Raw genomic sequence first — 141,922 nt, forward strand, 5'->3', positions numbered from 1 at the left:
CATAATTAGGCTTTATCATTATTGCTTCAGATTTTGTATTTGATATTTGTGGTTGAATGACTTGTTTAGAATATCTGCTTGGAATATGCATTGTTTGTTCTATAAATATATATATATATATATATATATATATATTATTGGTATTATAACATTTAGAATATATTGTGGTATAAATCATATTTTTTAAGAACAAATAATTTAGTCCTTATTATAATATTAAGGCTTTATTTGATAGGAATGATTGAAATATAAAGGGAAAGAAGATGTAGGAATGACAAGAAAAAAGAAAGAAAGCAAGAAAGATCAAAAGAGCTGATGTTTTTCCTTTATGAGTATTTAGTGGAAAGAATGGAAAAATGAAAAAGATGTGTATTATATATATATATATATATATATATTAATTCTTCCCTTGTTTGGTAAGAAATAAGGGGAGAAAATAAGGTAAATGTATCTTAAAAATACTAATGCATCCTATATGCTAGTCAATTATTTATGCAATGCACCCAAAGGTTTAACAAAATGTGATTTTTTTTCTCTTTTATTTTTTTTAAATATAAATTTGATCATTATGATAGTTATTAATAGAAGTTTATAATAATTATGTTTGCATATAGAGCTATCTTATTTATCATTTGAAGAAGATATGAAGTGACACTGATAAGATTCAAGATATAAATATATGATGGAATTTCAAATCAATTACAAATCTTCTGTCACACTTTATATTTACATTCCACCAATCATAACTTCTCATATATTTATTTGACTTTTTTTTACAAAATAACAAAACTTTAAAATGGAAAAAAAAAAAAAAAAAAAAATCAAACACATGGTAAGTTGTGCTTGGTTGAGCATAAAATGAAACCCAAAAGTGAGATAAATGATTAATTTGTATCTTATATGTTAAAATAATAACTAGTGAAATGAAATTTTATAATTATGGTAATTATTAATGGGTATTGTGGGGCCTGAAATTTGGAATCCCGGCCCACTTCACATTAATGGTCCAAAGTCCAAGCCGAGGAGCCCTACTGCCGAGGAGGTATGAGGAGAACCCCTTGATGGCCCAATAATATAGCCGAGGACAACCTCACGCTCAACGCCTCACAAAACGCCTGAAGAAAAGGACAAACTCAATACAAGAGCAGTACAAGCTAGAAAGCTGCCAACACCATAACGTGGAGCCCAGCACCTGACAAACCCATACCTCATACCATGCTATCCAGCTTTTCCCAACCACTCTGACGTGAAGATTGATAGGATGAGTAACTGCCCCAAACAAGGAGAAACTGACACGTAGATGAAGAAGGGAAATCGAATACTAGTATAAAAGGGAAAAAAGGAGGAGAAAGGAAGGGGGGAAGGGAAGACCCCCGGAGAAAGAAGGAAGAAAATGGGGGGATGGGGAGAATGTGATGCTCCTCGGACTAATTTCGAGGAGTCAAACCTTCCAAACTACATTGATGCAAGGCTCAACTATGCAGTCCAAATTCATCTTTGTATGATCGCTCACGAAACCGGGACCAGACCGAAACCCAGCGCCCAAAGGCAGGCCTTTCCAAACCCACTCTCTACAAATCATATTGTTCGGGCCCTTTACACACGAGCCCAACGTCAGCCTTGGGTCGTTAAAAATCGTGTCCCTACAATTGGCACCGTCTGTGGGAAGGCTTGCGCATTGGCCCAGGCGGCGATGGAGTCAACCCTCTAGCAAGTAGAGGTTCGCGGGGTTTCCTCCATCTCCGGCGACATGCAGTTGTTGCTCCGACATAAACTTCTGCTAGGGGCTACGCCCTGCAGTGCCAACGGCGCGGGCAGCTCTAGGGGCTTCCGGCCTCAAGCCAACTCTCCCCGCCATGGTCTAGGGGCTGACCTTCGAAAAACAAATAAATACACAGAAAAAACTACAAGTTTTGGACAAAACCAAGGCCTTGCATGATCCTCGGACTCAAGCCTATGGGGAAACCAAGTACTCAAAAGAAAAATCACAAGTTTTGGACAGAACCAAGGCCTTGCATGGTCCTCGGACTCAAGCCTATGGGGAAACCAAGTACTCAAAAGAAAAACTATAAGTTTTGGACAGAACCAAGGCCTTGCATGGTCCTCAGACTCAAGCCTATGGGGAAACCAAGTACTCAAAAGAAAAATCACAAGTTTTGGACAGAACCAAGGCCTTGCATGGTCCTCGGACTCAAGCCTATGGGGAAACCAAGTACTCAAAAGAAAAACTATAAGTTTTGGACAGAACCAAGGCCTTGCATGGTCCTCGGACTCAAGCCTATGGGGAAACCAAATACTCAAAAGAAAAACTATAGGTTTTGGACAGAACCAAGGCCTTGCATGGTCCTCGGACTCAAGCCTATGGGGAAACCAAGTACTTAAAAGAAAAATCACAAGTTTTGGACAAAACCAAGGCCTTGCATGGTCCTCGGACTCAAGCCTATGGGGAAACCAAGTACTCAAAAGAAAAGTCACAAGTTTTGGACAGAACCAAGTCCTTGCATGGTCCTCGGACTCAAGCCTATGGGGAAACCAACTACTAAAAAGAAAAACTACAGTACATGGACCTTAGAATCTATCCGAGGAGAACTCTCCATTAACAATTGGGTTAATCCCTAAACTGCATGGATTCCCAAGTCTGCTCTCGGATCCTCAGTACCAAAGGGATTGATGCAATATAGAGCAATATGATACCAAAAACACAATCGGAGTCCCTTACTGCTCGGTTACCCCCTCGGATGAATTATTTAGAATTTATCGTTCTCGGACGGTCTCCTCGCACGTATTACGGAATATTCAGCTGTTATCTCGGTTAGTTTCCTAAGTTTAATTTACTGTGAATTATCGTTATTATGCCTGGTAATGTCGGTAAATTAGAATTAGCCGGATTATGTTTCAAGGTTTCCTGCTCTAAGTATCATTGAAGAAAAACACACATGGAGCACACCCATTCACAAAGTAGTGTTGCAAAAAAAAAAATATATATATATATATATATTCAAAACAAGTAAATAAATTCCTCTTTTATTAAGACAAAGAAATAGTACAGCGTACAATGAAAAGCTGGAATCAGCTTATATTAAAGCTAACTACATAATCGAAAAGAAAGATACAGCCGAGGAAGAGGTACAGAGGAGAGGTTGGCTGCTGTTTCAAGACGTTGTTCAAGGAAAACCATTCCTCAACGCTTTTACATGCCTATAACTCAGGCAGCCAAAGAACCCAACGTGGGGCCTGCACCATTGAAGAAAAGGTGCAGAGAGCCCGGCTTCAGGCTAGCGCAGCTGAAGAAAAGGTGCAGAGAACCCAACTTGAGGCCCGCACCGTTGAAGAAAAGGTGCCGGGAACCGGAAGTTGAGGAGCCTCCACAAAAATTTGCCTGCGACAAGGTAGACGACGCTGATGGCAGAAAACCTTTCTTCTGACACACCAAAAATCTGGTGTGACCAGAACCTGCTTCGAATTTTGACTGAAAGAGGGGAGGGTACCGTTCCCAACATATCCAAGCGGGAGGACACCTTAAATCTGTGCCTCCCCTGCCCAGACCATACCACCTTAAGCCTTGGAAGGATCCAGTACCTCCGTGGCGGGTAAGGTTCCTTCCCCTTCACCCCAGCCTCAAACATATGGCACTAAGGGAAGACAACACTGGAGGTGGGAACTGGATATGGACAAAGGGTTATGATTCTGAAGAGAGCAGAAGGGTTTATATGCCAGGAGAACAACCACCTGTCCTACTTATATAGAGGGTAAGGAGGTGTCATTTAATTTAATTTGAGCAGATTCCCAAGAAACCTTGCAGACAAGACAGCTCTGGCACAATTTCCAACGCTATCCTCCACCACAAGATTTAAAGGTCCTCGTGAAGGCGCGCCTTGAATACTGAAATGACAAAGGGCACTGCGCGAATGAAGAATAAAGTAATACCCCTTAATTCGGCACATCTCCCATGCAAATGAAAGGACACAAGCAGCAGTAAGGCACGAAACTGGAACAAGTCACGAGGTGGGCTCAGCATCACCAAAACCCTCCTTCCCAACTAAAAAGTCGGGAAGTAGGATTTCGAGGGGCTATTGTGGGGCCTGAAATTTGGAATCCCGACCCACTTCACATTAATGGCCCAAAGCCTAAGCCGAGGAGCCCTACTGCCGAGGAGGTATGAGGAGAACCCCTTGATGGCCCAATAATATAGCCGAGGACAACCTCACGCTCAACGCCTCATAAAACGCCTGAAGAAAATGACAAACTCGGTACAAGAGCAGTACAAGCTAAAAAGCTGCCAACACCATAACGTGGAGCCCAGCACCTGACAAACCCATACCCCATACCATGCTATCCAGCTTTTCCCAACCACTCTGACGTGAAGATTGATAGGACGAGTAACTGCCCCAAACAAGGAGAAACTGACACGTAGATGAAGAAGGGAAATTGAATACTAGTATAAAAGGGAAAAAAGGAGGAGAAAGGAAGGGGGGAAGGGAAGACCCCTGGAGAAAGAAGGAAGAAAAAGGGGGGATGGGGAGAATGTGATGCTCCTCGGACTAATTCCGGGGAGTCAAACCTTCCAAACTACATTGATGCAAGGCTCAACTATGCAGTCCAAACTCATCTTTGTATGATCGCTCACGAAAATGGGACCAGACCGAAACCCAGCGCCCAAAGGCAGGCCTTTCCAAACCCACTCTCTACAAATCATATTGTTCAGGCCCTTTACACACGAGCCCAACGTCAGCCTTGGGTCATTAAAAATCCTGTCCCTACAGGTATTTATAATGATTATATTTCTATATAAAACCATCTATTCTCATATTTAAATAAAATATGACATGACAAAATTCCAATAAAGGATAATAATTTAAAATCAATTACAAAATATATATATATATATATATATATATATATATATTAGAATAATGATGTATAAAATTTTGAGGCTTTAAAAATTATATGATAAAATATAATGAGGTAAACCAAAAGTTAAAGTGGGAGAATGTTTTAAAGAAATTGAAGTAATGTATATTTAAAAGGGTCTAACTCTTATATATCCCCGTGTGTATGTTAAATACTTAGGTTACGTTTGATACACTGAATGTAGATTACATTAGGAATGGTAATCGTTATTACTGGAAATAGAAGACATTGTAATAGAATAACTATTACTATTCATAAGTTTGGTTGTTACATATCGAAAGCTTGTAAAAGATGATTGTGGGGTCAAAGATTTTGACAACCCCGGCCCATCTCATATTAAGCCCAAGGCCCACGCCGAAGAGGAGGAAATGGCCGAGGACAAATAAAGAAAGTCCAAATGGCCCAGAAACTTAGCCAAGGACATTCCTGTCCTCAACCAACCCATATCCTAGAAGGGAAGAACGGCCCGCCATAAACGGCAGCCTCCCAGAATGTCCCAAGAAAAAGGACAAGTACTGTAGGACAGCCATGGGAGCATGGTGTAGAAACAGTTCAAGGAGAAACTGTCACCTCCACATTAAATGTCCACAACTAACGTTCTGGCCGTATTAATGAGGAAATGACCCCTGAATAGTGCGGTCTTAGTTGCTGCAACTCACTGGAGGCTTGGGAAGGTGGTTGATGTGACAAGCACTCGAGTAGTGACCTGCATGATCAACAGATGGAGGGTCAAAATCGACTGGAGGGGGATATATAAAGTGAGAAATCCCCCAGGAAAGGGGCGGAAAAAAGAAAGGAGAATACTGGAGCAATTTGCATAATCTTAAAAACCTTTATAACCTAGCACTAAAGAAATAATAAGAACACTAAGTTCCTTGGACGAAATGCCCGAGGACAGAATTTCATACTTTAGTCCATATCCTTATTGTTCAATCCATTTCATAACCGTGTCTTGTTGTTGTAATCCTCACTAAAACCTAGTTCTTAAACCTACTCTCTATAAATTTATTGTATTGGGCTAATTGGGCTTGAGTCCACTCATCTAGTAGCAGAAGTGCTTAAACCCAATCCCTACAATAATGTATAAGGAAACTTTATATTTCTGGAAATATATTAATTTTAAAACCTATTATATATACTAAGAAATAGCTATTACATCCATTTTAAAAAGGAATAGCTAGCTATTCTTTAATTTAAAGAATAGTTATTTCAATGTAATAACTAATTCATGTAATAAAGATGCAACCAAATGACTGAATTGCTAGTACACATGAATAACTATTCCATTACAAGAGTTATTATAGCATACCAAACGTATCCTTAGTATTCTAAAAAAAAAAGTTATTTAATTTTATATATAGTAATTGATTTTAAATTTATTAATTAGGTCTATTTCGATTATAGATATAGATTAGCATGAATTTATGAAAGGGTAAATTGTTTTTACTCAATGGTGCCTATTTTAGATTGAAAAAATAAACTTAATTAAGCAACCTACGAAAAAAGAATAAAATTGTTTGAAAATAAATGAGTCGGGTTTAAACATTAGTATAATTTAGTGAAGAACTCAAGCTCAATTCAAACTTAGAACAAAATTAAAACAAATTAATTTTACTTGGCCTGATTATTATATAGTAGACGGACAGAAAAGCCAATGAAGACCTTATCTAGACTATCCAGTGATGCACCTGTTGAAACCTTACTAATTACAGTTTACGTGTTGTTTTTATTATTTTTTATTTTTACAATTTGATAGTTACAAAAAGAAGAAATTTGAGCTGTAACACGCTAAAACGTTGGAGTTTAGTAAAGCTAGAGCTTTCAGCTGGCCAGTGACAAACACATGACAAGAAACACTGAGTTTTCATTTCTTGCGCCGACTCCCATATATGCATGAAAACAATTGATGAAATTGCCAGAGTTACCACACGTTGCATTCTAAATTAAAGAATGACCTTAGCGATCAAATTGTGAAAATCAATTACAAATGCAAACAAATATATATATATTGGGGACCATATATGGGGCTGAGATAGAATTGTGATTGAAAAGGATCTACCAAGAAAACTGTTCACACGCCTAAGACCAAGAGGATGATCCTGCTTCATCTCAACTATCGCTTTATGTGTATGGATATGAAGCGCAAGTGTCATTTTACTTGAAGACTCTAAGCCTATCTTGACAATGCGTTAGAGATAGAGATCATTAAAACCAATGATTCATGCTATGGATACTGTTGAGTTTTATAGGGGCTAGCAATTTGACAAAGATGATAGGCATTGTCTTCAAGTTAGGGATTTAATTTTCTCAGTTTCACATGTGACTTGTGGGCAGATATCTACTCCATTGGACCACCACGTGCAAAGATGTTTCGTAACTTCCATTAATTCTTGTTGTAACTGACATCTATTGGACCCATAGATATTAAATGATATGGGCTGCAAAGATTCCCCTAATTTTAGAAATAAAATGACATACGAGATGACTAATCACCCTTTTAGGACCTACATTTGACACACAATATTTTATTTTTGGTTTGAATTATGGACTGAATCAGACTAAAATTGATTTTGTACTGGACATAAATTGAAGATAAGCTGTCTAATCCTGTTATTGTGTTTCATTTGGATAGGTCTAGATATTAAGAAAATTATTAAATAAAAATTCAATATTAGATCTTAAAATCTCATATAAAATCTCATATATATTTCTTTTGAATAAATATAAAGAATATATCGATATCTTCAATTTGTGAAAATAACTTCTTCTTTTTTAAATCTATGTATTAAATATTTTAAAAAGAACAATATTTGAGGTATCAAGAGTAGTAAAAAAACCTAATCACTTGATGGGTTAGCAGATGGTAACGAACAAAGTGGCAATCTATCTTAATATGTTTGGTACATTCATGAAAGACGTCATTATTGGCAATTTGAAATCCTAATCACTTGATGGGCTGGCAAACTGAAAAACCATTTCAATGAAAACATGTTTTGATCGGTCAAGATTTGTTTCGATCGATCGAAATTGTAAGTTTCTGATCAATTGAATTTTTGTTCTTGCACATTGAAAGCCAAATCTTTGAACACCTGTCTTCACATACCTATAGACACTAAAGACTATAATAAGACAAGTTTGTACATTGTCTCCCATTTAAGCCAATGGATATTTCAGTTGTCACCTCTTTGTCTCCGAAAATACCTGCAAATAAGTGCTTCAATTTCATGACATAAAGTTACCGGTAACTTAAAGCAAGACATTGTGTACATAGGGAGGGCTTGAGCCACTGCTTTAATCAAGATTTCTCTACCCACTTGAGTCAAGAGCTTTGTTTCACATCCTTGCAATTTTTTCCAAATCCATTGTTTGATATTTGCAAAACTGTCCTTCTTCTGACCAATAAATGAGGGATAGCCAAGGTATTTCTCATATTGCTGCACCACTGGAACCCCAAGAGCCTTCTTGATAGTAAGCTACATTTCATGGGCTGTTTTGCTCTATTAATCTTTTGACCTGAAGCCCCCCTTCATATATCACCAAAACATCTAGCAAATCTTGACATTCATTCTCCATAGCCCTGCAAGAAATCAAGTAGTCATCTGCAAAAAGAAAATGGGTTAGTCGAGGCCCATTTTGACATATTAACACCCCCAGATGCCCCCACAAGTGGTTGCCTTTTTTATCAACCCATTCAGGCCTTCAGTGCACATCAAGAGCAAGTATGGTGAAAGAGGATCACCTTGGCGGAGTCCTCTAGTGGGGATGATATCACCATGAGGTTCACCATTAATCAGCATTGAATAGAAAGCAATGGAAATACATTCCATCATCAAATGTATCCGCTTGTCACAAAATACCAATTTAGCCTAAATGTTTTTTTATATATTTTCACTCCACCTGGTCATAGGCCTTGCTCATATCTAACTTTAGGGTAATAAAACCAAATTTACCTGTACTATGATTTCTCATGTAGTGTAGGGTCTCAAAAACCACCAAAATATTATTAGAAATTAACCGATTAGACATAAATGCATTTTGTTGTTAAGAAATAAGCGGTGGCATAATAATTTTCAATCTATTGACTAAGACTTGCAAAAACTCTATACAACACATTACTCAAGCTTATTGATCTATACTCAGAAATAACTTTAGGATTTTTTACCTTGGGGATCAATGTGATGAAGGAGTGACAAAGTGCTTTAGGTAGGGTGCCCCAATTCAAGTAAAGCAAAATGGATTGTGTGACATTGTTGCCCAAAAGAGACAAATAGCTTTGGTAAAAAGGGGAGGCATTCCATCAAGCCTCGCGGCTTTCAAGGGGGCCATTTGTTTCAATGCAATCTCCACTTCTTATGCCTTAAATTCGGACAGTAGTATGTCATTCATCTTAGCGGTAACAAGTTGTGGAATAGTATCAGTTACCTCTTCAAAGCTGGCCAAATTTGTTGTAGTGAACAGGTGTTGATAGAAATTAACAATTGTATCAACCACCTGAGCATGCTAAGTACCATCTACCCGAAGCATCATGATGCTTTGTAATGTAATTTTTTCTCCTTCTCTGCGTTGCCTTGCAATGAAAAAACTTGGTGTTCCGATCTCCATCTTTAAGCCGCATGACCCTTGACCTTTGGGTCCACATCTTTGCTTCTTTGTCTAGCAACAGATTTATTTCTTGCTCAAGTTGTCTCATTCGGCCTATGTCCCCTCCTTGAATAGCAATTTTTTTTGCCTATTTTAATTGCTTTCTCTTCGTTTCCAAATCTCAACGTACACTCCCAAAACACTCTTTACTCCATCAGGTGAGCTCTGTCGCACACTTAGCCACCTTGTGAATTACCTTTGTAGCACATGATTTAGCAATCCTTTCTTTCCACACAGCTTCAACTGTTTCGCTACATTCTTTATTCGACATCCACATTTGTTCAAAACGAAATGATTTTCGAAAACTGTATTCCATACCATCTGGAACTATCCACAAAGGTTTGTGATCCGAAGATGTTACGTCGAGGCAGGGCCAGCTCAAGGCCTAGGCAAGTTAGGCCTAGGCCTAAGGCCCCACCAAAAAACAAAAATTTTCTTAAGAAAAAAGGCCCCATTTTTCGTAGTTAAAGGCCCAAATTTTTATATATTTTCTAAAGGTTGTACATTTTTTTTATTAGTGATGTTAAGGGTACTACAAATTTTACTATTGACTTAAAAATTGTCATGTTATTAATCACAAATAAGTGATATAAACATTCATTAGTTAAATTGATGAAGTTCATCAATGAGAGATAGTGTCACATTATATTTTGAAAATTTTATAGTGCTTTTAATTAGCGCATTTTTCTTTTTCATTTCTATTAATGTTCTCAAATTACGAGACCAATAGAACCTTAACTCAATTGAAACCCTAAAATATTTCAAAAAGATGTTGCAAATGTGTTAAATCATCAATTATAGATTAATCTCCCTTGATAGTTTGAGACTTTGATTTTTGTAAACTAATATCCTACAAAGTCACACACCAAATAATATCTATCTCTCTCTCTTAAAATCAAAATATAAAATTAAAAATTAGATTACAACTTTATTTAACTATGCATCGTCTTATATCCAAAATAAAGTATCTTTTTCAATCGCAATATATTTTTATTTCTTTTTATTAATATTTATAATTCAACTATGATATTCAATTCTCTATATGAAATTAACATTAGTCTAGTTGGTATTATTTATGTATTTAATGTATCAAATTAACTTTAATTTGATTAGTATTAAATAATTTTGTTTAATTAATATTTACATATTAAAGGCCCCGCATAAATATTTCGCCTTAGGCCCCAAATTATGTTGGGCCACCCCTGCCTCGAGGTGGTGGATTTTTGTCCTAGGGAAGTTTGAGAACCACTCATTCGTAGCCACTACTCTGTCTAATCTCTCCCACACTGTCTAATCGGCATAATGCTTGTGCCATGTATACTGAGATCCCATGAAACCCAAATCCATGAAGCCACACTCACCTAGGACATCCCTAAAAGGTTGCATCTAATTATGGGGTCAAAGTCTTCCTCCACATTTTTCTTATTGTCGTGTGATCTCATTAAGAAACTGACACAAAATATATTGTCTATTTGAGAAGCATGACTATATTACTAACATAATTTAAGATATAAAAGTAGAAAAATAACGAAGAATATACTTGTTTGTTTCCTCTATTATCTTGAGATGCAAAGAGAGAGATGAAAGTGTGAGTCAGTGACTGAAATCCTGTTGGTAGGAGAGAAAAGATAAGTATAGAAAAGTTAATAATTCATAGATAAACTATTTAAAAAATATATAAAAAAAAAAAAAAAAAAAAAAAAAAAAAAAAAAAACCATCAACCAATTGTTGTAGCAGAGAACAGAGGAGTATAAAAGTCGAATATTGTGAATTGAGTTAATCTCCCTATAATTTTTAATACAGAATTGGTGAATTAAAACTTTGTATGATGAGATTTTTTTTTTTTTATATAGAAAGTGTATGAGGACTGAAGAGTATTGAACAGTGATTCACTATTTATGGGGGATTTTTTTTTTAATCCATGAAATGAAGTAAAAGGATTTTTGTTGCTGAATTTTTGCTTTGGTGGGATCAATTTGCTTGTCAATATAGCTATCTATTTTATATTTTATCTCCAACAAGCCCAAAGAAAAGCAAGACAAATACCACAGACCCTACGTTTTATCCGTTGTTATTTATAATCAATTTTTTGGGGATGAATTACTAACTGTTTTTTTATATGTTTTTATCAAGCTTATTTTTATTTTGCATTTGTCAATTGTCAACCGTTTTTAAATTTTATTTTTCCAATATATGGTTCTATACTACTATAGTTGAGAATTGAAATAGAATTCTATTAGATGGGACTTGTCTGTTTAGAATCAATAACTAATGCAATGGATTGCTATTAAATATCAACAAAATTACAAAACGTATAAATCAAAAGAGTCGAGAGAAAAAAAAAAAAAAAAAAAAAAAAAAAAAAAAAAAAAAAAAAAAACCTGCAGAGGAAAAGTTGATAAAAACCATTAAAATTTTGTCTAAAATAAAAAAATTTATGTAATTTACGCTCTGTTTGTTTCGACGTAAAATATTTGCAAAGGTAAAATTTCACATGTAAAATATTTTACTAGAAATATTTTCATTTTACCATGTTTGGTTTGTATTCTTGAAAATGCAAAAAAAAAAAAAAAAAAAAAGTATATTTTAAAAGAATTTTAACAATCTCACAAAACAATTTTGAGCAAGTCCAGGTCCACCGAAGACATTCCTTGAGGGTGTCGGTGGGTTTTTTTTTTTAGGAATATCAACAACTAATGGGTACACAGGTTTGAACAGGCTGAATATAATGTTTCTGGGGTTGGGTTTTCCATTGTATTTTGGTGCTTTCTCTGGGGACACTACTCCATGTGGTTGTTAGTTACTAGTTTTACATGTAATTTCTTCAGTTAAATAAAGACTTTCTATCGTTTTAGCTAAAAAAAAACAATCTCACAAAACCAAACCACCACCACTCCACCACCCAAATCAGCACTAGATCAGCACAAACCCACCCACCACCACCCTGACACTCCACTAACCACTCAAATCCACAAATTGGAGAATGAAAAACAAAAAAAGAGAGGCCAAAGTTGACCAACCACCCACCATAACCCACAAACCCAGTCCTCACCATAGCCCACAAACCATTCCAGCCACTCAAAAACTTAGCCATCAACGGACCTACAAACATCTTAGCCACCCACTGCAACTCAAATACCCAACCACCCACCACAACCCATAAAACCAACCAAAAAGCCCAAATCAATAAACCCATGTAGTGGTCAAAAAAAAAAAAAAAAAAAAAACTAGATATGAGAACCAGTGGGTGAGTTAATGAAGGTGGAGGTAGAGGTGTGGAGGCGAGTCAGGCGACGATGGCAGAGGTGGAGTCGGCGATGAGAGCTGCCGGAGATGAGTGGCGCCGACGGAACTGAAAGTGGCTGGGTGGCTCTAGTTTGTGGGGAGGGAGAACTTGAGAGTGAGAAGGGAAAGAGCGTGAGAGGGACTGAGGGGTGAGGTCTGAGGGAGTATCAGGGTGAGAGCTTGAAAGAAAATGTAAAATGTTTTACCAAAATTTTAAGTGTAAAATATTTTACATAAATTTACCTAGTTGATTTGGTTGACCGGAAATATTTTACTTTTGACTAAGTATTTTACTGCAAAACAAACATAGTAAAATAGGAAAATATATTTCTGAAAATATTTTACATCAAAACAAACAGAGCGTTAATGCAATCATTTGGCTCAACTATAGTTTCTAAGCCCAACTTTTATTATATAATAATATTTACTATATAGTATAGGTTTGAATATCTGATATCATTAACTCCTTATGGCTAGTGTAGTTTGATATTGATTGGAATTTGCAGTGGTATATTTTAAAAGGAAAATTTTTAGCGGTTAACTGACCGAATACAACATCTATTACTTTGCTAAGAATCCAATTTAAGCATCCTTTATTATTTCATCTACTCTTCTTACATATGCGAGTCATGCAACCATTCCAAAGGGTGGAAAAAAAAAGTCATAAAACTTATTCGAAATCTATAATTAAGAAACTAATACAAAACATATTGGCTATTTGAGAAGCTGGAAAATATTACAAGCATAATTTAAGATATAAAAATAGAAAAATAACGAAGAACATACATGTTTGTTTCCTCTATAATTTTGAGATAGAGAGAGATATGAAAGTGTGAGTATGTGATTAGAACCATAGTTGTCAGTATCGTACGATACAAGATACATATTGTATCATGTGTAAAAAAATTCATATCATATCGGCGTATTATAAGTGCTCGTGAATTGTATGAAACAGTGTGCATATCATATAGATCGTATTGTATCGTAAAATTGTACATATCATACGATACATAGACAAATGCTTTAAAATGAGTATTTTTGATAAAATTTATACTTTTATTTGAATTTAACAAATTGTTAGACTCAACTCTGGCCACCCGTAAAAGCACGTTAAGTACCATTGAAAGCCATCTTCCTCTACCACCTTTGCTAGGATGTGGTTTTTGGTGAAGTTAATAAGATCTTCCATCACCTCATGCTTCCATAACAATGCTAGACCTCCCCCTGAATTAGGTTTCTTAACGATAACCTGATTTGGGAAAGATAAATCTCCACAGTGTTGCTTGAAACCTTCTTTATCCAGCCTGGTTTCCATCAAAAAATAGACTGTAGGAGCTTGGTCCTTCATAATTTTACGAAGGCTTCGAACTATCGAAGGATTCCCAAGCCCTTGGCAATTCCAACTTAGAAGCCTCATTGTGGTCGACATGGGTGAGCCATCACCCCTGCCGCTGCATGTTTTGTATCCTCTTCCTGTGTCTTGCCCCTCTTCATTTGCTACCCCACCAAGTCTTCCTTCAGTTCCTCTTCTATAATCTGCGAAGGCCCCCTCTTCCCTAATATATTTATGGGCTCTGCCTTACTTAATCCCCTAAGCCCACAATCCACCCATGAAATTCTAGTCTATTTAGGCTTTATGTTTGCCGGCCCATTAAGTATGGACTTGTCAAGCACATACTCCTGCTTTAGTGACAATAGCTCATGTGCCTCCTCTAAGTTTTTAGCCTCAGTATTAATGTCTTCATGATTCAGATTTGATGGTGCAACATCCCAATCATTCCTTGTGTTACATTCCGTGATAATTCCCTGGATATCCGGATTTTCAGCATCCATATTAATGTCCCCATGTATTGACTTTCTTGTAGCTGAATCCGTTACTGACCCCTTATTAATGTTTGTAGTTATTTTCTGAAAATCCAGGTCTGTTCCAGATATTGCGCCATTTCCTTTTCCACATCTATTTGGTTTGTATAGGGAGGTTCGTCCGCCGGCGTGTCTTGCTTCCTTTCAGATCTCCATTTGTGAGTGTGATGCGGTCCCTCTTTAACGTTGCTTGTCGTATTTCTTGCCGGCAACGAAGACCGAGCACCAGTGGCTTTCATCCAATCGTCGTACTGACACACCATTTCTCCATTGTTCTTTGATGCAAGGTAATAACTGGCACAGTGTCGGAGATCATGTCCCATCATCCCACAGAAGTGACAGAACATCGCAAGCCTTTTGTACTTGAAGTTGACCTAATGACGAGTACCGTTTGATCCCGCCACAAAGCCTTTTCTCCTTATTGGTTTGAAGATCGGAATAGATACTCAAACCCTCATAAACAGACACTTACCTCTAGCTTCTGTCTCTTCTCCACCCCTACCACCACTCCCAATCTACTTCCCACCTCCGTTGCCACCTTTGGAGAAATCACGTCAAAAGGTGCGTCCTAAATCTACACCCACAGCGATATTGATTCAAACTTCACGTTGCGTGCTGTCATACCCTTTTGCCACCTGCAAAGCATGAGAGCTTGGTTGTCGAAGGTCCAAGGACCCCCTCTGAAGACCCGTTCCATCTCAAACTCAATTTGAAATTTGAATTGGAACAAGTTTAAACCCACTTCCATAATCTGAACTCCTCCTTCTAACCCCCACGCTTTCTTCAGTGTGTTTGTCGCTGCCTTTTTATTGAATGGTCTGCACATGAGAAACTTCCCCAGTAGGGTTTGTGAACAACTCTCAATCTCCTCTTGTCTTCCTTCATCCGAAACCTCTATCACTTCCTCCTCCTCTATGGTTAATTTCATATTGCCCAGGCTATGGATCAATTCGTTGGACATCGGTGGCAAAAAGAAAAACTAAAAGACAAACCCTTAAGATAAATCTAAGGGAGAAAAAAACTCGTCAAGCGAGAGAGAGAGAGCTCCTACATGGAGGAGAGACACTATTTAGTTAGATTTTTAAATATTATTACATTAAGTGATGAATAAATTAGCCATTAGTTGAAAATATTCAAAATTTATAATGAATATACCCTGTATATATGTATATCTATAATTTCTTATAAATTTTATTAAGTATTTGTGTATCTTACGATACACGATACGAAAAATTCAAAAATCGATTCACGATACAGTTAACATTTTGACAACTATGACGGTAGCCATGTTGGTAGGAGAGAAAAGATGAGTATAAAAAAGAATTCATAAATAAATAAACTATCAACCAATTGTTGTAGCAAAGAACCGATGAGTATAAAAGTTGAATATTACGAATTGAGTTAACTTATCTATCAATTTTTAATACAAAATTTGTTAATATAATAATTTGTATGATGAGATTTTTTTTATTTTTTATTTTTTTTGAGAAAGTGTGTGAGGAGTATTTGATTAGAGAATCTTTTTGGGTTTATTTATGAGGGATTTTTTTTTATCCGTGAAATGAAGTAAAAGGATTTTTGTTGCTGAATTTTTGCTTTGGTGTGATTAATTTGCATGTCAATATAATTATCAATTTTATCTCCAAAATGGACAAATACCACTTCCGTTACGTTTTATCCGTTCTTATCTATGATCATTTTTTTTGGAGGGATGAATTACTGACCCTTTTTAATTTGTTTTTATCCATTTTATTTTTATCTTGCATTTGTCAATTGCCAACGGTTTTTTAATTTTATTTTTTCAATATATAGCTATTAGATGAGAGTCATGAGACTTATTCTTCTAAAAAAAATGAGACTTACTTATGATAAAATCTTTGATGGATGTATAAGAGATCTGGATTCAATCCCTACCTACATTAAAAAACTGATTGGTGTCTTAGTTTGATGATAAAGAGCTATCATCAGGAGCAGACATCATAGATTGAAACTCTCTCTCTCTCTCTCTCTCTCTCTCTCTCTCTCTCTCTCTCTCTCTCTCTCTCTCTCTCTCTCTCTCTCTCTCTATATATATATATATATATCAAGAAAAAGAAAATTACAAAACGTACAAATCAAAAGAGAAAAAAATAATGATATCAACTATTAAGCTTTTGTGTCTATCTAAAAGATTGATAAAGCAGTAAAAGTAAAAGTTGATAAAAACAATTAAAATTTTGTGTCTATTTAGAAAATTGTTGCAATTTAATGTAACCATTAGATACAACCACAATGTTTTTTTATTATATAGCTAGTATTATTATATGATTTGAAATTTCTGATATCACTTGCATGGTATGGCTAGTGTAGTTTGATATTGATTGGTATTTGTAGTGGTATGTCTGTTTCGAAAGGAGAATTTGTAAAGGTTGACTAACCGTATACAATATTTGATGATGCCGAAAATCGTCAGTAAGTCACATAGTCCTCACATACTCGAGACAGCACCTGCGAAACAAAAACAAAGAAAACCTTGTAAAGAGTACCGGTGTAGTACCAACCAAATACCCTCCGAATGTCAAGTTAGAGAACTTTCACAATTCTAGAGTGTCAGAGTTGGGGAAATCATGCATACCTTGGTTTGTGAGGGTTTTGGGGTTTTTATAATAGTGTAGAGTTGACATTCGTTTCTTGGTGGAGAGGGTCTTTCCTTATGGGGGAAGATCCTTATTAATTCGTGTATTTTGCAGGATCCTTTCCTTATAAGGACTCTCTCAATTAGGGTTAACCGTGAGGCGCAAGATATTTCCTTATGTACTTATTTGTGGAGCCCAAGCAAAAAACCATGCTCAAGTCGTCAAGAGCCCCCTTTAATCCCGTCAGCTTCTTCCCGTCAGTCCCCCATTATGTCAAGCGGTCTGGTCGTCCAACTGAAAGTCGTCGGCTTAAGGCCAGAGTTGTCATCTATAGTAAAGCTGACGTGTTCTTTGAGTCCGATGGTTTTATATGGACAAGACTAATACATTTCTCAAAATTACCCTTATCAGCTGCCCCTTACTCCATGGTCCCGTCAGCTAAAGCTGACGGGCCATGGAGTTTGATTTGTAGCCCCCTTTTTTTTTAATCTTTAATGATATCTTGTTATGTACTTTTGTCCAATTTCCAGACAATGTTATATGCCCCTCTGTGTTTTGGGCTTTTATTTGTAAAGATTTACTCTATTTATTATTTTATATCCATCGCTTTTTTTCATGCGTTGATTTTTTATTTGTTGATATGTGTATGTCCCATCCATTCTTGTATCTATGTGTTGAGATGTACTCATCCCTTAAAGGACTTTGGTAGATAACTTAGCATGAACCCGTCCGCTTTGGTGGACTTGTCTTCCTTTAGGCACGAAAAATGAACTGGCTTTAATAAATCCGTCCACTCGTCTACTTGAACTCGTCCACTTGTGGATTTAACAATGAACTCGTCCGCTTAAGGACTTGCAAAAGTAGTTTTATAGAGACAAATGTGTATGTAAGTCGTATCTAAATAACTCCTCTTATTATGATAAATGTGTGCATAAGTAAAAAAGGATAAAAATACTGCTTTTTGGGCTTAGAAAGTACTGTAAGCAAAATTTTAACTAAAAGAAATAAACTGAAAATAAGGAGTGTCGCTCTTCCTGCTATCGTCTACTGGTAGTATTTCTTGAGATGCTTGGTGTTCCATGGATGGTGCAACTTTCGTCCATCTAGCATCTCCAGGTGGTAAGTGTCTTTCCTCTACCATGAAGTGATTCTGTAAGATCCCTCCCAGTTAGGACCGAGCTTTCCTTGGGTGGGATCTCTAGCGGCGCTTATCACTTTCCTCAAGACAAGGTCTCCAACCTTGAAGTCTCTGTGCTTGACTTTGGAATTGTAGTGTTTGGCCATGAGGTCCTGGAATCGCGCGAGCCTTTGTTTAGCTGTTGCCCTGACTTTGTTTACTAGGTCAAGCTGTAGACGCATGGCATCGTCGTTCTTTCTTTCATCATGATTGCCCACCCTGTAACTTGTGAATCCGACCTCAGCCGAGATAACTATCTTGCTCCCGTATGCTAGTCGAAATGGTGTCTCTCCCGTAGGTGTTCTAGCTGTTGTCCTGTACGCCCATAGCATGCTTGGCAGCTCTTCTGGCCATATGCCCTTTGCCCCCTCAAGCCAAGTATTGATGATTTTAAGCAATGATCAGTTCGTGACTTCAACCTGTCCATTGGCTTGAGGGTGGGCGGGGGAGGAGTAGTGGTTCTTGATACCTAAAAGACTAATTGGTGTCTTGGTCTGATAATAAAGAGCTATCATTAGGAATGGACGTCATACGTTGAAACTCTCTCTCTCTGTATATATATATATATCAAGAAAAAGAAAATTACAAAACGTACAAATCAAAAGAGAAAAAAATAATGATATCAACTATTAAGCTTTTGTCTATCTAAAAGATTGATAAAGCAGTAAAAGTAAAAGCTGATAAAAACAATTAAAATTTTGTGTCTATTTAAAAAATTTCTGCAATTTAATGTAACCATTAGATACAACGACAATGTTTTTTATTATATAGCTACTATTATTATATGATTTGAAATGTCTGATATCACTTGCATGGTATGGCTAGCGTAGTTTGATATTGATTGGTATTTGTAGTGGTATGTATGTTTCAAAAGGAGAATTTGTAGAGGTTGACTAACCGTATACAATATCTATTACTCGGCTAAGAATCCAATTTAAGCATCCTTTATTATTTCATCTACTCTTCTTACACATGCAAGTCATGCAACCAACCATTCCAAAGGGTGAAAAAATATGCCTACCTCTACCTCTAGCTCTGAACCTCTTACCTAATGAGATTCATTTCGCTTTTGCTTATTTGTTTTTTGCTTTTTACTTTTTGTTTCAGTTTTCTTTTCTTTTTTCTTTTTTCTTTCTCCCAAACAACTTAACTTTTAGCTTTAAGCTTATCACACATTTAAAATAAAAATCACCAAAAATTATAATATTTTTAAATAAATACTATACAAATAAATTATCACAAATAAAAATTGTTTTGAAACACACCTTTTTATTTTCAGCTAGCTTTTTGTTTATAGATGGCAAATCGTTTGATTAGGTTTTTTTTTTTTTTTTTTTTTTTGGTGTTATTTCTATTTGATGGGTCTCGTGCATCTACTAGCTTTGCAATAGTAAATATTATTCTCTTTACCAATGGCAATATCCTTTTTTTTAGGTGAGGGAAGGCTATCCCATACAGGGTTAGGGCAAGCCGCAGGTCTCAGAGAAGACTTTTATTGGACTTATAAATCGCCTACCAAGGAGGACTGTGGGCAATAAGACTCGAACTTAGGCCTTTTGGACAAAACATTGTCTTACCAACTGAACCAACCAATTCGGCCAAAATGGCCCATTAGCATTAATTTTTGAAATATTTAGCAACAAAGCACTGTTTCGGAAATAATTAGGGAAATACCACTTTTTCTGGTACTCGAGCTCACCAAGCTCGAGTACCATGTTTTTTTAATCCACTGTCGCCCCATATTCAAAGAGCCCTATAGTGGCATTTTTAAGCCCTATAATGACGTTTTCAGGCCCTATAGCGGCGTTTTTAAGCCCCCATACCAGGTAAGGGGCCCTATAGTGACGTTTTCGGGCCCCATAGCGGCATTTTCCTGCAAAATTTTTTTTATAAGTCCCCATAACAGGTTCAAGGGGCCCTATAGTGGCGTTTTTAAGCCCTATAGTGACGTTTTTGGGCCCTATAGCGGCGTTTTCCTGTAAAAATTTTTTTGTAAGTCCCATAACAGGTTCAAGTGGCCCTATAGTGGCGTTTTTAAGCCCTATAGTGACGTTTTCGGGCCCTATAGCGGCGTTTTTTTTTTTAGAAGATGTTTGACCAATGAAAAGATGGTACTCGAGCTCACCATGCTCGAGTACCAGAAAAAGTGGTATTTCCCTAATTATTTCCGAAATAGTGCTCTGTTGCTAAATATTTCAAAAATTAATGCTAATGGGCCATTTTGGCCAACCAATTCACTACTAACAGTACCTCAGTTAAGCCCACACCGGCAGTTACAGGCCCTCTGGGAAAAAATGGCCCATTACCATCAATTTTGGAAATAATTTGTCCAAAAACACTGTTTCTGAACTATATAGCAATGTACCACTTTTTCGGGTACTCGAGCTTGGTGAGCTCGAGTACCATGTTTTTTTAATCCACTATCGCCCCATATTCAAGGAACCCTATAGTGGCGTTTTTAAGCCCTATAGTGACGTTTTCGGGCCCTATAGCGGCATTTTTAAGCCCCATACCAGGTTAAGGGGCCCTATAGTGACGTTTTCGGGCCCTATAGCGGCGTTTTCCTGCAAAAAAAATTTTTATAAGTCCCCATAACAGGTTCAAGGGGCCCTATAGTGGCGTTTTTAAGCCCTATAGTGACCTTTTTGGGCCCTATAGCGGTGTTTTCCTGCAAAATTTTTTTATAAGTCCCATAACAGGTTAAGGGGCCCTATAGTGGCGTTTTTGGGCCCGAAAACGTCACTATAGGGCTTAAAAACGCCACTATAAAGCTCCGTGAATATGGGGCGATAGTGGATTAAAAAAACATGGTACTCGAGCTCACCAAGCTCGAGTACCCAAAAAAGTGGTACATTGCTATATAGTTCAGAAACAGTGTTTCTGGGCAAATTATTTCCAAAATTGATGGTAATGGGCCATTTTTGCCGGCCCTCTGCCTCCAAACTAAAACGTAAACCACAATCTACAGTCAAAACTCTTAAAAGCCCAGCCCATGTCTTCTTCGGACTTAGTATCAATCACTCTTTAACAACTATGAAACCCTTTTTTTTTTTTTTTGCCAAGTCCACACTTTAAACTAGTTTCTGGACACAAAGCCCATTACAACAAATAACGCTGGCCCCTCATTGAGGCCTTGACGCTCCTCAGCTTTTACAATTTCCATTTCCATTTCATTTCATATCATTTCCAAAGGCAAAACAAGCTGAGCTGAGAGAGAGAGAGAGAGAACTGGTTCTGGGTAGAAACCCTAGAAGAAGAATTGACCGGCAAAGCAATGGCATCGCCGTCGTGGTTGCAAGCTCTGTTGAACCCTAACAAGAACTGGTTCGCCAAGCAACACATGAAAACCGTCTCTCAACGCCTCCGCAATTACGGTCAGTCTCTCTCTCTCTCTCTCTCCCTCTCTGACTATACGTATAGATAGGTGTTTGTGTATTATCAGTATTATTATCCATATGTTAGGGTTTGTGGTGGTTTGGAAATGTTGATGATGATGATTGATTTTTGTTGTATGTGAAAAGGACTGAGATTTGAAGATCTGTACGATCCGAAGGAAGATTTGGACATAAAGGAGGCTCTGGATCGCCTCCCTCGGGAAATCGTGGACGCCAGAAACCAGAGGCTCAAGCGCGCTATGGATCTCTCTATGAAGCACGAGTACCTTCCTCAGGATCTTCAGGTTCTTTTTTCTCAATCATTCAACCCTCAAATTTCTGCTTCCTTTGTTAAATATTCGAATCAACTCTAATTTTTGTAGCTCGTTATACAAGTTCAGCAATCTGTTTGAACATATTATTACTTGGCAGTCAAAAGACTTGATCTGCGATTGAAAGATTTGAAGTATGATGAATGTAACTTGAAAATAAAGCAAAAAATAATGGTATGGCAATTGTCAAATTTGTGGATCCCTTATTGATGATTTTTTTTTTTTTTAGTTTTCAGTTAATAATTAATGTGATAGTATAGGTGTTGTGAGTGCCAAGAGTCTTGTAGCTCAACTGGCAGCTCCTGATGTTTCCAACAGAGACGTCCAGGGTTTAAGTCCACCTCCCCCATTCTATCTATTTAATTTTAAAAAATTTAAAACTTGTGAACTTAGCCAATACAAAGCTATATGATAGCACCCAATTTCAAAAAAAGAAGCGTAGGGGAAGAACAAGAACCTAACATGGTATTCTTAAAAAAATAGAAAAATAATTTGGATAACATACTTTATATGATCCAACTCCCCATCAAGTTCCCAAGTCTATAAGGGTGTTTATAACTCCCATCAAGATCTATATGATATATAATTTGGGAGGTGACTTCTGTCAGTGATCCTAATGATTTATTAATAGTTCTCCTTTTTTTTTTTCTTTTTTTAATAGTTGTATTGACTGATTTATTTCCTTGTTTATTGGACAAAAACAAAATGCCATGGTTATTTAGATCGCATCTTGGAGTGTTACCATAGAACAGATCACTTTTTGTTGTAAAATGTAAATTTTCTCCCTTCACATCACTGCATACATTGGAAGCTGTTTTGTCTAAAAATGGTGTAAAAAATGAACATACTTTGGAAACTTTTTGAACGTGTTCATAAAGTTTTGTCCGTTCAAGGAGGATCTCAATCATTTTTTTGGAATTTTTCCTAATTTTTGGCCATCTTCTGTGAGAATCATATAATAAACATGTTACAATCTGATCTTCAAGAAACAACCTTGCTTATGTGTTTTAATTATGCAGGCATTGCAAACACCATTTAGGAGCTATCTTAAGGATATGCTAGCTCTTGTGAGTACTTCTTCAAACTAAATTTTATTGTTATGTTTTTAGCAAATATATTTTCCTCTAATGTGCATCATAACAGCCTATACTTTGTCTTTTGTTAGTCTCCCTTAGTTGATGATTGAATAGTTGAAGAAACCAATTAGGAACTGTCTTTTTTACATGTTAGTGATGTGGCTTGCTTTGACTATTATGAAAAACATCTGAATTTTTAACTTGCAGATTGGTGGATCATATTTGGATTTTGACTATACTTTGGATTTTGTTGGACGTTAACCTTTTTTTTGGATGAATAATTCACATTTGAGCTTGCGATATAGTCATTCAGTGTACTTTTCAAAAAATATATATAGTCATTCATTGTTTTTAAAAGCACGCTTAGGAGCGCTTAAAGTTCAAAACTCAAAGCCCAAAAGTCCAAGCACTTTGCTTGGTTGAAGTGAAGCTCATTTAATGAAGAGCGCTTCAGGCGTGCTTTTATGGAACTTTTTGAAGAATCACAAAGCATGCTTTAGAGTGCTTTTTATTTTTTGGCTAAAAAATATACAAATCATTAAAAGATCTTGAGGGAAATGGCATGGACCATTATTTTATTATACAAAATTTACAGTTTACTACACAATCATTGTTTTGTTACATATCAAAAGACACAAATAAGGATAATTTACTGTACTTGGGTTTTTGCCTTTTTAGATATATATTGACAACACCATGCATATCATTTTGATCATAACTGTCACAATTATATAAATTTTCTTGTGCATAAAGCACAAGAGAATTATATAAAATGTTATGTTTAGATTATTATCATATTGTCCATTGATAATTGTTTTCATACTTGCTATATTAGAATTTAAGAAATTGAAATTGCTTATTTAAAATTTGAACTTGAAATTTTTGTGCAATTGCACTATCCATTTGAGTTAATATAGGCAAAATATATTACTATTGATAGTTTATTTACTTTTTCTTATTATTATTATTAGGGAAAAATTGTCTTGACACCCCCTAAACTTTTAATTTGGCCAATTTACTCCTTGAACTTCACATATGTGCCAATTTAAGAAAGAGAGGGAGAATTAAGAGCTAAAAGAGTAAGAATTTGGTTATTATTTTGCTCAATGAGATTACAAGAGGCAGCTGCCTATTTATACAAGTGTAGCATAAGAGAAAAGGGCAAGATTAGCCAAACTAACTCTGTAACTAACTGTGCCTAACCTCCAACTAAGCTTTAACTACTTCTTTTTAAGCACATGCACTATCTAATTAACATATGCTGCACATGGCTTTACACTAACTGATTACAATGCTAACTAAGTAGACGCAACATCCTCCAGCAACCTTAGGACATTAGGTTCCTAACATCAACTCACATGGCAAGCACGTGAAAGAAAAAAAATAATAATAAAATTAAATTAAAAAATTAAAAAATAAATAAAAACCAAAGCATCCGAGAGAGAGAGAGAGAGCTAGGGTCCAATTTTTTGAGAGAGAAAGAGGATCAAGGTTTTGGAGTTGGTGACTACTGGTTGAACCCACCACCACTGTTTATGGGTTCAGTTTTTTGGTTTTCTGCACATAACTGCCTTTGTGTGGGCTTGTCATCCCTCTGCAGATCTACGTTTATTTGTTTATTTTTTTCTCATCACTTTTCTTTCATCTTCTCGACAATGAATATGGTAGCTTTGTTAAAGAAGATAGAGGAGAGGGGTTTGGGTTGGGGTTTCGGAGTTAGTGGGGCAGTGGTTTATGGTAGCAGCCATCAGGGCTTTTGGCTGATGGGTATGGTGGTATTTTGTGGTGGTGTAAAATTTTGGGTCAGTGTATTGCCTGCAATATCTGCACTCACCCAATCAATTGAATCTACTCCCATTCCCATCAGATTTATGTCCACCATACAACACCAATTGAGGAGATGAAGTTTTGGCTATGGAGGTTTTCTTCTTTTGGTTTTGTCAAATAAATTTCCAGAATAATTGTCTCCTTAATATGTCTAAAATAACATTAACAATGTAATTTGGAACAATTCATCAACAAAAAATGTAATTTGGAATGATGTTGGTCAATTTATGCTAGAAATCTGGGTTGCTCTATTTGGGATTTATTTTCCACCCTTTTTGTGGTTACTTTCACATCTATTAGATATACCGTGTAGTTTGGCGGGGGGTTGGAATTGTTGGGGGTATGGGGTATATCCTCTCTCTCTCTCTCTCTCCCTTTCTTTTTTTCTTTCACGTGATGTGAGTTGACTGTTAGAGTATTTTAACAGCAAAGTGATAGAAGTATCAATTTGGACGTGTGAAGTTTAAGGAGTAAATTGGCCAAATTAGAAGTTCAAGGGTTGTAATGGTCACTACCTTAAAGTTTAAGGGGTGTCATGACATTTTTCCCTTATGATATGTTATTACCTACCAAAAATAATTATATGCTATCAATCTTTCTAATAGATGCTTAAAAAAAAAAAAAAAAAAATCAGTCTTTCTATTAGATATTATATATTATATTCGAAAATGTGAACTTTACTTTAACCAGGGGTGTGCTTGTGCTTTGTGCCTAAACTCTAGGACCCCAAAATGTTTAAGTGTGCTTTGATGCTTTTATAAACACTGGACTCAGAAATATCCAATTACCTAGATGTTTGCCTAACCTTTTCTCCATTTCTCCTCACACTTTGTGCCAATACAGAAAGTTTTTCTTGTCCTTAATTTACCTTGATGATGCCTTTTAAAAAAATTCAGTTATTACCAATGTTGTCTAAATATGATGTGTTTATGCGCTTTGAAGCTTAGCTTAGATACATTTTGGAATGGCTTAATGGCAGGTTAAGAAAGAAAGGGCAGAACGCGAAGCATTGGGAGCATTGCCCCTCTATCAGCGTACAATTCCATGATCATTTCTTCCTGTTGCAGGCACTTTTGAATCTCCATGAGCAATAAAAAGTTATGGGTTAAAATTGGAAGGACCGTAAGTGATGACGGCTCTGATCTACATTAGGGCTTTTAGCCTTTCACGTTATTATTATCTGGCAATTCATTAATTACAAAAGCACACTGTATTCTACCATCGATGCTTTCTCCTCTCAAGCCAAAAAAACAAAAACAAAAAAAACATTGGTACTCTTTGGCCAAATATGGAGGGTTAAAATTTTATTTTTGTTGGATGTCCTTTGTTTTTGGCCCTCGTGTTTAAAGTCTCTTGCATCAGCTGTGCAGAATTGCATTTTTTCTACTTTGGGTATATCTGGTTTAGTGATCGTTTTGGAAAAAGCTTATTTTCATTGGTTTATAGACCTTGAAAAATAAGATTGGCAAAAGTATAATTCTACTTAAAAACCAGTAAAATTTAAAAAAGCTGTATTTTGAGTTTTTCTTTTTTTTAATCCTCTAGTAAGTTTTAGACGTCTTTTCTTACTCATCTAACATAGAAGGTTTTATCATTTTATGCTTAGAAGCACGAACTAGACACGGGGGACGTTGCACAATAATTATTGAATGTCTAGGACAGACATGAGGGGGACACAATACTTATTTAAATAAATTTAATATAATTGTTGGCATATTTTATGCCTATTTTAGGTTTTTAAAATAAGTAATAACCCTCAAAAACAAAAAGATTGGGAAACATGTCTAAATTAATTTAAGGCTGCATTTGTTTTGGCGTAAAACCATTTCAGGAAATGGTTTTACGTCTCACCGTGTGTTTGGCTGTGCATGGAAAATTCATTTTCCGAAAAAACATTTCAGTTAATCATAAAAAATTTTTCTTTGACTCGGAACATTTTTTACACTTCTATTTTCACTTCAAACCATTTTCGGACTTCAGATGCGCAGAGAGAGAGAGAGAGAGTGAGCGAGCTAGAAGAGAGAGCACAGGTGGCCGGCCAGCCCATATCGTGCAGCCCCCTCTGTCGCCTCCACTGTCCAGATCACGCCGCCTCATCACCCAGAAAGAAGAGAGAGTAGAGAGAAAATGTGAAAAATTTGTGAGAAAATAGCATTTTTAGAATGTTACCAAACAGTGAAAATTGTTTTCTAATATAACTTTTAAAATACAACCAAACATTAGAAAATATTTTACATTGAAACAAACACAGCCTAAAAGTAATAATATATCGCAAACAAGTATAAGGATATCCCAATTATTAAAAAATGAAAGTAATAAGGATACCCCTAAAATTAGGGGTGATCTCACGGGTGAATTGGGCTCAGGTTGGGGCTTAACATGCCACTCAACCCAATCCCTTTGGGTGGTGAACTCTCTGACTTATGGTCGTCCAGCAGATTGTATGGGTTTTGTTTGCAACACCTTCAGGTGGTCAGTCGAGCTCAGATAAGTCGGGTATGGTAAATCTAGGTAACCAACAAAAGCATAAAGCCCAAATTGTAAATTTACAAAAATTTTGTATCATATTGTCAATCTTATTAAAAGTGCAAACACATATATAGGACTTATTAAAATAAAATAAAAATATCTAATCATGAAAAAAAAAAAAAAAAAAAAAAAAAAACATAAATGCATAGTTGAAGGCATGCTGTGGTTTTGAATCCTTAAGCTCATCAAGATCAAGTCCGGGGTATTGGTGTTGAGATCCAACCTAATTGCTCTATGTCATTATTCTCCATGACTAGTCGTCATCATTACCGAGATGAGCTGACATGCTCGGTGCGTCATTGAGATCAAGCTTTCCACATAGTGAGAGAGAGCATAGCAACACTAGGTTTTAAAAAATCTTAGAAACCAATTAATGCATGTCACAATTCAACTATAAAAGATTCAAATTTTGCAGGTTGAGCTAATGGGCACTTTTTTACCAAACCCGCTAACTACCCAAACCAGTTACTCGGTGAATCTACTTTTTGAAGTCTCCTGTGACCCTTTGAGTCAAGTTGGATTGGACGGACAGCTGGAACTTACAGATTTGTTGAGTTCTCCCCTGTAGATATTGTCGAAAAATAAGATGATAGAAAAGTTGAAAGATAAAAGAGATTTAGGTCTTGTTTGGATTTTTTTTTTTTTATCACTCATCACTCAATTTTCGTCACTCATTACTCATCACTTAAAATACCCTACCTGTTTTGCATCATCACTCACTTGTCATCACTTAATATTTTTCACACTGTTTGTGGACCCATACCTGTCACTCGATGCTTTTTTTTTTTTTTTTTAGTACCCAAACTCACCGAACCCAGTGAAAAAAAAAATTAAAAAAAAAAAAAAGAAAACCCAGCCAATGGAGACCAGTGAAATAAGAAGAAAAAAAAGAAAGAAAGAACCCAACCAACGAAGACCAAAAATATTATGTGATGAAGAACAAAAAAAATAAATAAATAAATAAAAAAGGAAGAACGAACTGACAAGAGGGAAAAGGAAGAAAAAAAAGAAAAGAAAAGAAGAATGAACAACTAAAGAACAGTGGAGAAGAAAGTAAAAAAAAAAAAAAAAAAAATTGGTCAAAAGGTGCGGCTGACCTAACTAGTGGGTCTCTCCATGTGTGTTTAATTATAAAAATGTCATTGAAAACAGAGTTATAGAAACTGAAAACAGCTAAAATGTGTTTTCAGTTTCCATAACTCATCACTCAAAAATCAGAGAATTGAGTGATGGAAACAAAAACTAGAAACAGAGTTATTGAAATCCAAACAAGCTTTTGAGTCATGGGTCCCATCATTTTTGAGTTATAAGTTATGGAAACTTAGGCCTTGTTTGGATTTTTTTTTTTTTTTTTTTTGATCACTTATTACTCTTCACTCAATTTCCGTCACTCATCACTCATCACTCAATTTCCGTCACTCCTCACTCATCACTCATCACTTAAAATACCCCAATTTCCTATTACCCACCCATTTTGCACACTTCACTCAATTTTTCATCACTCAATTTTTCTACTTTTTTGTGGGACCCACGCCTGAGCACAATGTCAGGCCACGGTTAGCCTACCTGCGTAACATATATTCATTTCAACCCTTCATCCCACATATTTTTTCCCTTAAACACATATTCTCCCAGAACCCTCAACAAACCCAGTGAAGCCGTCGGCACAATCATCACTGTCTAGCTCAGCTGCTGCTTCTTCTTTATGCTGAGCTCTGTGACGCGGGCTTCTTTCTGCCGCACCGAGAGGGTGCGATGTTGAAGTGTGTGTGTATTGGACTAGGGCGCAAAGGAGAAAAGATTCCACTGTGAATGGTCACTCATTCCAAATGTTGCGAGGTGGGAGGCGTTGATCTTGTTGGCTTATCAGAGCTACTTCTTCTTTATCTTCATCTTCTACGACTTCTTCTTCTTCAGCTTGGTTTCCGTTTGCTCTGATGGTGAGCTCAAAGCTGTCGGCATGGTGGGGAAAAGACGAGATCTGTGGGTTTTTGGGTTCTTCTTCTACAGCTTTTTTTTTTTTTTTTTTTTTTTTTTCCAGATCTGTATCCCTAAACCCAGTAAAAATCATGTTTTTATATTGGTTATGGATTTTGATGTTAAATTTTGAGTTGATCTTGAACTTCATATGTTTAGATTTCTAAGTTTAATTTTAGTGGGTTTTGTATGTTTCTATTTGGTACTAAATCTGGGTTTTTTGGGACTTGAAAGATTATAAAAAAATCTGGGTTTTCTGGGCATCACGTTCGTCGGTCTGAGCTCGGGCTGACACGGGTTGGCTAAGGTGGGGCTAGGCTGAGGGTGTGTGTGTGAAAGAAGCTCTGAGGTTGGATGTGGGATATTTTTGTGTGGCTTGATTTTTGGTGTGAAGACTAAGAAGGAGAGGTTGGTGGGTTTGTCAAAAGCAGCGCTCGGTGTGACTTTGCTCTGACCGTGGGACCCAGGTTGTGGGTTTAATTACAAAATTGCCATTGAAAACAGAGTTATGAAAACTGAAAATAGCTAAAATGTGTTTTCAGTTTCCATAACTCATCACTCAAAAATCAGAGAATTGAGTAATGGAAACAAAAACTGGAAACAACTGAAAACAAAATCCAAGCAAGCTTCATAACTTATTTCCATCATGAGTCCCACCATTTTTGAGTTATGAGTTATGAAAACAGAGTTATGAATTATGGAAATCAGAAATCCAAACAGTCCCTTAGAAATCCAAACACCCCCTTAGTTTTCTCTAGTATGTATTTGGTTGAGAGGATAAAAACTTATTTGTTTAGCTGAGAAAATAAAATAAAATAATAGTAAATAGAGATATAAATTTACCATTATGTCATCATTAGATAAAACAAAAAACAAGGCATTGTATTTTTATTTAAAAAATTGTGTATAAATAGGCGCTTTATTTAAAATAAATAAATAAATAACCAAAACTGTTACTTGACAATTTTGCCTTGCCCCGCTTGACTAGCCCCTCCTTATTTTGTCTTACACAAGTTTTCCCCGCCTCACAAAAGTTGTGGAGCGGGCATGGGATGAGATTTTAGCCCCCCACCACAAGATGAGGCGAGGATGGGTTTAGATTTTTTAGACCCACCCTGCCTCATCCCATGTTAATAAGGATTATAATTGTAAATTTTTCATACCCTAAAACCTTACTATTTAAACAAACGTATCAATATTAGCTTATTTTATATTACCTAACATAGCTCTGTCTCTCTTTTCTCTTTAGCAAGATTGGAAATAAGGTACTAATTTTGGACTCTTGTGCATCATGAACCTTTGATTTTTCAATGTTTTCTTTTGTCTTTATTAGAAACAAATTTGTAAACTATTGAATCATGATGGAAGAAAGTGGAAATTATTGTTGAAGTAGGCAATTTTTATTTTGTCATGTATTAGGAGTTTGGATTATTTTGTTATGTGTTATACTATGAGTTTTTCTTTTTGTTGTGATATTGTCTTATTAAACACTTGTATTTAGTTTTTGCTAAAAATTAGTTTGATTTGATGGGATAAATTTAGTTGTAATTTCAAGTATATTTTTATTAATGAAATAGGTTTCATTATAAAAAAAAAAAAAAAAATGTTATAGTTGTTGGGAAAATTAACAAGAAGTAAGGTTTCACGGGGTGGGGCAGGGCTTCATAAGGCCCTATGAGACAATGATGAGGCAAGAAAATTTTTCCCATCATACGGGATAGGGCGGGGATGTGATAAGACAAAGGATGAAGACCCCATCCTTTGGTTTTGCCCCACCCCATTGACATCCCTAACTATGACCGTGGTGAAAAAAGAAACAAATGAACATCCAAAATAAAAGTGAGAGAAACAAACGAGACAAGATAAGAAAAAGTTTTAAAAAAAAAAAATGGAAAAGAAGAAGAAGAAGAAGAAGGAAAAGTGTTCAAAATCTGAACGTAACTTTGCTGAGTTTGGGGTAATTTTTGTCCAAAAAAGTAAAACTTGTTTTCCATCCTATTTTCTTCCCAATTTGGGGAGATAGTATATAGAGTTTTGGTGGGCTTAAGAGAACTATCAAACTCTACAATTTTCTTCCCCATTTTCTCTCCCTCAATAAATAATAAGTTTTTGCTTATTAAGTTCCACCTTCTCTTAAAAGTTACCATAATTTTTGAGTGGAGTTGTGATATACATCTGTATTAAAATATATTTTTCTCTCTCTTGTTTGTATGTTTGTTTCTCAAAAAAAAAAAAAATAATAATAATAATAATTTTTAACAAAACTTTATACTTTATAACCCAAAAAAAAAAAATTTTATTAAAACAAAATGGGATGGGCAAAGAGTCTTAGACGGTTCTATGCCAAATGTTGATTATCATTTTTTTTCCCCTCAAGGATTAAACTGGTTGGTATAATCAACAGAGCACTCCTATTCACTGGTGAAAAAAAAAAGGCACTACTAACTGGGAAGGTTTGACTGTTTGATTTTGGTTAAGTTAGAGTAATTTGTTTTCCCCTCATCTTGTCCGGCGGCTCCATGAAGTTGGTTTGTGATGTGCACTAGCATGTGAACAGTTGGGCGAAATTTTTGTCCTCAAGCCATGACGGAAATTGTGAACATTGAACCAAACCAAGTTGAGCATATGCATCGGGTCGCACTGACTTTGTATATGTACGATAGTAAACAGTCTGGGAAAATAATAGTGATGTTACCATCTATGCATTCAGCATCGTTGAAATTTTTCTCGTGAAAGCGAGCTTTGTTTGGAGAAAAAGGTATGACAGTTTGTGTTTTTTTCTCTGGCTTTAGGCATGTTTTTTTTTTTTTCAAATCGATAGCAAAAGAAATTTTTAAAACCATTTCAAAACGTGAAACTAACGTTCAGGGTTACCCAACCCATGGGCCAAGGCATGGTCTTGCTGGGCCTGAAGTTCTATGCAGTTTCTGAACAATTAATATTGGCAACTTTTCCAACAAGAAGACAAGGCCGGCGGGTTTCGAGAATTGAAAGTGGAAGGTGTCGTCATGTGACTGTTTCTAGATGGTTCACCGTATTGCCACGCCAGACACGCCCGGCTTCCCTTCTTCTTCTTCTTCATTTTCTTAGACCACGTGCTTGTCTTATGCGGCTACAGGAAAGAAAGTGAGAAAGCTGTGTTAAAAATATCTTTCACAAGTTTTATTTTGGATCCTTGAATGTTAACTTGGTCTGTTCTGTAGTCTCTGTACACATGCCGTCCACAATGCCAACTAATTTTGGATCCGATATGCGAATCAGATGAGTGCAGCCTAGGAATTTTCTTACCATTCAATAACTCAACTTTCAATCTAGAAATCAAAATTTTCACAACTTTTATCCTTTTTATATATATATATATATATAGAAAAATAATATTAAATAAATGTAAAGTCTAATGCAGGTGTATATGAATATACATTTTTCTAAAACAGAAAATATATATATATATATATATTTATTGAGGCTTGCATTGGGCTTTTGGCCTTTTGCACATATTGGCAACAAATAACTATCAATAGAAAAGGGATATTTGTTCATGTAATGTGTATTACACAGAACTCACTTAAAATAATTGTATACAATTACATAAGTATGATTTAGTAAGTGACATGATATGAATACATGTCATCTTCTTATTGTTAGTTGTAAATTAAAAAATGATACAACTAAGTTTGTAACTAAATTTTATTCTTTGATAACCACTCATTCATCATAATTGTGAGGGCACTTTGCTTGTTACTTTTGAAGTGGTGGTAAGATGTTGAATATGAATATAGATAAATTCAAAATGAAAGTCATCTATATATATATATATATATATAATATTTTTGTATTTAATTTTGTAAAACTCCTGTTGTGCCACCTCATTAGCCTACTTTTTTTTTTTTTTTTTATCAATTTTCAATTTTTCAAACAATGTTAGATATGAAGAAATATTAAAAATATTATCCTACAAATCCAACTATTTTAACTCTTCTTCTTTTTCCTTATATAGTTTTGTTCTTCTTCCAACTCTTCCCCCTCCTTTTTTTAGCTCTTCTTCTTCCCATTATTAATCTTTTTTTTTTTTTTTTTAACTTTTCTTGCAAGTTACTAATAAGGAAGATATAATTTTAAGATAGCATGACTCTAATCAATTAGCTGTACAGACTTGTATAGTATCACCTAATTTCTCATAAAGATAGAGATTATAGAAGGGACCAATTTCTTCATAAGATAAAGGTTACAGATCAGAGCTGACAACAAAAATAGATTTCCCCTCAGAAAAATAAAAATAAAAATATTTTTTCATAAATCTACCTTTTTTTTCCTTTTTTAAGAAAAAAAAAATTAACTAAACTAAGCTAGCCCTTGGGTAAGATACTTAGGTTAAGACCCGTAGACCAATCCTTATGGATACCCACCAACAGAAAACTGCTGACAGCAAAACTCAAGTTTTAATAAATTAAACGAAGTGCATGAACCTTGCCAACTGAACCATCTCTCATTGACAAATCTATCTTTAAATAATAGGAAAAGCAGACCAAAAATAATATTTCTGTTAAAAAAAAACTAACGAAAACTAAAAGCAAGGACATTTTAGGCAAAAGAGTCCTGGCCAGGACCTTTTGCTAAGCATAACCGGAATAGCCGGTAAAAAAAGCGCACAGAAACCCCACAGCACAGAACCCCAACTCATACTTTAAACAGCCACGTGTCCGATCTTATCCGTTTTCTACTTTTACCTTTATAAATTGTAACTAAACGGCTAAACTAAAACCACCATCTCTCTTGCCTCAGATCAGAGCATCTTTGAAATTTGAACGCTCTCAGACTCTCTCTCTCTCTCTCTATCTAAAACTCATAAACACATACTTTCTCTCTCTAAAAAACTGCTTATTATGGCTACGAATCTCTTTTCCTTTCGGCCGTCGGTGATCAGTGCTTGTTCCTCATCGGGTCAGCGGAGACCCGACCCGAACAGCAGAAAATCCGGTGGAGGAGACGGATCCTCGTCGGCCAACTGGTGGATCCCGCTATTCGGCTGGTCCTCGGAGCCGGATTACATTGATTCCGAAAACAGCAGCAACAACAAGAAGCGGATCGAGTCGGAGAAACTGGAGATGGAACCGGATCTTTCGAGAACCCGAACCCGGTTCACCCCGGGTTGCTTCACGGAGGAGAAGGCGAAGCAGCTCCGGATGATGATCAAGGAAACGGAGTCGTTTCATGACAAGATGTACCACTCCGCCATCGCATCCCGCCTCGCCACCGATTTCAAAAACAGCTCCGATCAGTAACTGTTAAAAAAGCTCCGGCATCGGCGAGTTACGGCTATTTTTCAAGCTCCGTACTAAAAAAAAAAAAAAACTTCATAATAATTTAATATTTTCTTTTTAGTTCTTTTTATTTTTTGGTGTTGAAATTGTAATGTTTTGTATTTGTATTTTCCACAGTGTATGGGAGATGACTATGACCATGAGAATGTTAGAAAAATGTTAAAATGAAGGTGATGTGATGATTGTGATTTAAAACTATATGTATGTATTTTAAAATGTAATTAGTTGTCGGTTACGTGAAATATACGATGATGATGGTGATGATGTAGCAAATGTAATTATTGATGTATATAGTAGTGCTTTTAATTAGAGATTTGCTTTGCTTTGTGGAATTTTGTACTCAAGGATTAATTAATAATAATCTTTGAGAGTGATGGGTGATGATTAATAGATTTTAGAGGGTCGTCTAGTTTTTATTATTTAAATGTTCATTAAAGTTTATATGACTTTGTCAAAAAAAAAAAAAAAAAGATGATTTGATTGATGGCAAATTTGGGGCTAACCATTGGATTAGGGGTTTTAATCGTTGCTCTACTTTTGGGGTAGTGGATCATTGACTCACTAACCTTTGGATTACGGTGAAATATTTATTAATGACTGTGAGTTTATCTTTGTGTGAAGGGGGTTTTGGGTAATGGGTAATGGGTAATGGGGATTGGATCAAAATCCCATCAACTTGGCTATACAGCCTATGCTACTCACATGGATCTTGGCTAGATTCCCCAACTTTTCCTAGTGGTAATCAAGTATCCCAAAGAGGAATATTCGTATGTCTCAGGATATTTATTTGTACATAATCTTTAATTTTTTAGTTTTTGATCACTAGATTTTGTTTTCTTCCTTATCTAGTTACTAGATAGGGCTTGCACGTACTTGTTGTGGAAAAAAAGAAATAATTAAGGTTAATTTTAGATTTTATTTGTATCATAAAATAAAAATATGAATAATTTGATTTCTAAAGTATATAGAAATTTACATTAATCAAAAGAGATATTAATTTTAAGAATTATGATAATTATGTCGTAAAAAGTTAATTTCATTCACATAGGAATTTTGATCAACCACAAAATTAGGGTAGATATTTAACATATAAATATTTATTTAACTATAATAATTTTTTAATACTTACTTGCTAAAGACAATATATTTACTCTTTAAAAACTTCTAAGAATGATAATGAATATTATCATCTTCTAATAATAAACAACTGAGTTTTGTTAAGAAATTTAAAATAAAATAAAATAAAATAAAAAGATAACAAAAGGCATGTGTCATCGAATTTTTCATTAGATAAATTATAAGTTTTGAAATTTTAAACCTAGAAAATGAACATTCTTTAGATAACAAATAAAATACCTAATATCATCATTTTAACTTTCTAAGAATTTCTATCATTTAAAACTCAAAATACGTAAAGATGTCTTAACATTTTTCACACAAAAAAATGTTATGTCCATGACATTTTCACAACAAATCATAAGTAGTAGGTTACTACAAGTTGTTATTGGTGGAAAAAAAAAAAGTAGTTTCATTGGTAAGTTTAAATTAAAACCAATAATAATTTACCATATTTGATTTGTTATGAAAGTGTTGTGAAAATTATTGTGGATATAACACTTTTTTTTCATAATACTTTTATTTTTAGTTGTAACTGGTTCTAGTATGATATTTTATTATTTTATTATTTTATTTTGACCTATAATGAGTTAACATCTCAACAATTGTGAAAATATTGCACCAATTTGTGATGTTAATATTTTATTATAATATGAAACACTGTGAATTGGACAAACCAAAAATAATATAGCAAATATACTACAACTTTATGCATTCACAAAAAAAAAAAAAAAAAAAAAAAAAAAAGGGCTAGCAAAACAGTGAAAGTTGAACAAACTAAAACTATTGTCGCGAAATTACTGTAGTTTTTCCCATTCACTCTTTTTATATATAGAAATATACATTACACTTACAATGTAAATTTATATCATAAACACATAAAAATTGGCAAATGTTGTATACATTTGCAAAATTTGTACAAATTTTTTTTTTTTGGCAAATGTATATAATATTTGCTACTCTTTGTGTATATACAATGTAAGCTTACATTACAAGTAGAAATTAAATATATAAAGATCCTTTAAAAGAGAGAGAGAAAAAAAAAAGTTGGTGAACTTGAAGAAATTAAAAAAAAAATTAAAAAGGGGAAAGAGGCAACTCACTAAACCAAAAATATTGTTCATAACACTATTCATGAGCTTATTAAATGTATATAATATTTACTACTTTTTGTGTGTATTCAATGTAAGCTTACATTATAAGTACAAAGTAAACATATAAAGATCCTTTAAAAAAAAAAAAAAAAACTCAAACCAAGTTGGTAAACTTGAAGAAAAAAAAAAGGGGGGAGGGGGGAGGGGGGGGAGGCAAGCCACTAAACCAACAATACTGTTCATAATACTATTCATAAGCCTATTCGCTCTTTTTATATATAAAAAAAGAGCACAAATCGATGACTAAAAAAAAAAAAATGAATAGTACATATTGAACAAACCAAAAGTACTGTAGTTCTTACACATTCACCTAACAAATGTCACAACATTTTCACAAAACATTTATTTTCAGTTGTGGTTGGTCACAGTTTCATATTTTATTATTTTATTTTGACTTATAAGAAATTGACACCTCGATAATTATAAAAATATTGTGAAATTTGTTATGTCAATATAACAATATATATATATATATATATATGCGAGTTCTTATAAATATTTAAAAGAAAAAAAGTACAAACGAAAGACTGGAAGGAAAAAAAAAAAAATTGTAGCTACAATGCCACTTGAACAAACCATAGTGGCATCGTAGCAACTATTCAAAACTTGAAAAAAAAAAGGTAAAGACTCAATAAACCAAATGTGTATTGTAGGGGCATTGCTGCTTTTTATATTAGGAGTGTGCAAAAAACTAACGAACGGAAAAAACCAACCGAAACTGACTGAACCGTTGCCAAAATTTCAGTTTGATTTCCGTTTTTAATTTTTAAAAACCAAAAATTTCGGTTAGATTTCGGTTTCAGGTTTGAATATATCGAACCGATCGAAACCGAACATATTATAATATATTTTACATAAAATTCTTAATATAAAGTCTATATATATATATATATTTGTAATTTGGGCCTCCGTTAGTTATTATTATTATTTTTTTTAAAAAAAGTTGGCCTCTAGTTTGTACATTAGTTGGGGCTTCGGCCTTTTCATTTTATTTTAAAACATTAGGCCCATTTGGGCATTTTATATATATATATATATATATATATTGTGATCAGATCAAATCAAATCTGGCCTCTTCATTTTATGATTCTTTAATTTCTTTCTATTTAAACATTGTTATTTAAAAGTTAAAACCCATTAGATTAACTAATTAAGATGAAACTAAGTAAATTTCTATTAAACTAAAACTAATTAAACTATAAAAATAAAAGTTAGAAAACCCTACCCAACCACACTTCACTTCACTCTCACACTCTCACTCAGCCGCTCCAGCCTCATCACCAACCAAGTCTCCATCTCTAACTTCTTCTCCACCATCTCATGCTCCCACTCGCACCTCAAAGCCACCAACTCCCTCTTTGGCTCCAACTCCATATGCCACTCCTCCGTCGCCTTCCTCCGCTCCGTCAACCTCGCCTCTGGCTCCTCCCCCACCGATCGCCCCAACCCCCTCCAATGAGCCGATCGGTACTCCCTCTCACAAATGGCAACACACTCCACTCTCCATTCCCTCTCTCTCACGGTCTCTGCCTCTGCCGCCGCCTCCCCACAGTCCCTCTTGTTTGGATGGTTAGAAAATTTATCCAAAAAAACATATATAAACTATCACCCTGCCTCAATGCTTCTTCTCAGTTCTCTCTCTTTTTTTTTTTCTTTTTTTTTTTTTGTGTTTGCTACTTGCTTGGTGCTTGGTGTTTAGGTGGTGAGAAAACGTCAGAAAGCAAAGGAAATATATATTTTTTCTTATTTTGGTATGTTTTCTAATTATATACATGATTTCAAGTTTTTTTTTTTTTTTTTGCTTGGTGTTTGGGTGCTAAGAAAATCTGGGAAAGTAAAGAGAAATAGGCTTTTTTTTTCTCTGATCTATTTGGTTCTAAGAAATTGGAAGCAATCAAAAACCGACTGACCTGAACCGATTGAAATCCAGTCAGTTCGGTGTCGGTGTTCCTCCCTTTCGGTTTGGTGTCAATGCCAAATTTGAAAAACCGAAAATTTCGGTTCGGTGGAAAAACCTCTCTTCAAACCGACCAAATTGAACCGATTACACCCCTATTTTATATAGCTAATAGATATTTGTGATTGATCAAAAGGAAGAGAGGGGTCAATAATTCTTTTTTAAGTATTTTTTTAATTGGGTTATACTAACGGATACACTTAGTGCATATATTAGTAAATCATTTTAAGAAATTTTCTATAAAAAAATGAAAAAGTTACTAACTTTTTTGACAGCTTTTTCAATTCTCTATAAAATATTTCTCAAAATGGATGATTAATGTGTGCTTTAAGGGCATACATTAACCGGACCCTTTTTAATTTTTAGTACTTTTTATTTTATTTTTTCACCTAAAATTTCGGGCCAAAAGATAACCTGATGAAAGAGTTTAATAACTTAATTAATACATGACTTTGATGGATTGTTATTTGTGCAATAATGTTAGTGAGTCTTTGGAACATATTTTTACTTTTCTTGTAGTGTGACTAGGTTGCCAATCTAATTTGGCCGTTAGATCCTTATTATTATTTTGGGTGAAAGAAAATGGTTACAAGGAGGACAACCAAATGTGGCTTTTTTATTTGGACGTGACCATAGTAACATCTTAACCACTCTTGATCTAAGACTCCACACCACAATCACTTATGAGCTATGTAAATAGCAAGTAGGGTATAAGGAGTCACACCATATTGCTAGTGGGGGAACTCAAACCCATTCCTTGGGGTATGTTGGCCTAAGCCCTTACCACTAGTTTGGCCGTTAGATCTTGGCCATATGTATATGTACGGGTGTGATCTCGGGCCCATTGAGCTTTGGACCCTAACCTTACTGTATAGTACTTGATCCCATGTCCATTGGACCTTTGACTTTGGTTCGGGCATGCCTTAAAGCCCAAATTGGGCCCAAGTGAGGCCCATCTTGCCCTGAACACATCAGAGACAAGCCCGTGCCGGTCAAGTACAACCTAATCGGGAATGTAGTTGCCGTGAACATCCAATGTTTTCGGCATCCCGATATTGCCTTGGGGAATATCGCTGCCGAACCGTTTTTTGGAGGTGGGAACCAGTTCCAATACCATTATCACCGCTCCTAACGGAGCATCCAATTAGAAACGATAGAATTTGACCCCCATCCACACAAGTGAGGACAGGAAGTAATCATAATGCCTCCACCCATCTCAAGCTATAAATAGGATAATAGAGTGAGAAGTGGGGGTTGGAAACTCTAGAGAGAAAACAGAGAGAAAAGAGTAACAATATCAGTAGTGAAGGGAGTAACTCTGTGAGGAAAAAGTGAGGAGTTCACAAAAACAAGAGCGTAAAGTTGGGTCTCCGAGCAAGGGACTATCCATAGTAGGAAACTCAAAACCCACAATACAAAAAAGTTGTGAGCCCAAGTATAAGTTGAGCCTATTGAAGACCATTTAGGCGCGCACAATTGGTGCCAATTGTTGGAATCTCCTACGTAGCTATGGTTCTGCCGAGACTCATGCGGGGAAAATGTCTGAAGGTCAGTTAGGGAGTTATGCTGAAAGTGATTCTGGGAGATCTTCTCAGGGATCCATTTGGTGAGAAAAAAGGCAAAAGAGGCGTAAAGATAAGAAGCATGAGCAAGAGGAAGTGTAGTCTAGCCTTGGAGAAGGGTCGTATCAAACACACCAGACAATATCAAGCACATCAGGGTGTGAGCGCTTTGACAGGAGGGACGAGGAACTTGAACGTTTGCGTAATTTGGTAAGAGATTTGGAGTTGGAAGTAAGAAGTAGACATCGGAGAAGGGATCGCGAGGAGCGTGAAGAGGGGTCAGCTACTATGTGGGGTCACAATGGAGATGGGTCCCATCGATCTAGTTCCCGTAGACATTAGGATCGATCGCGAGAGTACACAGACCGAGACTCAATCTCCTTAAAAGATCGAAGACCCCACAACGCCGCTATGGATGTTATGAGCCAAGCATTACACAGGCTGCTCGATCATCCTTCTCAGGGGACATTGAACGGGCTCCTACGCCGAGCAAATTTACGCAGCCTTCGTTTAACTCTTATGACGGGAAAATGGACCCGGTGAAGCATGTAAGCCACTATATCCAGATGATGTCTTTGCACACTCATAATGATGCGCTAATGTGTAAGGTATTTCTTTCGAGCCTCGGGCCCACTTCTTTGAGGTGGTTCAATGGATTGAGGAAGGGCTCAATTCATAGCTTTGTCGAGCTAATCCAAGACTTCGGTGTCTGGTTTATGACCTGCAATCGGTGGATGCCCTGTTATCTATGAAAACAAGGGCAAAGGAAACCCTCTGAAACTACACTAGCCGGTACTAAGAGCTATACAACGAGATTGGCAAAGGCAATGAAAAATCTCAGCAATTACTTTTTGATTGGGATTGCCCAAGGACTCCGAATTGCGAGACTCGTTGACAAGGAGACCTCCTATGGATATGAGGCAGTTTATGAGGCGTATCGAAGAGTATAAAAGATTGGAGGATGACCGGCAGCGGAACAAAGGCAACGCTCCGATCATAATCAGCCTTGGCAAGGGGGTTTTCAATCAAGGCCCTGGAAGGATTTAAGGATTCAAGAACCGAGCACTCAGGTGAGGGAAGTGAATGACATTCAAGGAGTCAGTGCACAGGATCGTGGGTCGAATCAAGAATGAGCCATACTTTCGGTGGCCAAACAAGATGGAGGGTGACCTGTCAAGGAGAAATCAGAACCTGTACTGTACTTAACATAGGGATAAAGGGCATACCACTGAACAATGTAGGGTGTTAAAAGACCATTTAGAGCAGCTGGTAACAGCAGGGTATTTGAAAGAGTTTGTGGTGGACCCGAGGAATCAGGATGTCGGGCAGGAAACTTGACCTCGAGGGAATCCTCTCCCACCCCTATTGGGAGTAATAAAAGTCATCCACACAACTTCAAGGGGTACCACGATATCCAAGAGGAGAGGGGTACTAGTTGTGGTTCCGGTAAAAGGTTGTCTGGACGAGCGATCCTCCGAAAAGAAGTTGAAATACACTCGGGAGCCCATTGCTTTCAATGATGACGATCTAGAAGGAATGATTCAACCACACGACGATGCTTTAGTGGTCACAACCTAGATAAATGGTTTTATAGTGAAGAGGGTACTAATAGATCAAGGGAGTGGAGCTAAAGTGATGTACCCCGACCTGTTTAATGGACTTGGCCTGAAGAATGAGGATCTCTCTAAGTACAACACATCCCTGGTGGTGTTTGATGGCCAGATGGTGATCCCATAAGGGCAGACTTCCATTTCTCGTAAATATGGAAGGTCAGGTAATGGTGACATTTAAAGTGATCGGTTCGTTTTCTCCATACAGGACAATCCTTGGAAGGCCATGGATTCATGCAATAGGGGTAGTCCCATCCACTCTCCATGTGAAGGTTAAATTTCGCACCAAGCAAGGTATTGCTATAGTAAGGGGAAACCAGCAAGCGGTCAGGTAGTGTTTGGTGGTCGCCGTTAACCGGGAGATCAAGTAAAAGGAACTAGCCAAGGAAGTACCCTTATAGCAATTACAGGAACCCCAGGAAGGAATGGGGGCTAGTTATGCTGAGGGCTTAATAAGAGTAAGGATACTATTGGATGATAACAGGAGTTTCCAAATAGGAACAAGTATGAAGGACGTGGATAGGGTAAAGCTACCGCTATTTCTTGTACAGAACGTTGATGTATTTGCTTAAAGCCTGTACGAGGTGCTCGGGATAGACCCTGAGTTTATAGTTCACAAGCTTAACGTAGACCCACCATTCCCTCCCAAGAAGCAAAAGCCAAGGAGATCGGCTAAGGAGCACGTCAAAGCCGTCAGGCAAGAGGTTAAGAGGTTGAAGGAGGTAGGAGCAAATACCGTGGTGGTAAAAAAGAAGAACGGCAAATGAAAGGTGTGTGTTGATTTTACTGATTTGAACCAGGCATAATCGAAAGACTCATTCCCCATGCCGAAGATTAATCAACTAGTAGATGCCACGTATAGGCACCCAAGGATGAGCTTTCTGGATGCTTTCCAGGGTTATCATCAAATTGCCTTGGCCGCCGACGATCAAGAGAAAACAGTGTTCATATCCCTCGATGCTAATTACCATTACACTGTAATGTCGTTTGGGTTAAAGAATGCTAGAGCTACTTATCAAGGGATAATGACAACGATGTTCAGAGATAAGATTGGGTGAACGGTGGAGGTGTATATTGACGATATGGTGGTTAAAAGCAAACGGGAGGTGCAGCATATTGATGATCTTAAAGAGGTGTTTGAAGTGCTTCAACGACATAAGTTGCACCTCGATGCTGACAAGTGTGCTTTTGGGGTGGGGGATGGCAAGTTCCTAGGGTATATGATCACTAGCCGAGGAATAGAAATCAACCCGATGAGATTGAAGCTATAGAGTGCCTCAAGTCGCCGAGCAATCCAAAGGAAGTCCAAGTGCTCACCGGTATACTGGCTGCCCTTAACCGATTTATTTCCAAGTTTGCCAATCGATGTCGTCCATTCTACCAACTTTTAAAGAAATGGAAGGGATTATAGTGGAACGAAGAGTGTGAAAAGGCTTTTCAAGATTTGAAGGAGTATTTGGTACGAGTGCCTATATTGACGGCCCCAGAACTCGGGGAGGATTTATTCATGTATCTCTCAGTGTCCGAGCATGCCGTAAGTGTCATGCTACTGAGGGATCAAGGAGTGCAATAGCCAATATATTATGTCAACAAAACCTTAGTTGATGTCGAGACGAGGTACTTGCCTCTAAAGAAGTTGGTATTAGCACTAGTACATGTTACAAGGAAGTTGCTCCATTATTTCCAAGCTCATACCTTCTATGTATTAACCGAATATCTTTTGCAGTCATTGTTGAAAAGATCTGACTTCACGGACAAAATAGCTAAGTAGGGAACTCGGCTAGGCTCCTTTGACATTAGGTACAAACCAAGAAGTTCGGTGAAGGGTCAAGTTCTTGCCGATTTTATCGCAGAGTTTTCCCCGAGGAGAGAAATGGAAGTGGTTTGTCATGTGAAGGTTCACCCGTGGAAGGTGTTTGTGGACAGTGCATCTAGAGCAATGGAAGCTGGGGCTGGAATTGTCATCATTAATCCAAAAGGGATAAGATTGGAATATTCTTTTAGGTTAGGTTTTAGGGCTTCCAACAATGAAGCCGAGTACAAAGCCTTGCTTGCCGGATTGAAAGCTGTTTGGGATATGGGTGCTCAGGAAGTTGAGGTTTATTCGGATTCCCGGTTGGTGGTTAATCAGGTGCAGGGTAGTTTTGAAGCTAGGGTCCCCGAATGATGGAGTACTTATAGGTGGTAAGGCAGGTTATGAACCAGTTTTTGAAGGCAAAGGTGATTCAAGTGGCCAGGGGGCAGAATCGACATGCGAACTCTCTAGCCACTTTAGCGTCATCACTGACCAATGAGGTACCTCGGTTAATCAAAGTGGAGCTAGTGGCAAAACCAAGTATAAATGTAGGGGTAGGTGTTTCAGTGGTGGCAACATCCGAGCCATGCTGGATGGACCCAATCATTGACTTTTTGGCTAAGGATTGAGTGTCAAATGACGAAAAAGAAGCTGACAGGGTGCGTAGAGTAGCTGCTTGGTATTGGTTATAAGAAAATCGTAAACTGTACTAAAGGTCTTTTAGGGGGCCGTATCTTCTATGCTTGCGTCCCGACAAAGTTAATGAGCTCTTAACCGAACTCCATGAGGGGGTGTGCGACAGTCATGTTAGGGGATGCTCATTGGCACACCGAGTAATGACCTAAGGATTTTGGTGGCCACAGATGTAGAAGGATGTTGCTAAATATGTGCGGAAGTGCGAGCAATAACCATGTCCCGTTGATCCATCAGCCAGCAGGGGGTCTAAATCCTATCAGTAGCCTATGGCCCTTTGCGCAGTGAGGGCTAGACATTGTCGGTCCGTTCTCCTAGGTCACAGGATATCGTAGGTTTGTTATAATGGCTGTAGACTACTTCACTAAGTGGGTGGAGGCTGAGGCATTAGCTAATATCTGAGATGTGGATGTCAAGAAGTTTGTGTGGAGAAGCATAGTAACAAGATTTGGAGTACCAGAGTCCCTGATATCTGATAATGGGTTGCAATTTGATAGCAAAACCTTTCACAAGTTTTGTAGTGATCTAGGTATCAAGAACAGGTATTCCACCTCGGCATATTTGTAGAGTAACGGTCAAGCTGAGGCCACTAACAAAGTAATTGTAAACGAATTAAAGAGAAGACTAGAGGGTGCTAAGGGTAAGTGGGTCGAGGAGCTGCCCAATGTTTTGTGGGCATATCAGATGACTCCCAGAAGGTCCATGGGAGAAACTTCATTTTCTCTTACATACAAAAGCAGAAGTAGACATACCGGCCAAGGTGAATTTATGCAGTGCTCGGGTTGCAAGATTTGTCCCTACCAAGAACGATGAATTAATGGTGAAACATCTGGACCTGTTAGAAGAATGCCAGGAATTGGCAACCATACGGTTAGTGGAGTATCAACAGAAGCTTGCCCGGAGGTATAACAGGGATGTGAAGAGGAGGGAATTCTGCACTGGAGACTTGGTACTTCGAAAGGTAATAGGAAATATGCGAGACGTCAATGTAGGAAAGTTAGCCCCAACCTAGGAAGGGCCTTATAAAATTACCGCTATTGCTCGCGGGAGCATACTATTTGGAAGACTTGGATGGAAGACCACTTCACCGGCCATAGAATGTTCACAATTTAAAGAAGTTTTACCACTGACCATCAGTGCACAGGAGTATGGGTTGAGTATAATGTAATATATGTATAATATCAAGTATTATGAGGGCAATGTTTATCCATGCAGATGTATTCATACTTTTGGTTCCATCATTATTAACTTATCAACCCCGATTAGCTAACACGGAGGAAACCAAATCTCTAATTATACTAAGGACAGAAGCCTGTTCCCGGTTCGATCCTAATCACCAAGCAAATGGAAACCTTACATCTAATTATACTAAGGACAGAAGCCTGTTCCCGGTTCGATCCTAATCACCGTGCAGGTGGAAACCTTACATCTAATATTCTAGGGTCAGAAGCCTATTCCCAGTTCAATCCTATTCACCGAGTAGGCGAAAACCTTACATCAGATTATTCTAAGGTCAGAAGCCTGTTCCCGGTTCAATCCTAATCACCGAGTAGGTGGAAACTTTACATCAGATTATTCTAAGGGTAGAAGCCTATTCCCGATTCAATCCTAATCATTGAGCAGGTGAAAACCGTACATCAAATTTTTCTAAGGACAAAACTTGTTTCCCGATTCTACCCTAATCACCGGTCAGGTGGAAACCTTATAGTAAATTTACCTAACAATGAAAACCATGTTCCCGGCTAAGCCTAATAACCTAACAGATGGGAACCTAACACCTAGTTGTCTTAAGAACGAAAGCCTGGCATTCATTTCATTAAATATACAAGCACGAGCCAAATTCAATAGCAATTGCCGTGTAAGCGCGAGCTTGGTGTTAATTTTTTCTAAAAACAAACATTTTTCAGTTCGGTCCCAATCACTGAAAAGATAAAGATATAGCCTATCTTTTTGAATGCAAGTGAAGGAGTAGTCTTTATCACCGACCAAAGACAAGCCTTGATTAGGCTACCTGGTCATTAGGAATAAAAAGGCAAGGCATGGCAGAAAAATAACTTAGTAACAATGCGATAATCATTTATAAATATAGCTAAAATAAATGTTTGGTCACCACATCTGGATGACTAATCAAATAAAGTAAAGGGGAATAAAAATTTAACCATTGTTCTGTCACCACAACCCGGTGACTGTAGGCAAACCAAGCAAATAAAAGGAAAAATTAAACAAAAAGAAAGTAACTGGGTAAAGGCAGGATAAAATCCGAGCATCAAGCTGAAGGATCAATGGGTGGGAGTTGAGCTTCGTCATCAATTGGCCGTTTTGGTGCGTCTTCAACTGGTTGAGCGGTTGGAGGTGGCTGAGTTTGTACGTCCTCGGTAGGCTGGATGCCAACATGAACGTTGCTGGTGACTTCCAGATTAAGTAACTCCACGTGGGAATCAATTGCCTGCACCAACTCCCTTATACTGGGAGTCTCCTCTTCATCAGCAGCACCGAAGTGATTCTGGACGGGGGGAGAGGGGTCCGGGAAGGGAACCTGGTTGGGATTCCTTAAAAGAGAATCGTCAGGAACCCCCATAGCTTACAGGGCAGCCATCCACCCCTTTCCGATTCCATGTTTCCGAGCTTGGTAAATGATAGGCTCCACAGAGTTTTCTGCGTCTGCGAAACTTTCATTGTACCATATTTCTTCACAAGCTTCTAGAGCCGCCTTTAGGTCGGCAATTTCATCAGCCTGTGTAAGGTTCAAGCTCTTCGCCTCCGCCAGTTTGAGCTTGGTCCCGCGCAGCTTCACCTCCATCTCCGTCAACCTCTTTTCTACTAACGTTCTGGCTTTCTCGGACGCGTGAGCTTTCTTTTCTGACTGGCCCATCTTGCCCTGAACACATCAGAGACAAGCCCATGCCGGTCAAGTACAACCTAATCGAGAATGTAGTTGCCGAGAACATCCAATGTTCTCGGCATCCCGGTATTGCCTTAGAGAATATCCCTGCCGAACCATCTTTTGGAGGTGGGAACCAGTTTTAATGCCATTACCACCACTCCCAATGGAGCATCCTCTTAGAAATGATGGAATTGGACCCCCATCCACACGAGTGAGAATAGGAAGTAATCATAACACCTTCACCCATCTCAAGTTAGAAATAGGAGAATAGAATGAGAAGTGGGGGTAGACAATTCTGGAGAGAAAACAGAGAGAAAAGAGTAACGATATCAGTAGCGAGGGTAGTAACTCTGTGAGGAAAAAGTGAGGAGTTCATGGAAACAAGAGTGTGCAGTTAGGTCTCCAAGCAAAGGACTATCCATAGTAGGAAACTCAAAGCCCACAATACAAACAAGTTGTGAGCCCAAGTATAAGTTGAGCCCGTTGAAGACCATTTGGGTGCGCACAATATATAATATGTCTATTGCTGAGTGGGAGAAAATGAGAATCAACCTAAAGCCTAGCCTAGGTTTAGAGGGTGTAGATGCTAAAGATTTCCAATTATATGCCACAATTCTCTATAACTAGGTATGGATGACGAGAAATAAAGTTAGAATGGATTAATCAAAAACAACCCAGAAGAGTTGTGAAGCAAGTTAATAAACTTTTGAGGAACACAAGCAAGGTTAGAGAAATTAGCTCCAAAAAAATCCCAAAAGGCCCATCCTAGACTCCCCCACCTAGGACTTGGATAAAAGCTGAATTTTGATGCTGTAATCAAGGAAGATAAATTCTCCATGATAGTGGTGCAAGAAACCTCAGAGGAAATATAATAGCAACATGGACAAAGTAATTAGGTCTAGCTATTAGAAAAGTTGTTGAAGGAGTCAAGAGAATTGTCCTTGAAGGAGATGGTTGAATGTCATTGAACCATTGAAAAACAAAGAAGTTGCCCCTCACCAAAGTATCAAAGCAAATTTTGGAAGATATTTTGTATCTTGCTGAATATTTTGTTAATGTATGTAGAGAGGAAAATATTTTTGCCTATCTTCTATCCCAATGAGCTGCTCTTTGGAACTAGAATAGACCAGTTTTCAACTCTTTCTAGAGATGATTGCAAGCCCTCCCTTGTGTCCTCTGTTTTGTCTTGAAAATAAAGTATTTATTCAATAAAAAATAAAATAATAATAATAATACGTGACTTCCTGCGTAGGAGCATTTGTATTAGTCATTATACAAGTGTCGGGATGGACGCTTACAAATAACCCTGTTGAGCTTACAGTAACGATCTTGCACTTTTGAACCAACTTGATATTGATAAGACCAAAAGCCTCTTGGCCTAGTGGCATTTCCAACTCCCTCTCAATCGAGTGAGCTCACTTACTCTGTTTATAGATGAACTCCCTAACCCGAAAGAGAGAGAGACAGGTTACACCTTTAGTAAACTAACTAATTCAAATTGTGTTAAGGATTGGAAAACTCTTCATAATTTATTTAGTTGAGAGTCTTATGAAGAAAAGAAATCTTTTTTCAAATTCCAGTTTGGAAAATGCATTTTGAAAAAAGAAAATTCTTTTTTAATATAAAAATTTTAAAATTTATTTCAAGGAAAAAAAAAAAAAAAAAACCCAGAAGCTAACAATTATTACTCACAATTATTAATCTTCATTTTGTTTAATGATATGAGTTAGTGAGTGTCTATTTGTATCCAACTTATTTACCACTTTTATATACATGTACAATTTTTTAAAATTTTTTTTTTTTAAATATAAATATATTTTAACACATTTTTAATAAATAAAATTAAATAAGTTGACGACAGACAGGCGAGTTACCCTTGACTGGTACAACTTCCTCTTCACACTTTTCAACACCCCTGGCATCAATTTTTTCTGCTTTTGCATGCGTAGAAGATGCCAAGTACTGAGCAAGGTAGCATCCTACGGTCATTAACTCATAAGATTTGCTGGTATCAGCACCTAGTTTTGTGAGGAAAAGGAGAAAGTGAAGAAAAATCTATGGGCCTATTAGTCTCTACTCTGCGTGGAAAGACTGTGCGTCCACTGTGTTGCTAATTGCCAATTCAAAAGAACAAATAAAGCACGAACCTTATTAGCAATATATCATTATCTACATGCTTTTACTAACAACATCACTCTGCCCCGCCCAGAATTGTGTTTACGAACAACACTGGTTTTCCTTTTTGGACGCATTAAGAATAGAAAAGTGGATTCCAGAATATGCCTACTAATTATTCCATACGATGTATTTTAACTTTAAACAAATGATATTTTGCTACAATATCACATTATGGAATATTCAAAAATTCAACGGTCCCCAATTTGTCAAATTAATAGTGGAAATTAAATGAATCGGGTGTTTAAATTTTCTTGGCAATAAATATAATATAGAAGTATACAAAGGGCAAAGTTCAAGTTGCAGTCACCACCCCTACAGTCATGGTTGTTAAGGTTTTAATATGGGCTAAGTAGTAAATTCCAAGTTAGAATATTCTACTACAATTATATTAAGTTGATTAGACACAAGTACTGTTATCTCCCACCGCATGAAGCTGATAAACCAGAATGGAGCTATCTCTAAGTGGAGTATATTAAACAGGTGTACTTAGGGCAATTATTAAGAAGAATAAAATGAATTCCATTTTCACCAGCATTGGGTAAAAGTGAAGTAGGAAAAGTTTATAAAATGTTGAAACTCTTTTACCTGAAAGTAGCTAGCAAAAGTTTTTCAACTTAGTTAGAAATTCTACCTTAACTATTGCCCTTAGGACACTCAATAACAAGATTCTTAAGTAATAGCTTAAGCCACCTTAGGGAGTACCTACCGTCTCTTTATTGTATAGCCCCCATTAGGCGTTAATTCCTTAGCTTATATTTGCAACAGAGGTAGATAAAAGGAGAGGAGAAGAGAAGTAAAATGATTGGAATATGCTAAAAGCTTCATTCTGGAGGGAGAGGGGAGATCTAGGTTGGATTGGGAGAGGAGGAAAAATTAAAAACAACAATATCAATCTTGCAAACAATTTTTGTAATATTGTTGGCCCATCCACAGAAACACAACAAGAAAATTTTGTCAATAAGCTATGGAGAATAAAGGTATAAGCCTCCAAGAAACATGTGAAAAGTGCTGGCAAACGGTTGTCCTGGATATACATACACCGTCAACTCTTTTTTTTCCTCTTTGATTTGACCCTCAATTAACTTACTAGAAGCAGAAACTCTAAATTTTATTTAACAAAATTTTTGTCATTGTATTATCAAGATAAATTTCAAACATTGCCTATGTAAAATTTTAAATGGATCAGTGACCTGGAATGCATACACCACTGACCAAACACTCTTATAGTAAATTCAGATAGATGCCTGCAAGTGCAACCAGAAATCTGTGTTAGTCCCATGGCAGAAGTTCTACCCAGGCACAGGCAAATAAACTTTGTTTGTGTCAGTCACTTTAACACCCACCAAACAAGCAATTTTTTTTTTTTTTTTTGGCTGAATCACCAAACAAGCATTCACTGTAAAATTATTTATCCCAATATAAAATGCACCATGGCAAGCATGCCTATGAGTCAATGGTAAAGCAGCATTTTAAGACTATACAAGTGGGAAGAAAATGAGGCAAATTCAACCAGACATAACTCATACGTATCAGGTCCATTAGTATTTTAATCATCAATATTAATATAATGTTTCAAATAATTGAGCATCTATGATTTAGTAAAGCACCATGTCCATTTGGTAATTATTTCAAATTGCTGCCACAGACGCAACACTGGATGTTGATCTCATATTTTTGGCTTAAGGGTAAAAAATAAAAGTACAATATGCTGTAACCACTCCACAATAAATGGAATGAGAAAAATACAATATCAAAATCTTCCTAACCTCATGGTGCAACTAAAACATCTGAACAAGATCCGCAAATATATTATAGTTGGCTGTACTCTGTAGGCCAACAGATCAACCCATGCGTCATGCATCACTTGCTCTCGGCATCGTATATATCTGTTCTGAATATGTCTATCAAGGAAAAACAGAAACACAGAGAGAAGACAACAAATATAGGGTGCTTGTAAACAGTAAGAAAGGTTTCAAGACCACATAGAATTATATATTCTTTATTAGCATTGTACATAAGCTTGGTTATAGTTCCTCAATATTTACAGTGCGTCTTACTTGATAACTATAGTCAGGATAATATACGAAAGCTAGGGCAATTAAATGGTAAAAGCTTAAAGAGAGTATAGGAGCTTCTGAAGTTTGAGTAAAAGATGAAAGAAAATGAGCAAACTCAAAGTCAGATCCAGATCTACATCTGCCAAGGGCAACAATGAAGAGACTCTGATTGAAACTAAGATATTCTTTCTTTTGTTGATTTAATCAATTCACATGCAATAGGAAGGGAAATAAATTAGGCAGTTCATAATAATACAGGAATATTCCAACACCTAAAATGATGGTACTTATGCTCAAATCCCATAAAAGTGAGAGCCTTGTGTATTGGGTACAACCCTTTCTTATGCCCAAAGTCATGTGTATGTAGTGTATATCTTTGGGAAGTTATAAACTTTGCACCCTGGTCAGTGCCAACTACGGTCCAAATATTTCTCTGTAGAACTATCATTGCAAAACTTCAAGAAATAGCCTCAGTTCCAACTCTCGGTTACAATATAATGACTCCCTTTCATTTGAATGATTAGAAAATAAATTAGAGACAATGATAAACAGAGAGCAGCTCAGATGTGAAATAGATCCTTTTGTTATGAGAGTAGAGAATACTTGAGCAGATGAGATCCCCATAACTTCCACTAGCAAACAAGTTTTACAAACATTCACCAGAGCATCCCCCTCATACTATCCATACTCTAGATCCTTTAGGGAACCAAACAACCAAAATCCTACAAGGACCTACTGACTCTAAACATCAAAACTTCCTTGAGGATCACATGCTCTTACAAAAAGATGGACATGGTAACATGCTCTTACAAAGACATATTTGTCCTTAATGAACCTTTTGGAGGATGAAATTAATCTTCCATAGAGGGAAATTTTATTTGATAGATTCAATAGTGACAATAGGGGAGAGGGATTTGAACCCTGAATGTTTCCATTGGAAATACCAGGAGGTACTAGTTGAACTATGGTTCTGCCAAGACTCATGCGGGGAAAATGTCTGAAGGTCAATTAGGGAGTTATGCTGAAAGTGATTCTGGGAGATCTTCTCAGGGATCCATTTGGTGAGAAAAAAGGCAAAAGAGGCGTAAAGATAGGAAGCATGAGCAAGAGGAAGAGTAGTCTAGCCTTGGAGAAGGGTCGTATCAAACACACCAGACAATATCAAGCACATCAGGGTGTGAGCGCTTTGACGGGAGGGACGAGGAACTTGAACGTTTGCGTAATTTGGTAAGAGATTTGGAGTTGGAAGCAAGAAGTAGACATCGGAGAAGGGATCGCGAGGAGCGTGAAGAGGGGTCAGCTACTATGTGGGGTCGCAATGGAGATGGGTCCCATTGATCTAGTTCCCGTAGACATTAGGATCGGTCGCGGGAGTACACAGACCGAGACTCAATCTCCTTAAAAGATCGACGACCCCACAACGCCGCTATGGATGTTATGAGCCAAGCATTACGCAGGCTGCTCGATCATCCTTCTTAAGGGACATTGAACGGGCTCCTACGCCGAGCAAATTTACGCGGCCTTCGTTTAACTCTTATGATGGGAAAATGGACCCGGTGAAGCATGTAAGCCACTATATCCAGATGATGTCTTTGCACACTCATAATGATGCGCTAATGTGTAAGGTATTTCCTTCGAGCCTCGGGCCCACTTCTTTGAGGTGGTTCAATGGATTGAGGAAGGGCTCAATTCATAGCTTTGTCGAGCTAATCCAAGACTTCAGTGTCCGGTTTATGACCTGCAATCGGTGGATGCACTGTTATCTATGAAAATAAGGGCCAAGGAAACCCTCTGAAACTACACTAGCCGATACTAAGAGCTATACAACGAGATTGGCAAAGGCAATGAAAAATCTCAGGAATTACTTTTCGATTGGGATTGCCCGAGGACTCCGAATTGCGAGACTCGTTGACAAGGAGACCTCCTAAGGATATGAGGCAGTTTATGAGGCGTATCGAAGAGTATAAAAGATTGGAGGATGACCGGCAGCGGAACAAAGGCAACGCTCCGATCATAATCAGCCTTGGCAAGGGGGTTTTCAATCAAGGCCCTAGAAGGATTTAAGGATTCAAGAACCGAGCACTCAGGTGAGGGAAGTGAACGACATTCAAGGAGTTAGTGCACACGATCGTGGATCGAATCAAGAATGAGCCATACTTTCGGTGGCCAAACAAGATGGAGGGTGACCTGTCAAGGAGAAATCAGAACCTGTACTGTACTTAACATAGGGATAAAGGGCATACCACTGAACAATGTAGGGTGTTAAAAGACCATTTAGAGCAGCTGGTAACAACAGGGTATTTGAAAGAGTTTGTGGTGGACCCGAGGAATCAGGATGTCGAGCAGGAAACTTGACCTCGGGGGAATCCTCTCCCACCCCTATTGGGAGTAATAAAAGTCATCCACACAACTTCAAGGGGTACCACGATATCCAAGAGGAGAGGGGTACTAGTTGTGGTTCCGGTAAAAGGTTGTCTGGACGAGCGACCCTCCGAAAAGAAGTTGAAATACACTCGGGAGCCCATTGCTTTCAATGATGACGATCTAGAAGGAATGATTCAACCACACGACGATGCTTTAGTGGTCACAACCCAGATAAATGGTTTTATAGTGAAGAGGGTACTGATAGATCAGGGGAGTGGAGCTAAAGTGATGTACCCCAACCTGTTTAATGGACTTGGCCTGAAGAATGAGGATCTCTCTAAGTACAACACATCCCTGGTGGTGTTTGATGGCCAGATGGTGATCCCATAGGGGCAGACTTCCACTTCCCGTAAATATGGAAGATGAGGTAATGGTGACATTTAAAGTGATCGGTTCGTTTTCTCCATATAGGACAATCCTTGGAAGGCCATGGATTCATGCAATAGGGGTAGTCCCATCCACTCTCCATGTGAAGGTTAAATTTCGCACCAAGCAAGGTATTGCTATAGTAAGGGGAAACCAGCAAGCGGTCAGGTAGTGTTTGGTGGTCGCCGTTAACCGGGAGATCAAGTAAAAGGAACTAGCCAAGGAAGTACCCTTATAGCAATTACAGGAACCCCAGGAAGGAATGGGGGCTAGTTATGCTGAGGGCTTGATAAGAGTAAGGATACTATTGGATGATAACAGGAGTTTCCAAATAGGAACAAGTATGAAGGACGTGGATAGGGTAAAGCTACCGCTATTTCTTGTACAGAACGTTGATGTATTTGCTTAAAGCCCGTACGAGGTGCTCGGGGTAGACCTTGAGTTTATAGTTCACAAGCTTAACGTAGACCCACCATTCCCTCCCAAGAAGCAGAAGCCAAGGAGATCGGCTAAGGAGCACGTCAAAGCCGTCAGGCAAGAGGTTAAGAGGTTGAAGGAGGCAGGAGCGAATACCGTGGTGGTAAAAAAGAAGAACGGCAAATGAAGGGTGTGTGTTGATTTTTATTGATTTGAACCAGGCATAATCGAAAGACTCATTCCCCATGCCGAAGATCAATCAACTAGTAGATGCCACGTATAGGCACCCAAGGATGAGCTTTCTGGATGCTTTCTAGGGTTATCATCAAATTGCCTTGGCCGCCGACGATCAAGAGAAAACAGTGTTCATATCCCCCGATACTAATTACCATTACACTGTAATGTCGTTTGGGTTAAAGAATGCTAGAGCTACTTATCAAGGGATAATGACAACGATGTTCAGAGATAAGATTGGGCGAACGGTGGAGGTGTATATTGACGATATGGTGGTTAAAAGCAAACGGGAGGTGCAACATATTGATGATCTTAAAGAGGTGTTTGAAGTGCTTCAACGACATAAGTTGCACCTCGATGCTGACAAGTGTGCTTTTGGGGTGGGGGATGGCAAGTTCCTAGGGTATATGATCACTAGCCGAGGAATAGAAATCAACCCGATGAGATTGAAGCTATAGAGTGCCTCAAGTCGCCGAGCAATCCAAAGGAAGTCCAAGTGCTCACCGGTATACTGGCTGCCCTTAACCGATTTATTTCCAAGTTTGCCGATCGGTGCCGTCCATTCTACCAACTTTTAAAGAAATGGAAGGGATTATAGTGGAACGAAGAGTGTGAAAAAGGCTTTTCAAGATTTGAAGGAGTATTTGGTACGAGTGCCCATATTGACGGCCCCAGAACTCGGGGAGGATTTATTCATATATCTCTCAATGTCCGAGCATGCCGTAAGTGTCATGCTACTGAGGGATCAAGGAGTGCAATAGCCAATATATTATGTCAACAAAACCTTAGTTGATGTCAAGACGAGGTACTTGCCTCTAAAGAAGTTGGTACTAGCGCTAGTACATGTTACAAGGAAGTTACTCCATTATTTCCAAGCTCATACCGTCTATGTATTAACCGAATATCCTTTGCAATCATTGTTGAAAAGATCTGACTTCACGGACAAAATAGCTAAGTAGGGAACTCGGCTAGGCTCCTTTGACATTAGGTACAAACCAAGAAGTTCGGTGAAGGGTCAAGTTCTTGCTGATTTTATCGCAGAGTTTTCCCCGAGGAGAGAAATGGAAGTGGTTTGTCATGTGAAGGTTCACCCGTGGAAGGTGTTTGTGGACGGTGCATCTAGAGCAATGGAAGCTGGGGCTGGAATTGTCATCATTAATCCAAAAGGGATAAGATTGGAATATTCTTTTCGGTTAGGTTTCAGGGCTTCCAACAATGAAGCCGAGTACAAAGCCTTGCTTGCCGAATTGAAAGCTATTTGGGATATGGGTGCTCAGGAAGTTGAGGTTTATTCGAATTCCTGGTTGGTGGTTAATCAGGTGCAGGGTAGTTTTGAAGCTAGGGTCCCCGAATGATGGAGTACTTATAGGTGGTAAGGCAGGTTATGAACCAGCTTTTGAAGGCAAAGGTGATTCAAGTGGCCAGGGGGCAGAATCGACATGCGAACTCTCTAGCCACTTTAGCGTCATCACTGACCAATGAGGTACCTCGGTTAATCAAAGTGGAGCTAGTGGCAAAACCAAGTATAAATGTAAGGGTAGGTGTTTCAGTGGTGGCAACATCCGAGCCATGCTGGATGGACCCAATCATTGACTTTTTGGCTAAGGATTGAGTGTCGAATGACGAAAAAGAAGCTGACAGGGTGTGTAAAGTAGCTGCTCGGTATTGGTTATCAGCAAATCGTAAACTGTACTAAAGGTCTTTTAGGGGGCCGTATCTTCTATGCTTGCGCCCCGACAAAGTTAATGAGCTCTTAACCGAACTCCATGAGGGGGTGTGCGACAGTCATGTTAGGGGATGCTCATTGGCACACCGAGCAATGACCTAAGGATTTTGGTGGCCACAGATGTAGAAGGATGTTGCTAAATATGTGCGGAAGTGCGAGCAATAACCATGTCCCGTTGATCCATCAGCCAGCAGGGGGTCTAAATCCTATCAGTAGCCTATGGCCCTTTGCGTAGTGAGGGCTGGACATTGTCGGTCCGTTCTCCTAGGTCACAGGAAATCGTAGGTTTGTTATAGTGGCTGTAGACTACTTCACTAAGTGGGTGGAGGCTGAGGCATTAGCTAATATCTGGGATGTGGATGTTAAGAAGTTTGTGTGGAGAAGCATAGTAACAAGATTTGGAGTACCAGAGTCCCTGATATCTGATAATGGGTTGCAATTTGATAGCAAAACCTTTCGCAAGTTCTGTAGTGATCTAGGTATCAAGAACAAGTATACCACCTCGGCATATCTGTAGAGTAACGATCAAGCTGAGGCCACTAACAAAGTAATTGTAAACGAATTAAAGAGAAGACTAGAGGGTGCTAAGGGTAAGTGGGTCGAGGAGCTGCCCAATGTTTTGTGGGCATATCAGACGACTCCCAGAAGGTCCATGGGAGAAACTCCATTTTCTCTTACATACAAAAGCAGAAGTAGACATACTGGCCGAGGTGAATTTATGCAGTGCTCGGGTTGCAAGATTTGTCCCTACCAAGAACGATGAATTAATGGTGAAACATCTGGACCTGTTAGAAGAATGCCAGGAACTGGCAACCATACGGTTAGTGGAGTATCAACAGAAGCTTGCCCGGAGGTATAACAGGGATGTGAAGAGGAGGGAATTCTGCACTGGAGACTTGGTACTTCGAAAGGTAATAGAAAATATGCGAGATGTCAATGTAGGAAAGTTAGCCCCAACCTAGGAAGGGCCTTATAAAATTACCACTATTGCTCGCGGGAGCATACTATTTGGAAGACTTTGATGGAAGACCACTTCACCGGCCATAGAATGTTCACAATTTAAAGAAGTTTTACCACTAACCATCAATGCACAGGAGTATGGGTTGAGTATAATGTAATATATGTATAATATCAAGTATTATGAGGGCAATGTTTATCCATGCAGATGTATTCATACTTTTGGTTCCATCATTATTAACTTATCAACCCCGATTAGCTAACACGGAGGAAACCAAATCTCTAATTATACTAAGGACAGAAGCCTGTTCCCGGTTCGATCCTAATCACCAAGCAAGTGGAAACCTTACATCTAATTATACTAAGGATAGAAGCCTGTTCCCGGTTCGATCCTAATCACCGTGCAGGTGGAAACCTTACATCTAATATTCTAGGGTCAGAAGCCTGTTCCCAGTTCAATCCTATTCACTGAGTAGGCGAAAACCTTACATCGGATTATTCTAAGGGCAAAAGCCTGTTCCCGATTCAATCCTAATCACCGAGTAGATGGAAACCTTACATCAGATTATTCTAAGGGCAGAAGCCTGTTCCTAGTTCAATCCTAATCACCGAGTAGGTGGAAACCTTACATCAGATTATTCTAAGGGTAGAAGCCTATTCCCGATTCAATCCTAATCATTGAGCAGGTGAAAACCGTACATCAAATTTTTCTAAGGACAAAACCTGTTTCCCGATTCTACCCTAATCACCGGTCAGGTGGAAACCTTATAATAAATTTACCTAACAATGAAAATCATGTTCCCGGCTAAGCCTAATCACCTAACAGATGGGAACCTAACACCTAGTTGTCTTAAGAACGAAAGCCTGGCATTCATTTTCATTAAATATACAAGCACGAGCCAATTTCAATCACAATTGCCGAGTAAGCGCGAGCTTGGTGTTAATTTTTTCTAAAAACAAACATTTTTCAATTCGGTCCCAATCACTGAATAGATAAAGATATAGCCTATCTTTTGGAAGGCAAGTGAAGGAGTAGTCTTTATCACCGACCAAAGTCAAGCCTTGATTAGGCTACCTGGTCATTAGGAATAAAAAGGCAAGGCATGGCAGAAAAATAACTTAGTAACAATGCGATAATCATTTATAAATATAGCTCAAATAAATGTTTGGTCACCACATCTGGATGACTAATCAAATAAAGTAAAGGGGAATAAAAATTTAACCATTGTTCTGTCACCACAACCCAGTGATTGTAGGCAAACCATGCAAATAAAAGGAAAAATTAAACAAAAAGAAAGTAACTGGGTAAAGGCAGGATAAAATCCAAGCATCAAGCTAAAGGATCAATGGGTGGGAGTTGAGCTTCGTCATCAGTTGGCCGTTTTGGTGCATCTTCGACTGGTTGAGCGGTTGGAGGTGGCTGAGTTTGTACGTCCTCGGTAGGCTAGATGCCAACATGAACGTTGCTGGTGACTTCCAGATTAAGTAACTCCACGTGGGAATCAATTGCCTGCACCAACTCCCTTATACTGGGAGTCTCCTCTTCATCAGCAGCACCGAAGTGATTTTGGACGGAGGGAGAGGGGTCCGGGAAGGGAACCTGGTTGGGATTCCTTAAAAGAGAATCATCAGGAACCCCCATAGCTTACAGGGCAGCCATCCACCCCTTTCCGATTCCATGTTTCCGAGCTTGGTAAATGATAGGCTCCACGGAGTTTTCTGCGTCTGCGAAACTTTCATTGTACCATATTTCTTCACAAGCTTCTAGAGCCGCCTTTAGGTCGGCAATTTCATCAGCCTGTGTAAGGTTCAAGCTCTTCGCCTCCGCCAGTTTGAGCTTGGTCCCGCCCAGCTTCACCTCCATCTCCGTCAACCTCTTTTCTACTAACGTTCTGGCTTTCTCGGACGCGTGAGCTTTCTTTTCTACAGCCTTGGCAGCTTTTCCCTTCTCTTTCAAGGTGGCCACGACGACGTCTTTGAGGGCTTTCTCCCGGTCGGCATCCTAAGCAGCCTCCTTCAGTCGATCATCCATTACATAAGCCAATTGGGCGGCCTATAATATAACAGCAATACATGTAAAAAAAAAAATTAATAACGAAAATAAACATATGTACAAGTACATTAATGCATGAAAGTGGGAATAAAATGAGTTACCGCAATAGTGTGCCACTGCAGCCAAGTAGACAGCGACTCGTCGAAGCCACCCAAGAAGAAGTGCATATCTTAAGGCAGAAGAAGGCCCTATACCAAACCCTGACACAAGAGGGGGCTCACTGCCGAGCCTGAAAGTGATCTGCCAACCCACCTCTTGCCGCAAAAAAGACGCAACGTGAGACCCAGCCTATGTAGTGGGCCAAACATCGCCATGAGGCTCACGAATAGTGATCCCCCTAAACACTCAGGAGGGAGTTCTTGAAGGTGCATCCCCCGGGCTGCAGGAGGTTGCTCGACGGTGTGTTGTCTCTTCCGAGAGCGGTCGAGGGGAAGAGGAGGAGGAGTAGGGTTTCCTCTCTGGGGTTCTTGCTGTTGCGTTGTTAGACAAGCGCCGGGCACAAAGTGGTCAATAGTCATCGCCCGTCTGGTCACTATTTCATCCTCGCCAGGGTCGGATTCTACTCCTGAGGAATTTACGGATTCGGCCACTGTTGGCTTGGTTACTTGAATGGGGGCTGGATCTTCGGGTCTTTCAACGGGTCAATAGACGAATCGGTTTCTGGAAACTGTCTCTGCTAAAGTGTCTCTGAGGGGTACTAGTGATTTAGCTCTAACTATACGGGGACCAAGGTCCTGAGCTTCACTAACCGTTAAAGAAGAGGGGGGGGGGGGCGCAAATTGGCGTGCCAAACGTCGATATACGATAATAGCGGGTTGTCTACTAGCAAAGCCTGGCTGAATGACTACCAGGTAGAGTATACCAGGTTGCAGCCGAGTATCAGATGGGATGCCCGAAGCTGTTTATCTGTGTGCACAAATATCTCTAACCTGAGCACAAAGTTGAGGTCCCTCACGTGCACAACCTTAAGGTTCGTTTAAATCTTTTCCCTTCTGCACCAAATCAACAAGAAGATTGGTTAGTATATGCATAAGTGGAAAGAGTAAAAGCATCAAATTTAAAGCAAGTAAAAGTACTCGGTACCGACCAACGTCACTCGACAAAAGTGGACAAAGGAGCTCATTAGCAAGCCAATTGCCGCTCACCCGAACGAATTCTCCCGCCGAGTTTCTATTGGAGTCAAGAAGGCATGATATAAGTTGTAATAGAACCTAATATTGCCGCATAAACTATACATAAAGTTTATGTCGTGATGGTTCAGTTGCAACCCATATATTTGGTTCATTCTACTGACATAACTTACAACTCGGTAAAAATTGGGGGGAGGTTGATCGAGGCATAGGCCATAAAACCTAAGGGTACCAAGTATAAGAGAGTCCATGGGAAACCTAACCCCACCCTCTAGGATAGCCATCAAAGGGAAAAACACTACGTTATGATCAGAGCCTCTTTGGAGAGCAATATCACCCTCGTGACAGTAGACGATATCAACATCTCCAGGAACGCCGTAGGCTGCTCTAAAATTAACCAAAGATGCTTCGGAAGCGAGGAGATGAGAATAACCCATTCTTAAACTCTAGAGTGAAGAAAAATTGAAAGAAGAGGAAAGAGTAAAGAAGACTTATTGTGGGCTTTAGGAAATGATGTTCTAGACTGGAGAATTTATGCACAGGAGAAGTATGCTTAGCAGAGAGGAAGTTGAAGAAGAAATTATGTAAAGAGTGGTGTGAGAAATTAGAAGAAACTATTTATAGGGCTAAAGCATTTAATGAAGAGGAAGGTAGGAAAATCTTTCTGATTTCTTTTGGTAACCCCCACACACATGGGCTCAATTCATGAACCATCAGGTTATAATTACTGTTGAATGTGACAGCCTGGCACAGCGCTCTTTTTGAAAAAGCGTTGATGGCCATCTTGTTCGTTTAATAGCCAACGGTTGTGCTTCTCGAGGAATCACTAGCGCCATTCAGACTGTCCTTGATTTGCTCCCAATAGCCGGGCACGAATCAAGGGGGGCTATTGTACGAGTGTGATCTCGGGCCCATTGAGCTTTGGGCCCTAAACTTATTGTATAGTACACGATCCCATGCCCATTGGACCTTTGACTTCGGTTCGGGCATGCCCTAAAGCCCAAATTGGGCCCAAGTGACATGACTGGCCCATCTTGCCCTGAACACATCAGAGACAAGCCCATGCCGGTCAAGTACAACCTAATCGAGAATGTAGTTGCCGAGAACATCCAATGTTCTCGGCATCCCGGTATTGCCTTAGAGAATATCCCTGCCGAACCATCTTTTGGAGGTGGGAACCAGTTTTAATACCATTACCACCGCTCCCAATGGAGCATCCTCTTAGAAATGATGGAATTGGACCCCCATCCACACGAGTGAGAATAGGAAGTAATCATAACACCTTCACCCATCTCAAGTTATAAATAGGAGAATAGAGTGAGAAGTGGGGGTAGACAATTCTGGAGAGAAAACAGAGAGAAAAGAGTAACGATATCAGTAGCGAGGGTAGTAACTTTGTGAGGAAAAAGTGAAGAGTTCATGGAAACAAGAGTGTGCAGTTAGGTCTCCGAGCAAAGGACTATCCATAGTAGGAAACTCAAAACCCACAATACAAACAAGTTGTGAGCCCAAGTATAAGTTGAGCCCGTTGAAGACCATTTGGGTGCGCACAATATATAATATGTCTATTGCTGAGTGGGAGAAAATGAGAATCAACCTAAAGCCTAGCCTAGGTTTAGAGGGTGTAGATGCTAAAGATTTCCAATTATATGCCACAATTCTCTATAACTAGGTATGGATGACGAGAAATAAAGTTAGAATGGATTAATCAAAAACAACCCAGAAGAGTTGTGAAGCAAGTTAATAAACTTTTGAGGAACACAAGCAAGGTTAGAGAAATTAGCTCCAAAAAAATCCCAAAAGGCCCATCCTAGACTCCCCCACCTAGGACTTGGATAAAAGCTGAATTTTGGTGCTGTAATCAAGGAAGATAAATTCTCGATGATAGTGGTGCAAGAAACCTCAGAGGAAATATAATAGCAACATGGACAAAGTAATTAGGTCTAGCTATTAGAAAAGTTGTTGAAGGAGTCAAGAGAATTGTCCTTGAAGGAGATGGTTGAATGTCATTGAACCATTGAAAAACAAAGAAGTTGCCCCTCACCAAAGTATCAAAGCAAATTTTGGAAGATATTTTGTATCTTGCTGAATATTTTGTTAATGTATGTAGAGAGGAAAATATTTTTGCCTATCTTCTATCCCAATGAGCTGCTCTTTGGAACTAGAATAGACCAGTTTTCAACTCTTTCTAGAGATGATTGCAAGCCCTCCATTGTGTCCTCTGTTTTGTCTTGAAAATAAAGTATTTATTCAATAAAAAATAAAATAATAATAATAATACGTGACTTCCTGCGTAGGAGCATTTGTATTAGTCATTATACAAGTGTCGGGATGGACGCTTACAAATAACCCTGTTGAGCTTACAGTAACGATCTTGCACTTTTGAACCAACTTGATATTGATAAGACCAAAAGCCTCTTGGCCTAGTGGCATTTCCAACTCCCTCTCAATCGAGTGAGCTCTCTTACTCTGTTTATAGATGAACTCCCTAACCCGAAAGAGAAAGAGAGACAGGTTACACCTTTAGTAAACTAACTAATTCAAATTGTGTTAAGGATTGGAAAACTCTTCATAATTTATTTAGTTGGAGTCTTATGAAGAAAAGAATTTTTTTTTCAAATTCTAAGATTTATTTCAAGGAAAAAAAAAAAAAAAAAACCCAGAAGCTAACAATTATTACTCACAATTATTAATCTTCATTTTGTTTAATGATATGAGCTAGTGAGTGTCTATTTGTATCCAACTTATTTACCACTTTTATATACATGTACAATTTTTTAAAATCTTTTTTTTTTTTTTAAATACAGATATATTTTAACACATTTTTAATAAATTAAATTAAATAAGTTGACGACAGACAGGCGAGTTACCCTTGACTGGTACAACTTCCTCTTCGCACTTTTCAACACCCCTGGCATCAATTTTTTCTGCTTTTGCATGCGTAGAAGATGCCAAGCACTGAGCAAGGTAGCATCCTACGGTCATTAACTCATAAGATTTGCTGGTATCAGCACCTAGTTTTGTGAGGAAAAGGAGAAAGTGAAGAAAAATCTATGGGCCTATTAGTCTTACCCTGCGTGGAAAGACTCTGCGTTCCCTGCGTCGCTAATTGCCAATTCAAAAGAACAAATAAAGCACGAACCTTATTAGCAATACATCGTTATCTACATGCTTTTACTAACAACATCTCTCTGCCCCGCCCCGAATTGTGTTTACGAACAACACTGGTTTTCCTTTTTGGACGCATTAAGAATAGAAAAGTGGATTCCAGAATATGCCTACTAATTATTCCAATACGATGTATTTTAACTTTAAACAAATGATATTTTGCTACAATATCACATTATGGAATATTCAAAAATTCAACGGTCCCCAATTTGTCAAATTAATAGTGGAAATTAAATGAATCGGGTGTTTAAATTTTCTTGGCAATAAATATAATATAGAAGTATACAAAGGGCAAAGTTCAAGTTGCAGTCACCACCCCTACAGTCATGGTTGTTAAGGTTTTAATATGGGCTAAGTAGTAAATTCCAAGTTAGAATATTCTACTACAATTATATGAAGTTGATTAGACACAAGTACTGTTATCTCCCACCGCATGAAGCTGATAAACCAGAATGGAGCTATCTCTAAGTGGAGTATATTAAACAGGTGTACTTAGGGCAATTATTAAGAAGAATAAAATGAATTCCATTTTCACCGGCATTGGGTAAAAGTGAAGTAGGAAAAGTTTATAAAATGTTGAAACTCTTTTACTGAAAGTGGCTAGCAAAAGTTTTTCAACTTAGTTAGAAATTCTACCTTAACTATTGCCCTTAGGACACTCAATAACAAGATTCTTAAGTAATAGCTTAAGCCACCTTAGGGAGTACCTACCGTCTCTTTATTGTATAGCCCCCATTAGGCGTTAATTCCTTAGCTTATATTTGCAACAGAGGTAGATAAAAGGAGAGGAGAAGAGAAGTAAAATGATTGGAATATGCTAAAAGCTTCATTCTGGAGGGAGAGGGGAGATCTAGGTTGGATTGGGAGAGGAGGAAAAATTAAAAACAACAATATCAATCTTGCAAACAATTTTTGTAATATTGTTGGCCCATCCACAGAAACACAACAAGAAAATTTTGTCAATAAGCTATGGAGAATAAAGGTATAAGCCTCCAAGAAACATGTGAAAAGTGCTGGCAAACGGTTGTCCTGGATATACATACACCGTCAACTCTTTTTTTTTTTTTCCTCTTTGATTTGACCCTCAATTAACTTACTAGAAGCAGAAACTCTAAATTTTATTTAACAAATTTTTTGTCATAGTATTATCAAGATAAATTTCAAACATTGCCCATGTAAAATTTTAAATGGATCAGTGACCTGGAATGCATACACCACTGACCAAACACTCTTATAGTAAATTCAGATAGATGCCTGCAAGTGCAACCAGAAATCTGTGTTAGTCCCATGGCAGAAGTTCTACCCAGGCACAGGCAAATAAACTGCGTTTGTGTCAGTCACTTTAACACCCACCAAACAAGCAATTTTTTTTTTTTTTTTGGCTGAATCAACAAACAAGCATTCACTGTAAAATTATTTATCCCAACATAAGATGCACCATGGCAAGCATGTCAATGAGTCAATAGTAAAGCAGCATTTTAGGACTATACAAGTGGGAAGAAAATGAGGCAAATTCAACCAGACATAACTCATACGTATCAGGTCCATTAGTATTTTAATCATCAATATTAATAATAATGTTTCAAATAATTGAGCATCTATGATTTAGTAAGGCACCATGTCCATTTGGTAATTATTTCAAATTGCTGCCAGAGACGCAACACTGGATGTTGATCTCATATTTTTGGCTTAAGGGTAAAAAATAAAAGTACAATATGCTGTCACCACTCCACAATAAATGGAATGAGAAAAATACAATATCAAAATCTTCCTAACCTCATGGTGCAACTAAAACATCTGAACAAGATCCGCAAATATATTATAGTTGGCTGTACTCTGTAGGCCAACAGATCAACCCATACGCCATGCATCACTTGCTCTCGGCATCATATATATCTGTTCTGAATATGTCTATCAAGGAAAAACAGTAACACAGAGAGAAGACAACAAATATAGGGTGCTTGTAAACAGTAAGAGAGGTTTCAAGACCACATAAAATTATATATTCTTTATTAGCATTGTACATAAGCTTGGTTATAGTTCCTCAATATTTACAGTGCATCTTACTTGATAACTATAGTCAGGATAATATACGAAAGCTAGGGCAATTAAATGGTAAAAGCTTGAAGAGAGTATAGGAGCTTCTGAAGTTTGAGTAAAAGATGAAAGAGAATGAGCAAACTCAAAGTCAGATCCAGATCTACATCTGCCAAGGGCAACAATGAAGTGAGACTGATTGAAACTAAGATATTCTTTCTTTTGTTGATTTAATCAATTCACGTGCAATAGGAAGGGAAATAAATTAGGCAGTTCATAATAATACAGGAATATTCCAACACCTAAAATGATGGTACTTATGCTCAAATCCCATAAAAGTGAGAGCCTTGTGTATTGGGTACAACCATTTCTTATGCCCAAAGTCATGTGTATGTAGTGTATATATTTGAGAAGTTATAAACTTTGCACCCTGGTCAGTGCCAACTACGGTCCAAATATTTCTCTGTAGAACTATCATTGCAAAACTTCAAGAAATAGCCTCAGTTCCAACTCTCGGTTACAATATAATGACTCCCTATCATTTGAATGATGAGAAAATAAATTAGAGACAATGATAAACAGAGAGCAGCTCAGATGTGAAATAGATCCTTTAGTTATGAGAGTAGGGAAAACTTGAGCAGATGAGATCCCCATAACTTCCGCTAGCAAACAAGTTTTACAAACATTCACCAGAGCATCCCCCTCATACTATCCATACTCTAGATCCTTTAGGGAACCAAACAACCAAAATCCTACGAAGACCTACTGACTCTAAACATCAAAACTTCCTTGAGGATCACATGCTCTTACAAAGAGATGGACATGGTAACATGCTCTTACAAAGACATATTACTCCTTAATGAACCTTTTTGAGGATGAAATTAATCTTCCATAGAGGGAAATTTTTTTTGATAGATTCAATAGTTACAATAGGGGAGAGGGATTTGAACCCTAAATGTTTCCATGGGAAATACCAGGAGGTACTAGTTGAGCTACAAGGCTCTTAGCTCCATAGAGGGAAAATTTTACCTCAACATGGAAGCTCATCATAGTGACAGCTGCTTTAGAGTCTGTTTAGATGGACAGAGATTGGGGGGGAGGTGGCTGGAATGAACTTTAAAACATAGGGTTAAGTCACAAGAGCCTAGACATGCTTAGAAGGAATAACGATATTAAGCCATGATTCTTAAGTGATTAAAACATCTATAAGTACTTCGATCTACCACGTAGAGTGCAATCTAATGTAAGGTGTGATCTAGTACATGCATTTATGCTAAGACATCCATTGTCTAATCACCAAAGAGAACCATATAACTAGAGGAGCTAAGACATTTGTAAGTGGTTGTACAAACTTTGATACTGGTGCTGCAAAGACAATAAAATTGGATCAAGTCTTTTCGGTGTCAACCTGGATACATACATTAAACCAAAAAAAAAAAACTCAGTTCCAAACATGCAAGAAAACAATCTCCAAAGCTGGACCTGCTGCCTTCCCTTACCACAAAGGGCAGAAAGGTGTACTCATGAGCCACAATTATAATCATAACAGTGGTATTCCTTAAAACAAAATCCTTCATTCATGTATATCCAACAAATCCTTGGAAGAAAAATCACCCAGCTTCCCATGGAAAGAAGTGGCTACTTAATTCAGTAAACAAATGTTGTAAAAACTACAAGCATTTCTAGACATCAAGGCCAAACCCCCTTTCTCCATAAAAGAAGTCCACATAGGAATCACAACAAGAAATGTAGTTCAATTTACAACAACTTAACTCCATGAGATAAAAGATCCCTTGTATCATTATGTCATGAATCTAACCCGCCTTGCACAGAAGGTTAAAACTTATGTACAACAAAAACAAAAATTTTAGCCAAGAGCCTTGTAGATCAACTGGTTAGCATCTCTTGGTATTTCAAGAGAGACATCCAGGGTTCAAATCCCTCCCTTCCCCATTGTAACTATTGAATTATAAAACCAAAAAAACAAAAACAAAAACCATATATATATATATACACACACACACACATGAGAGTGAAAATAACTCTCCTTGTGTCTGTGCTCAGTGTCATATATTTTGTTAATAGCCAGTCCGAAGCACAGATAAAGGAGGAGGATTGTGGCAAGTTGACATTTGGCATAAAATTTAGTTACGGCAAGAGGCATTATGCCATGACTTCAACTACAACAGGAAATGTAGTTCAATTTACCACAACTTAACTCCACACAACAAAACATCCCATTAGTCATTATGTCATGAACCTAACACCCAGCTTACACAAGGTAAAAAATTAAGAAATACAACAAAAGAAAAAATTTTAAATCATGAGTAAAATAACTCCACTTGTATCTATGCTTAGTCTCGTATATTTTGTTCCTAGCTTGTCCCAAGTCATGAAAAAGGAGGAGGGTTGTAGTAATTTGACAGCCAGGCAGTCAGAGTAAAATTATTATGAATGAGAGTGAAAATAACAATCTCCAATTTTCATATGCCACACAACAAATGCGGTGCAATGCTGCAATTGTAATCAATACATTCACAATACAATCAATTAGTAAAAGGAACGCAGAATCAGATTGCACTGTAACGCAAGAAAGATAAGAAATTTGAAAAGGATACACCAAATAAAAGCCATGAGCAAATGCCCCAGCCAGCACAATAGTAAACAAACGGTCCCTCAAAACCGGATTCTTCCTCAGGGAGAGTCGAACTGAAAAAATTCAAAACACCCATAAACTAAACACATAGAATAACCAAAACCCATGAAGGAAACATGATCCAATTCAACAAGCACAAAAAAGTTCAAAACTTGATATGTGAAAAAAATAAATAAATAAATGGAAGACTTACTGAGAGGAAGTACAGGAGCATAGATAAGAGGGACCAAGAACTTATATGGGGGTCCCTTGTTTTGCCTCCGTACAGCAGCCTCTCTTTGAGATTATATACATGCACGCAAATTCAGAAACAAAATAAGCATAAGAAAGATGGTTTTGTTTGGTCAAAATTATCAAATAGAAACACATACACGCAACTTTAAAACCAAAAATAAAAGTAAAGGAAAAAGATGTTGGTGTTGTGTGGAATTGAATTACGGGGAAGACTTACTGGCTTGAGGGATTGGAGGAAGAGGCCATGGCGGATAGAGATCTGGAAAGATTTGCAGAAGGTGTGCTGAGACAGAGATGCGAATCAAAGATGGTGTGCGTGCGATATAATACAACGTTTTTGGGGTCTGTCGCTTCAGTTGACAACTTTTCTCTGCCTCTTCAACGACGTACCGTTTGACGACATTAAGGTTTTGATAAATAAATAAATTTAATTATTAAAAAAAAAAAAAAAAAAAAAAAAAAAAACACCTTAGCTAAATGGCGGTTCCAAGATTTTTTTCTAGAGAGTTAACAGAGCCAGAAATTTGTCGAGGGAGACAAACTTTCTCCATTGATATCCGTTTGACCAAATTTTGTTAAATTGATAATAAAAATGTTGGGCACTAACATACTTTTAACTTAATGACAGGTTTCTAAAATTATTCTCCATTTCATAATTAAAATTCATTATATTAAAATATTCATAATGATTTTTACTTTTTTTTTTTAAAGGGCTGAGAAAAGATTGGTTGTTGCAAGTCTTTTGGTTACGTTTTTTACTAAATATGGTTAAACTTTGTTAAAGAAAATCTTATACAAATTTAGAATATTCCATTACTAATATAAACAGAATGGGGGTGTTATTTTCTTCCAACTTTAAGGGAGGAAAGTGTTTTTTTCCTTCAATTTTGGGATAGAGTGTTATTTCCTCAAACCTCAAAAGAGAGGAGCATAATTACCATTTTTTCTATATACAACTTCCATATTATATACAACAATCTAAAATAATACTCTAAATACAATTTAATATACAATACAACTATATTGTACAATAGTCTAAACAAATAATTAACCGTTTAAAGATTGCTAATACAACCACCATTGAATGCATAACAAAATAGAATTAAATAACAAATCATAAATTTTTGTCAAATTAATAATAACTTATTATATTTATAAGTTAAATCATTAAATAAAAATATACAAAATAAAGAAGAATAGTAACACACCTAGGAGTACGGATAAGAGTAAACATGAAACTAAGAAAAAAAATCATTAATATAAGTTTTTGCCTTTGAAGTGCATGGTTTTTTAACCATACATGTTGTCACTCTCTTGGAATTTAAGCATGCAGTAACATATTTCTTGGACTTGGAAATCTGTAGAGCACTTATCAAATTACTTTATTGGATAGAGAGAAAAACTAAGAAAACATAAAAGGAAGAAAGAAATATATATCTAAATACAAATCTATTAGTAGTGGTGTAATTTTTTGCTAATGAAAATAAAAAGTTCAAAGAAAAGCAGCTTCCTTCCATTGTCAATGCCAAAGTAAACTAGTGTCATGGAAAAATTTTTTTTTTCTTTTAAACGAAGGCAAGTTTGAAACATTTTTCTTTCTTTCTTATAAAATTAAATATTTTAAAAGTAGTGTTACTGACACAACTAATTTACAAAAAATTCACAACAAAATCTAGGTAGCAACTTATTAATGGTAGGTAAAAACCAATTACAACTTGTCGCTTAATCTTTATTGTGGAAATATTGTGAAAGTCGCACGAAGAGGATCATATTCAAACTTATTTCAACTTGGCTTAAAAAAATTGGGGTCAAGGTGTTCAAAATTTTTATTATAAGGGGTGAAAACAAAAGATTTTTAAAAATATTATTATTATTATTATTATTATTATTATTATATATATGGTCAAGTTAGGGGGCTCAATTGAACCCCTGGGCTGGATATGGAGCCGCCCCTGGCAAAACAATAGTGCTTCAAACGATTATAAATTAATTCCCTTTGGGTTGTCTACATACTAGTTGTTTGGGATATTTTAATAAAATAATAACTTAACCATGAATTTTCACTCATTAATTGTGCTTTATTTGATATTTATAACTATTTTTTAAAATTAATAGTCTAATGAGGAGAGATATTTCTGAATATCTCTATCATAAATACAATGAGGTCTCACTTCTCAGGCTGCCCCTAGCAAAACAATAGTGCTTCAAACGATTATAAATTAATTCCCTTTGGGTTGTCTACATACTAGCTGTTAGGGAAGAAATTATAAAGTCCTTTGGTGGATCACGTCATTTGTCCACTATTCCACTAAAAAACTTTCATTTGTTTAAAATTGCTAAGTCAGTAATTAATTTCTGTTTAAAAAAATTTTCTAACCAATAATTTTAAACAGGTGGAAGTTTTTTAGTGGAATGGTGGACCACATCACCTGTCCACCATGTGGACCTTATAATTTCTCCTGTTAGGGATATTTTAATAGAATAATAACTTAACCATGAATTTTCACTCTTTTTTTTTTTTTTTTGAGCAAAAGACGATATGAATTTTCACTCATTAATTGTGCTATATTTGATATTTATAACTATTTTTTAAATTAATAGTCTAATAAGGAGAGATATTTCTGAATATCTCTATCATAAATACAACGAGGTCTCAGTTGAGTTATAAGACTTTTAATGACATTTATAATCATATTAAACTCACATTTTCATTCCATTATTATTATTATTACTAGTCGCTAACCCGTGCGATGCACGGGAAAACTATTAGAAAATAATAAAGCATGCATATATTAAAAGACAATTTAAGTTCATGTGTGCTTGCAAGGGACACATACCTAAATAGTTCTTGCGGTAGAAATAAAGGCCTTATCTTTGAGATAAAGAACTGATGTAAACAAACTAACCTTACATAAAACAAATTAAAAAAAAAAAAAAAAAAAAAACATAAAACTGATGTCATGGGAAATTCAGCCACATAGTAGTAATATATAAATCTCTTAAAACCTAAACGTAAGGACTAAATATTTATGCGTCTTCTCTTGCTTTCCTGATGTATTTGGTTAAAAACATAAAACTAATGTCACGGGAAATTTAGCCACATAGTAGTAATATATAAATCTCATAAAACCTAAACCTAAACCTAAACCTAAACGTAAGGACTAAATATATAAACAAACTAACCTTACAAAAGCTGAATTTTATAAGCTAAAATCTATACCGTGAGTTGTAGATCTTGAATGCTATACCGTGCGTTTAGGGCTTCCTACATCTGAAGAGAGAGAGAGTTTGCAGAAACCAAAGAAAATCTCTCTATAACTTAAGAAACACAATATAATAAAATCAAAGAGATACAATTTTCAGAGGACAAAATATTATAGATAATTTAAAAAAATTTTGGTTTAATTCTTGAACACCGCAACACCATAAAATTCATACTAATAATAATATTTTATGATAGCGCAGTTAGAATTTTGGTAAAGTACTATATATTAATTAATATATAAACAAAACTAACCTTACAAAAGCTGAACTTTATAAGCTAAAATCTATACCGTGCATTGTAGATCTTGAATGCTTTAGGGCTTCCTACGTCTGGAGAGAGAGAAAGTTTGCAGAAACCGTGGCTTTATATTTCTTAACTTGAGAGAGGGGTAAGGTTGCTAGGGTTTTGAAGAGTTATAATTTTTATTTATTTTTTATTTTTTAAATATTGTGCTGACGTGGAAAATTGTGGTGCCAGCAAAGGCTTCGGTTTTATATATATATATAGATTATTATTATTATTATTATTATTATTTGTTTTTACTGAAAAATAACTAATCATTCACTTGTTATTAAAGCATCACCATAAATCATATAGTAATTAGGATGGCAGGAAAGCTGGATGGTCCTCCATTCATACTCTTATGTCCTCAACATGCACCACATGACCTAATAGAGTTGCGAATGGAAGAGATTGAACAAACTCTGGCTTCAAACATGTTTAAAGCAAAGACAGAGTCAGGGTTCCAATTGAGAGGGGGCTAAAGTATAAAATAAAAAATAAAAAATTGGGTGAATCCAAATTAACATTCATTTAGTTATATATCATATAGTCTTCCAATAAAAAGACTAAGTATTTTTTGCTAAGTAAATAAGAAGTATTTTTTGCTAAGTAAATAAGAAGATAAGAAAAAAAAAAAAATCCAAAGATTAAAAAAAAAAAAAAAAAAAACCATATGAAGAAGGCTATTTTGTAAGCCTAAGAATGCCATAATATTTCATGCATATGAACGCATATTACAAACTTGGGTAAAATATAGTTTACACTTTTTAGTTTAGGAACTTAGTTAGGTTTAAGAATTAAGTTGGTCAGTTTTGAACAATTTTTTTTTTTTTTTTTTTTGATGGGAAATTTGGAAGAGATTTCATTCCAATAAAGAAAGGAGTACACAGTGGCAGGGAGCCTGCTAATACAATAGATCGTCACTAAGAATTTCCTGAATACAAGGGGGAGGGATTCTTTTCCATATTTTTGTTTGGCCTGAGCGTTTAGCTTCAAGAGCTAAATAGTGGGCAGCTCTGTTACCTTCACGCTTCAAGTGATGAAAGGAACAAAAACTAAAGGAGCTGGATGCTACCCGAATGTCCTCAAGGATGTGCCCAAAGTCGCTGCCAGAAGCTTCGGAGGTTAAGTCATGGATAATAGATAGAGCGTCGGACTCAAAAAGAGCTTGGTGGACTTGCATTTCAGCGGCAAAGAGGACACCATGAAGCAAAGCATATGCTTCTGTGACTTCAGCAGGAAAACAAGAAGAAAGAACCAGGCTGAGAGCACCAATGGGGAAGCCTGAGGAATCCCGAATGACAGCTCCAATGCAAGAATTACCTCCCTCAACATCAGTGGCACCATCCACGTTGATCTTGAAGAAGCCGGCAGGGGGAGCAGTCCAATGGGCACGGGCAGGAGGAGGAGCAGGGGGAGAGGAGAGCTTAGCATCATCAAAATCCAAGTGGGCTCTTTTTGCGGTCTCCCAAACCATGGCTGGCGGAAGAGCAGAGTCCCCATAAATGGCTTGATTTCTATTTCCCCAAATTGACCAAAGGACAAAGAAAAAAAGAGCCAAATCCTTGAAAAATCCTGAATCAATGACCTTTGATATAGAGTCCATAAAAGATGCATTTGGGGAAGAGATGCTTACAGGGCAGTCTGGCCAATTAGCCCAAGTAAGATTGGCATGAGAGCAAAGAAATAAAGCATATTGGAAAGACTCAATTTCCATGTCACAGATAGGGTAGAAACTAGAGACATTTAGACCTCGACAGCGTAAATTTAGCATGGTTGGAAGGCCGTTTCTGCAAACTTTCCAAGCAAAAATCCGGATCTTTGGGGGGATATTCAGATGCCAAATTGCTTTCCAAAAGGAGGTTTGGCTGTGTACAGCAGAACACTCACCAAGATCTTGATCATCTATCATGCGCATAGCAATGTAGTACGCTCTTTTCACGGTGAAAGAACCTCTTTTGTTACCTACCCAAACAAGCTGATCGTCAGGAAGTCTAAAGCTGATAGGAATCTTAAGGATAGCAGCAGCCTCGTGGGGAGTTTTGAACAATTTTAAATCTAGCTAGCACTAGGCCAAAAATTATCAATCTTATAAATTGTAAGGTGACCCCACTATGTTCTCCAAAATTTATATATATATAATAAAATAAAAAAAATAAAATAAAAAGAGCGAGCTAAGGCAACCCCACAACCGGTGGCAGTGACCCACTACGCCTTAACTCAGTAAACCAACAACAATTAAAAGACAAAACACTGACTTTACTAAAAAGTCTAAAACTATTGAAGGCATATCATTACAGTAACGTGAGAGAGTGATCAAAGCAAATTAATTGAGTGAAAAAAAGAGAGGAGAGAGAGACACAAGGACTTTGAAAGAAATTACCAATGAGCAGCAAGTTAGGCCTCTGCTAGCGTGATTCAAATTGCAAAATTGAAGGTGAGTCTCACTTACATGGAATGGATGTGTGGCAGTGTGGGTGTGGCTTGTACTGCTATGCTGTGGAAGTGAATGAGACAATAGTCTCTCTATTTGACTGGTATGAACTTAGGGATTTAAAAAATAAAAAATAATAATAATAATAGAAATAGGATCTGTCCATGTGATTTTTTTTTCTTGTTTTTGAAGGGCTAAAAATGGGTTAGAGATCTATAATTTTGTTATTGTTGGGTTTAATTTCATTGTTGGTTGGAATACCAGGGGGGCCAATAAAAAAAAATAATTTGGGGGGGGGGGGGGGGGGGGGTCCCATGGTCCATGAATAGCTCCGTCTCTAGTTTAAAGTCTTAGGCTTCAACCCCCAATAGGAAAATGACATACGTTTCTATCATGTGCAATGAAAATTACTCACTTTACCACTTAATCCAATCAACCAAATGAGTTATAATTGCACATGATTTTGACATGTGTCATCTTCTTATAGGAAGTTGAAGGCTAAGACTCCAAATATATTCCGAGCCAAAACTTTTCCATATAGATTTTTGGGGACATAGTGTAATTGCTTAAAAAAGGAAGATGGGTGTTTTGGTGTGTTTGTGAAGTTAGTAAAGGGTTAGTGATTTAACAATGTGCAAAGGCAAAAGTGAGAATTCATTGTATTATGGTTACATGACTTGCAAGTGATCATTAGTTTTAACTTTTAAGCAATAATTATGGCTAAGAGTGCAATTTGTAAGATTAATTATAATTGGAGCGGTGATTGCAAGTTCATAATTTTAGGTGTAAAATGTAAGTATCGACCTCGGTCATCAAGGACGAAACTAAGATTTAAAGTCGAGGGGAGCAAATATAATTTTTCATAGACTTCTTTTCTAAAATCTTAAATATATACCAATTATTTAATATTTTAAAAAAAAATTGGGAGGGGGGGGGGGGGGCACAGCCCCCCTCTTCTTGAACATAGTTCCATCCCTGTCGGTCATGATGAATTTTTGCAATTAATTCTAAATATAATTTGTATTTTCTCTCATATATATATATATATATATATATATATAAATAAAGTTTGTCAAAAAATAAACAATTTGATAAAAATGTTAATGACAAGACAACACAATGCTAAAGAACTCTTTGAAATTGATTATATCTTATATATAATAGATTAAACTCGAACTCCACTTCATAGTATACATTTATGAGTCTTTTTTTTTTTTTTTTGGATAATTAGTATACGTTTATGAGTATTTCATGCTTGTATTCCTACTTGTATTTATAGTTCCATTGTCGTGCATAATTTAGTGACCCTCTCTTTTAGTTTTTGGAGTATAAAATTAATGTACATGATTAATATATTTTACTTATACAAAATCCACATTATAAATTTGTTTTTTTAAATGGCGTTGAGTGATTTCAAAGTAATATACAATACTTTATGCATATATCAATATCGTATTCCCTCCTCTCACATAATATTGGTCACACTAATTAAATTCATGGAAGAATCTAATATTTATTGAGATGAGGAAACAATATTTTTGTACTCCTGAAGTATTGCATATTTTTCCATGATTTTGAGGGGAGTGAAACCATAACTCATGGTAATGTTCTTAATGTGTTGTTGCCACATCCCTCGAACAAATTTGACTCATTCTTATTATTTGGCTAAAGATGTCCAGTGGTTCTTAACTATGAAGATGTCCATTAGTTAGTATCTATAATTCTATATTACCATTACTACATTGAATAGTTACGTGAGGGTGCCTGTAGCAATTATTGACATTTATGCTTATGCGTACATTCAAATTGGACGAAAGTGTCAATCAAAAAGAAGAAGAAAAAATTGCACGAAAGTGAAATAAGAGTCCAAACTTTGGTTGTTATATGGAAATGTTGAAATTATTTAAATTGACACCTTCACCACAACAATAGCATTTGCTAAATACCTTTAATTGTATATTTCCGATATCTTTTTATGCTATTTATTAGAGAAAAAAAAATTAGAATCAGAAAAAAATCTAATTAGCTTGACAGTAGAATTACCAAAATAAAGCAATGATGACTTGATGATGACACATTTATTAATTGGGATGATTCATAAAAAATTAAATTAAAAAAAAAAAATTTGGGATGATTCAATGGGCTCAAATCTTTATCGTAGATAGATACCTATATTATGTTATATATACTTAGGTATAAAATCATATCAATCTCAATGATTTTATGGTAGGTAAAAAGTTTACATATTCTCAATAGTTGGCAAATAGCATAATCAAATTGGAGGGAATGTTTTCCTTAAATATATATATATTGGAGGGGATATATATGAGTTTTATACTTATACTTAAACCTCTCTATAAAAGAAGGGGAAAAGAGGGAGGGGGACAGACATTGGAATATGTGCTATCTTTTACATATTAAATATTGAAGGTTAGAGAATTTGAATCTTAAATGTTCAAGTTAAAAACACCAAAAGGCAATATGTTAAGAATAGATGCTTTCTACTCTTATATGATTTAAAAAAATAATAATAATAATTCAGTGAATAGTTAATGGAATATCAAAAAGTCACCAAGGGTGGCCTAAGGCCTGTAGGGTCTTGCATTATGTTAGAGGGGGGGGGGGGGGAGAAAAATAGTTTTAGGAAGTTTTAAAAGATTTATTAGCCATTTGGATAATTTCACTAAAAGAGTTTTATTTTGCTTTTTGATGCTGAAAAATAGCTCTACAATCCATTTGTAACAAGGTAAATTAATGGAATGGAATGTATTGAAATTAATTTTTTTTAAAATACTGTATTTATGTCATTGTTTGGAAGTTTCATAGGAATGGATGGAATAACTATCAGAAAATGTTCATTCCATTCATTTGCTTCTAACTATTAGTGTGCGTTTGGAATGCATGTTGAACGTGCGTTTCTGCATTTTGCTGAAAAATGATGGGTCCCGTATACTGTTCACGGAATTTGCAAGTATGAAATTCAGCAAAAAAAACTTTAAAACTGGGTCCTACACGGCACTATTCATATTTAAAAATTATTTTGTTACAGTGTTTTCAGTTTTCAATTTTCAGTAATAAACGGTATCCAAACAGACCCTTATTCTTAATTTTTTGGTAGAAAAATTATTCTTTTAAAGACATAAATAGAAATACCAAATTATCTTTATGTTGGAAAAAAAAATCAAATAAAAGATGAATGGTATTATAGTAAAGTTATATGTTTCATTCATTTCATTCCTCCTTTTATAAAGTATCAATCATGCTAGAGAAGAATACATCATAATCCATCCCATTTCATTATTGTAAAGAATTATATGTTTCATTCCATTACATTATTGTAAAACCTATAAAGCGTAGTGTAAGGTAAAGTTAAGAATTCCAAACTATAATGTTAAAGCTCTTTATTGTACATGATTCTCACATATTTTTTAGTGTGTGTTTGGCATGGATTATTTTGCCAACTTATTTTACTATTCAGCAATGTTATGAATACCGTTTCGATGTCCGTTCTAGTTTGTCTATTGGAATGGAATATTTCAGTACCGGTTTATTTTGGTGTTCCATTTTAGACCATTTTGAAATTACCACTTTTTATATATATATATATATATATATTAATTATTAAAAAAATGTTATAACTCATTACTATTCTTAAGCCAAATTTTATAAATGTAATATCATCATTTGATGAATGTAATATAGTGTTTTTTAAAAAATATTACTATAATAATAAAGTGATTAGATTGTTTATTTTAAAATTCAAATTTGGGTATTTTTATAAATAAACATGTTAATATTTATAAACTAAGGAAGCTTCTAGGAAGCCCCCTTTTCATCTAACCCCACTCCATCACCCATGTGCAATGACTTTAGGGGTTGTTTGGATGAAAAAAAAATGATCACTCATCACTCGACACTCAAATATCATCACTTATCACTAAAAATACCCCAACTTCCTAAGGTGGTATGTTTAGCACTTGTTTCCAACTTCTGATATCTCAAAAAATTTTACTTTTTGTAGGACTCACAAATTAATTTGGTGCAGCTTTTACTTCTTATTATTATTATTATTATTTTCCTTTTCAACCCCCAATACCCAAACTCACAGAACCCAAATTGCTCTCAATCCCAGAAAATTCATTAGCATCCTTGACAACCAAATTCTCCAACTTCACCAACAAACCCAAAAAAGGAGAGGGTTGGAAAGAATGAGATGAATCATTGCCCCAATCGTTGACCCAAATCGTTATTTGGGTCTCTCTCCATCTAGGTTTTGTTTCCCAACAACAACGCCAAACCAAACCCATCTCCGATCTAAGACCACCCACTAGAACACCCAGTTGAAGAAATCACTCAAATCGATGTGCTTAGAAGCTAGATCTGGGTTTTGTTTCTTTTTTTTTTTTTGATAAAGTTACCTATGTGTTTCTGTGAAGAAGAAAAGAAAGAAAAAGAATGGAGAAGAAGAAGAAGAAAAAAATGGCCGTTGGAGTGAGTCTGTGAAGAAGAAAGAAAGAAAGGAAAAGAAAAAAGCCGTTGAGTGAGTCTGTGAAGAAGAAAGGAGAGAAAAGGTGAAAAAAAAAAAAAAAAAAAAAAGTAAGGACGTGACTTCTCTGACCGTGGGTCCCAGAAATGTGTGTGTATTTACCAAAATGCCATCATAACTTAGTATCCATAACTTGAAAACACCCAAAAGTTGTTTTCAGTTTTGTTAACTCATCACTCAAAAATCAGATAATTGAGTGAAGGAAACAAAAACTAAAAACAAATCCAAACACACCCTTCTGTCGTGGGACCTACCAATTTTGAGTTATGGGTGATGAAAATAGAGTGATGGGTGATGGAAAACATGAAATCGAAACGACCCCTTACACTTTCTCCTCCACTCTTTCTTCTTCATTTCATATTCCCATCAGTTACTTACACTTACAAAAGTACTTCTTAGAAAGTTGGGATAATTACACTTTACCCACCTGTGGTTTGCCTCTAATTCTATTTGCCCACCCATGATTTAAATTTTGACACTTTGCCCACCTATGATTCTCACCGTTACCTAGCCGTAACCCACCTCTCTATTTTCCGTTACTCTAACACAGAAAATGTAAAAAACAAAACCCTAAACGGATCAAAACACTCCTCACATGAAGAACATGCACAAACATGATGAACATGCACAAACATAGATTGATCCAATCTGGACTGACCGGTTGTATCAATGCTTTGCCAAAGCAAAAGGGTCCCAAGAAATAAGAGTTACACTTTGCACGAAGAAATAAAGCCAAAAAAGAAAAGAGAAGAAGAAACTAATTACAGCCAAGCAGAACCCAAACCATAACATCCAAAAATCAAGCACCTTACCCACACAAATCCATAGCCAAACTCCGAAAATCTACCAAGAACAAACCACAACCTCAGCAAAAACCCAAACACCTTAACTACACAAACCCACAGGCCACAGCCAAGCAGGACCCATAAAACAAAAGCCCACTAAACCCATCTCTTCCAAAAAATACAGAGCCCCATTCAAACTCAAACGCCTTGCCCAGGTTACAAAGCACAAAGGCCGAACCCACCATGCCAAGACCCATGACACCATAGCCATGCCTGAATCAACTTCTCTCCATCAGCCATCGGTGTTGCCTAACTGCATAGAAGGACTGTTGCAGGGAGCATCTCTATCAAATTAAAACTGACACCGTACATCCTCATCTTCTTCTCCTTCTTTGTTCTTCAAATCCTAGCCGTCGGTAATTTGTTGACTTTTGGTGGGTTTCTGATCAGACAGAAGGAGGTCGCGATTGAAGATCAAGAAAACCGGACTGATCTGACTGCCCAACACGACCACGTCGTCCTCGGCTTTACAAACGGACACGAACTTGGTTTCGCTTTGATTCACAAAATATAGATCTTGCCAAACATCAAATGGTTTGTAAATTGTGTAGGAGGATTAATAACCTGAAGTTTCTATTATTTTTTTATTTTTTGTGGGTATTTGCTTAAATTAGAAAATCAATTTGAAATTCAGAAATTTGAATATTTTTTCATTTCTGGGTCTGATTCTCACTTGCTGGTTATTGGATTTTTTTTTTCTTTCTTGGATTTAATTTGGTTTTGTTGCTTCAGATTTACTAAGTTGTTTGAAGAAGCACTTGACACGTACTAGCATTGCATTGCATTGTGTAGGTTCTTCATTGGGTTGGATGGGAGTGAGTGAGTTTTGGAAGAGAGTGAGTTTTGATCCATATGGAGTTCTGTTCTTTACCTTTTTTGTGTTAGAGTAACGGAAATTGGAGAGGTGGGTTACAGCTGAGTAACAGTGAGAATCACAGGTGGGCAAAGTGTTAAAATTTAAACCACAGGTGGGCACATAGAATTAGAGGCAAACCAAAGGTGGGTAAAGTGTAATTATTCCCAGAAAGTTTTAGTGACCCAAACTAGAAGTTTAAGTGCAGGATTGAAAAAGAAAGTTTCAAATGCAGCTAAAATTTGAGCTTCCCCCACAACTGCTCTAAATTTCTGTTCTCTTCTCCTTCCTTTGTTTTGTTTTTGTTTTTTTCCAAATCATTTGGTAGCTTTGTAGTAGATATGATTTGATCTTCTTCAAGCAATTAGCGTTAGGTGGAAACATGTTGTGTTGATGGGTTTTTTTTTTTTGGCTAAAAACTGCTACTGATTTCAGCCAAAATTGACCAGAATTGGCTGGAATGGCTAGAATGGCCCAAAACTGGTCGAAATTAGACCCGAGGTTGAACGGGTGGTATTATCGTTCCAAATTGCATCTCAATAAGAAATATTCCGACCATTCCTGGCGGAACGAAACAGATTTAATAACATTGCTATTCAGTTTATTTTTGCTTCTATTTATTGATCATTTGATCCAATTGCACTTTTTTATACTATTCATGAGTCCTACTATACTATTTCAGCTAACTTTTACCTTTATCTACAGTACTTTCAGCAAAAAGTTTTCAGTTTCAATAAAATAAGTGGATCCCAAACGGACACTTAGAAAGATAAGAATATGAGCTTAATAACATAATGATGATAATATCAAGAAAAACAAAAACAATAATGTTATAAAAAATAAGATAAAAATTAATAGTGTTTGGATTGAGGGGGAGAGGGAGTAGAGTAGAGCAGAGTAGATTTAGCTTAAAATTAGCTTATTTTTATCCAACTCTACTCTACTTCCCCTCCTTCCCCCCTCCATCCAAATGGGCCATAAATGGAAGATGACTAAAATATATTAATTTTTGTATATTTATTTTATCACCTGCCCCTCTGTTCTTCGGTTCTCTCTCTTTCTCTTACTTTGTCTCCCATAGTCCAATCATACCATTAATATGAGGTATGTTAGAGCATTCTCACTGTCACCATTTAAAAATGTAAATTAGAGAATACTTTATACTAAAAAGTTTTAAAATCACCTCACATATGGTTATTTATTTATTAGTTTTCCTTTTTTAAAAAAATAAAAATCCCCACTCTCTCTCTTTCTCAAACACACCACAATCCATTCTCTCTCTCTTCTATGGTCTCTCATTAGACTGCTTTGTATTTGGTATGACTTTTTTGTCAATGTGGATTGAATGATAGCGATGAGATCAAACGAGTGATTATGGCTGGGATTGTGCAAACTCTCTCTCTCTCTCTCTAATTTGGATTTGGATATGAGATTGGGTTTTGATTTGTGAGTGAGTTTCAATTTGAGAAAGGGTTGCTTGTGCAATATCAATGTTGATTGTCGTTGCTTAAGTGATTTTAAATTTTTAGGTAGTGATTAGGGTGGTTCGAGATTGGGTTAGTTTCTTGTTGGAGTTATCACTTTATTAGATGTAAAAATTTATATCATTTTACTACGATGTATGAAAAATATGATATAGGATCAATTGTAAAAGTGATTTTCTAAAGTAGATAAAGTAATTTTTTGGTCAATGAAAAATAAATAATTTTTACATGGGTCTGATTAATATGACCTACGTACACACGTTAGTAAAACATTTTTTACATTACCTATGAACAATGCTCTTATGAGTTTGAATCCTTGAAGTAAGGATGTGACCATTTTTCTTCAAAGAATCAGTAAGGATGTGACATTGATTCCATTGAAAGAATATTGTTTCTCACACTTCAAATCTCTCTCGGTTTTTTTTTTTTCTTTTTTTGGTGGTTTGGTTTTAAACCTCACACTTCAAATCTCAATCGAATTAAAGTAGTGCAAACACATTCCCTAATTGGATTCCAAACCTTGCGGTCTAATTCCTTTGGAATCCATGGGACTATAGTTGGTACTTCGTACTTTGGGTAGGGAGCTACTTTGAGAGGTTACCAGGTTGTCACAACTGGTGGTCATTTAATTTTAATTAAAAAGAAAAAAAAAGTTTAAATAATAATAATTAAAAAAGAAAGACAGAAAAGAGAGAATCGAGGACAAATAAGATCGGACGGTGAGAGTAACACGACCGAAAGAAAGTAATCAAATCGAACGTCCAAGAGAGTAGCGTGAAATTAAAGCCAAAAGTGAAAAAGCTTATAAGTTCTAGCTTTGTTGGGCACTCATTTAAAACACATCGCCGTCCCCTTCTTCTTCTTCTTCTTCTTCTTCGTCACACTTCTCTGTTTCCCACTCTCAGATTCTCTCTCTCTCTCAGCCATTTCACATCGAATGGTACAAATCTCTCTCGCTATTTTGTGCTCGTTTGGTTTTCGATCGTTGAGTTCGATGTGCATTTTCGAGGGCTAGGGTTTTGGCTCGTCGATCTCGTTCTTAATTAAGCTCTTATTTAAAAAATTGAAAATAAAATCTGATATTTTTTTTATATATATATTTTTTGTAATTGTAGGCTCTACCAAACCAACAGACTGTGGAGTACCCAAGCTTCAAGCTTGTCATCGTCGGTGATGGAGGCACTGGTATTTCTCTTTTTACTTTTTTTTTTTTTGTTGTTGAAAATTTTGAATTTATTTTGTCACTGTTTGTATCAAATCGTGGAGTTAGGGCTTTTGATTTTCAAGGTGGAGGCTATGTTTGTTTCGAAAGATAATAATTTTCTGACAGATTTGCAGGAAAAAAATACTGTAGATGTGTAAATCTATATTGGTATTGGTGGTGACGGTATTGATTGATCTGAGTGTTTTTTTTTTGAATGGTGGCAGGAAAAACAACTTTTGTGAAGAGACACTTGACCGGAGAGTTCGAGAAGAAATATGAACGTAAGGGTCTCGAATGATGCTTTGTTTTTAGTTAGGGTTCCCATTCTGTTTACATAGAAATTTGTACTGTTTGGAAGTTGTTAATTTTTTTTTTTTTTAAATTGGTTTTATTTGCAAATAGCAACTATTGGTGTGGAGGTTCATCCATTGGACTTCTTCACAAATTGTGGGAAGATTCGGTTTTACTGCTGGGACACTGCTGGCCAAGAGAAGTTTGGTGGTCTTAGAGATGGATACTAGTAAGTGAAATTTTAATGATTCATAATATTGTTGTTGTTGCATCTTTTTTTAGTTAGATTTTAATTCTGCTTTACTGATTGCTTTTGTGTCCTTTGGATTGTAAATTTTGACATTAATTAGTACCTTGTATGGTGTGTATACTATAATGTTTGAAAGTGTGACTTTTTAGTTGAAATTAGTATTAAGGTGTTCTGATTAGGGGACATAAACTGAATGTATGCTGTTTGGTACATGTGTTTAATTTTGGAATGCTAGTCTCTAGAAGGTCTATGGCAAAGGTAGGGTTCAAATGGGTGCTTTTAGTTGGATTATAAATGGGTTGTGTATATAATTACGCATTTACTTGGTTATTACATCCAACCCAACTAGGCAGTATTCATTCCAATACCAAATCACCAATTACCCCACCCTCTCACCAATTTTTGCATCAATGTTTGATGATGACAATCTGAGCATCTTTGTCGTCTTCATTGGTACTCAGTAGGATAATCTTAGAAACAAAGAGAATCTCGACTTTCATCAGTTATAAATGCCATTAAAAAGAATGTCCATGAATTTGATTGAGCTGGCTTGGGAAAAAAAGATTCAAAGAACAATGACTCTATGGAGAGAAAATTGGCAGGATGGAATTGTAATTCTTCTATTATATTGATGAGGAAGGAGAAGGATGGAAAAACCAGTAGAGATTTTTTTGTATGTTAGTTATTGTTTGGATTAAACTGGGTACTTCTTGTATTTAGGGTTTTCCCATTTGTAGACAAGATAAATTAATGTAACTAATTGCAAGCTTCAACTTTCTGGATTTTTTATAATATATTTTCACCCTCTCCGGTGAAGTTGCTTTCTTATGTTGGTTTGCTGACTGGTTGGTTACCTTAAAGTCTCTTGTCTTATTTTCTTGTGCTTTTCTAATTTAGGGTCTCACATAAAGCTGATGAGCTTTAGCTCAACTTGCACCTCCCCTTGCAAGTGCTAGGTGGAGGGTTAAAGATCAGTTGAATGCGTGAGTGACTTGCCTATCTCCAAAAAAAAAAAGGGGTCTCACATAAAATCTTCTATGAAATTTTGCAGCATTCATGGGCAGTGTGCAATTATAATGTTTGATGTTACAGCCCGGTTGACATACAAGAATGTTCCTACATGGCACCGTGATCTGTGCCGGTAAGTAAAAAATATTTTGTTAAAATCTACTACTGTTTATTTGTGCGTGTGATTTATATTTGCATTTTCTACAGTATATTGATGACTTGTCTTTTGCATTCATAGGGTATGTGAGAATATTCCCATTGTTCTTTGTGGAAACAAGGTAGATGTGAAGAACAGGCAGGTTAAGGCAAAGCAGGTTACATTCCACAGGAAGAAGAATCTGCAGTACTATGAGATATCCGCAAAGAGCAACTACAATTTTGAGAAACCTTTCCTGTATCTTGCCAGGAAGCTTGCTGGGTAAACACAATAGTATGATTTTGTCATTTTATTGTAGTATGCGAATATTGTGAATGAAACTTGATGTTGACTACTGCTTTGATAACTTAGGGACCCTGCTCTCCACTTTGTGGAGTCTCCTGCTCTTGCTCCTCCTGAAGTACAAATTGACTTGGCTGCACAGCAACAGTAAGAATTATCTGCCTTGCCATCTATTGATTCTGCGTAGAATATTTTGTACCTTATTGGGACTGGTTATTCTGTCTACAAGTAGTGTTGAGTAGATACCCTTAATAGTAAAGCAATTAGGCCACTAGAATGTCTGCCAGTTGCATATACTAGTTGTTATGCATAAAGTTTTCAAATTTTATTATTGTTATTTTGATTCTCAAACAGTACCAGAAATGCTTTTTGACCACCACTTGTTAAAAAGCAAGAGCATCAGCTTTTTATGTAACAAATTAGTTCTGCATCTTAAAAATATTACCTGAAATGTCAATTGTACTCAAATGTAGCTGTTTTTAATTGTTGACGGGTTTATGTTAAACTCATTTAGTTACTTCTGTTTGTCTTAGATCGTTTCACCTTAAATCTTCTGTCCTTGATGTTGTTTTGTATTTGCTTTACTACAGGCACGAAGCTGAGCTTCAGCAAGCAGCCAGTCAGCCTCTTCCCGATGATGATGATGATACATTCGAGTGAGCTGGAACTGTGCTGGAGGGGCTATCAGTCCTTTTGTTGTGTTCTTATATGCTGCCTTTACTTCCTTATGCCTTGTTATGTGGGATTTTCAACAACATATGGCAGGATATGCTGATCAGTTTAATGGTCGGCTATTGACCATAGACCATATATTAGTTAGGATTTCCTTTTAACTATTACAGTATTTTTGTCCATGGTTATGATGTTGTATGTCTGATATTTATTGCTGGAGTCCCATGGTGTCTTTGAGAGTTAAATTAAAACAATTATGCGATCATTCTATCTTGTTTAATCCTGCTTTTTTATTCCCCATACCTCTACACGTTTGTGTGTTTCAAGACTATCCTTTCTCACCACCGGTGAGAATGTAATTTTTCCAAACCCTCCCAGGGCTTGTTACTTGTAGTGGGCTGGGCTGCCTTCTGGCGTATTGGGTCCAAGTATTCTGAGTAAGGGAGTTGAGACCGGTCTAATTGCAACTTAACTTTGTTCGACTTGTGCGTAAATTATGCCTTATTTGCCAGGAGCACGCTTACGGTGGGTAAAATTGTTTTAGATGGATTGTGGTAAATAGATATGATAATAACAAGATAAGATAATGTACTTTGACATTTTTATTAAGTTAAACAGATAATTCATACTTAAGAAAAAGATAATCATAGTTTAACAACAATTATTTTTATAAGAAAAGTAAGGAAAACAGGGGTTAGTATATGAGTTGATTGAGAGAGGAAATGAATTAGATTAAGTCTATCTGTAGGACCAAAATCAAAGAGGGAAGAATGCCTCTTCTCAAAGTGAATAATCTCTCAAGGAGATCCTGTCATGAAAATTAATCACTTTGAGGGAAGCAAACCTGAATGGTTGGTACACAAGAACATTCTTTGTCTTCGACAGAGAACAAGATTTTGAGAGTGAGAGATGGAATCAACCTATTGGTGCATGTCTGTTATTCTAATTCTCTATGTTTTTCTTTCATTCTTTTCTAATATTCCCTTTTTCTTATATTTTTTTCTTTCTTAATCATTGTTTTCTATTTCCTAGCTTTCAAGTTTCCAATATTGTGGTGCTTGTTGTCATTGTTTCTGTACATGACAAGGGTTTCTTTATAGTACTTGTCATGATCGGATTTTACTATTTTATCCCTTAACCACCTTTATCTGGTCTGGGTGTACCTACCGACCACCACTGGTACGTTTGTGTGCCACTCCCCATTGCCAGACAAAAGAAAGCTATTTTGTTTGTTTATCTGCCGTGGCATCCTTTCCTGTTATAGTGTGGGTGCATTCTCTCTCCCTATCCCTTATGGCATGTACCTAGTGGTTCTGGCTCAGCTTTGCCCCTTTGGGTGGTATGTCATCCCAGCAGGACACTTCCCCCAAAAGGGCCCTAGTAAGAACCTCAAAATAGGTTCTCCCCTCTTTCCACTGCCAAACCATGCCCTCTTACCTCTAACCCATGACCTCACTGTTCTGTATTGGCTGAGTATAGGCTGGTGAGGTCTGGGCCTTGTGCGTGTTTCTTTTCCATGTATGCCCAAAATCTGCCTGCTGCTTATGCATCTGTCGTGGTTGACTTGCACAGTTTGCTGTCCGTTCTTGATTATTTTCTGGTTTCTCTTTCCTTTATGGCTTGCCCTATTCGGGGCTGGACCTTGCTTGATAGTGGGCTTTGCTTTTTCTTCAGCCCACCCTTTTTTCTGCTACCATCTCCTGTCATATCACTCTATCATTCCTGTTGCGAAGTTGTTTTGCCTCAATCTGGCTGGGCCTCTTTGGGCCTACCGTTCATTCTTCCCCTAATGGCCCAACAAGGTCATTGATTCTTTTGTTACATCACTGGCGGACTCCTGTGTCTCATTTGTTTTCTCTTGGGCGTCCCGGGCCCGTTTGCTTCCCTTGGGCTTCTTCGGCCATTTTCTTAACTTTGCATTACCATAGGCTTTTACTGATTTCTTTGGGCTTCCCCGGCCCAATTACATTATTCCTCATCCTTGGGGTCCATGGGCTTACCATCGATCCCTTACTTTCTTTGTTTTCATTACTTTGGACCTGCCGTGACCCATTCTTACTTTTCCACATCACATACTGTCCATGGTTTGCCTTTTCTTTTTGGACTCCTTTAAGCTCATTTATTTCCTTAAGGCCCATTTGTTTATCTCATAGACCTGTAATCCATTATTCCCGTCGTTTGGGTTTAATGGGTTTTCTATCCGTTTGCCAACTCTTTTCTATCCGTGTTGCTGGGCTTCTCCCTTCCACTTGGGCTTCCGAAATGGCCATCAACATTACTCATTTACTCATCTTGATTTGGGCATACTCTTTAAAATTAGGCCTTGTTGTAAAATTATCAAAGAATTGTAGGCTCTGAATCTAGGTGAGGAGGCACATGCAGTCTTTGTGGCAAGGAGAGTTTAAGATGATAATATTTCGGTCCACGACAATATCCATACAATGAATGCACATGAAATGCAAGTATGGTAGAATGGCTATAAAGGTTTGCCAATGAGAATAAATTTGAGTGCCGTTTTTATTGTGTCTAAAAGTGCAATTGCTTTTGTTACCTGGATGGGTTGGGTTAAACATATAGAGTATTTGTATCAGTCTTTGTAAAATTTTAAACTACTTTTTTTTATTTATTTTATACCATTATTTTTACAAAATACTCCCATCAAATTATCTATTATATATTCCATCTGATATAAATAATATTTTATTATTATTATTTTTTACTTTGTACTTTATGACTGATTTTCTTATCTTCTTATGTTTATTCTCATATTTTCCTCAAAAAAAGTAAAAAGTTCTCTCCTTTGACCTCTCAGTTCTCTGCTCTTTTCATCGTAACAAAGCCAAACCTTCATGGCTAGAGCTCCATGGCCATGGCTAGACCTCACATAACCACCAAAAAGGCCAAAACCCACATAAATCAAACCCCTTCTTTTTCTAGCTCTCTAAACCCGAATTCCACCTAGCCTAGACCACGAAGGCCAAACACCATGGGTTCAGCCAATCGACCACCACAAACAAAAGGCTTTTAACTTTAAGTTCTCTCTTGGGTTTGGGGACTCAGTGATTTTGATTGGTTTTTGGTATTCTAAGTTGTGGGTGTAATTTGATTTGTGTTTTGATTTGGGTTTTGGGGTTTGAGAAAGGTGGGATTTTTGGCTTGGGTGTGGTGGCTGGATGGTGGTTGGTGGTTGACCAGTTTTGTCTTGTTTAGAGGAAGAGAGAGTGAGTGAGTGAGATGGAGATGGAGAAAGAAGAGAGTTTGGGGAGGAGAGAAAAGGAGAGGTCTAATGAGGAGGTGAGAGAAAAAACAATAAAAAATTATTTACACAGCTACAATACTTATGTATATTTACATGGTTACTATAGTAGAGTGTATATTTACAAACTTATACACCCATTGATGTGGGTAGTTTTTGGAGAAAAGTGTGTAAATTTGACCACTTTTTGTATTATACACAGACTAGTGCGATTGATCTATTGTATCTTGACCGAGATTTCCAACTTCCAAACATTTGACATGGAGCTCATCAAAGTTAATTCCATATAACACTTATCGCTCCGTAGTGCATATCAGTTACTATTGAGACATAGCAAAAATTAATGGGGAACTTGGAAATCACAACCCAAGTGTCAAATAAGTCTTAAAGAGTGATGATTCTACCAATAATGTTTTACCCCTAGATTGTATTTTGAAGTTGCCACTTATTTTATTAAGGTATAAAACCAAGAAAACTGGCAAAGGAAATGAAATACTCCTTTATTTCGTTAAGAAATCCAATATTACACTGTAATAGAAGGAAAACAAAAATTATAAAGCTTACCTTCCTAGTTAAAATCTAAGAAAATTACATGACCTTAGTTCTTAGTTACATTCCAAAATATGTAAAATTACACAGGAAAAACCTAGTTTTGAACCATTGATTTAAGATTGAAGTTTAAATTATTAGATGGGAAGGAGTTAGGCATTTGTCTTGCCCAACCTAAATTGGTCTTATAGAAATTAATGACAATTTTTAGGGGTGTGCTCGGTTCGGTTTCGGTCGGTTTGTATAGGTATGGCCAACCGAAACCGAATATTTCGATTTGTGAAATTCTCAACTGAAACCGACCGAAATGGCTGGAAAACCATCGGTTTCGGTGTATATCGGTTTCAGTCGGTTTCGGTTGGTTTTCGGTTTTCCAAAGAAAGGGTTATTGAGATTTTCAAAACCCTAAATTTAATCACATATAAAAAACAAAGTAATAGAGCAACAGAGAGAGAGCTAACGACAGAGAAAGAAAAATTTCCAACAATATTTGTTCAACAATTTACAGTATTACATACAGATTCCAACAAAAAATTGAAAATATTTTGAATTAGCAAAAGGGTCTAGACAAAACTTTACCGTTGTTGCACCATAGCAGGAGCCTACCACCATGCTTAAGCCTACCACCATGTCTCCGTAGTGATTTTTCAACCTGAATTGAAGAAAGAACAGAGACATGTGACTTAGAGAAAAGAGAAAGGCATGGCTATGGTCCATGGGACTTAGAGAACGAAAAGAAAAGAAAAGAATGAGGCGGCTGGACTGAGAAGGGCAGAGACTAGAGAGAAAATTGGGGAAGGACCGAAGGGTGGAGAGAAAAAATTGAAGCGAGAAGGGTAGAGACAGACAGAGAAAAAATTGGGGAAAGGGGCGGCTGAAGAAAGAAAAGGGAAATTGAAGAAAAGAAAAGGGAAGAATAAATAGGGGTATTTTCGTATTTATGCTACTACTAGGGTTTTCCCGCGCGAAGGCTCGAACCTGGGATCAACTAACTAAATCATAAGGAGCATACCATTAAGGCCACTGATCAGTTATGTATTATTGTTACATAAATATATATATATATATATATATATTCGGTCGGTTTGGTTCGGTTTCGGGTGAAAAAATTCAACACCGAAACCGAAACCAAAAATTTCGGTTTTTAAAAAATGAAACCGAAACCGAACTGAACCGAAACCGAACCGAAATTTTGGCAACGGTTCGGTCGGTTTGTTCGGTTTGTCGGTTTTTTGCACACCCCTAACAATTTTCATGTCATGTAACTCATCCAAACATCTCATAGCATACAATTATAAGGAAATAATCACTTAATGAATTTCTTCCGTCTCACAAAAGTTTTTTATTTTTTGACAAGATTTTTATCTTTTGTTTATAAGAAAACTTAATGGGTTTGGTACAAAGTCTTTTTTTAGGGGTTCAAGTTAAATATATGTGTATCATGTCATATCCGTTAGGATGTGAAGTACTTTGACATTGTAAGGGATCAAGTATGCTTTAACTGCTCTATATCTAAAATAGTGTAGCTCATCTATTCAAACTGTCTTTGGTGGTTTATATATACATGTACGCACACATGCGTCGAATGTCATGTTAATTAGATATTATATTTAATTTTTTTCAAATTTTAATTAATCTATATATCACAGACATACCACTAGTATGATAATAGATGTATGGCTGTAAACAAGTCAACCTTTGTCAAGTATTGAATGTTTGAGCTTGGCTTAACAACAAAAATAAAATTTTCAAGCTTAACTCAAGCTCAAACGGACCTAGCTTACAAACAATGTTTAAACTTGAGCTTGTTAAAAGCCCAAAAGCTTAAATTTAGCTTGGCTCGGCTTGATTCATTAGCCATGCTAAACTCAAGCTCAATAACAAGCTCTTGAGCTCGTGATCTAATACAAATACATCATCGAGTCCATATTAAGCATATTATCGAGCACATTTAGTTTGTACGAGTGGTCCAACTCCCAATTAATTAAAAACTTGGTAATATATGAGTTTATTAACAAGCTCATATCAAGTTTCTTAACAAGCCCATAAATAAGCCAACTCGGCTTGCTTTTTATAAAGCCATATTTATTTATGAGCTTGTTCGTGAATATTTTTTCCTCTTGGCCTCAACTCATTTTTTAAGCAAGCTTAAAAATAAAGTTTTAACTTAACTTGTTTATAACAAACAAACATGAACAAACTCTTCATCGAGCCAAGCCCAAATATGTCGGTGTGATATACAAATTAATTATGAACGTCTTGATTTATTTACGGCTCTAAATAAATGCACATCGGTTTGGGCTTAAATATCTTGAAATGTGCTATAGACTGAAATGCCTTCTGTTTCTAGAGATCGCCAGTCGACTGCAGACGCAAAGGGTTTGTCCAATTTGTCTTCAGTATAAAGTATAGTTGAAAAGATTTTGGCCCAACAATAGTGTAATCGAAAATGTGGGTCGAGCTGGCATGAGCGTGGGCCTTTATAAGCCCTTATGCTCTTGGCCCCTGTTATATATTGCCCTGGGATAACAAATTAGACAATGTGAATATTGTGTTTTCACCTAATTCTAGTTATGCTCTGTGACAATTTTCTAATTTGAGAATTTCATGCCCATTATGAAAGTACTATAAAACTTGGGAAATGGGAAATAGAAGCATCACCATGTAAAACTTAATTTTTGTTTGTATGGTGTCTTTTTTTTTATATTATCTCATAAGTCAGGAAGGAAGGCCTACCTAACTGAATTTTCCTTCCATGTACCCACAACAAAACGAAAACCAGTGTGATGAGCACATGTGAAACTCACATGGGAATAGTACAATTGCGCTGGCACACATAGAAACAGAAACCCACTTGCAAGTGTCTCAAATAATCCGAAAGGAATGCTCGCCCAACAATGGCTCCTAGCCTCCTAGGTCGCCTTAAGTCCTTAACTAGTCTCAATTGCTATTGGACTTGTCACTATCTGTGTCGGTTCGAACCAAAACCCAAATGACCCATTAGTGATCACTGTAATATTTCATGCCCACCTAAGGTGTCCACATCATTCCAACCAAGAGTGGGGCATGTGAAAGCTCGTCTTAGCTCTTGCCAGCATGTCTACAATATGTGGGGTGGTCTCATGAGGACACTGTCCAAAAATTCAGGAGCTTGTTACTATAAAAACCAAAGGTCCCATTTGAGGCAAAGTAAAAAAATGAGCTTTTTTTGGATGCACAAAGAAAAAAGGGGTGGCTTTCACTGTCGGTGGGTGGTCGGAGTGGCTTGGGCTAGGGCCAATTGATTAAAAACCTATTTCTCAGATCTTTTCAAAAGTCAGTTTCTATTGCTATTATCCTGAATGGGCTCACTTTGCTATGGCCCCTACTGTCCAGTTTCCTTTTGGTGAAATGGCTATTCTTTCTTTTTCTTTTCTGATAACTCCTTTTGTTCATTGTGTCCATATGTATTTTGTTTTTGTCTATCAAATTTCAAATTTGTTATTATACCAACCATTTATATAGGAACTCATAGATACCACCTTTCTTGACAGAGGAAGCCATCAAAGGGTCAATTTTTATTTTTATTTGTATTTCCCTCCCCCCTTTTTAATATAAATAAAATGCTTGTATTTTTTCTTTTTTGAGTGATCCTTTGTATAATACAAATTTTATTATATAGAAATTAAAAAGTAATGAGTCAGTTTGTAAACACATAATAGACAAGTAATTAAATTTTTTATTTATTATATTATCAACATGCATGTCACCAAGCATATTTGATATCACATTAATTTATTGAGTTTTTATTTTATTTTTATGAGTACAAGGTGGAATTATCATCCAAACAAGTACATGCATGTGTATATATTTGTATACAGTAGAATGATATCATGTAAGTACAAGAGGGATATGCCTTCTAATTTAGACGGTAAGTTAAGTCCTAGGGTATGATATTTGAGATTTTTTTTTCAATCCCTAATACACAGTGTACCAAACACGTTTAAAACACGCAAATTCTTACTCTCCCAAAAATAGAAAAGAAGGAAAAATTACATTTCAAACCTTATGCTTTAAGAGTGTAACATAATGAATTTTATAATTTCAAAAGTAACAAATTAAATTTAAACTCATCACATTTAAAAAAAAAAAAAAAATTTAAACTCATTAAATTGGTATTGTTTTTTTTACTTTTGAAATTATAAATTTAATATGTTACACTCCTTAAGTAAAGTAGTAAACTAGGAGAGGGTTAAAAAAAAAAAGACTAGGGGGTTTAAACATTAGTTTTTGGCAAAGATAAAAACCAAAAAAACATAGAAAAAACAAAGATGAACATTAGAAAACCTGTCTTACGGTTGACGGAAACATATAGACATGAAAAATGAAGAAGAGTGGGGAAAAGTGGTAATGTAAGATTGTGACAAATCGTCACATAGGCCATCATGTGAAGATACGAAATTCACATAAAGAACAGAACATTAATTATAAAAGAGTAGTCGATGATGGTAGGGTAAAGGAGCTAGCATTATGAAAGAAAAATTCATTGTAGCTTGAATTTCATGTAAACTTGAAACAGGACATGTTCTGCATAGAGAGCATGTGCCTACGCATAAACGGAAGGAGCATAAATAGGAGGATAGGAAGCAACTGTCATTGTCTATGCCATATGCATGCATTGGTGATGGGAGTTTGAGATTAGGGGAACCTGAATTTATTGTCTATGGACTGGTAGGTTCAAGTCTCTCTCTCTCTCAGCTTTGCCTGCTTTTGATGATCTGGTTTTCAGCTTTAACACTTTCAATCTCATATCACTTAAATGCTCAAGGACCATTCTTCATTTATGGTTTTTTTTGGGCTGCCTTTCTTTGTCTACACAATTGACATGTGGAAAGTCATGCTGCTTTCTCATATAATTACATTTGATTAATTAGTGTACAATTGCATTTATACTTGTATACTTCATTCTCTACTATCCAATCACTAGTACATATTAGACTATGCATATACGCCATATACGTGCCATAGAATAAACATGTGTGTGTATGCATAAGAAAAAATTGAGAGAAGTTTTGTTCATAAATGTCAAAGAGGCAGAGGTACCACTCAAGCTGTGGGGCTTAGTAGTTTGTTTATAAAGTTTTCATTTCATCAAACAATATATACACTGCATTTTACTCATATTGTATAGATTGCACCCTAGCTACTTTTGCACACACTTTTTAGTGTTCCAATGAGACCCTGTGCTGGTGGTTGGCTTTTCACCCACAGCAATTTTAGCAATAACCCGCTGTGTGACCATGGATTTGGTATCTACCTACTACATGCTCCCTTAATTTCTTCCTCTTTGTTATGATCAATACTAATTATGAAGATAAACTTGGACCTTTGAGCAACCTAGAACTGCACTTGAATGATTTGCTCAATTAATTATGGCATTGATGTTCATGTAGGGTAAAGGATTTCAGGGAATGGGATGAGGAAAACGCAAGGCTATTCTATCATGTCAAGAAATGATAGCTCCAATTAGTAAACAAATTATGCTTGGATTTGAAGCTGGTGCTTTTTCTGCACAAAGCATATCACTGATTTTGTCTGTCATCTCTTGGAATAACATTCATTTTGCCTTGCTGTATATTGGGTGTATTTTACAACAAGTTGATAGGAAAAAATCATTTTTCAACCTTATAAACGGTCTCTTTGTTATTAGAAGAATTAGAATTTAAATCTCTCTCTACCAATATTGTAATTATTGAATTACAAAAAAAAAATTGGAGTAGAGTGGCTACAGTTAGGTTCGTACAAAAAGGATATTATTTGCCACACAAGAAGAATAAAATAAATGGAATATCCAATTGAGTAATAATAGAAGCATATTTAATGGATTTTCTCCTTTTACGTTTTGTGAGCCCTAGTTTTAGCTTCATATATATAAGCAAGTACAACTAGACTGAACGATTGCAAGAAAGGAATCCAAGCATCAAAAGGGATATTTTAGAAAGTGCTGCCTTACATTTAGTTTAAAGTTTGCTTCTAAGGTGCACTGTGCAAATCAACAACTAATATCGTATGGCTATAGATTTTTATACCATAATTCTAGTAGTGTACAATTTCTTTCACAAAGTCAAACTTCAAAGGATATATCATTTTCATTTAAATAAAAGACATAGTTTTCCTCCAAACTAATTTGAAAAACGGTTCCTCTAATCTATTATGTTGCATTTTAAGATTATTTACTTATACTTTTAGTCACATGACTTACTTAAATAGTAATGTGACTCGTTTAAATGATTTGATAAATAATGTAATTCAATACATGTACATGATCTTATAAACCGCCATGTAATGAGTTGTACGAGATTTCTTCTAATTAATTTGGAGTAAAACTTTCACCTTAAAAAAAAAAAAAAAGTGATTAGCTTGATCATTTAAAATAACAATTGGGGGGACAATTCCTTTTGGTCTAGGCCTTCCAACCATGTGCATTTGAGATTAGGTTCACTCGGTTGACCATGGTTATGTTTAAGCTTCAAAACAAGGATATGAGTCTGAACCATGGGGCTTGAGTTGAAAATTGGTAGAATGGTTTGATTAATCAAAGGAAAGGTTGCGAGGGCCCCAAATAACGAGAAGATCTGACCCCAAATGTAGGGATCATGAGATAGTTCATTGACAAAACTCGTTAGATCTGTCGGTCACCTATCAACATTAAATGCTCCCAGCTACCAAGATAGACAAGTATTAAATGCTATTTGACATAAGGAAAAGACTATACTAACCCTGGGGGCACTTCGGTCTCTCCCCAACCACCTCAATCGACCCCCAAATATGGGGGCTACTGTAATTAGCTTAGGCTTCATAAGGAGCAAAAATGGTCATTTAAGTAGACCTATGGCAACAAGATGACAAATATGTCATCATTCATTTCATGAACAGTGGCTTTAAGGCCCTCCTATAAATACCTTATAGATCCTATCAATTGAGGGGAACAACCTTCAATCTCTCATTGATGATAGAGCTTCACACACTATCTCTAATATCAGTGATATGATTTCAAATTTGACTCAAGTTTTGGAGGGTCTAAGGTCAACTACAATGGTTGATATGTGGCTTAGCAAGTAGGATTGTGCTTTCTTGTTTATAGCTTGGGCAGTCGAGACCCAATCTTGGTGGCAAAATTTGAGCCAACTGAGCCCTAAATTATGGTTTCCAACTCATCCAATAAATCAGTCACTTACACTGCTAATATGATATACAATGATTGGTACATAATAAAATTAGTTTCAACCATGGGATTATATGTGAAAATGATATTACAATCACAAGTTATAATATTAGCAAATTGTGAAAAGAAATTATTTACCTAGTATTAGTCTTAAAATAAAAAGCAGAATTTGAAAGTTATATGCTTGAACAATGTAGGAGTTCATTGATGTTGGAATTTTTTTCATTTAAAAATAGTTAAAAACGAAATTATATATTCTTGTACATGAACCCATTCTACCCCCAAAAAAAAAAAAAAAAAAAAATCTTGTGCAATGAACCCATTTCTGCTATGTGACAAATAAAATTGTAATATCGTGCAATATCACATGGCAACAGGTGACACTCATTATGATTTTTTTTTTTTTTTTTTTTTTTTTTTTTATATAGTAAAATCATTTGGAGTAGTAAAATTAAAACAAGAAAATCTAAAAGAAGAAAGTGAATACAGAACAGAAGCATGTTTGAAAATTATTTATTTTTAAATCATCCCTTGACCTTTTATTAAAGAAAAGAATTAAGGGATAAAACGATAAACGATGAAAAGAAAGGTTTTGTTAATCATAAGAGAACAAGAGAGTAGACATCTTAGACATGGCCGTTGGTGAGAGACATAAATGGACAAGGATGGTTTTAAAGAGACAAAACACATAGCATGAAATGTAGTACCTTGTGTTTAGTTCCTATTTATTTTATTTTTAAATTTTAATATTAATAAAAAAATAAAAAGCCACAATAATAAAATTATTAAAAAATAGTGATATTTCTGAGAAAATCTAGGGAAGGAAGAAAAAGGCAAAATAGTCATCATAGGTGGCAGTGAATTGTAAATAAAAAAGAGTGTTTTAACTGAAAAAGTGAAAACACTGCCCCTCGATTCACGAGGGATGTGGTGTGGTCGAAATAAAAAAAGTACGGATTTGCCTTTGTCTGTGATTCTTATATATTACTGATACTGCCAGAGGTTGTTATCTTTGTACTCAAAAACAAACCCGACCTTCCTAGTTCCTGCTTCTCAGTTTTGTTTTTTTATTTTATTTTTCATTTTGAGAAACAAATTTTTGGATGCATGTGATTTTGCTCCTTTTATTTCCAAGCCTACCCTTTGTCAGACTGAGCCTCATAAGGATTGGGATGGCCCAGTTGGGTCTTCTTTCAAAGTTATAACTCATGACTTCATGATTACATGGTTCAGTTACATTTTACTTTTCTTTTAAATGACTTTCTTGAAGTACTATTTATTATTTAGAAAAAATAAATAAAATTTTTTAGACAATACGTTTTTTTTTTTTTTTTTTTGGGTGTTGGCCATATCCAAACCTCAAACAAGAAATGAGTCAGCACAATTTCAGGTTTAATTTAGTTCTATAATTTGTTGGAAAAATGTTAAAGATATTACCAAATTTATTATAATAGTCTTATAAATTGATATGTCAACTTATGTGATAATGTTATACCAACTGCAAAATAAATAAAATTTTTAATTAATTTTTTATATATATTTAGAATGTGACATTTGTTTGTAAGGCATGATTAGTAAATTTGTAGACTTGTGATACCCTTAACATCATTCAATTGGTTGATTGTGGTTTTGGAACTGTGGCAAGGAGGACTTAATGCTCCTTATCTTAACGAGCCCTACAAAAATTCTACCTCCACTAGATATTTATCATTTCTTTAAGCTTTCAAATATTTTTCATTTAAAAAAATTGAAGTTTATCACCAATTTCCATATTCAAAACTATTCTCTTTATGCAACTTATAATTGCAAGTTGATTAAGTTTGTTTCACCATTTAAAGGCATGATGCATGGATGAAGCTTAAGATGACATATTCAAAATGAACAAAGATGTTGACTCAATCTCACTCCACCAAATCCAATAGGTTCTCTAAATTTGAAGGATTGATAGAGGAAGATCTATGAAATAATTACTCTTTGTTTCTTTTTGGATATGATAACACCCTTTCATTGGGGAGAGTTTATAAACTTGTAATAATCAAAGCCCAAAGGATAAAAAGGCAATTTACCTTTATCACCACTACTCATTAGATATTTCCAAGAGTTCAAATCTTTTACATAGCATCATAAAATGGTCACCTAGGAGCTAAGTAGCTAGGAGATTAAACTAACTGAAAAAGCAGTCAACTTAAGCAAAGCAAAATATGAAAGCGAAAAAGAAGATCATTACCATTGAAGAACCTTATTTTTAATTTGCAAGATTATATTTTAGGGGGGGTAAGAGAAAAAAATGACAAAAAATAAAATAAAATACAAGGGTAATCTAGTAATTTCAAAAAATAAAACAATGAAGTGCTCAGTGCTGGACCTGGCAAGCAGAGAGCTTGAGTTGATGTAACGAAGTGGCTTTCTAAATGGACAAAATGGTGAGAAATGTAAATGATTGGATTACACGTGGCAGGCCATGATTTGACATGGCTGTGGATATATATAAATAAAAAAAATAAAAAAAAAGGACAGTGTGCAGCTGTGTGTGCAGTGTGAAGGACCCGTCACACCTTTCGATTGAGTGGACGAAAACTTAGTTATTCTGTGTCTCATAATAATAACAACGAAAACTAAGCAATATATATTTGGAAGCTACGTGACGCTATGAGACATGGTAAAGTTAAAATGCTATATATCATTAACAATTATTTATGTACTTCAATTGTTATATTGTACTGGACTGTAAATCGTGTCATTCCATCTCAAAACTAATTGGTGATGAGAAAAACACATTTAAATTTTTTATGGTATTCAACATCATGTCATGCAGGCCTGTTTTTAGAGTAGTTGTAGAGAGTCAAATTATGGCCTCTTAACAATCCTTCCCTCACAATGACACTCTCATGACTCAAACCTATGGCCTTGGTTTTGATACCATTTGTCGGACCGTGAGCTGTGCTATTTCAGCTCAAAACCAATTGGTAATGAGAAAGACACACTCAAATCTTTTATGGTATTCAACATCATGCCACGTAAGCATTTTTTAAAGTAGTTGTAGGGAGTCAAATTGTAGTCTTCCAACTTATTGAACACCCAAAATTTGATTGTACTTCTCAAAACTACATATCAGGACTGATGTAACTACACAATGAAGTGAAGATTCTAAGACCCAAAATCAATAATTATCAATCCCCGGCCCAAATGGGTAATCCCATGGTTTAAAATATGTTTTGTTCTCAAATAGTGATTGTGAAAAGTAAGCTATTTTCTTTGGTGACAAATATGACTTTGTTTTTAATAATGTTTGGGTATCTAAGTTTATAACTCGGAAGAATATTATATTCCCGGCCTGCTTTTATTACTATTGACTATCATTTGGTATATACTTTGTGTCAAAATTTGAAAGATGGAATGCATATAAAGTACGGAAAAAAAAAAGGGAATAAGAATTTTACATCATTTTCCACCAAATGGGTTGAAAATGTAGGAGGAGGATCTTCCAAGTTGACCTAAAAAAAAATCTAACACAAATTAAGCTCTCTTTGGCCAAAAAGCATGCGCAACAGCATGCTCTTTGGTGGTAGAATTGAGCTTAATTTATGTGTCGATTGACTCACTTAAGTGCGCATTTCTTTACCATCAACAATATTTAAAACAAAATGCAATTACTATTAGCATAATTACATTGATGAAGATTTAGAACCAATTCTCGTTCAAATGGGATTTGGCATCGAGTAGCTATGGATTCTTCACACACTTTTATTGCAAAGGTCAAAAAGTTTTCTTGTGTAAAACATGGGAGGTTCTTGGTCAACCATTCCATATATAGAAGGACGTGTGGAATGGATACATGTTCAAGGGTTGGTTGGCTACAAGAAAATCGATCATCGTTTTGTAGTATGAATTAGGAAAAAGCTTTGGGATTGACTAATCACGAGAAGAAGATATGATATGAGATATGGTGGGGGAGTGATTTGTTAACAAAATCATTATGTGCATATCCCCTTTTCTGCTCTTGTAGCATGCTGCTCTTTACCAACTAAATCTTTTTTTTTTATATCACTTTTCAAACTTTCTTCTTCTCTTTCTTATCCAATTATTGTCAATTATTTCCATGCCATTAAATTCCAAGTCTATCATGGAATTGAGCTTTTCCATCCACAGTTATATAATAATTTAAATACCTATTTAATATACATTATAAAAAATATATATAAGATCCGTTCGTAATGATGTTTTTAGTTACATATGATTGGATTTACTCTTTTTTTTTTTTTTTTTAATTTAGTTTTTCATCTTTTTTTCTCAATTATATGAATATTTGGGTTACTATATAAGAATAAGCCTCATGACTAATAACTAATTTTTATTTGGAATTTTTACCCTATCTTTGCTACTTGCATGCACAATCTCATAGTTAAGACCAAGAGCAGAGGAAGGGGTGCCATGTCTTTTTTACCACTCATAGACAAATGTCAAAAAGAAATTATTAAACTTTTTGACTATATACAATTCATGTTTGACACTTTCAAAGTTACAAAATGCTAACAGTTGTTAATTATAAGAGTCAGTCCACCACACATAGTTGTTCATTTATGGTTTGTAAAGGGGGTCAACAATACTACTAGGGTGGGAAAAGCCATCCAATGATCCATTTAAAGTCCCCGCAAAAGGTCCCTGCCTTTTTATAAAGATTTGATTTATTAGTTTATTTCAATAACATTAATTATCTTAATTAAAAAATAATTACATACATTTTTAGAAAAGTGTTTTGTTTTAAAAAATTAAGAGAAATCCATCAATTAGTATATCAATAATTTTATAATTTTTTTGTTGATTCACAATATCATAGGTTAAACTTTCATTTTAAAAACTAAGAAATATAGTATTTGTGAAAAAAAATCAGGTGATATCTTTTATTTCCTTTTTAATTAATTGCATTTTATTTTTATTTTCTTATAGTTGTATTTGGTAAATTATTTTCTATACTAGGGTTTTAACTTATAAGAAAACTTATGGGAAAACTAACTTTTTTTTTTTTTTTTTTGAGAATCAGAAAAATGAACTAAGTAATAATAATTAAAAAAAAAACATGTATAGATTGATAAATTTTAAAATCATTAGTTTCTATCATTAAATTTTTTTTTTTTTAAAAATCTTAGTAAAATTTGTGTTTTTTTATATAAATATTTTTGATAATTTTATTTGTAGGGACACGATTATTTAACGGCCCAAGAATGATGTTGGGCTCGCACATGAAAGATCCCTCACAATATGATTTGTAGAGAGTGGGCTTAAAAGGCTTGCCTTTGATCATGGGGCGATGGTCCGGACCTGATTTTAGGCGAACTCATGTAAAAAAGGGGTTCAATCTGAACATCTAAGTTCTACAGCTTCGTAACCTGAGGGATTGGACTCCTCGGACTTTGTCCGAGGAGCATTGGGCTTTTTCCCCGGTTACCCGGCGGTGGGTTTCTTGCGGTGTGCATGCTTTGTTAAAGCGTTTTCACCCCTGGAGTCTTTCTCCTGGAGGTGGGATGGGAGGCTCTACTTTTTGGCCATTCTTTTTCCCCCCTTTCTCCCTTCTGGCTTTCGTTCCCTTTTATACCCGTATTCCTCCCTCCCTTTAGGGTCCATGTGTGAGCTTTTTCTTCGGGCAGAAGACTTGTCCTATCTGCTCATATCTCCAGTGGCTGGGAGTAGACGTAAAGGTTAAATAACTTGGTCAAGAATAGAGGCTTGTCAGGCACAGAGTTCTCTCTTACAGTATGAGTAGTCTTTTCACTTATCCTATCCGTGCATTAAACTCTTTCTTGACAATAGGTTTCCTCAGATTAGGCCTTGGGCCTTGATATAGGACGGGCCTGGGCCATGAATTTTCTGGCCCACATTATTTATTGAATATTTTTTCTACAAAAATAAATAACTCTTGTATCAATGAATTCCAATAACCTCTTATTAATTTTTTTACCAACATTGAACATATTCTTACTTATTGTTTTTTTTTTTTTTTTAATTTATTTTTTTATATATATTCAATACATATCAAATTTGTATATGTATATCACTAAAGCTAACTTTTTGTGATTCAATCAAAGTTGAAGTGGGTTCCTATTGAGAGAGTAATTATTTATTACTATAAGAGTATAGTGACTTGATATTTCTTCATTTCATATAATATTGGATCCATTAGTTAAATTTATGGTGGATCTGTCATGTATGTGAGAGAGGATGGAATACCACATTATTATGCTCTATTAGTACCCAATAATTTTCCTATTGAAATAGAATGAAGAAGCAATTAACATAAAAAGAGGAGTTAAAATGATATTTTTTCAATATACTAAGTTATTGGATTTTTTAATCATTAAAAATATTTATGAATCAATATTAGATTTAGCCCTTAAAGTGAAATTCTGACTCCATCATTGTTTTAGACTTAAATTTGAAAAGTGAGTATTTTTCATATCACAATTGGTTTCTTTACATCCCATATAATCCTTTATAAAATGTAGAAATTGAGTTATTCATTAAATTCTCCCTTTCGTTGACTACTACTACTACTATTTTGAATTCCTTGGTCGATTTTGCCCCAAGAAAAAACAAAAGTTAGATACTTCAATTGTATCACACATTTATTAGCTTTGTACCATTCCGAGCTGCCATGCTAATTATAGATGGAACATAACATCCCACTGCTTGTATAAGTAGAAATTCATGTATTCCTTCCAGTCAAGGATTTAATTTTATATCAAGTGGGTGGCAGGAGCATGTGCATGAGTTGTCAATTCTCATCTTAAAACTTTTCGAAATGGAGTTTATCACTATTATTATCAAATTAAGTAAATGCATAAAATTATTATTTTTTACATGGTAGAGGGTTTAGGCCAAACTAATGGTCCGTTTGGATTGATAGGGAGGGAAAGAGAATAGAATAAAATTGATTTAAAATTAGCTAATTTTCAGTAAACTCTACTCTGCTCTTCTCCACTCCCCTTCCCTTTTCCCTCAATCCAAACAGACCCTAATACTAGAGTTAATCATATGTATTCTATACCTTTATTAATATATTTGATCCAAATTTTTATAATTTTCTTAGTTGTTTTCTATGCTTTTTCTACATGCTCACATGAAATGATTATTAGATCTAAGAACTTTGAGGTGATTAAGATTAAGAGATAAACAGGCTTTCCCTTTCATTGTCTAATTCAATATATGACTCCATTTTTTTTTAATCCTTGTTTTCACGTGACATATTATAACATGGTTCACATGCATAATGACCACATGAAACTTTCATGCTTGATCTAGAGCTTCACTATTAGTATTAACATGTTCATAACATGAGTGCCTGATTCCGATATAATTGTCATGATGATTTGTGCCATTTTTTTCTTTCTTTACTTAATTTTGAACATGATAATCCATGATCTTCAAAATCCATGATTTTTATGTTATTCACCACGTACGTCAAATGAAGATCATTTTTACTTAATTCCTTCACATGCTTAGATGTTTGACTTTACCTTACATGTTTGGTTGTTTCATTTTTCCTCCGCATGGTTGGATGTTAGATTTTCCTTTACATGATCTCAAGTCTTTGATTTTTTCTCTACATGCTAAATTCTTAGTTAAATAATATAACATGCTTCGTATGATAAATCTCTACCAATTTTCATTTCAAGATCTTGATATGCGTTCACATGCAATGAGTGTAATGACATGTGGCAATTCTTAGTCTGTCATATGCATGCGTTTACAACCACTTGGATGCTTAACATGTTAATTTTTTTTTCTTTACAATTAGTTGGATGCTTAACATGTCTAAATTTCTGCTTTTCTTTGTACACCGTGCTTGGATGACATATTCTTTGAATTTAGTAACATGACATAAACATTGGCCACCTTAGCCTAGGACACCAGTTTTAACCGGCCAAAATGGGTGCCTAATCCTTTCTCATCATTTTGTAACTTAATTACCTCCGAACCAAGATCAAGGTTTCTAGGTTTTGTTTGTTTATCCATATCATCTTACATCTTTTTAGAATACAACTAGGAAATAAAGTAATCCATATCATCTTATACCTAAGACCAAAGTATGTTAATTTCCTATTTCATGAAGAAGAGGTACATTTTCAAATTTAAGTTTTCTTATTTTTCCTTGAAAATTAAAAAAGTGGTGATTCTATGTAAAACACTCGATCTCAGGGTAAAGACATTTACAGTGCAATCAGTACCATTTTAAGTAACAACCAACACAATCCCACCCGTTTGCACAAGTTAGGCCCAATCGAAAACCAGATTAGTCTAGAGTCACGATCGCTTACACTGAGATAAGCATGGGATTTTCCCAAGGGAAAAGATTATTTTGCTCACACCACTAAGGGCTTGTGAGTAGCAACTTGCAACCGTACATTGTTTACCTAATATTATCACAATTACATATACACAAGCGATTTAATAATACTATAAATCCAATATATATAGCATTCAAATTATTTTACAATCAATGGATTAAGTTATTAAAAAAAACTAAGATTTTGAATATTTTATATTTTATAAGAAAGGTTGGGACCAATTGTGCAAGCTTGTCATACTTGTCCAATTGCTGTCTCTATCGTCTATAAACATTTGCTTCATTAGAAATTACACACTTACAACACTTCATGTATAACAAAGCTAATATAAAAAAAGATGGTAGAATAGAACAAACCTCCAATTCTTTTTAAGAAATCTTAAACTCATCCTTTAAATGAAGGCGGGGACCGATTGAGAAATATGTTGGACTTGTGCTATTGTTGTCACTACACACAACTTTGTTTCATTAGAAACCTCGCACTTAATACTTGAGTCATAAGTCATAACAAAGCTATTAATATGAAAAAGATAGTAGAACACGCCTCTGGTTCCTTTTTAGGATGAACTCTAGTTATCTCAAACCCATCTTGTTTTGGGACCAACCTGGAATTAAACTTGCCAAACCTATATTTTTGTCCCTAGTCTATACACTAAGTTTTTAAAATTTTTAATTAGAAATTATATGCAATTACACTCCAAAACAAGTTAATATGAAAAAGATGGTAGAGCACGCCTCCAGCTTAGATAAACGTCTAGACAATTTGCACTTATAACGTGAACAAAAATAATTTCCCTCTCAAAAATTGAAAGGAAGAAATAGAAAAAGAAAGGATAATCACTCACGTAATGCCAATAGTTTTGTAAGTTAGTTGTATTCTACTACTATTAAATTCTTCCCATGTATAGACACTACAAAAAATCTGGATTTAGGCGCCTCTTATTTTTTATTTATTTTTTCCTCCCGCACTTCCAAAAAATGCCGCTATAGATTTAGGCACCTTTTTTTTTTCTATGCACTTCCAAAAACACCGCTATAGGAGCTATGATGATGATGATGATGATGATAATCATCATCATCATCATCGCTCAAGTGATCAATAGAAAATTCTCCAATATAGGATGCCCTAATTAACTAAGGGTATGATTGGTTGGGGTGATTTTAGGAGGGATAAAAAATGAAAAGATGGTTGTTTGGTTAGAGTGGTAAAAGGAGGAGATTTTGGTGGAGTCCAGGTGTTTCTTCCCTGGCTCACCATAATTGAGATTATGAAGGGAAAATTGGAGAGGAGATAGTAGTTGTCATCTGTTTAAAACAATGGGATTTGGTTTTTATGCTTTTGAATCAATTGCGAACTTAAAAAAAAAAAAAAAATTAACAGTTGTTGTTTTTTTTTTTTTTTTTTTGGAATTAAATGGTGGATAAATAAAGATATTCTATTAATTTTAATTGATAATAATTAATTTTTTAATAATTACAATAAATTATTTTTATATTATGTAATAGGGATATGAGGAAAAATTTATACAAACAATATTTTATGTCTTTTCATTTTTCTTCTCAACCAAACAAATGATATTTTTTTATTTTTCCATCTTCTCAACCAAATACTATGAAAGAAAATTAAAATCTTTTTTTATCCTCCTACTTTTCTGTTTCCACCTAATTTCTTTTTTATCTTCTCACTTTTCCATCTTCCAAACCAAACAAACTCTAAGGATAATCAATTCATAAATGTACTACCTCTATGTGAAAAAGCAACTGATTTGGAGTTTTTGTTGTATCATTTAAATCTTCGTAAATGTAAAGAGGAAAATTATAATTGCAAACAAAGGTACTTCGTCAGCAGCAGGCTTTTCTTGGTTGGATTGTTTTGGTCATTTTCGAAAACTCCACACCTTGTTAAGTCATTGCATATTCTAGTCTTTCTAGTCTGTCTTTTTGTCTTTTTGTTTTTTCAGAGAAATATGTTTGTAAGGCAATGCCAGCCTGATTCTCTATTTTGCCTTATATATATAGTTTCATTTAAATTAGCCTCTTATCTAATTAACCAAACTTAGAACTTAGAAGTGACCAGGCCCTCAAGACGAATTCGGATCTTCCTTGAATTCACACAACACTAATTGCACGTCTTTGAGTTCAATTTCATGACTTCTTTCTTACATGGTTTCGTGCTATTTGAGAATGAGTAAAGGTCGTTCATTCCAAACTAGATCAAGTTTGGAATGAACAACCTTTACTCTAAGCTTAATTTGCCAAAGCCACCGCTTCCTGTGTTCACACATATTTGTTTTTGTTTTTTTAGGTAAATATTGTGAGGAAGGAGATAAGGTGGGATACATATCAAAGAACACCATTATGATTTATGACTAGACTATTGTTCACATGTATTTCTTGTGTCCCTCATTTTCAATGCATTCTTTGTTGTTACTTTTATCTTTTTCGGATGGTTACTTTTACGCTCTTTTTCAGGTTGAAAGTTCAAACTTATCAGAAATTGGAGGTCAATGTGAACGGTTAATCTGTCCAATCTGGATAGGATTAACTTTGATGGGTTAAGTCAGCCACCTTTGCCATTAAACTCTTATTTGTAACCGTTGAAATTTAGGTATAAAAAAAAATGTAGGACCCGAGAGGAACACATAGCCCCAACATGTTCTGTTTCTATTAGGACAAAGATTAAGGAATGGTGCCTATACGTGGGCACCCCATGGTTGGGTCAACTAGAGCATGTTTCCCCACCTAAACCACAGAAAGAAACCCTATAATAGACAGCCTTGTTTCCATGTGCACAAATTTAAGAGCAACAATCCAAAAATACAACCCCCTTTGTGCCCTCCCCTCCTTTTCTCTTTCTCTTCCCAAATCATCTTTTCGGGAACAAGAAGGAAGAAAGTTTGAACCATATTAATTGCATTTCTATCCTCCTTTCATGGAAGCTTAAGTTCCTAGCTTCTTCAACATTTATATTTATCAATGTATTGTAGTCAATTATGAGACATTTAGGTGTGGTAAATAAGTAGAGGACATTCTAAAGAAGTGAACAAATAATATATTGATTTGCTCAGCCATATATCAATCAAAGGCATCAATTTTTAAGACTGTGTTTGGGAAAAAAGAAAAAAAGAAAAATATACAGCAAGGGAAGGGTGAGATCATTGAGTTGACTTGTGAATAAGCTAAATGGTCCTTTTGCATCATGAGTTCATGACATTTTGTCACTCTCAATACACGACAACAAGTTTTCAACTTTAAAACCCATTGCCATTTGCGACTCCACTAGTACATTTCTGTCATAGTCGATTATGATCATGTAGTTTCTCTACTTTCAATATAAATATATATATATATATATATATGAATTTATATAAGAACACAAATAAATAATTCCTATAGCTTATTGTAATTATAAGTTTTCATTGATTATTTTCAATTAAGATTTTTGATCCATCAGCTTCTTTAAATGGTAGTCAATTTATCCATTTCCACTAGAATAATATATATTGGAATTGATTTTCCTTTGGGTACACTACTCCCTTTTGAAGGCATAATAAGTATATATAACCAAGCATATTGTTTAACATTGATAATCAAAAATATGAAATAGCGAACTAGTTGACAGCAGTTTATAAAAGTTTCATTGCCTTATTTAGATTTTTTATGTTTCTATTCTCGACATGAAATTTTCAAAGTGTTGCTAATAAATCATATGATACACTTGCATATGTTATGTATTATACATTTTTCATACTCAAGTAATGGCATTTGTCACTACTCATTAACAAGGTGTTTGGTTCGGATCATCTGTTAAGATTATTGAGAATTCTAAAAAAATTGTACTACAATATTTAGCTAAAAATTTCAAGAGAATCCAAATGCCCACAGCATTTAGGTTCTTCTAAAACTGCATTGGAATGCAGATTTTCCCCTAAAACATGTTGCTCTCCACATTCTCAAGACATGGGAAAGTTATTTTTCTTTAGTGACAAAAATTACTCATTTAGTTAAAGTATTAATATATATATATATATATATATATATGTAATCAGTGCCATTGGCCTCCTATTGACAAGCTTTTGCTATACGAAGTAGATATTGTTGTTTTCATGTTATGTTGTAATTTTTTAAAAAAAATATTAAATGATACTGTTGTTTTCTTTTTCTTTAATCCAAAATTTATAGGCAACTTAAAATATATGAGGTATTTCAAGTTTATTTTGTATAAAATATTTTGAGATGAACTGATAATATTATAGTGATTATAGGAATAAACAAAATATGTGGATTTTATATTCCTAGAAGCTTCATTACATTACCAATTAAACCAATAATGAACATAACTACATTTCTGAAATTTCTTGGTTAATCTATTTACCGAGACACATAGTAAATTTCCTAGACCAAACCTAAAGATATCAGGGGCAATTAACTAGCTAGAGAAGCACCACTGTTTTATGAAAAATACATTAATAATAGAAAATTCTTGACATTAATTTTCTTTTTAAATTTTGTGATGAGGGGACAAGACTCTATAAATTATTATGATTAATCATCTAGAAGATCCTAATTTTGTATCGTATAGATATTTATAAAAGAAAAAATTTATAGAACATAATATACAGTATACACCTCATGCTTCACTGTTGTCATCCAATCATACCTTATTTTATTTATTGTGAAAATGTGTCGTGACAAAAATCTCCCCACAGCATCTAGTTTGTTGGACTTTCTTGGAAATAGACCATATGATACTAAAGTACTTCAGACAAAAAAAAAAAAAAAAAATGTTAGTAAAGGGAGTAGTAAGATATACTGTACCTTTATCGAAAATCGGTTAGTTCATTAATATATTAATATGTCAAAATGATATTAATATTTATTACATTTTATAAGATGGGCACATTCTTATATCAGAATGTCCCTTGATTACATATATAATTAATTTATACCTTTAAGAATTAAGAGGTAGAAATGAAATTTTCTATAGGAGACAGAAAAGAATTTGAACAAATAAAAGTACCATTGGGATATATATATATATAAAACAAGTAATTTTTTTTTTTTATGGAAATGATAAGATTTTAATTTATGGTATCATCTATATATGATGATTACTTTTTATTATTAGGTCAAAATACTCATTAATGGGATACATTTCCATTAAGAGCAATGATAGAGCTAATAATTATTTTTTATTATTATTTTTTTTTTGAGTTTGAAAAATGGGGGCCTTTATGGCTATATTACACCCCCGGGCAGGGCGCCAGATGACCTCGGACGGGGTAGCCCGATCTCGGGAGCCCGTCTGTACCACTGTGTGGGGAGTTACCCCACTAAGGATGCCTACCAACGAACTCCTGCGGGCAACAGGATTCGAATTTAGGTATGGTGCACAAAGTGAACGAACCTTACCCACTCAACCAAGCCCTCGATGGCAGCTACTAATTAAATTTGAAGAACCTATTATTCTCACACACACAAACAAAAAATGTTTATAACATAATTTAATATATGTTATTTCTCATATTGACAAAAATATTTACAGTTAGTCTTTGCATAAGTCAATTATTTTTCTTCATCCAATCAGTTCGTAAGCTGTGAACTATTTTTAACACAAATTAATATTCTTTAAACCTTTTAATCAAAAAAAAAATTAAGAATATTATACAACTAGAATAAAATATTAAAAATTATGAAACATATAAAAATCTAATCCATTTTTAAAAATTAAATAATAAACGTTTTTGTACATCTAAACATATACAAATAATGATTTCCAACCCCTAACCAAAAAATATGCGGTTGTTCTTTTTTTTTTTTTTTTTTTTTAAGTAATAAAAAAGAAGAAGAAAATGCATAGAAAATATATAATAGAAAATAAAGATGGCTTCTATTAAAGAGATTACTTACCTGTTTGGAGCAACATATATCATGAATATGCTTTAGCTTCTATTAAAGAGAAAAATAGAAAACATAGAAAGCTTCTATTAAAGAGATTACTTATCTCTTCTAAAAAAAAAAGAGATTACTTATCTATTGGGAGTACATATATCATGGATATTACTTATCTATTTTGAATAACATACAATCACGTATGTGCTTTAGCTATGGGTGGTATAAGCGTAATAAATTATTTATTTAAGCTTATATATTCTTAGAAATATATTACTTGAATATATATAAATATATATATATATATTTTACGAAAAAAAAAACCTTGAACTCATCAAAATATACCTTGAATATTCTTTTCTATTTTGATACCACATACCTTGAATGTACTTTTTCATTTAATGGGGGTCTAACCTTGAATGTTTAATTCATGAGAAATGTTATATTCACAATATTTTCACAACAAATCATAGATGAGAAGTTCTTATTGGTTCTAATTTGAATCTAAAACTTAAATTACTTTTTTGCCCATCCACAACATCAAATAACAACCTACTACTTAAGATTTATTGTAAAAATGTTGTGAAAATATTGTAGACATAACATTTCTCTTAATTCAATGAGTTATGTATTGTTATGTTGTATTTAATTCAAAGCTTTAGCTATATATGGTATGAGAGTAATAGGTGGAAAAATGATTTATTAATCATTTATATAAAACCTATATATATCTTTAAAAAAATACTCATTGAATATACATTAATTCATTGAGTTATATATGGTATCTTTGATTTAATGAGCTATATAGGGTTAAGATTGTAAATGAACTAAGTCATTCGTAAACAGTTCAAGCTTGACTAATGTTTATTTGTTTATAAACGAATCAAGTTTGAGCCTTAATTTTAGTTTTGTTTAATAAATGAGTTGAGTCCAAGCAAAAAAAAAAGTTCATGAATAAGCTCATGAACAATAAAGCTTGACTAAAAAAAAAAAGCCGAGCTTAAGATAGCTTATGAGTTTAATAATAAGATTGATATGGTTTTGAAAAATAATCTAATATCTTACTAAGCCTCTATTTAGTTGAGACTTGAGAGAATATGTCTAAATCAAATGGACTTAATAATATACTTAATATGAGTTTGTTAATATACCTATATTGTATTTTGAGATCAAAAACTTGATATTGAGCTTGAACTCGGCTTGACTAATAAATTAAGTCAAGTCAAACCAAGCTCAAGTTAAACAATTTAACAAGTTCAAGCTTAAACATAGTTTGTAAGCTTAGTTCAAGCTCAAGTTGAACTTGAACATTTTATATTTGATGTCGAGTTGAGACTGAATATTCAATACTTGATAAAACTCGCTCATTTACTACCTTAAATATAGTATATGATAATTCGAGTAATAAAATGAAAAAAATACGTTTTTATATAAATAATAAAATTTAATTATAGGGATACAATAATACTAATAGAAAAGGAAAAGGGTGACAATGTCTTAAAAGGATTAAAAAGATTAAAAAACCCCTTCGTTGACCCTTGGAATTCCAATGGCGGCCCCTACGCCGTTGGCCTTGCTTCTTCTCCCTCCTAAATTAAAATCACTCTCTTTCTCTCTCTGTCCGTTATAGTATTAAAGCAAGGACACAACACAACAAGTAAGCAATATAAGCAAAGAAGATAAGAAGCAACTATATATATAAAGGCTGCTCTGCTACAAACTGACGAAAGAAAGAGAGAGTGAGTGAGTGAGAGAGAGTCTTTGCTTAAAGAAAGAAAGAAAGAAAGAAAGAAAGAATTGAAGCTGAAACATGGAGCAGCTGTTGTTGTCTTTGCTGAAGCTTGTTTTCATATCTTTGGTAATCCTAGTGTTTGTGTTAAAGGTGGTAGTGGTTCTTTGGTGGAGACCCAGAAAGATTGAAAACCATTTCTCAAAGCAAGGGATCAGAGGACCCCCTTACCGTTTCTTCATTGGAAATGTCAAAGAACTTGTGTCCATGATGTTAAAGGCCTCCTCTCAACCCATGCCTTTCTCTCACAACATACTCCCTAGAGTCCTCTCCTTCTACCATCACTGGAAAAAAATCTATGGTACATATGCTATTTTTTTTTTTTTTTTCACTCATTCTAACTCTCTCTCAAATAATTTTTTTTTTAAAAAACATATGGGGTTATTCAATGAATTAGATTTTTGATACTAATGTGGTAGTTTTCTGAGCTGCCCTTTTGTTTGTTGGGTTGCAAAGGAATAGTCTTGATGGTCATCATAGTTCTGTGTGATGCTTTCAGATATGATGCTTCTTTCTTTGGCTGGTTTCTGGTTTTATGATCATATCTCCAGGATTTGTGACTTTTCCCAAAGGCTTGTTTTTTTTAGTTAGGGTACTTCTTTTCACAACTTTTCAGGCTTTTTCCTTAGCTGGGATACTTGATTTTGAAGTTCAGATTTTGGACTGTTTCACTTCTGTCTTCTTTCTTTCTTTTTTTTTTTTTTTCTCTTTTCCTCCTCCTCATTTTCTTTTTCTTCCATCCTCCACCTCCTCCTGGGAAATTCAAGAAAGGTTGTGAATTTCAATTTGTTACTTTTTTCATTATTAAGAACAAAAAGATAAAAAGAATCAAGCTTGTGAATCCTCACAGTTAAAATGTCTTAATTTTTGAACCCTTAGGAAGTGGAGTCTCCATTTACTTTTCTGTTTTGTTTTGTCCTCTTTCTTTTGTTTTTTAGGAGGCTTGAAATTTGATAATGAACTTCTATTTGTTTGTCAATAGTTGTTCTAATTTGAGTTGTCTTCCTCCTATACTTTATTTTGTTTTTCTCCTCTCTCTCTCTCTCTCTCTGTGTAGGGTCTACACTATCCATGTTCACTCTGAATTAATGGTTGTCATGTTTTCTTCTCATTCCTATTTTCGCAAACTTGATATTTATCACCTGAGGGTGTGTTAGTTCCTGCTTTGTGAAATGGTTCTCTTTAATGTCTGTTTTGAAACTCATATTTACCCCCCAATAAATTAAGTTTCCACCCATTAATTAATAAAGATTCTCTCTCTATACTTTTTGCATATCACATTAAATTGGATTTATGGGTCATTGTAGGTGCAACATTTCTTGTGTGGTTTGGACCCACAGTTCGTCTCACCATAGCTGATCCAGAACTCATAAGGGAAATCTTCACCTCCAAGTCAGAATTTTATGAGAAGGTAGAGGCTCATCCACTTGTTAAACAGCTTGAAGGTGATGGCCTCCTAAGCCTCAAAGGAGAAAAATGGGCTCACCATAGGAAAATCATCACCCCCACTTTCCACATGGAAAATCTCAAAGTAAGTTTATTAGTATTTCATATCATGTACTAGTAATAGTAAGTTAATAATAATAATAATAATATAAAACCCCATTGATGTCATAAACATAAAAACCAAAATTTTAAGTTCACATTTTTTGTTGTTGTTTTGAACGTATAATAATTTTGTTTCAATTAATGTAAAATTTTCTTCTTTTTTTTTTTCTTTTCTAGTTGTTGATACCTGTGGTGGCCAAGAGTGTGGTGGACATGTTGGACAAATGGTCAGCAATGTCAGTTTCTGGTGAGGTTGAAATTGAAGTTTCCGAATGGTTCCAAAACTTAACAGAAGATGTCATTACTCGAACAGCATTTGGTTGTAGCTATGAGGATGGGAAAGCCGTTTTCCGACTACAAGCTCAACAAATGATGCTTGCTGCTGATGTTTTTCAAAAAGTTTTTATCCCTGGTTACAGGTACAGCAATTTATATCATCACTAGCTAATCAAGATTTAATTAAATGTATACTTAGCTATCAATATCATGTCATTATCAACTAGTCACCTATCTTAGTACTTTAATTATAACTGCCTTTAATAATTAATTGTCAATGAAAAGAAAGTTTGAGATTTTACTTTTACTAATATTTGATTTTTTTTTTTTTTTTTTTAACATAGATTCCTACCCACAAAGAGAAACATGAATTCTTGGAAATTGGATAAGGAAATCAAGAAATCAGTAACAAAGCTTATCGAACGCCGAAAAGAAAATTGTTGTGGACATGTATCAGTGGAGAAAAGTCCCAAAGATTTGCTGGGCCTAATGATTCAAGCATCAAATACATCCCCATCATCATCATCATCTTCAAATTTCACAATCCATGACATTGTGGAAGAGTGCAAGAGCTTTTTCTTTGCTGGCAAACAGACCACCTCCAATTTGCTTACGTGGACAACTGTTCTTCTAGCAATGCACCCACGGTGGCAGGTACAGGCACGTGAGGAGGTCCAAAGGGTGTGTGGATCACGTGGTATACCCACCAAAGATGATGTTTTAAAGCTTAAGACAGTAAGATTATGTACCCCTTATCTATGTTATTAGTATTTAATCAGGACAAAAAATCATGTTTTTGTCTCTTAGCACATGTTTGTTTCGTGAGAAAATAAAAACAACCCACCAAACTGTCACCTTTTGCTTTTTTGTTACTTGCTTTTTGATGGGAACATTTAGTGGCAGTTTTGTCATTTTGTTAAATGCAAAGGCCAGATTGAAACAAGATCACAAATTCTATTTGGAGGCTGTCCTCTGTACAAAAAATTATTAAAAATAAAGATTTCCATTTGGAAGGGCAATTTTGTCTTTATGCAGTGATAGATTAACATTGGGTATTTGAAAATTCTCTAACTTTGTGTTTGTGGGTATAATCTGATGTGCAGCTGAGCATGATCTTGAATGAGTCCTTGCGATTGTACCCTCCAACAATTGCGACGATTAGACGAGCCAAAGTTGATGTTGACCTTGGGGCCTACAAGATCCCACGCGGGACAGAGATTTTGATTCCAATCCTAGCCATTCATCATGATCAAGCAATGTGGGGCAATGATGCTAATGAGTTCAACCCTGCTCGGTTCTCCGAAGGAGTGGCACGTGCCGCCAAGCATCCGGTGGCATTCATCCCCTTTGGACTTGGGGTCCGCACGTGCATCGGACAAAATCTAGCTCTATTGCAAGCAAAACTTGTGCTTGCTATCCTATTGCAACGCTTCTCCTTTAGGTTGGCCCCAAGTTATCAACACGCACCAACGGTGTTGATGTTACTTTACCCACAATATGGTGCACCCATCATTTTCCAACCATTGTCCCCTCCAGCGGTCCCCAAAGATCAAGGGTCCTAAATCTCTCCCAATATGTTACTGTCTATATAGAGGCCAAACATTTTAGTGTGTGAGCATGCTTATGCTACAAAAATGTTGAGTGACGAAAATACCCATCATTCCCCTTCCCCTCCCTTCCCGAGAATTATTATAGCAACTAAAAAGAGATATCTGCAAGAAAGAAATATCATATTTTGATATTTTTCCCTTTACCTTTCTCTACTGACCTCCATGCCCATGGGTTTTTTTTTTTTTTTTTTTTTTAAAACTATTTTACCCCCTCCCAAAAAAATGTTGCCCTGGCATGTAAGCTTTATTTTAGTTTTAGGATTTTTAGTAAATGGCTAACAACTAGGTAGCTCATCATATGTATATGTATGTATTGTATATTTTGCTCTATTCCTCACAGTTTTGTGATTTTATTATGCTTTCATGAATATTAATTGGTTATTTATTGGTCTCTGCAAAAAGTTTTCCGTGTTAAGCAAGGATGTGCTTCATGCTTCCTGGGGATTAAGTTTATTATTTTTATTTTGTTTTTTGTTTTTGTTTTTGTTGAGTAATTATTAATTAAACAAGTGTGATCAGTGAGCCCCAAATTCAGCGTTTTTTGCGGATGGAGTTATGCAACAAGCTACGTACATTTAATTTTTGTAACTGAAGAAGATGGTAATTGGTGGCAATCATTTCTTTTTTTCCTAAATTTAACTGATGGCAATTAATTCTCCTTTAAAGGGCATGATGCAATTATGGTCAGGTAATTTATTTTTTGAGTAATAAATAGGAATTTTTATTGGGTAATTTATGACCACCACAAAGACAAAGTAGAAAGTTATTTAATTCAATGCTTTCGTTAGTCACATTAATGATGAATTTTAATGTCAACTTAATTCATAAGAATTATTATTATGTGAGAGAAAGAGATATTACTTTCTTATTGGGTAATTTATGACCGCCACAAAATGGAAAGTCATTCATCAATTCAATGCTTTCATCACTCACATTAATGGTGAATTCTATCATCAATTTAATTTGTAAGACTTATTATTATGTGAGAGAGAAATATTATTTTCAAACCATAGAATACTTACCCTCATCGTCAAGCCTGAAAGGGCCAAAACATACAAAGATGACATATATTGAAAACTGCTCTTTGTTGCTTAAGAGAAAAAGTTCCCCTCTAATTGCCCCGCCTATCTTACATCTAAATAAAAATTGAAAGAGGTCTTTCCTCGTTGCTTAGCATATAGAATAGTGGGTTATTTTTAGAGGGGATAGAGAGGAGTATTTTGTAAGGGACATTGCTGTCTATGTATAGAATGGGTGTCTTGGCTGCAATTGACAGGAGGGGCTCAAGTTTTACATGGAGATTTACATTATATTCCACTTACCAATGCATAGACGTGCACATTAAATTTTGCTGGTTTCATGGGTTGTCGTTGATTTTTATACTTGGGCTAATGGTTACCAGTTAAGATTGCGAAACCCCATAGAAATTGCTAGGTTTCTAAGCTGCTTCATTTTATGTTATTTATACTCCATTTTGAGCATTGATGTGCGCATCTTCCATTATCGACCAATAGTGCAGCTCTCTTTGCAATAAAATACTCCTATGATCCTCTTTAAAACCATTATTCCTTGGTAGAGAAACTCAAATGGATCATAAACGTATTATATGGCTTTTCTTAACTATGCCTTTAATACACAGAGTTAAGATGCACTTAATATTACAATAAATAATATCTTTTTTAGAAAATTCAAATTATGCTAAATATATCTTCAAAAAAAAAAAAATTATGCTAAATATCAGGAAAACACGCATCATAATGAATATGTGTATGAAAACCAATGAATTATTGATAGATCCATTACATGACGGTGTATAATCAAGTATTTATTATTTTTTAATTTGTTAACTTAGAACACTCGTTATCAAAATCTTTATAAACACATGTTGGGTTAACACGGACACGACCCTAAACCATTTTCAATCAATATAATCCAAAAATGACAACTATGATAACTAGCATATCATTTTTTATGAGGTGTTGTCTCAATCATGTTCATATTGTGTTGAGATAGAAGTATCGTCTAAATGGTTCATACAAACACAACTCATTTAATAATCGTGTTAAAACCTTTCAACTCTATCATGTTATGTTGACTAAGCGGGTTAATATGACATGACCCATGTAATATGCTCAACAAATAAGTCATGTCGGGTTGACACAAACATGAATAATTTCAATACGTTTATAAAAAAATTAATACTAAATTTTTTAATTTGCATAATGACAACTTTTAACAAGAGTGGGCCATGGGATCAAATTGACAACAAAATGGCAACTTTTGATGATGGATTTGACAAAATTGGATCTTTAAAATTGGAAATGACTTGCTTAAATTTAAAGGATAGGATGACTAATTTGACAACAAATAGGAACTGTGATGATCAATTTGAAAAAGTTGAAATTTTAAGAATGAAAATGACAATTGGCTTAAATTTAGATGTTGTAATTTGGATTTTAGCCAAAATGAAATGAAGTGAGATTTTTTTTTTCTTTTTAATTTTTCAATATTTTGGCTTGAAGAGTTTAAAGTGACAGAGAAGAATTTACCAATATGACCACTAAAATTCGTTTAATTACTCAATTTTATTTATAAAATTCAAATTCATTTTGGATAAAATTAAATTTTCATTTATTAATATGGATTCAATGGGAATTGTGTCAAATATGAGTAGGCCTATTTAATTTGACACAAATAATTGACCAAGTCATTTCAGCTTGATTGCAGGTTAAATACATCAAAACAAAATTGGCACATTTATTAATCATGTCAAATTGTTTTGACCCATTTTAACATGAACACATTTACACTAAATATCAACTTGCAAAAATAGTAAGTTATGTTTGAGGGTCATGTCAAATGTTGTGACAATTAGCGTTGTCCTATCAAAATAGTTTTCTAATTAATTAAAAAATTGTTGATTTTCATATGATGGGACATGGCTTTATTGTAATTGGGATGCCATTAAAAATAAATAATAACTCATGCTGCCAGCTTTCAAGTAATTAAAAATTTTAAAATCCTTATAGGTTAGAAGAAATAATACATATATAGTTTACTTTTTACTTTTCTTTACTATGTTAAGAGACATGTTTCCTTGACTTTACTACCAAAAACAAACACTCAAACAGCATGCTACATGCTATTAGGAAACTCAATTTTTCATTAGTTTGAAAAATATTTTTCCTAATAGCATTTTATTGTGTGTCCAAACATTCTCCAAAGGAAAGATTTCAATAATCCATAGGAAATGGAAAAAGGGATTTTCCACAATCCAAAGAGAAGTTTCCATCCCTTAAAGATTGGGGCAAGTTGCATCTTCATTAAAATAAAACACTTGGGCACCCAAATGAGTGAGCTTTGTGTTACTACAAGATTAAAAAGCAAGGACAAATGCAGTACCCAAGGCATGAAATGTTCTTTAAAAGCAAAGGTAACAGTAGTCCAGCATGCAAATGTACTTCTTTTTTTAATTTTATAATTACATTCTATTCTCCTTTATGGGGCTTAGGACTTTGAGTTTTAAGTAAATTAAGAGAGTAAGATTTGAGATAAACAACATTTCATTTTTGTATTAGTTTTTTGGGATCTTCTAATGCATGCTCTTGTGGGGAAGCTCTTAATTTTGGAGAGAGCTTTGATGGTCCCCAGGAAGCATGTGGTTTTGGGGTAGATCTCTCTCCTGTCTTCTATTTTGGTGTTTCTTAGCTTTTGTCAAAGGAATCAATAGCATGCTATCAAGCATGTGATCTCATCCATAATTACCTTATGAACCTAATTTTCAATTACTTAAAAACCACCTCTTTCGGCATGTACATCCTCTTTTTCTCTCCCTACCTCTCTTTGCAGAGACACATCGTGTGGTTATTAATGGTGATTATACCCTGTTTATTCTTCCTTATCACCTTGCTAATCTTGAACTATGTGCTACAAGGACATTGGCATTATTACTAGCTACTACTATTATTATAAATTATCTGCATAATTATCATTTCCTTATTAAGGGCCTGTACTAGAAGAGGCAGCTAGCATTGCCTTTAGGATTCTCCAATCACATAAGAAAAGAATATGTTTCACGTACTCATGATTCTTCATATATAAACCCCATTTTCTTTATTGCAGTAACCCATGTCATAATCTTAGTTGCTGATTTTTTTTTTTTTTTTTTTCTTTTGTCATTTTTATAGGGAGCCTTTTGCTCGTTTTTGTTCTATGTCTTAAGCATGCTTCCACGGTGGCACAGCACATAGGCAGTGTCTCCTTCCAACTTGCTAGATGACAAAGTTTACATTCCAATAGATCTATCTTAAAAGGTCAAGGTACATTAAAAATGTATTACTACTTCGGCTTGTGGTCCTCTTACCTCTATATATGAGACATGAAAATATGGACATAATATATATATTTTTTTTTTCATAAAAAAATGGAAGCTAGGTTTAATTTTTATTTTATAATATCACACCATTTAATGAAATTTGATTGTATTGGTTTTTTTTTTTTTTTTTTGAAACCTATTATCATAATATAATATGTTTGTCCATCATACTTGTCAAATATCAAAATGATTGGATAATAAAACATTTCATATAAAAATGCTTAAAAAATATATATATAACTTTCTTACATTTCAAAAATCTACTAAATATATCAATTTCAAATTAGACAATAAGTGAATAAATGACATTTAATTGACATGATTTTAACATACATGTTAAGTGTGGGGAAGACTTTTACAAAGAGTTATAAGAGTTTTGAAACCTTAATCTATCTAAGTGGATGTCCGTACGTGTCTTTCTTGATACCATTTATTAATTGACTAGTTAATTTAGAAGTCAACTAGGGTATTTTTAACCATATGATTTCACTCTGTTTCTTTAATTTACAGAGCATGTTCTTGTTCCATGAAAGGTCCTTAATGTTGACCCTAAGGTACAAGCGGAAGTTTAGTTGTGACACATATGGACAAATGTTATTCAGCTCCAAGGCTCATATTGAGAGTCTAATAACTTTAATCTAACAAATAGACTTGAAAATAGCTTGACAAAAGTTTGATAATTGAGAGCCATCTGGTTGAAAACTGTTGTCTAAATGTCCAAACGTGCTAGCTTATGGTATTATCCTATAGGAAGTATATAATAAAATGGGGTTAGTTATATTTAGCAGGACCCATGTATATATATATTCTCAGTTTATTGAATTGAAGCTCAAATTCCTAGTAAATGGTTAAGAACTACATGTCTATGGTAGAGGTAGAGTGATATATATAAACGAAAAACCACCTTAAATTAATCTGGAATGTCCCCTAATTTTACACTAATGCCAAAGCAATTGAGCTGGCTAATGTCTGCCCCTTGATTAATGAAACTTTGTCGGTCTGTCATACAACAAAATTCAGAATTCAGAATTGGCAGAAGCTTTGGCTCTCTCTCATCTGTTTCGCATGATTAGCCAAATTGTGCTCCCGTGAGCATAGAGCATTGAACATGTCATTTCTCTATTAGTCCACGTATCCATATCTTACTGTTTCAGTGAGCACAGAAATCTCACTCCATATGATTGATTTCTTGGAGATTACTAAGAATGAAAGACTTTAGCTGAATTTGGCAGTATACCAGATGTAATTATGTTAGTTTTCAGAGGAAAAAGGGTACAATGAGGGTGCTCTCATTCAATTTACATCGAGCACGTTCTCCTGCAGGCATTGATGAATTAAAACACTATGTGATGTACGAATGTACAAGCAGATCCCAAGATCTGCTCCTGTGTCTTATTCACATAGTGAAAGAGATTTATCAGTAGGGTTGGGCTTCAATCAAGCCCTATTAAATAAATAAAAATTAGAATATTTTCAATAAGGCTGTGTACCTGTGGTATAAGAGATTATCTTCACTAAATGCAATGAAAAACCATAGTCGACAAGGCGAAATTGAAAATAGAGCAAGGGGCACGTTAAAGCCTAACAAGAAGGTTGGCTAAGAATGGGGGTGACTTGGACATCATATTAGACCTGGTGGATGTGGCCCCAACATGTGTTGAGAAGGATCCAAATCTTCGTCCTAATATCCATCCTCTCATCACTACTCTTAGTAATTTTTAGTAGTTCAGTAGAAAGTACTGACCTATAATTTTGAGAAATCTTGCATCATTACTCTAATGTTCAATTGTATAAAGTACTATACTACAATTTTGAGATTTGTGTTTGGATTGCATGATTTGCGAATACCTTGTTTGGATAATTTTTAATATTCAATAGATAGTACTACATTTAGATTGCATAATTTGGGAACACTTTGTTTGGATAGTTTATACAAGCATTAGTATTGGGTGTGCCAAAACCCTTCAAATTGCTAAAATAGCAAATACTATAATAACAAAGTGGTAAAACACACTTCCACCCAATGAGCTATTTTAGCTAAAATTATGCGACATGCTATAGTAAATTGCTAAAAATAGCTCTTTATAATCTAAGTAGACGAAAAACATCCATCAGCATACATCATGATTACACACAATAATTATAAATTATTGACCGCCCTCACATAGAGAAATGATCCAGTGAGGGTAACATACATGGGTACAAATCTCAAGACGTTTATCCAAAACCATAACCATGACACTTCTACACCCCACTTACAAAAAGTGGAGGAAATCATGAAAATCACAAATGCATTGTATAAATTAACCCCAGACACAAACTTGTCAAGGTGTGAGAGAAATTCCTAAACACTTCGACATTTGCGATTTTGGTATTATGAGTGACAACTTAAGTATCAAGGGAGTTTTGGCCAATGCCACACTAATGTCCCTCTAATTTAGTGTGTTCACCTTTGACAAATCTTCTAGAGATCATTCAAATGAGTGACTCACTGAGATTATTTGAATCATCATATGCTTTGCAAGCTTAATCCACAGTCTCTACATGAAAGTTATTTTCTCGTTATCTTCATGGCTAATAGTTTACATGTCTGAAATCTTCAAGTGTTTCTCTGAGCCTAACCCAAGATATGCCACTTGGCATGTCGAATAGAATGAACGAGGTTGGATGCAAGAAGAGCTGGTTTTGACTTGATGTTAAACAAAATAGATCCTACTCTGCTCACTAGCTCTTACCAATAACTCTATTCGACCTACATCTATCATGTTGTATTGTTATGAAACTAGAAAATGTTCACGGCTTCATGTTACACACAAGGAAGGGGAACCCTCCTTAGGCTCCTACACCTAATATGTTCAAAATATTGACAATCTATAGCTTGTTTGGATAGAGGGGGTGGATGGGAAAGTATAGGGAAGAGGAGGGGTGTGGTTTTATAAATCTTGTTTGAATGTTTTCTGTGGGGGAGGTGGGATTTAGAGGGGTGTCCTACCCCTCCTAAGTTGTCCTTTTAAATTCCGCCAAATTGGAGGAATTTATGAAGTGAGGAGGGGGCCAAGGGTTCCATTTATATTAAAAGAATGTCGAGTTTGCTCTTATGGTATCAATTTATATCTATTCTTTAAAATTAGTAAAGGAGAACCATAATTATCATTTTATATGACTATTGTTCTTTCATCTTCTCCCTTTAATTTTTAAAATATCTAAGAATGCATTAAAAATAAAAGAGAGATATCCATTCTCATTCACTCTACGTAATTTTTAAAATATTCAAATAAAACCATTCCCCTCTCCTCTCATTTCTATCAAAACTTATAAACACAGTTAGTTTAGTTTAGGAATTTGGACTATTTACCATTCCAATCAAAAGCTAATTTACTTCTCTCTCTTGCTCTCACTCAGAGGCATCATCACATGGGAGTTCCAATCATGAAGGAAGTGAATGAGACAATGGCCGAGGATTTGGTGGAGCCACATAAATGCACGACTCATTTGTAGGCTTCATATCCATCAACCCCACCTTTTGAGTCTCGAGGACTTATAAAAAGAGGGAACCCAATCAACCTCAAATAAATAAGGCATTTATAAGTAAGGCATCTGAGCAGTCCATTTACAATTGTGTGCGTCTTATAATGTAGCATATACTGCACAATGAATGTCAACTTGGCACTTTGTTGGTCATTTTAGTGGCAGAACCACCTGTCCTATTACCCTCCTAATTAATGTTTTCTTCAAGCTTTTATATGAAGGAAAAATTTTCCAATATAAAAAGGACTAGTACATTCTGCAATAAAAAAATAAAAAAATCCAAGTTTGTGCATTAAGCTGCCAATACCCACATTTGTTTCCTTGATTCAGCTTTAATGGAGGGATTAGAGTAGCTGTCTCATGCCTGGCTATGTAAAATAATATAAACCCATACTGTACAACAAATATCGTGGACATTACATGATCATTGGGCGTTATATTCTTGGTTAATTATTCATGTTAAGATTCATTTTTATAATATTTTATTTTATTTCAAGTCATGGGGACCAAAAGAGGTGATCCTTATTGAATACCAACTCGGTGACTAATATGATTTTGAAGCAGGGTAGCAGCATCCCATATGTTTTTCAGGGCCCAAGATTATTTTGGGCCGAATGGTAAAGTATTGGAGCTCAGAAATACACCCACAAAGTGGAAGTATTGACAAAGTTATCAATAGGCCTAGATTGAGACTACAAAGATGTTCAAAGCCCAAGGCCCATGTGTTTTTAGCAGAGAAAAGGGGTTTGCCTTTGGAAAAGACTGATTTTAGCTTTAATCACGAACTTAAAAACTAACAGCTGATCTTAAGCCATTTTTATGGATTGCTGGGGGAGAATACTAACATTAGATAATTTAAGAAAAATTATTTTTATTACTGTTATTATATTTGCAAAAGAAATGGGAAGATGTGGACTATGGTCTTCAACTTTTTTGGGGTTTAATGTAAAGGGTCACCAAATAGCCTATGATCCACAATCCGACTTAGAAGTCTGACGGCCTGCCTGTTTTTATTAAGGCTCATGGGTAGCCTACTAGCCCAATAGGTCAAGTCATGGGCTAGTTTTTATGCCCATGGGTGTCCAATGGGCTAGCCTATCTCGTTGCCTAGCTCAATAACTCATAATTCATAACAAAAATATATAAGAATATGAAGGATTGATATTAAGACATTATAGATGAATTTCTTAAAAGAACTCCTCCAACCACTAAGATACTTAAAGTGATTGTGTTAAACTTAGTTTACTAAAAATATATTTTTTTAGTAGTCTAGCAACTTTAAATTAACCATTTGACATTTTTTATTATTAAAGATAAAAATAAAAAAAAACCATTTAAAGCCTTAACAAAAAAAATTAAATAGGTTTCCATCAACAAAACAAAAAATTAAATAGTTTTGACTGTAAATTTTTTTAATTAAATATTAAATTCTTTGAATCTTTCCTTTAAAAAAATTAATTGATTGTTCCCTTATAAAAATTGATTCTTTCCTTATAAAAATAATAAATAATATGCTAACATAAGTCCATGAGTAACTCATTAGGTCCAACTTGATGGCCCAACTAGCTAAAGACAAAATGGACATTGCCCATTGGTTGGGGTTTTCTCTTTCAGCCCGGCCCGACTCGACTCGACTCGTTAACTAGGCATGTATTTGCCTATAAGTTATATTGTGTTTTGCGTTTTTTGTTGGGTCCCACGGTACTGTTCACAACTTAGCCAAGCTTGTAAAAAACGCACATAAGTAGTAAATCTGGGTACCACGGTACTATTCATATTTTAAAAATTATTTTGCTATAGTTTTTTCAGTAATAAATTTTCAGTTTTCAGCAAAATAAGCGGTATCCAAGCAGACCCTAGTTAATAGCCTACTATGTCCAGCCCATTGTGCCCTTAGGCTAGTCTAGCCCACTATGAGTGACAATACCTAAATGCATTAGAATTTTTAGCTTGTGGGCAAAGCTACTTTGATTGACATCAAACTCAGAAGTTTGGCGGAGGATTCCTTATCGTTTAATGTGGAATGTACATTGCAAGAAAGGAATACTAGAATCTTTTGAGAGATGTGAAAATATTTCAAATCGTGTCCATTTGGGTACTTTGCAATTTTCAATAGCTTATGTGCATAATATTTATTAAGAGATACAGGTTTTTTGTAATTTTTGTATTAAATATGTGACAAACTAATTAGATTTGATCGATTATTGTAATTTTAGAGTTTCATTGTGGGTATACCTATTATATATTTCCCGTGTACTTGGCCCCTTTGTTACTTATCCAAAAATAAATAAATAAATAATCCTATCCAAGCATCCCAAGAAATCACTATTTTTCATTGTATTCTCAAATACAGATACTCTGTCCCTATAAACGGTGGCTTCCTCAGTTTGTTTCAAATGGTGGTATACATACAACCATCCTAGAAAACTAAAAGGAGAGCCAGGCTGAAGTACACTCTCAAATTGGATAAACAGTCAAAAGGCCAACACTCTTAGGGGATGGAGGCCAACAGGGTAATAATAAATAGCTGAAAATCTGTAGACTGCAATTGCCAAGACAATGGTCAGGGGTTCTTTCCTCTTGAAAGCAAAAGGGTTTGATAAATGGAGAAAATATCATTCACAGCTTTTGTGATGAGCTCCATACTCCACATTGGTTTTAAAAACCAAGCCGAAGGTAACATTTCTGACAAAAACATCTGCATTGGGAACCATAAGAAACATTAGATCATAACTTTTGAAATTTAGTAATAAATTCTAAACTCTGTTAACAAAAATATGTTCATGGTTAGTTGAAACAACATGAGGATAGATCTAATGTTTCTTATGGTTTGTTGACAATGTGTGCATTTTGTCAATTATCTAAGGTGCCACTAGTACACATAAGCTTGTACTGCAAACCAAAAAATAGTTAACAATCATAATTTCTTATCGCCCTAACAGTTATTTTCACTTTTAGTTTGATTTAATCCAAATATGGAAGCAAACCAGTGGGTTCAAGCAAAGAAACTAATTAACATGGCTAACCATTATGTATCTACCTAAAGATAAGGGGGGTAAAAGATGGTTCATGCGTGTGCTAGGTGTAGAGTTCCACTGTCGAATATACCTACAACATATTCTTCCACATTCAAAGCAATTGTTGAAGTGGATTATTGGCTCCAGGCCAAATGACCAGAGCTTAAGAAAAGAATTAAAAATTGAGGATTAATATTGATCCATCAAACTCATCCAGTCAGATCACTAGTAATTCAAAACATAGAAAACTGCAATAAATAGAAAGAACTGAGCTTTTAGCAGTTAAAACAGCCTGATAGAGAAACAGGACATAGTTACCTGCTTCACCAGGGTAGTTGGCCACTTTCCTACCAAGCTGCAGATCAACAAATTTAAGGTGGACGCAACCCCTATTTGGAGATCTGGATACGTAGATCAGCAGATCATTTATTATTTACGTTTATCATTCCTAGATGCCAATCATTAAGCTAAAACTATATTTTCATGCCTTAGTTAACACATTGTATTCAACATGATTTAGTTATTAACAAGCACTACAAGTACTTGCATGAAATATACACATGTAATTACATGTAGAAGTCTAGACTCTAGAGGTTGTCTGGACCAAATACCAAGTCATGCTCTTGCTAACAACCTTATGACCAGCATTTCTTACATGGTAGCATCTAGCATGTGCTCTTACAAACTTCATGTCTGGGGTTTCTCAGAAGGTAATATACCAGAAATACGAAAGCAGCAGTATGAGCCTTGAGCTAGAAGCTGGAAATTAACAGAAGAGAAACAGGCATACCTGACTCAGATGGTGAGCATAGAGAAAACATGCGAATAAAAAGACTTGTATCTGTAGTTGAATCATAGAACCTTCCATGGAAAAGAGTTCAGAGACAACACTAGGTGAACCACATTAATCCAAAGCCAAGGTACATTCAAACTGCAAGTGAGGGGACACCCTAAGAGAATCAATAGATCATGGAATCCTAAGTTCACACACGCTAAAAGTGCAAGCTTCAGTACTGGTTATCAAGTATGATAATGAGGACTTACCATTTGCATACATCTATCTAGACCTAATAAGTAATATTAATTTTCCAAAGCAACAGAGTATTTCCATTAATCAGTATCATCAAAATTTGTAGCTATGATCCACAAGAACACTGCTTAAAAGCTATGCCTCCTGCTACCTGCCAAAAGTTACTTAGACTTAGAAGCATTGCCAACATATGGAATAATAGTATGGTACCCAAAGAGGGCACAAATAATCAATAAACTATAAGATGGGTCTCAGGACTTGTTATGTTCCAATGATTAAATGGGTGTCAAGTAGATCTTCACAAATTTTGTTTAAATATATCAAAATTTGAAAGATGTCTTTGGATGTGTTCTATTAAAGGAAGATAAATAGTAAGCAATAATAGGTGGCATTGTGAATTGAAAAGAGAATATCATCACCATAATTGAAGTCTTAAATAAATTTCCCAAACGTGCAAAAAAATTAAACATGATCATGTTACATTTTAACATGCATTGGCCTTCCAAATAGGTATTTGGTTTTTTTTTTTTGGGGGGGGGTGGGGGGGTGGCATAATTCCTATTTGCAAAATTTGTTGCTTGTTGAATTCATAATGACATGCATCTTTTCTAAGACTATAACCTATTTGATTTGAAATTACAAGATTCATAACAGCTTCTGTGCCCTTATTGACAGTGCAGTGCATGCATATGGAGAGAAATACACAATCTGATAGTGTCTTAAACAGAATTCACCCAATGGTCATAAAGCACATGGTCCAAAGCGTGCATTCGAAATTTTGCAGGACCCTCAACCAGGCTTCAAAATTTTTCAAATCCTTTTAGGATTCAAGTATAAAGAATAAAAAAGTAGGAAAGTTACGTTTGATCAATTAAAAAGAATGGTGAATAAAACACACATCAGCAAGTAAAAAAAAATGTTATATAAGGATGAACTGAATCAAAGGTTTGAAACAAAACCTTTCAATCATCCACATAACAGGTCATCCTGTGGCAGCCACAAGATTCTGGTCTTACATCGTTCATCAACACAGATATCTAAGGCTCACAGGTGGCCTGAAATGGAAGAATGCAGTGACCACAGAAAATAACAAAATCAGTGGCTCATCTTCAGCTGTTCCAGAAATTTCAGACCGAGAGAAAGGTGGCAAACCCCAACATCATCTTTAGAAGTTTGGGAGTGAGGTGCACAAGCCTCCTACTTCGGCCCTGGAAAATGCAGGGGAAGCATCAATAATGTCCTCAAATGTAATTGCTTACACTGCCAAATGGTATAGAGATAACTGAGTTCAAAGGATAAATCAAGCAACATATGCATATAAAATTTAGAAAGCATGGAACTGCTTTGTTACTCCTCAAGGAATTCCGAAATAAAACAATCTTTCTAACTCCGTTATTATGAAAGAAGTGGGAAAGATAAAAATGACACATTTGCAGGGAAGTCATGAGCACACTTTTCAAAGGCCTCAAGTGACCAAGTAAGATCCTTTTATATCACAAAAGTACAAATTTCAGCAATAAACTGATGTAGTACAGAAGAAATCTGATCTGGCATGTCTATTATTCTACAAATCCTTAAAGATACAACAGGATGGTCAGATATGACATTCTCATTATCTGTCATTTGTCTGCAAATTTAAGGTGTACTATTTTGGTAACATAAAAGATACTAAGCATAATGATGTGCATGATAATACAGGACCAGAAGAAAAATAAAAGAAAAACTGATACACAAGGATGAACTTAGAAAAATCCATTGCTTGACATGTTTTATACTTTATGGTACATACACTTCAAACATCTCATCTTACTTCTTACAATGCGTGAGGCCATTAATGAAAATGTCTATCAGATCCTACATCTAGAGGGAAAAAGATATCAATTCAATGAAAAAATTTCCCAGATTTCACTGTCATCTAATGGGAATGTTGGTAACACCAGAACCTAAGTTTCTTAGCTCCATCAAATGTTCATCGTTTGATATATGGAGCGAAAGACGAAGATTTGTCACCAATTCTTCCTGTTCCCAACTTAAAGGTCCACAAGCATGAAATGCCTCTATAGTGCAACGGTAGGCATGCAACTCTAACCTATGGATTTCAGCTGCTAGTTCCTCTTTTGTAGGAAGGAGAAAATTTACTTCCTTGTATCCCCTCTGACTAAAAGATTCAGCATCACTAGAATGATCATCATCATTATCAATACGGCCTCCAGAAAGATGAGGCAACTTATAGGAACAGTTGCTAGCGACACTACAACTACCAACAGAGGATGTAACACTATCATCATAATTTGATTCTAAGTTTATTGCAAATGAACAACCAACAGCGCCAGTTGGTTTCCTCCTTTCTACATCCACTTCAGAAATCCCAGTTGTTTTGTTGTTAAAAGAAGCATTTATGCATTCTTCACCCACCATGTCTCTCTGGAAAGCATCAGCATCTACCTGTTTGGGCAATGTGGATGAATTGGCAGCATTCAATCGGTGACACCTGCCCTCTTTTTCTATTGCTCTAAATTTCTGGGCAACTCCAGCATATGCTTCAACTCCAGAGTAGCAGTAGGGCGATCCTCTCTTCAAAGTTTTAGAAGAAACAATGTGGGAATCTGGGAAATTCATTCTGTTCTTAACAGGAAAGCAGTCATCTTTTACACGTATTTTTATCCTTATGGTTCTATTGTGAACTTGTGAGCTTAAATTTAGATTGTATTTCAGAGTTGAATTTTCATCATGTTTTCCATCTTCAAAATTGCCAGAACCCTGCATGCAGAAGCACAGAATAAACAAAAAAGTTCGCACATTAAACAAATATATAAAACTCATTTTCAGTCTGCACTCATTTGTATAAAATATATAGCAGTTGGAAATTACAAGGTAACTAGATGTATAGCTCTACAGTCCTAAATGGCTTGAAAATTTCATACAACATTCACTCAAAAAGACAGAATCTATCTCAACTTCAGGTCATTATTTATGGGACTGTACATATAAATAGATGCCAAACCCCACAAAACACACACACACACACACACACACACACACACACACACACATTGAACTGGGAATTTTAAAGAAGAAATTGCAGATTAAAATAGATTCATACTAAATTACCTTTCCAATCACAACCCATTTGTTGTCTTGCCAAGACTGCCTCACCCGGATGTCAAACTTTAAGACTTCAAATTCCTGAGAGGATCCAAGTATCCTCACCTTATAATAATTTTTCCCCAAAACCTGTGAAATTGTTGACATTTTCCAAGAAAAATTGTCAAACACCTCCACAACATCACCAGGAACCCAGCTCCCTGAAATTTCAAGTGGAGGAGGGCAAGGCCTAATAGCCTTCCTGGATACCCTCTCCAAAACAGTCTTGCCATTGGCCTGCTCATACCCGTCATATCTAATGGTGTAGTTGTGGCCATTACCGCAGATAATCTCAGCACAACGCCAGGAGCCTGAAGGCACCTCCCTTTTGCTTAATACTTCCACTTTATTCCCTTTCTTAAATCTCATAATTGATGATACTGGCGTGGAATAACTGTTATTCAAAAATCATACAATGAATGTAAGAAACTAGGCAAAACGAAGATCATTCAATATATATATATATTCAGCATTTGAAAAATGAGACATGAATATTGTAAATATTGTAACATTTCAAAGGAAGGAGTAGACACAAGGTTCACAATGATAAAACCATTGGAAGATAAAGCAAACAAATGAAAGATTTTACTAAGGCCATGAATTTGATAAAATCTATATTTGCAAAAAAAAATTAAAAAAAAAAAAAAAAGCATTTGCGGAAATATAACTAGTTTTATAAATAAAATTTTGAAATTTTTCTTTCCTAATTTGATTTGGATTCTCAATAGCCAATAATAACTAACCCCCCACCTCCCCCGAAAAAAAATAAATAAATCACCAAGACCGAGTCAAGAGAGGTAAAATTTGATTTCCTATTTAGCAATAGATGATCTAAAAAAATAAAAATAATCAATTTCCTTTTCCTACCTTTTCTCAGCAGCCAAACAGAGCATCAAGCATAACTACACAAAGAGCTCCTTTAATTTGACACTTATCTTTATAATTAGAAAAAATACAAGAAACATGAGAGAAACAGAAACAAACACACATACACATTCACTCACATGATCAGAAAACTAAATGACACTACATAAAATTCTGCTATGTTAGGACGCTGAGAAAATAGAAGCAATACAAAGAAATCAGAATAAAATTTCGGAAAATTTTTCACTCCTCAAAAAAAAATTGGCAAAACATAATAATGTCACTGAACTAAGCTTAACAAAACTTCTGCTTCAGTTTCACTTTCTTCCTTTTTTTTTTCTTTTTTTTTTCTCCAAGACAAATAGAAACAGAAAAAAGCATAAACATAAAAAATAAATAAAAAAACAGAGGAATTTTTTTTTTCCTGCTTTTTCTCAGCAACCAAACAAAGGGTCCAACAAATTGGACTCAAACATTAAAAATCAAAACTTTCCCAGAAAAACAATAATAACTCACACCCATAACAAAAACAAATTGAACCCATTTGAAAAAAAAAAAAAAAAAAAAAAAAATCTGAAAAGACCCAGATTAAGGAATTGAAAAACATAGATGAAGAAATTTCACTGACCCTTTTTTTTTTTTTTTCCTTTTCCTCAGAGCCCTTTCTTCTCTAATCACAAAAATTTCAGTCTCTTTGGGATTCTTGTTGTCGTTGTAATTGTTTCTACGTGTTTTTATTGCTTATTACTAATTGAGGTATTTATTTTTTTGGTTTAAAAAAACAAAAAATAAATATAAATAAATATAAGTAGTAGTATTTAATTAAGAGGAAAATAAACTTAATAAACAACGAATAAGGTATGCTTTCTATGCCAAGTTGCCAACCGCCCAAGAATAGCTTGTTGAGGTGGGCATTTAACTGTTACTTACAACAATCTTATTATTTTCTTCAATTAAAAAAAAAAAAATATATATATATATATATATATATACATATACACACACAATCTTATTGTTTGGATTTTTTTTTTAATAAACTTATTTGATTTGTTTAGATTTGAAAGGTAGGGTGTTCACCATGCACCCCTTTCAATTTTTAATTCTCCTACAATTTTGTTTTAAAAATTTTATTATTATTATTAGGAGAAATATAATTTTAACTTCTATCTTATAAGAACAGTTTTAAATTAACGTTCTTTTTGTTTCGATGGAAAACATTGTATAAAGATAATTTTTCGTATTTTTCAATATTTGATAGTATCAGAAAAAATAAGTCAATGAAAAATTATCTTTAATCAACATAAAAAGCATAGCTTATTTTTAGAAATTATTTTCTATTAATTTTTTTATTTAAAACAACTTTATCTCACTACAAACTAAATAAGGGAAGTTAGTATATTATATTTCAACTCATTTAAGATTACTACCAAACATAGGAAAATGAGATAACTTTATAGAAAATACTTTTTAAAAAATGACTTATTTTCTATAAAACATCTGGAACAAATAGAGCTTAATCCCTATAATTTTATAAGTTTTGAATTAAAAATTTAGAAATTTTTAGACTATTACGAATTAAACTCTAAATTTTTTTTTTAGTTTTAATGGAACTTTGGAAATTAAAAATAGTATCAATCTAAACCCCTAATAGAACTTAAATCTATTCCTAAATTATAGGGTTTAAAATAATAGTTATCCTTATTATTAGAAGTATTACTAATTATTGTTAGTAGTAAAAGTTTTTTTTTTTAAAAAAATCAGATTTTATGTACTAATTTTCTAATTTTCTTTCTTTCTTTCTTTCTTTTTTTGGTGTTATTTTTTTATTTTTTTATTTTTTTTTGTTTTTGTTATTTTGTTTTTGTGTGGCTATAATTATATTGTGAAGGATGGATTGAGGATTGGATTTGGTTAAGTCACGCCAATGTAATTAGTGAGTTTTATAAATCATTATTTCAATAGATTATGGTTGTTGAAGCATTAACGAAATTGGATATTTCCAAATCCCGAATTTGCCTCTATTTATATTTTGGAATGGCCTTGCAATAAGTATTTTATTCTCTGAAATCAACACATTTAATGGTCTCACTAGCAGATACGTATATTATAAAGTAAGTTATGCAATAGTAGTTTCTCAAGAAAATATAAAAAGTTATGCAATACTATGTATTGTTAATAACCCCAAAAAACTATGTAAATCATAAAGCCTTGGCGTTAGTTACAACTAATATTTGTGCATCACAATGCATTAGGTGGGGCCCATTATATTATTGGTCTAAAGATGTTCATTATATGGATTAACCTCGACTTTTCTATGTTAGGGGTTTGGTAATTTTTTTTTATATTATACAACAGAGGGAGAGAGATGTAAACTTTTGATCTTTTAAGGTTTGGAATTGTTTTCATTTTAGTTCATAAAGCGTGCGTTTGAATACCGCTTATTTTGCTAAAAACTGAAAACAATAAAAAAAATAATTAAAAAGTTACTGTTTAAGCTTTGGTTACTGTTCATATGCTTGATTGCACTGTTCATGTCACATGAACAGTGCAACAGGCACCGGACTTAAAAAAAAAAAAAAAAAAAATGCAGACTTGGAAAACGCATACGCCAAATCCAAACAAATACTAAGTTTGAGATTTTTCATTTTTATCCACCAATTTTGATTTTGTTTTCAAAGTAGTCATTATGTCCATTTTGGTCACTAATCTAACCATTAAAAGATAGAACAAAGAGGAAATGACGCTATTTTGTTGGTATTTTGAAAATGTATCAAATTTGGTGGACCAAAATGAATAGTCTCAAGGGACCATAATGAAGCAACCTCAAAACATTAAAGGTCAAAAGTATAATTTAGTTTAAGATACGTTTAGGATAGAGTCTTGTTTGCACCAATATGTTTTGGCATGATGGTAAAGTGAAATCATCGTAGAATAGACACCATAAGTTCAAATTATATATATTTGGGTTCAAGTTACACCTATTGTAACTTTAAAGAATATTACATCACCTAATAATTTCCTATTGAATTAATAAATTGAAAATCCCACCACTAGATTACATATTATTTATATTCTTAATATGTATGCCAAATTTGGTATCAATTGGATTTTATTTACTATTTAACTCATAAATTCATCTTTGATACATAATTTTAAATTATAATATTTGAGTTTTAAATATTTGATTGATAATATAGATACTAATATTTGATTGTCTTAAAATTTTATAAGTATAGAGAATATACAAAAATAATGTAATTCAACGATGGATTTGCAAAACTTGCCTCTAATAAAAAGATATAAGGTGGTGTAACATGAACGCATAACACACATATATACATATAGAACGAGTATGTTAATATTTGAGTGGATTATTCAGTGACTTGAAAAAGAAAAACTTTTGAGAGGATGACATGTCAGTGATTATGAATCCCATGTATGGTATCTCAGGGAGACTAAACAATATCACTAGAGTGAAAGGCTCTTAACACTAAACTTAAGAACAAATGTCTTTTGAAGATTAATAATATTTTTTTCCTAAAATATTTTCTTATGAATCTGTTACATTAATAAATTTATCATGTTATTTGTAAATAATTCTACAATTTTTTTGTGATAAGATAATTTTACAATTGCTTAGGTAGACCATCTCCTGCTTTTTAAAGAACTCTGTTTCGGTGATGAATTCATTCATTTTAAAACTAAATTAAGCACATGGAGTTATACAAATTAGTCAATTTCCAAAAAATAAATCTTCAAAAGTGTGCTATACGAGTCTCAAAAGAAATTCATTTACAAAGTATCTCTAATGTGTAATGGGTCAAACTGTCTCTGGGACTAGTTTGAAATTAGAGTGGCAGCTAATTTTCCCATTTGACTAGGTGCTTCTGAATATGTCAACACGTACATTCATCTTTAACAAAACAAACAGTGAAATTCAGCAAAAAAACAAAACAAACAGTGAAAGAACAAGAAGGATGATATAGCTAGTATTGCAGATTAATTTCTGTGTATAAAGCTACGTATATACGAATAAATGTATAATTGTCAATTGCCAGAAACCATAATGATTGTTTGTTTTAAAGGTTTTTCTACAAATCATCTCTGCAGTTGGAAATGGAGTCATCCCACTTTTCCATTAACATCAAATTTGGGTGGTCCTTTTTTTTTTTTTTTTTTGTTGATAATTTGAGTGGTACAATTTATGTGTGCATATTGCATATTAGCTATATATCCATGCTATGCTTAGATTAATTAAAATAATTCTTCAAGAACCATACCATTAGTCACAACTTGTTAAAGCGATCGACAGTGAGTGGTGGACAATTATTTTTACGTAGATCTATCACTTTTTTTCCATCATTCATACTTGACCACATTAAAACTGTGATAAAAGTTGCAGCACAAAAATTGTACTCCTAAACTTTCTCTAATTCAAAATTTTATGTAAATTTAGAGAATTTTTTTGGTATAAATGTAAGGGAAATTGAACAAAAAAATATTAGTTAATAAAAGTAAAATAAAATATTACTTTAAGTTATATAACTCAAATAAGGTGGATTTATTTTTATCTAGTGGGTGATTAAAATAAATTAAAATACCCAATCAAATTGATTTTAAATTATTTCGAACTTTTAGTAATAGATTTTTAACTGAAATAGTAATATAATTTTTTTGAAACTTTAGTGCACTCAGATTTTGAGTAAAATTATCTTAATAATTTTGGTATATTTACATTACACTCTTTTATTGGTTACGGAAAAAAGAAATCCTAAAGTGGCGGGTATAAAGAGTAATTTAAAAAAAAAAAAAAAAATTATAAAGAAAAAAGAGAGGGCATCCACTTGCGTAACTTTTTTTTTTTTTGATAGGTATCCACTTGCGTAACTTCTTTCAAATAATAACATTTCAATTTGATTCTCTCCTTTTACTTTTTCAGTTTGAATACCAAAATGTTCACTAGGGGAGGGGTCATGACTATGTAATACAACGTGATTTTGAGAGTGACATTTGCCTTTACTTTAAAGGGAAATAAATAAATAAATAACATTTACCTATTGGGTCAATTTTTTTTTTGTTTTTTTGGAGAGAGTTTTAATCCATAGTCTCTGCTCCTCCTGATGATAGCTCTTTATCATTAAACTGAGACACTAATTAGTTTTTTGGTTTAGACATGGATTGAATCTCAGATCTCTTATACAATTATCAGAAATTTTACCAATTGAGGTAACTGAAACCCACAATCAAATATTCTTATATGATAGAGAGTAGACAAAAAAGATAATTGCCAAATTATATACAATGGACAAGACACTTTTTTCTGTCAACTTGAATGAAAGAAATCTCCTCTAAATTATTACACAATGTTTCATCACATCATATTTGTATGCTTTTATCACATGATTTATTATATTATTAAAATAAATTGCACAGCTATGAAAAAAAAACTCAAATGCTTAAATGTATATAGATGGTCATTTGGATCACATAACTACTAGTAGGGTAGAGAAATTTTATGCCCACCCCTTTTACTTTAAATTGAAAATTTATATTTTAGTTTGTTAAGAGACTATTTATTGCACCAGGAGACCCACATATTATTCAGTAGTCCTCTCATCCACTAATATAATTTCATTTGTTTAGATTAATTAAATCAAAATTCAAGTGACATTAGTCCCAAAAAATTAAAATATTACAAAAATTTAAACAAAAAAACAATGATGGTCTCAGTGAAGTAGTTGTCTGGATTTATTTCTTTTATTTTTGGATGGTCATGGACAATTCGGTTTAGAGGTCGTCAATATTGAATTTCCTCCATCTTCTAAGATGGCAATTGACGGTTGTGATGAAGTTGTTGGCTATTATGATTAGGATTTTGACAAATAACAATGCATGATATTATTGGATGGAAAAACCACTAGATTTGAAATTGACTTCCCAATTAATGTAGTGAATAATTTTTATATCTTTTTCCTGTTACCACTTTTTTTTTTTTTTTTTTGAGAATACTAAATATTTTAACACACACACACGAAAAGAGAGGAAAAAGTCTTAAAGAATAATAAAGATATGTTTGGTAATTGTTTTTTCTCCTTATTTTCTGTTTTCAATAACAATTTTCTATTTTTTAAATTAAAAAACTTGTTTGACAACCCAAAATGAATAGAAAACAAAAATTGTTCTCAAAACTCAATTTGTAAAGGAAACTGAAAACATGCAAAAAGCTGTTTTCAGTTTCTAATTTTCAAAAATCAATGAAAATACGCGTTTAATTTAATGAATCTATTTCATTTAATGAGTTAGTATTAGAGTTCAAATCCTAGTAATGACATATTTTAGTATTTTCTTTTCTTTTTTTCAAAAAACTATCTTTTTTTTTAATTTTAACTAACCAAACATGTTTTTGGTTTCGAAAATACAAAAAAAAATTGTTTTTTCTTTATATTCCCAAAAACAAGTTTTTAAAAATAGAAAACAAAAACAGTTACTAAACATAACCTAAGTATTTTCTGATTACTACTTAGTCATGCCTTTGGTGAGAGTTTGGTTTCACACTTTCCGGCTTCTCTGCATGAATTCTATTATAATGTCACCACTAACTCACACCTTTGCTATTATATCTATTAACACCCAAAAAAAAAAAAAATTTTAAGGGACAAAATAATGAAATTCACAGAGTGTGACGGAAAAGAAAAGCTTTTGGTGGATTTTTGGTTGGTTATTAGTAAAAAATTCCAACACAAGAACTATCCTTTTTTTAACAATACCTATCCTAATCGTTTAGACATTGCAAATATTATATTCGTAATTATTACGTTATTATAACATTCCAGTAGAATTTCTCCAGAATAAAAAACAATTGAACAATTGGAACATTCTAGCTAAGACGATATATTATTATTAGTGATTTGCCATATATGTATATATCTTGTGTAGAACATGCATAACAAATTTCACAAAGTATTTTTATAATTGTTATCCCCGATATGTTATGATTAAAGTAATACTATATACCACTAATTATACAATTTTTATTGAACATCAGTCACAAACCGTACCTCAACCGTTATGAAAAATATTATACGGGAAAAGAGGGATAATTTTTTAAGAAGAAGATAACAAATTTCACAATTTTTTAATAATTGCAAAGGGATTATAATTGATGTTCCATAAAAATAGTGCTAATATATGAAAATAATATGATGCATATTATTGGGTATTTCCCTGATCGGTTGAGCACTTGAGGTAGCAATTAAGGGGATGCATTTTTTTTTTTTTTTGTACCATAGATATTTTTTTTATATTTGTTTGATATATAGAATTTTTCCTAGCCACCAGTTGAGTTTATAGATGTCAGTTGCAATTTGTCCATACTTGCCCAACTAATTATCAATTCCTTAGTCCTAACTAAAATACGCCAAAAGTACCTGTAGCTAAAATTTTGTTGAAAGTCATACCAAAAATTGTGTCTCTACTTTTTCAGTTTTCACATGTTTGCTGCAGTAGCTTCGACCCTGTCTTTATTCTCTTTCTCTCTCTCACACACACATCCCTCTCTCTCCAAAACAATAAGTTCGTTTGACACAATTTTCATTCTTCTGTTTTTTTATTTATTTATGTATTTATTATTTTTTTATAGCGGTTTAGATGGTATTTTGTTATTGGTATATTGTGATTGTGTGCGCAATAAAAATAGATGTGTTTGTGTGAAAATTGATGTTACATTGATCACAAATTTACAATAACAAATTCTAAAATAGATCATGAAAAATTATATTCTTAATATTGTTTACCTCATGATATTTAAAATAAAATTAAAAAAAAAAACGTTTATGGTTTAAATTTCCTCTGCTCTAATTATCAAATTATCAAAAAAAGAAAAAAAAATTTAATTGTGTGTTTCGGAAGTCGACCAACAATTATTCATGGCTAATTGGTTAGTCTTAAATCTGAATTAAAAGTAAAAAAAATGAAAACATCCAATAAATAGCAAATTTATAGTATATTTGGATACCGTTTATTTGCTGAAAACTGAAAACTTATTATTGAAAATACTGTAACAAAATAATTTTAAAATATGAACAATAGTTGTGGGTCCCAGTTTTAAAACATTGCAATGGGTCTTCATTTTAAAATGTGAACAGTAGTCATGGAAAATGCACCGTGCAATCCAAACTTACAATTAGTTGATTTTGCAAAATGTTATATTAAAAATGGTAAAAGGCTAAAGGCTTTTTTTTTTTTATAAAAAAAAAATTTATATAGATGTGAATAAGAAATGATTTGAACGTTGAAAGTATCTACTGAAAAGACTAGGAATATGAGGTATTATACTATCCAATAAAGCTAATGACAAAAAAAAAAAAAATTCACAACACTTTTAAATTAGTCTACTAGCTCACCCATGAAACAACCCCTCTTTCCTCTCTCAACACACACAATGTGCAATTATTTTTTTAATAGTGCATGTATAACATGATAGGTTAATCTGTTGTGAAATTGTTGTGAAGTTTTATTCTGTTTCTAAAAAGGACTTTATAATATAAGGTCATAATTAGATCCCTTTTTTCTTGTTTAAACCAGTCCTCT

General features: G+C 35.1%; 7 protein-coding genes across 14 annotated transcripts; 4 read left to right on the forward strand and 3 right to left on the reverse strand.

The window, feature by feature from the left end:
- The first annotated feature begins 21,634 nt into the window (after positions 1 to 21,634).
- Positions 21,635 to 26,413, forward strand: LOC126715321 (cytochrome b-c1 complex subunit 7-2, mitochondrial-like). The gene is made up of 4 exons (XM_050415876.1): positions 21,635 to 21,867; positions 22,015 to 22,172; positions 23,219 to 23,266; positions 26,082 to 26,413. The coding sequence occupies exons 1-4, from the start codon at positions 21,768 to 21,770 to the stop codon at positions 26,148 to 26,150; spliced, it is 375 nt and encodes a 124-aa protein (XP_050271833.1). The 5' UTR covers positions 21,635 to 21,767; the 3' UTR covers positions 26,151 to 26,413.
- Positions 26,414 to 34,365: 7,952 nt separating this feature from the next.
- LOC126715322 (uncharacterized) lies at positions 34,366 to 35,261 on the forward strand. The gene has a single exon (XM_050415877.1). It carries the CDS (start codon positions 34,492 to 34,494, stop codon positions 34,888 to 34,890), a length of 399 nt encoding a protein of 132 aa, XP_050271834.1. The 5' UTR covers positions 34,366 to 34,491; the 3' UTR covers positions 34,891 to 35,261.
- A 15,490-nt stretch (positions 35,262 to 50,751) lies between these two features.
- On the reverse strand, positions 50,752 to 69,722 carry LOC126715323 (uncharacterized). Of its 6 annotated transcripts, none has more exons than XR_007651845.1 (5): positions 69,555 to 69,722; positions 69,297 to 69,379; positions 69,066 to 69,156; positions 51,645 to 51,769; positions 50,752 to 51,122 (listed from the first exon to the last, which is right to left on the reverse strand). XR_007651845.1 is itself a non-coding variant. In XM_050415880.1 (4 exons), the coding sequence occupies exons 1-4, from the start codon at positions 69,581 to 69,583 to the stop codon at positions 51,739 to 51,741; spliced, it is 234 nt and encodes a 77-aa protein (XP_050271837.1). In that variant the 5' UTR covers positions 69,584 to 69,722; the 3' UTR covers positions 51,395 to 51,738. The 6 variants fall into 6 exon arrangements, 2 of the variants coding, with proteins under 2 accessions (XP_050271837.1, XP_050271836.1); XR_007651843.1 differs by lacking the exon at positions 51,645 to 51,769 and adding an exon at positions 66,187 to 66,311; XR_007651844.1 differs by lacking the exons at positions 50,752 to 51,122; positions 51,645 to 51,769 and adding exons at positions 51,395 to 51,644; positions 66,187 to 66,311.
- Positions 69,723 to 83,820: 14,098 nt separating this feature from the next.
- LOC126715324 (GTP-binding nuclear protein Ran-3-like) lies at positions 83,821 to 87,175 on the forward strand. The gene is made up of 8 exons (XM_050415881.1): positions 83,821 to 83,986; positions 84,162 to 84,231; positions 84,475 to 84,531; positions 84,653 to 84,770; positions 85,843 to 85,932; positions 86,038 to 86,217; positions 86,308 to 86,385; positions 86,829 to 87,175. The coding sequence occupies exons 1-8, from the start codon at positions 83,984 to 83,986 to the stop codon at positions 86,896 to 86,898; spliced, it is 666 nt and encodes a 221-aa protein (XP_050271838.1). The 5' UTR covers positions 83,821 to 83,983; the 3' UTR covers positions 86,899 to 87,175.
- Positions 87,176 to 113,784: 26,609 nt separating this feature from the next.
- LOC126715325 (cytochrome P450 734A1) lies at positions 113,785 to 117,766 on the forward strand. Its single transcript, XM_050415882.1, has 5 exons — positions 113,785 to 114,242; positions 115,249 to 115,472; positions 115,667 to 115,908; positions 116,110 to 116,500; positions 116,869 to 117,766. The coding sequence occupies exons 1-5, from the start codon at positions 113,963 to 113,965 to the stop codon at positions 117,325 to 117,327; spliced, it is 1,596 nt and encodes a 531-aa protein (XP_050271839.1). The 5' UTR covers positions 113,785 to 113,962; the 3' UTR covers positions 117,328 to 117,766.
- Positions 117,767 to 127,590: 9,824 nt separating this feature from the next.
- Positions 127,591 to 130,443, reverse strand: LOC126715327 (uncharacterized). Of its 2 annotated transcripts, XM_050415885.1 has the most exons (5): positions 129,340 to 130,443; positions 129,086 to 129,226; positions 128,614 to 128,696; positions 128,319 to 128,457; positions 127,591 to 127,976 (listed from the first exon to the last, which is right to left on the reverse strand). In XM_050415885.1, exons 2-5 carry the CDS (start codon positions 129,114 to 129,116, stop codon positions 127,894 to 127,896), a joined length of 336 nt encoding a protein of 111 aa, XP_050271842.1. In that variant the 5' UTR covers positions 129,117 to 129,226; positions 129,340 to 130,443; the 3' UTR covers positions 127,591 to 127,893. The 2 variants fall into 2 exon arrangements, with proteins under 2 accessions (XP_050271842.1, XP_050271843.1); XM_050415886.1 differs by lacking the exon at positions 128,319 to 128,457 and having other exon boundaries at positions 129,086 to 130,443.
- Positions 130,444 to 131,062: 619 nt separating this feature from the next.
- Positions 131,063 to 134,162, reverse strand: LOC126715326 (uncharacterized). 2 transcript variants are annotated; one of them, XM_050415884.1, is made up of 3 exons: positions 133,962 to 134,162; positions 132,437 to 132,863; positions 131,063 to 132,085 (listed from the first exon to the last, which is right to left on the reverse strand). In XM_050415884.1, exons 2-3 carry the CDS (start codon positions 132,836 to 132,838, stop codon positions 131,237 to 131,239), a joined length of 1,251 nt encoding a protein of 416 aa, XP_050271841.1. In that variant the 5' UTR covers positions 132,839 to 132,863; positions 133,962 to 134,162; the 3' UTR covers positions 131,063 to 131,236. The 2 variants fall into 2 exon arrangements, with proteins under 2 accessions (XP_050271841.1, XP_050271840.1); XM_050415883.1 differs by lacking the exon at positions 133,962 to 134,162 and adding an exon at positions 133,337 to 133,668.
- Positions 134,163 to 141,922: the final 7,760 nt, after the last annotated feature.

Source organism: Quercus robur, chromosome 2 (assembly GCF_932294415.1).
Source record: "Quercus robur chromosome 2, dhQueRobu3.1, whole genome shotgun sequence".
Classification (NCBI taxonomy): Eukaryota; Viridiplantae; Streptophyta; class Magnoliopsida; order Fagales; family Fagaceae; genus Quercus; species Quercus robur.

Coding starts and splice junctions, on each gene's coding strand:
- LOC126715325 (XM_050415882.1), top strand. CDS start 113,963: ATGGAGCAGCTGTTGTTGTCTTTGCTGAAGCTTGTTTTCATATCTTTG. Junction 115,473..115,666: donor TCCACATGGAAAATCTCAAA/GTAAGTTTATTA, acceptor TTTCTTTTCTAG/TTGTTGATACCTGTGGTGGC. Junction 116,501..116,868: donor ATGTTTTAAAGCTTAAGACA/GTAAGATTATGT, acceptor TCTGATGTGCAG/CTGAGCATGATCTTGAATGA.
- LOC126715327 (XM_050415885.1), bottom strand. CDS start 129,116: ATGTTTTCTCTATGCTCACCATCTGAGTCAG. Junction 128,697..129,085: donor ATGCTCACCATCTGAGTCAG/GTATGCCTGTTT, acceptor CTACGTATCCAG/ATCTCCAAATAGGGGTTGCG. Junction 127,977..128,318: donor TTTACCCCCCTTATCTTTAG/GTAGATACATAA, acceptor TTCCCAATGCAG/ATGTTTTTGTCAGAAATGTT.
- LOC126715322 (XM_050415877.1), top strand. CDS start 34,492: ATGGCTACGAATCTCTTTTCCTTTCGGCCGTCGGTGATCAGTGCTTGT.
- LOC126715324 (XM_050415881.1), top strand. Junction 84,771..85,842: donor GGTCTTAGAGATGGATACTA/GTAAGTGAAATT, acceptor GAAATTTTGCAG/CATTCATGGGCAGTGTGCAA. Junction 86,386..86,828: donor GACTTGGCTGCACAGCAACA/GTAAGAATTATC, acceptor GCTTTACTACAG/GCACGAAGCTGAGCTTCAGC.
- LOC126715321 (XM_050415876.1), top strand. CDS start 21,768: ATGGCATCGCCGTCGTGGTTGCAAGCTCTGTTGAACCCTAACAAGAAC. Junction 22,173..23,218: donor ACCTTCCTCAGGATCTTCAG/GTTCTTTTTTCT, acceptor TTAATTATGCAG/GCATTGCAAACACCATTTAG. Junction 23,267..26,081: donor TTAAGGATATGCTAGCTCTT/GTGAGTACTTCT, acceptor GCTTAATGGCAG/GTTAAGAAAGAAAGGGCAGA.
- LOC126715323 (XM_050415880.1), bottom strand. CDS start 69,583: ATGGCCTCTTCCTCCAATCCCTCAAGCCA. Junction 69,157..69,296: donor TGCTCCTGTACTTCCTCTCA/GTAAGTCTTCCA, acceptor GAATTTTTTCAG/TTCGACTCTCCCTGAGGAAG. Junction 51,770..69,065: donor GCTCATGGCTTTTATTTGGT/GTATCCTTTTCA, acceptor AGACATATTCAG/AACAGATATATACGATGCCG.
- LOC126715326 (XM_050415883.1), bottom strand. CDS start 133,362: ATGCTCTGTTTGGCTGCTGAGAAAAG. Junction 132,864..133,336: donor TGTTTGGCTGCTGAGAAAAG/GTAGGAAAAGGA, acceptor TTTGAATAACAG/TTATTCCACGCCAGTATCAT. Junction 132,086..132,436: donor AATGGGTTGTGATTGGAAAG/GTAATTTAGTAT, acceptor TTCTGCATGCAG/GGTTCTGGCAATTTTGAAGA.